This window comes from Nyctereutes procyonoides, unplaced genomic scaffold (assembly GCF_905146905.1).
Source record: "Nyctereutes procyonoides isolate TBG_1078 unplaced genomic scaffold, NYPRO_anot_genome, whole genome shotgun sequence".
NCBI lineage: Eukaryota > Metazoa > Chordata > Mammalia > Carnivora > Canidae > Nyctereutes > Nyctereutes procyonoides.
Window position 1 is genome coordinate 31,759,914 of NW_026575159.1, and position 138,661 is coordinate 31,898,574.

At 60.6% G+C, this 138,661-nt stretch overlaps 1 protein-coding gene across 9 annotated transcripts; it reads right to left on the reverse strand.

Moving 5' to 3' along the window:
- Window positions 1–8,613: 8,613 nt before the first annotated feature.
- On the reverse strand, window positions 8,614–112,726 carry TSNARE1 (t-SNARE domain containing 1). 9 transcript variants are annotated; one of them, XM_055314256.1, is made up of 15 exons: window positions 112,205–112,446; window positions 75,587–75,712; window positions 68,692–68,841; window positions 67,139–67,633; window positions 56,140–56,217; window positions 55,271–55,340; window positions 43,279–43,369; window positions 42,525–42,659; window positions 40,141–40,215; window positions 39,622–39,681; window positions 29,335–29,493; window positions 18,664–18,736; window positions 16,877–17,335; window positions 13,564–13,646; window positions 9,397–9,851 (listed from the first exon to the last, which is right to left on the reverse strand). In XM_055314256.1, exons 2-15 carry the CDS (start codon window positions 75,672–75,674, stop codon window positions 9,516–9,518), a joined length of 2,352 nt encoding a protein of 783 aa, XP_055170231.1. In that variant the 5' UTR covers window positions 75,675–75,712; window positions 112,205–112,446; the 3' UTR covers window positions 9,397–9,515. The 9 variants fall into 9 exon arrangements, with proteins under 9 accessions (XP_055170225.1, XP_055170226.1, XP_055170223.1 ...); XM_055314255.1 differs by having other exon boundaries at window positions 29,335–29,496; XM_055314250.1 differs by lacking the exons at window positions 13,564–13,646; window positions 112,205–112,446 and adding an exon at window positions 112,666–112,726 and having other exon boundaries at window positions 8,614–9,851; window positions 29,335–29,496.
- Between the last annotated feature and the right edge of the window lie 25,935 nt (window positions 112,727–138,661).

A 138,661-nucleotide genomic window follows, 5' to 3' on the forward strand; every position in this document is an offset into this window, starting at 1 on the left:
ATGGATGGCGTGCAGGGAAAGCACCCCCACCGCCGCTGGGCTCCCCGGCCCTGTCCACCCCGCCCACTGGCCCCCCAGCAGGTCCCCTGCCATCACCCCGCACTTACTCCACACGGAGCAGACTGATTTAAATCTCTGCCCAGGGATCCCTGGGTGGCGCAGCGGTTTAGCGCCTGCCTTTGGCTCAGGGCGCGATCCTGGAGACCCGGGATCGAGTCCCATGTCGGGCTCCCTGCATGGAACCTGCTTCTCCCTCTGCCTGTGTCTCTGCCTCTCTCTCTCTCTCTCTGTGTGACTATCATAAATTAAAAAAAATAAATAAATAAAAATAAATCTCCGCCCATTATATGGTCTCATTCATTTGGGGAATATAAAAAATAGTGAAAGGGAATAAAGGGGAAAGGAGAAAAAATGAGTGGGAAATATCAGAAAGGGAGACAGAACATGAGAGACTCCTAACTCTGGGAAACGAACTAGGGGTGGTGGAAGGGGAGGTGGGTGGGGGGTGGGGGTGACTAGGTGACGGGCACCGAGGTGGGCACTTGACGGGATGAGCACTGGGTGTTATGCTATATATTGGCAAATTGAACACCAATAAAAAATAAATTTATTAAAAAAAAATCTCTGCCCAGGGTTATCTTTCTGCCCAGCACTCATTCAGAGGGGGCCTGGAGCCGCACAGGGGGGAGGGCAAGGCCCTGGGGCCCGGCCTGAGACCCAAGTGCACACAGGGTCCCCCCGCCCCCACGGCTGTCCCCCGCGGCACCCAGAACGATCCACATTTACATCTCTCAGCAGATGGAGGAGAGAATCTATAACAATCTGATCACGAAAATGAGATTGTCCCGTGTTCTCCGCGCCCAGGGGTGTCACACACTCAGGCCTCGACTGAATCCACTTGCTGCTATTTGACCGGCTCAGCCGCCAGATGGAAAGGCAGGGCCCACCCCCCACCCCGGGCTCCCTGGATAACACACCCGCCGCCCAGACAGCCAGGAAGGGGCACCCAAAGCCTCCCCGGCACCCTGGGGCTGGGTCAGGGTGGCCCAGAGGCAGTGGCCTTCAGGAGCACAGGGTGGCTCCAGCCTGCAAACCCCCACCCCCCACTCCCCCGCCCCAGGGCCTTCGGGAGGCTTGCTCCCTCTCCCTCGGCCAGGGCTCAGGGATGACTCAGGCCTGGGCAGCTTGAACCTGGCCCCTGACACTGCTAGGCACCCAGCGAGCGCATCTGAGATTCTGACCAACCCCAACCCCTAATTTTACAGAGAAGAGAATGGAAAAGGGCAAGTCATGGTCCTGAGAAAACTACCCCAGAGCCTGAGCACCTGTGAAGCTCAACTGACTTCTGAAGGAAGAGGAAGAGAGAAGGAAGGAGGGAGGAGGGAGGGGGAGGAGGACAGGAGGGAGGGAAAGTGCAGGGGAGGGAGGGAGGAGGTTAGAAGAGGGAGGGAAGAGGAGGATAGGAGGGAGGGGGAAGTGCAGGGGAGAGAGAAGGAGGGAGGGGAGAGAGAGAGTAAGGGGCAGCTGGGCAGGGCTGGGCCCTCAGCCCCTGAGGGTCCCCTGCTCTCCCTGCGGTCCGCAGGCAGCTAGCCCTGCCCTTTGCGGACGGGCTTTAGCTCCTCAGGCCTCCCTCCCCTCCAGGGGACCCGCGGAGTCCCACCCTCCCCAGTTCTGGGGGTGCAGGGACTCCCAGGAGCACAGGCACCGTTCTAGGCGCCAGGCAGGGGTGCGGCAGGAGCCCTGCCAGTGGAGCTTGCGTCCTACTTGGCAGAGAACGGGGCGTGGGCCCGGGGGCAGGAATCAGGACTGTCCTCTGAGGGGCACTGCGTGTGTGGCGTGGAGGCAGCTGGGCGGCAGGGGCGGCAGGGGCGGCAGAGGAGAGTGCCGGGCAAGGGCCGCAGGGTGACTCAGCGTCCCGCAGCACGGTCACTTTTACCAGCACACAGCCGGAGCGTGCACACGCGTGTGTCCTCCTGACCCTTGGGCTCTGGGAAGGCAGGCGGGGATGCCGCGGGGACGCCTGATGCTGTCCCCAGCCCCTGCTGCCTGCCGTCCTGGGATGGGCAAGCCATTGAGCTCAGTGGCCACCGGGCTGGCTCTGAGCATCACGACACTGGCAACTCCCCTCCTCTGTTCTCTGGAAACATCTGTAGAGGCCGGGCCTCTTCCTGCGGTCGGGCGGAGCACACTTAAGAGGCTGCGAGGGCTGGGTGCTCCCCACCAGGTGCTCTGGGCCGGCTGTGCTTCTCCAGGAGCCCGTCCGCTTGTCCCCTGAGTCTCCACCCTTGGCCTCCCCCCTCCTCCCTCCAGGATCAACCTCACTAGTGGCTCGTCCACTTGCGATGTCTCCCCAGGGACCACTTCTGGCATCGAGGAGACCCTGTGACGACGGGGCGCGGCCTGTGTCCGGCTCCTCCCTTCCAGCTTCTCTGGGTTGGCTGCTCGTCCGTGTGGCACCTTCGTGCAGTAACCCCCGGCCTGTGGCCTGCGGACTTGGTGGCAGAAGCATCTCGGGCTGCGAATTTCCCCTGAAGGCTCCCCCCAACCCCCCGAGTCTGACGTGCCGTGTTTTGTTATTATTCAATCGTGTCTTCACACATCCGGTAACTCGCACACCCACTGATGGCTTCTTTGACCTCTGAGTTATTTAGGAGTCTTTTGAAATTTCCAAACATACAAAAACACTTATTTTTACCGCTTACATCAACAATCGCATTTCTCTAACTGCATTTTCTAAAAATCGCGTGTTTCATGCATTACTAACTCTCTGAAGTCTGTTGACATTTGTGCATCTCACTTGTGGTCAAAGGCTGTGCACGTCCCCGGGCGGTGTCGGGGTCCTGAGAGCCGGGGAGGCCCAGCACCCTCTTCCTTAAGCCCCGGTCCCCCCGAGCGCCCGTCGGGGCCTCCCCACAACGTCGGGCTCCTCGGGGAGGGACAGTCGTGCTGCACCTCATCTCGACTTTTTTTACTGGGTGTTTACAGGTTAGGGTTCTCATCTTCACGACAAGTGCCACCTGTCACAGAGTAACTCTTCACCACATCTAATTTGTTCTTATTTTACTAATATTGACGAACATGTGTCCTGACGTCCATTCCGTCTGAAAGCAGATCTGCCCCCTGCACCGCGGTGCGGACTTCGTGCCAGGCCGTCGGTGCATCTTCACCTGATCCTTGTCCTCTTGTCAATGGCAAAGAGATCATTTTCCTGCAATCAGACGATTTACCTGCATCCAGTGGGCACTGCCCCCACGTGCAGAGGTGTGCTTACGGGCATGATTGCCTCTTTTCCACTCGCTGTATGTTTTTCCTTCCACGTTAGCTTTGTCACCTCTTTTTTTTTTTCCCTTTTCCTTTTTTGTGCAGTAAGAATTTGTGTTTGCTTCATTGCGTTCTCATTCCATTTTTACTGGTTTGGAAGTTAGACACCCTCACACTCCTGGTCCAGGGGTGACCCTCACCTCAGATCTCACTGGATCCTTGTGTGCACGGCCAACCCCGGGTGATCCAGCCACGTCCTCCAGCCAGCGCCACCAAGACTTGCACACCACTGCCCGGCGGGCCCTCTGCAGCCACACCCTGGCCACCATGGCGCCTGTCCTGCCACCGTCAGCACAGTGCCGCGGCTCTGACAACATTGTGTGTGCGGTGACTCACACGCCAGGTGTGCAGCTGTTGGGCAACATACTTAAGAAACTACCAAACTGGTTTTCAGTGTGGCCATCCCGTGGGCGAAGCACGGACAGCCCAGGCCACCCAGGTCCATGGGTCTCCCCCTCTGGCCTCTGGGGCAGGTGCACGGCAAAACGTCGTTACAGTTTTACTTTGCATTTCTTGAGCACCCAGGGTGCTGACCATCTTCTCAGGTGCTCACGGGGCCGTCATAAATCTTCTTTGGTGAGGATCTGCTCAAATCTTTTGCCCGTTTTCTCACTGAAGTGTTTTTCCTACCGTTGAATTTAGAGAACTCTTTACATGTACGGGATACAAGTCCTCTGTCAAATATGACTTGCAAATATTTGCTCTCTAATGAGTAGCCTGTCTTTTGCACAGCGTACGTTTTAAATTTTGATGAAGGAGCCCTTGAGTTTTTACCGTATATAATTCCTAACAGAAGCTAAAATTAATCCATATTTAACTTCCCTGCAAACAATATGAGATGAGAATATTCTAGCAACTTTTCTTAACTAATATATTATCCTCATCTGGTTGTGGGGTCTAACAATTTAACCCCACAAAAGTTAGATGCCATAGTCATAATCATTACTTTATTACAAAATAACTTTATTATTTCACACAGTCCTTAGTTGAGAGTTGCCTACGTATTTACTGATTTCTTGGCTCTCCGTCCTTGTGTTATAGATCTTCCCTCCAGCATCGCCTCCTCCATCCTTCAGATGTTCCACTAGGGGAAGTCTCTTGCTGGTGAGCCCGCCATGTTCCCACTGGCATGGAAGCACCTGCATTTTTCTTTGTCCTTGACGGGTGGTTTTGTTGGAAATGAGACTCTACGCCCATGGTTATTTTTGGAACACTTAGCAGATAAGGCCTCACCGGGCTCCCTTTTTCCCTGTGGTTGACGTGGGTCAAGATCCCCTCCGTGCCGACTGTGGTGCTCCACGGCGTCTCCACACGTGGCTGGCAGAGTAGTTGTCGCATTTCCGCTGTGCGGTGTCCCTGCGCCCCCTGCACCTGCCTGGCCTGTGCCAGACTCTGGCCTCCTGGGCCCCAGTGGGCCCCATTCCACCGTTCATCTCCACCAGCTCAGCCCGTGCTGCACTCTGGTGTCCCTCCAGTGTTTGCCACCCCCTCTGTGACCAGACGCCCCGATGCACGGCCATCCACACAGCTCTTTGTGTCTAAAAGTTAGAGGTGATCTTTTTCAGACCCACTTGGTCACTTTTGATAATCTCTTCTTATTGTTCACTTTTGTGATTTCTTATTTTAAAATATTTCTCAGGACCTACGTACTTACAAGTCTAATTCCAGTAGCTGCATCCCTCCAGGGCTGTGTCAGCCAGCTCGGCGCCTCAGTGAACCCAGGCCGGGCACCTGAGACAGCAGAAACGGGTTTCCTCCCGGCCCTGGCGGCTGCGAGTCTGGGACCCACATGTGGGTGGGCTGCTCCCCCGATGCCCCTGTCCTGGCGGGTGGACGGCATCCCCTCCTGTGTCCTCACGTGGTCGTCCCCTGGTACGCGTCTGCGTCCCGCTCTCCCCTCCTTGCGAGGACACCGGCTGGCTGGATGAGGGCCCCCGGGGACCTCCTCTACCCTAATCACCTCCGCCAGGACACGGCTCCAAGCACAGTCACCCTTGGGGGCCCGGGGGCGAGGACACAGCGTGTGGACCTGGGCACACAGTGGGGCCCACTAACAGGGCCTCCGTTGTTACCTCTGCACCTGCTCCTGCTTCCTCGGCTTTCTGCTCTGCGGTCCCGTCACATATGAGTGGTCTTGGACTGTGGGGTCACATGGGCCCCTCGTGCAGTGGGCAGCCCAAAGGCCCAACTGGCCCCTTCCCTGCACAAAGGGCCTTTGCATCTCTGGGATCTCAGATGAGCCCTGAACTGGCTTCTGAAACCAGCACTTTCCAGGAGGGCAGCAGGGGAGGTGATGGCGGGGAGGGAACAAGACCAGGTCCTTGGCTTCTTTGCAAAGCAACAAAACATTTTAAACCGTGGGTTTCCACATTAATCTGGTCCGTACATAGCAGGAGGGCCGCAGGGACTGTCTAAGCCACCCTCCCAGGGTGGATCTGCCCAACTGCCCACCGGTCCCGCGGCTCCTCCGGGGGATGCACGAGGCTCACCTGGTGCGGCAGCGCCAGGCAGGGACCAGGCATGAAGCTGCAGTCCTGAGACCGGGCTCCGGGCCTGCCCTGGACGTCACCCCTCGATGCACCCCAGACTCTCAGGCTTGCCATCTGTACCAGGGCTGCAGCAGCTCCAGTGAACACCATCCCCACCACTCCGGCCTCTGGAACATACCACCGAGGCCCTGCAGTCAAGCCACAGACTGTCACAGCAACATCCCCCTTGTGCCAACTGTCACCTTCTAGACGCCCCAAATCAGGACCATTTCCTCTCAGCCCCCTCGGGTCCTTCTGGAAGCCTCCGCTGGCATCTGTCACTGTAGCCTTCGCGGCTCCCCTCCTCCACAGGGCAGCTCCTTCCTGTCGCCGCCCCGACTACACCTCCCACGCAGGGTCCTCCGAGCCCTGTCCTGGCCCCTTCCCTCCACTGGGACGCCCGTGCTCCAGGGCACCCCCCCGCTGGGCCCATGGGCACCTGGTACGAGACCCCAGCCCTGACTTCACCACCCACCTGCTCCCTTGCGTTCAGAGTCTGCACTGCCCCAGGACAGTGTCCGAGCAGGACGGGCTCTGAGGCTGGCGGCCGGGGAGCTGCAGCCCCATCGCAGGGCGAGGAGCTGACCGTCCTCCCGCTGCCTGTGCCCGCTCCCGAAGACCTTCCTCCCCAGGACACTGTGGCTCTGGCTGGCTCCTGGCTAACCCTCCTAGAGGCTCTTCGGGCTACCCTGGCACATACCCAAGACCAGCAGCTTCCAGCCCAGGTGTGAGGAGGGCACCCCAGGACCACTAGGGCCCCTCCATGCAGGAGCGCCCCTGCCCTCAAGGCCAGCCGAGGCCTCCATTCTCCCTGAGGCGTTGCCCAGCCTCCCCGTGCACCCGGCCCACGGCCTGCGGGCAGGCACCTGCTGTCCCATCACACTCATTCGGGGCCCTGTCTGCAGCACAGGGTCCAGCCGCAGAGGCTGAAGGGCGCACGAGGGCCATGGAGGCAGACGGACCTGGAGGCGTCACCTCTCAGGCCCCGACTCCTGAGTCCACAGCAGGGTTGAAGGCTGCCGGTCCCCAACCTCAGCCCGGATTCCCTGCCAGCCCCTCCCCCACCTCTTCTCCGGGCCTCACAGACATCTGCCAACACGCCTTCTTCAGCACAGCACGGCCTCCCTAGCCTCTGGGGGCACTGGGTCCTAACGCCGGGTCCCAGGCCAGCCAACGGAATGCGGTGCACGCAGAAGCATCCTCAAAGGGAGTGGACGTGCCTTCCTAATCCCTCCTCTTCATCCTGCTACTTGGAACGTGAGTGCCGTGGTGGGAGTCCTGCAGCCATCCTGGCGCGTGAGCACCGTGACGGAGTAGGGACCAGCAAGCCACGTGAGTCCACAGGGACTGCAGAGCCACCTCACTATGCTGGATCACCAAGCTCAGATACCTTCCAAGTAAAAGTCACAATGCCTGTTTTCTCTAAAATGTGCCACCTGGGTGTTTCGTCAAATACAGCCAAATCTAGTGTTAACTTACACACAGAAACCATTACCCAGGGAGTATTTACTAGCTTAGCATTCTTTCCTATAGCAGACCACGAGCTCCGGGAGGAGAGGCTTCTGGTCTGCCTTGCTTATGTATGCACCTTCCACACATAGTACGGGGCCAGGCCCAAAGGGGTCTCAGAGAGGTATTATGGGAATAACTACGGCCAGGGCTCAGAGTGTGACCGGGGTCAGGGCCCAGGGTGTGACCGGGATCAGGGCTCAGAGAGTGACCGGGGTCAGGATCCAGAGTGTGACCAGGATCAGGGCTCAGAGAGGGACCGGGGTCAGGGCTCAGGGTGTGACCGGGATCAGGGCTCAGAGAGTGACCAGGGTCAGGATCCAGAGTGTGACCAGGATCAGGGCTCAGAGAGGGACCGGGGTCAGGGCCCAGGGTGTGACTGGGGTGAGGGCTCAGGGTGTGACCGGGGTCAGGGCTCAGTCTGAGACTGGAGAAGGCATCAGCCTGCAACAGGAGGAAGCAGTGTCCGTTGCAAGTAGGGAGGTAGATGTCAATCTGTAGTGTGCATAGAGGACAGAAGGGTGCGTCCCGTCCACGCGGCACGAAGGTTAGGGGAGGCTCAGAGAAGGCATGCAGGGATCCGAGGTTTGCCGCGTAGCAGGAAGGCTTCCCAGGGCGGGGCCATCTGTGTGAGGCTGCCGGGACAGCAAAAGGCACCACTTGCACCCACAGAGGGAGAGAGAGGAGGCTGGGAGGGCACCCGGGCCACGTCCCAGGGAGCCGCTGGATGACGGCTGAAGAGCCCAGGCTTTCTTCCGTAGACGAGGTTACCGGCATGCTGCCGGCCCACAGTGAAAATGGACAACCAGAGCAGGGTCCTGCCCGTGTGCCAGTAACACCAGTCCTGGCCCTCCCCAGGGCTGGGGCTTCCGCGGGAGCCCTGGAACCAGCACACCGCCCAGCCCACACCAATACTTCACACTCTGGGAGGCTTCTAGCCACAATGGTCAGGAGGAGGTAAAGGGGAGGCGGGCAGAGGGCACGGGGCCCAGGACCAGCGAGGCCCTGGGGTGTGGGGAGCCCTGCCCTCTCCTGTTGGCCCCACAGCCTCCCTGTGTGCGAGGGCCAGGGGTGCGCACCAGCTCCCCGAGGGACCCAGCAGGGGCACAGTGGGTAACGGATGGGGCCAATCTGGAAACCCAGGGAGCGCTCTGGGCTCCCCACCGGGGCTGAGCACAAGGGTGCAGCCCACCCGAGATCAGGACTGGGCTCCGTCTCATTTGTTGGTGAGCATCATCACTACCTTTACTGCCTTTTTCATTATTTTATGCTTATATAGGAAAAATACTTTTCTGCAGGAAAAATCAGTAGGTACAAAACAGCACCCCACCCCATACAGTACCCAGTAACACATATACATATGCGTGTCTATCAAGCCACAGCTCTAACTGGGCAGAAAGGACTCCAGGCCTGCAGGACGTGGTTCCCTTGGCAGAATGAAGAAAAGTGCAGGACCCAGCCCGCAGAGTCCACACATCCAGGAGGAGAAGGCTTCCGGTGGGCACTCCGGGTCCCCGGGGGCCTTTGTGACACCCAGCTGAGCCACCCTTCCAGGTCTGGGGACGCTCTAGCCGCCCTGTGGCTGCAGGGAGGTGCCGGCCCTGTCCTCCAAGGGGTTCACTGCAGCTGGTGAGCACGCAGGATGGCAGCAGGGGCTGCACTCGTGCCCCTCTGCCCTCTCCAGCCATGAGGTCCCTGAGCAGACCTCTGCCCAGGACCTGCAGATTGGCTCCGAGGCCTTTCCTGGCACATCGTTGAGCCCCAGGGACAACGTCATGAGTGTCCTTTGTCCTCACCGGCTCTGTCGAGGCTCCAGCCCTGCCTGGCTGTCCCTGGGCCCAGTTCTCAGAAGGGCTGGAGTCCCCACTGTGTGCGGCCTTCTGGGGGCCAGACCCTAGACCTCATCTTCCACCTTGAGGATCATCCCTGAGAAGACCTCCAGGCCTGGGTGGGAGCCCTGGGGGCTGCCCTGGGAGCCTCTGGTGGACCCACGGGCCACTCCGCCAGGCAGGGTGCCCTCCGGGGCCGTGGGTGAGGCTCCCCATGCCGGGCAGGCCCCCACCAGCTTCTCGAGGGTCTGGTTGAGGGCCTCCACACCGTCAGCCAGCCGCTGGCTCTGCTCTGCCAGCCTCTGCAGCAGCAGGTTCTGCTGAGCCATCAGTGCGCTCTGCTGCTGGGACCAGTGGGAGAGCAGGGCACCCTGTCGCCGATGGGAGTCCAGCAGCCGCTGTTCAAACTCGGTGGCCTCCCCCGCGGGCCTCCCAGGGGGCGGGGCTGGCGCAGCAGAGGGCGGGGAGGGCCCAAGGGCCCCCGGGAACGCAGCAGCAGGTGGCACCGAGGCTGGGGAGGCTGGGGAGGCCGGTGGGAAGGGCGAGGAGGTAGGCACAGCGATAGTTCCTCGGAGGTCCAGGGGGTCGGGTTCAGGCAGGCTCGGCCCATCCAGGGTCCGCAGGGGTAGCCACAGGCAGCTGGGGGCCTCATCCTCCTCGTCCGCTAGTGGAGGGAGACAGGAAACGTCAGCCTCCAGCAGCCATGACCGGGGCAATACGTCAGAGGGAGGGAGAGGTGACGGAGGGGGGCCCTCTGCACATGGAGCACTTAGGCCTCCCGGTCCCTTCTGAGGTGGGCAGCAGCACCCACTCGAGGGAGCTAGTAGGACTCGCAGGGGGAATCTTCCTCCAGTAACACTGAGGTCCAAACCTCAGCCCGGCAACTGCAAAGCCTCAGTGCCCAGCCCCCACGCTGCCATTTGTCTATACACATCCACCTAGCTGGCTGTTGCCTATCCACCATCCCGTCTGCCCATCTGTTCACCTACACATACCACCCACTCACCTACCCGCCCTTCAGTTTCTTCATCCATCATCCATCTTCTTCCTTCCTTTCATTCTTTCCTTATATTCATCTGTCCATCCACCCATCCACCATCCATCTACCCATGCTTCCATCCACCCATCCATCATCCATCTATCCATCCATCCACCCATCCATCTACTCATGCCTCTGTCCACCCATCCACCATCCATCCACCCACCCATCCATCCTCCCATCCATCATCTATCCTCCATCCACCCATCCATTTACCCACACCTCTGTCCATCCATCCCTCCATCATCCATCCTTCATCTACCTACCCATTTACCATGCCTCTGTCCATCCTTCCTCCATCCACCCACCCATTTACTCATACCTCTATCCACCCATCCATCCATCATCCATCCTCCACCCACCCACCCATTTACCCACACCTCTGTCCACCCATCTGTCTACCATCGATTCATCCACCCATCCATCATTGATCCTCCAATGACCCACCCATTTACCCACGGCTCTGTCCACCCATTCTCCATCCAACTATCCATCCATTTACTCATGCCTCTGTTCATCAATCTGTCATCCATCTGCCCACCCATTTACTCATGCCTCTGCCCATCTCTCCATATGTCTATCATTCATCCTCACCCACCCATCCATCTACCCATAGCTTCTTCCACCCACCCATCCACCATCCCTCCCATCTCCAGCCACCCATCTATTTAACTACATATCTGTCCACTCATCCATCCACCCACCCACCCATCCATTTATCCACACCTCTGTCCATCTATCCATCCATCCACCATCCTCCATCCACCATCCTCCATCCATCTATCCATCCATCCATCCATCCATCCATCCATCCATCCATCATCCTCCATCCACCCAGCCATTTACCTACACCTCTGTCTACCGTCCATACTTCTGTCCACCCACCTAACCATCCATCCATCCATCCATCCATCCATCCATCCATCCATCCACCCATCTATTTATTCATGCATCTCCATCTAGGCACCCATCCACTGATCTCTGGGTCCACTTACCCAGCAAGTAGGTGTTTGAAGAATGAGAGAATATACATGAAGCAGAGCTTCCCCAGAAAAAGCCCTGGACACGAAATCCTAGAGTTTAGGCTCCAAAGCCAGCTCTGCTTCCTGAGAGCTGTGCAGCTTTGGGAAACCCTTCTCTTCTCTGGACCTCCAATCCCCAATTCAGGCCATAGGGATGTCTAACCCTCCTCTTGTCAGTGTGCAGCGACCTTCCCAGGGAAAACCTGGACCTGAAATGTGGGGCTGTGCCATGTCCTGTCTTTCTGGACACTTCTCAACATGCCAGTGGAGGTGAGTGGGACAACATTCCTATGTGGCAGCAACCATGGGCTGTGCCTCCTGGGTCTGAGCCTCACTCACCTCACCTATGGCACAGAGGTTACTGCTTTGCAATGGAAATGGGGTAGTGACAGAATCACCCCAGATGGCAGGGTCCAATGAGCTCCCTGGGAATAGGACAAGGATGGGGGTCTGAGCCTGATGAGGTGTCCATAGACACAGGTGGCCATCCATGCCGCCTCCACCTCCTTCTGTTGCTCCTCCTCCTCACTGTCACATCTTCCTCCTGTGGTCCTGGCGTCTGCTGATCTTTCTGCCCCGGTGGCCCCAGGTATTCATGGAGGAAGCCATCCTGCTGGCTTGTTGCTTCCCTCTCACGATGCAGCTGTCGAGGGCGCCTGATAGGCTCCGCCACTTGGAAGAGTTCCCATCAGAGAGAGGCCGGCCCTGAGCTTCGTGCATGTATGCTGGCTTGTCATTTGCAACCTGTAGCTTCCACTCCGGGAGGCCTCAGAAGGACCGAGCCTGGTGGAGAGGTCCCAGGTGGAGGGCCTGGCTGCCCTTGGCGTGCCGCAAGGTGGCGGGGCTGTGAGCCCAGCAGTGAGCACCAAGTTGGCATCAATCTGCCTCTGGTCCCATCTGGCCATTGAGACCTTGGCACAGTCTGCTTCTCCTGGTGCAGCATTTACCAGGTCTCGTGTGCAGCCGACCCTCAGTCATCCCGCCTTCTCACTCTGGTGGCCGTGGATGGAGAAGAGGGGAAGCCAACAGAGCTCTGACTTCCCAGAGACCCCAGGGAATGAGGACATCGTCTACCCACCTTCTCCTGGAGCCCTCTGCCCTGCGGCCCCCCACGGCACCCACACAGTGGTCACACTGCAGCCTATGAGCTCGCCTGTGTGGCTCCACCTTTGGCCTCTGCACACGCTGTCCTTTCCTCCAGGATGACTACCTGGCCTCCAGGATGGAGCATGCGCTCTCCCAGGAAATCTTCCTGCCCCACTGGCCAGGGCCCTCTGCTCACTGGAATGGACCGTCCATCCCACCGTACCCCTGAGATGCCCACTCGTGGGGTGATGAGCTCCACAGTGTCCGTCTCTGAACATCAGAGCCCAGCATGGAGCAGAGGGCCAGTGAGTGAGTGAGGAGTGAGTGGATGGCTGCCCAGCCCCCCACCCAGCCGGACCAAGACCTAAGCCTGCCTGGCCTGATGGGATGCTCACACAGTGGCAGCATGGCAGCCTGGAGGCCCAGCCATCAGACCCCAGGCCACTCTAGGATGCATCCGCAAGCAAATAAAGGCCTGATATTTGCTCTCCCTCTGAGCCAGCCAACTGTCCCAAGCCAAGTTCTGATGGCTCCAGGTAGAAAGGGCCCATCCCAGCCTCCAGCCCAGGGCCAGGCCAGAGGCAGACCTGAGCCACACAGGGACCTAGGCAGCTGGTGCAGGTGCAGGATGGTCAAGAGGAGGGTCAGAGGAAGGTGACAGACACTGCCAGACCCAGCTGCCCTTCTGGGAAGAAGGGAGAGGCCACAGAGCCTTCCAGACGGGCAGCTTGGCAAGTGAGCTTTTGAGTAACTATGGCTGTGCCCAGCGCCCATAGCAGGAAGATTCCCCAAGTGGGTCCTGCTCATGCTCTGGACCAATTGCCTGCCCTCCAGCTTCCATGAGGCCAGCTGGACAAAGGCCCAAATGTTGGGCTTCCTTGCCCTTCTTTGCTAGAATCTGACCTGAGCATGGGAGTTTAGGTAATACTGATGCAATGAGAATGGACACTCAGGCATATGTGTATCAGGGGTGGGCTGGGAGAAGGTATATTTGCTGGGAACTGAGTAAGGAAGCCAATAATCAGAATTAGACAACTGGCAGCGGTGCACAGCATCCTGGGTGCAGAGCCCACCGTCCTACCTCTCCCCTCCCCCACACCAGTCCACCTGGGCTCAGAGAAGGTCCTGTGGGGATGCCCCTCCCAAGTATAGGGCAGGGCCTGGGCTCCCAGGGAGACGGGACCGAGGGGGCCGCGGGCCAGCCGGGCTGTCCCCTCTTACTGACTTACTTGGTGCCGGCTGGCTCCAGCCAGGAGCTCGCTGGCCGCCTCTGTGTGCGAGGACGCAGCCTCAAGGCTGGCTTCAATACTCTCTGCAAATCAAGACAATAGAAGGAATTACAGAGTGGAGACCCTGAGGACACCCCAAGGACAAGCCCCAGGGAGCCCAGGCGCAGAGGCTTGAGGGGTTGAATGGCCGCTGCCCCCTTGGTGGTCATAGGTCCCACACTGGCTTCACTGGAGGCCAGGTGAGGAATCCAGCCTCCCAAGAGGCAGAAGCTGCAGGGCTCGGGCACTGGGCCACCGGGCTGCTGTGGGCACCGGCCACCAGAGCCATCAGGAGGTGCCCCAGGCGGCAGGGGCAACCCAGTCAGGAGAAGGCAGAAGTCAGTCTGGACAGAGGCCTGCCCTCCCTGGGTCAGTGAACAAAGGTGCAGGGGGTTGGGGGGCACGCGCTGGCCCGAGGCCTCTGGACAGCGACTGACCAGTTCCGACTTCAATGTGGGGCTTTGGGCAGGGGCTCGTGGGGTGTCAATGAGGCCCTGGCAAGTCACACCAGCGGCACACCTGAGCTGCCCTCACGGGGCCCAGAGCAGCCCCAGGAGACCAGAGAATTCCACTCAGCAACGCCGGCAGTAAAAAGGCAGCATCATGAAAACACGCACCAAATTCACAACCAGACCTCCTGGGAACACAAGGCCAGGCTGCAGGGACACCCAGAGCGATCGTTTAGGACTGTGACATTCGCACACAGAGGGACCTCGGTTTGAACCCAGATGAAGGACGTGTCTACACGGTTTTCTCTTCTATCACCAGGGATCCTGGTAGCGACAGAGGGAGGCATGTGACCCCAGGGAGAGGTGCTCTGTCCGCAGACCAGCTGCTCTCACTGCGGCTGCTGCAAACGCAGAGCCCCTCCTTCAAGGAAAAGGGGACCAGACTCCAGACTCACAAATTCTGGTTAGGACTCCAGAGGCAGAAGCAGTTGGATTCACATCCTGCATCCCCCCTGGAGCACCACAACCCAGGCACCCCTGGTGAGCCGGCGGCCCGAGGCCAGGCCGAGAAGGTCTGGAGGAAGCAGGCACCGCCGCCCAGTGGGTGGCCCCGGGGGTTGTCTTCACCGTGGTTCTCTCTCCACACTGGAGCCCAGCCCCTCCCAGAGTGGCCCCGAGCGGCCCGGCTGGAAGGAGAGATGCAGGGCTGGCCCCCCAGCGGCCTCCCGGGCCCCTGCTCAGGCGCCAGAGCCACCGTGCAGCCCCGGGCCGTGGGCAGCAGCACCCCTGTTCTGCCCCCGTCGAGGAAAGACGGGCACACAGGACAAAGCAGCTGCCCCCACACACGGGGAGACGGCGGGGCCCGGGCGCAGGGCTGGGGGCCACGCTCCTGGCCGGGCCTTCCTCCGCCCGGCAACCAGCCAGAGCCTGGGCTGCTCTCAGCTCCTCAAAGCGCCGACCACAGGCCCTGGGGTCGCCGTGAGCCCAGCTCCAAGGCATTGCTCACCCACATGCACGGCCCGGAGCCGCACGTGACACCACAGCCAAAGCCCCCCTCAGACGCGGTTCCACCCTGGGGCCACAGTGCAGGGAGGGTTCCCCCCCCCAGCCAGCTCCCTCCTCCTGAGCCCCCAGGGCTGCCAGGTGGGCACGCGGCAACCCCCGGTGCTTCAACTTTAAGACGCCAGGTTAGTCGGGGGCAGATCTTGGGCGCCCTCGGCTCACCCCCGGTCCCCACGTGGGGGCTGCTCAGCGGGAGCTGCCCTGCAGGACTTCGGCTGGGAGACTCCAGGCCAGGCCTCTGGCGGCCGCACAGAACCACCTTCAGCACCCGCCCCAAGCGTTCAGAAAGCGGGGCAGGGAGGATGCACCCCAAGGCACAGCCCCCATGGAGGCCCCCACGACTCTGGCTAGCCTCACCCCTGCAGCCGTGACCCTGGCCAAGCCCCTGGCCAGCATGCCCAGACCGGGGAAACGGTGGGTCCCGCAGGAAGTCTCAGCCCCCCCGCCCTGTGTCTCAGCCCTGCCACGGAGGTGTGGCCCCAGGCCACTCCCTCTCACTGCGTCACTGGGTGACAATCCACTGGCCCAGGAGGGACGCCCTCAGGAGGAGCCCAGGGCACAAAGGGACCAGGCAGTTGGCTGCCCTGATAGAGGAGAGCCCGGGGGCACTGCAGGGTCTAGGGAAGGGGGCGCCCGGCCCAGCAGGGCGTAAGCGGGTTCCTGCCCTGCTCCAGGGCTGGGGACTCGTGGGGTGGGCCTAGGCACACAGCGCCACCCACTGCCAGCCCCCGCAGTGTGCACACCCTACCCTGCAGCACCCCAAAACCAGACCTTGCTCTGCCTGCAGGACAGTGTGGCCTCCCCTGGGCTGGCAGGCCGGCCCCGCCCCAGGCATCTCCCAGGCCATGACCCAGGCCAGCCCCCAGGGAAGGGCAGCGCCTGTGTGCATCTCCCACCCGGCGCACTAGAAGCTCCACCGTAGCCATCTGCGGGGGCATCTGAGGTCCCTGACTGGCCCTCAGGGCTGAGTCCTGTTGTCCACTCTGCAGCCTTCAGGAGGGGGCTGGTCCTGCTCCGGGCTTCGTCCCCACAGTGTTTCCAGCAGCTCCCCGGGAAGCAGAGAGTCCATCTTGGCGGAGTCGAGGGGGTGCAGCCACTTCGTGCAGACTAACCAGGATGTTCAGAGGCATCTTGAGGAGGAGGGGCGGCAGGAGGAGGCACGGAGGGAGGTGGCACCAGGAGTCCAAGCCGGCACCACCCTGAGGCCGGAGGTGGCTGCGTGCGGCAGGGAGACCCCACCAAGCACCCTAAGCCTTCCTTACCAAGCACAGAAACTTCCAGCAAAAGAGGACCCTGTCGGCGGGCGCATGGGCTCAGAGGGGGGGGTCAGCGTGCCCTGGGAAGCTGAGAGCCACTGGAGGCCGCCTGGTCTGGGGGAAAAGAGCCCCCACGATGACGAGAGCACAGGAAGGGGTCAGGGTGGTCCCCTCCCCCACACGGGGTTGGGGACAGGGAGGGGAGCCGGCCCCTCATCTTCTGCTCCCCGAGCCTCTGGAGGCCCTTGGCCGTGCTGTGTCAGGGTGAGGGCACACCCAGAAGGGCTCCAAGCTTGGGGTCAGGACGAGGCTGAGCCTGAGCCCCCGCTCCCCTGCTCCCCGGGACAGGCAGGCCCCTCCGACCCCCGGCTCCTTCCCCATCTAGAAGCAGAGAGGCACCACGTGGTGGCAGTCATCCCCACCGGCCCCCTGCCCTCCCCGAAGGTCCTGCTCCCTGGGGCCGTTCCCTGAACCCCGGCACGGGGCAGGCCTGGGGGGCCCACTTACTTGGCAGGGGCTCGGTGGCCCGGCCCTCACCTAGGGGGGCTGGGGCTGAGAAGGTCTCGGCCACCATGCGCTCCACAGGGGTAAGGATGAGGCCGGGGGCCCGCGGGCGCTCCGCCAGTTTCTTGCGCACAGCCCCACGAAGGTCCCGCCACTTGTGCTTGAGGTCGCCCAGGTCCCTCCGGCAGTAGCCCAGCGCGTTCACCGCCTGCAGGATCTTGTTCCACACGCGGTGCTTCCGGGAGGGCGTGCCCCGCAGCGCCCCGAACAGCAGTGGGTAGTGGCGTGTCACCCTCTGCACCAGCACCTCCGTCTCCTGGGGGCTGAAGTTGGGCTTGCGCGTCTTGGTGCGACAGTGGGGGCCCGGCCGCGGGGGCGCACAGCCCAGCCCGGGCAGCAGGGCCGCCACGGCTGGCTCTGGGCTGGAGCTTGGCCGGCACGGGGCCTTGCTGCTGCTGGACCCTGGAAAGGCACCAGAGGCTGAGGGAGCAAGCAGAGGCCAGCCGACGGGCCGGGGAGCAGAGCACCGCCAGGCTTGTGGCCTCCGCTGTCCCTGCAGAGGGGCGCACGGGCCCCCGACCCTCATCTGTCACAGCAGGATCACCCACGTTAGCACACGGTGGGGTCCCGAGGTCTCCGCTGCTTCTCTCCTGGTGCCCCAGGGTCCCCAGGCCCTGACCCCACGGCTGCGAGTCAGCCCTCGCCTGTCCCTCTCCCCCTCCCCTGGAGATAGCCCCCCCCAATCAGTCTGTCACTGGGACGGAGTGACCGTCTGGGTGACGTCTGCAGTGGACAGAACACTCGCACACCCACCCGGAGACAGCGGCCAGGGGTGGGAGTGCTGCGGCAGCCACGCTGAGGCCAACGACAGGGGTACGGGGTGGGAGGCTGTGGAGCCCAGGCGGGGCCTGCGGGGAGCAACGTGAGGGCCTGTTGGGGCAGCTGCCGAGCACAGCCCTGCACGCAGCCCAGGCTCTGGAACGAGCATAGGTCAGCCTGCTGGACAGCAGCCGCAGGGGGCAGCGCTCCCTCCTGCCCAGGCCCCCATCTCCTGGGGGTGCAGCACAGCCAGGGGGACGGCTGGGCTGCCCTGTGGGGAGCAGGACACACAGACCTCAGAACCCTGGCTGGGAGCTGACCGTGCTGCCAGCGGCTCTGGGTGCCAGGAGTCAGCCCCACGCTTCTGGGCCCGAGAGCCGCAGCTCCTACCCCACCTGCTCAGGCCTCCCAGGTACTCGGGCCAGTAGCAGGGAGAACCACATGGCCACCTCGCAGGGAGAGGTCAGGCTGGACGGGGCTGAGGTCCTCATGTGGAAGGAACACTCGCGTGGAGGGGACACGGGCCCGCCCCTGGCACAGCCTTGTCCCCACCACACCCGTTTCCTGAGAAGTGGCCGGCTCCAAGGTGGCTTTGGGCTCCACATGTCCAGCACTCTCTGCTGGGGAATCTGCTCAACCCCCGGCCTCAACCACCCCCACACCCCCCCACACCCACGACAGCCTATCCTCACCCTGGGGAGTCCTTGAGTGGGAGGAAGACCCAGGGGGAAGCATGGAGGCCCATACTCTTCAATGAGCAGAATGGGCGGGCCACCCTCCTGCATGAGCCTCCCCAACCAGAGCCTTCCTGAGGAGCTGAGGAGACCTGGGGACACGAGGAGGGAGGATAACACATGCTCAGACCTCAAACCCCCTGGGTGCCGTTCACCTGGGAGGCAGCCCTGCCCACACCTGGGGGAAAGGGCAAGTGTCTGTGGGCAGGTGGTTTAGAGGGAAGCACAGGTACCCACCGATGGCATCGCCTTGCTCTGACACCATGGAGGCCAAGTCCTTGATGATCTGGTTTACATCCAACAAGTCACTCTGTGGAAACAAGAGGATGGCCATTAGGTGCAGAGGTCAAGGGCACAGCCCTCAGGGAGTGCTAAGTGAAAGCCAAGATCCAGCAACAACCCTGGGTCACCCCCCAAGTCAGAGACACGGCTGGATCTGAATACTCTTTCCTGACCCTGAGGCCAAACCACAAGCTCTCTGGGTTGGAAGATCCCTCACTGGATACAGAGGACCCAGGGTCGGGCCCTGGAGGGCTGCAGGCAATGCTGCCAACAGTGTCTGCGCCCGTCAGTCCTACAGACACCTTGTTTCCCATCCTTGCTTTGTCGCCCTTGACTGAAGGATGGTACCTTTCTCTCTCTCTACACCCAGCACTTGGCACCAGCCAGCATGCAGGTGCTGCTCAATAAATCCTGAAGGAGCGGGATGGATGAGTGGGTGGACAGATGGACGGATGGATGGTGGATAATGGATGGATGAAAAGATGAATGGTGAATGGATGGATAGATGGGTAAATGCATGGATAGATGGATGGTGCGTGGATAGATAAATAGGTGGATACTAGATTAATGGATGATGGATCGATGGATAGTGGATGGGTAGATGGATGAATAGATAGATAGTAGATGGGTGGATGGATTGATGGATGGATGGGTAGGTGCATGGACAGACGGATGGTGGATGGATGGATGGACAGGTGGATGAAGAGATGGGTGGATGGATACTAGATTAATGGATGGTGGATGGATGGATGGGCAAGTGGATAGATGGGTGGATGGATGGAGAGTGAAGGAGTGAACTGATGGATGAGTGGATAGATGGTGAACAGATGGATAAGGAAAGAATGGATGGGTAGGTGGAGGGACAGACTGTGGATGGATGGATGGTGCGTGGAGAGTAGTCCCATTGCCGTGGAAAGACTGAGCGGCTTCATGAAGCTAGTGAACAGGGTAAGGAGTAGAGATTTGGGCCAAGGGGATCTAGGGTGCCCACTTAAGCAAGTCTTGCATCCTCCATGCTGTCCAACTTTCTTAACTCCATTTGCCAGCAAAGTAGCAGTGATGCTCGTGAGGGACGCGGCCACAACATTCACAGGCCACACACCTGGGGCGATGCTGCATGCCACACATGGCCATCATGCTTGTCAGCATCCGAGTCTAGGTCACGACACCCATCTACAGGAAAGGCTGTGGACACTCCAGGGCGTCCGTGAGCTCCAGGGCCTCTGGCAGAAGGAGGGCTGGGACTGGCACCTGTGTCCGCCGCCTTTAAGGCCACCCCTTCCCCAAATGCCACCCTGCGAGGGACAGCTCCTCTGCTGGCCAGCCAGGTGACCCTGGACAAGACCGTTCACCTCGGGCCAGATTTCCTCACCCATCACGTGAGCAAAACCAAAGCTTCCCCTGGGAGCCTGGCACACGGCCAGGGTTGAGCCCGAGTCAGGGAAGCTTCCTTCGGGCCAGTGCGAGGGGTGGGGGAGGCAGGGAGTATGAACCCCGCCCCGGCCCACCCGCTCTGCAGCTCGTTCTGGAACCTGGACCGATTTCCACAAGGGTCATTTCCCTCACTGCACAGTATTACAGGGAAATTCATTTTCTTTTTAGGAGTGTTCTGGGAAATGAAGCAATTAGCATGATCTTAAACCTACGTGTTCTATCAATTGCAATTCAATTACGGCCTTAACCGCGGCGCAGGGCAGACGGCCACTCTGCACAAACAGGGCCCGTGGCTGGGCAGGTGGCGGCCAGCACGGAGCCCGTGGGTCTCGGCCCTGGAGGACTGCAGCCCAGGGGTGGGTGCGGGGTGGCCCAGGGCCTGGGCCCATTTCTGGAATCCTTGTCACCACAACCCTCCCGGAGTGAAGCCACCGGCCGGGGAGGCCAGGCCTAGGCTCCCGCCTAAAGTCGAGACATCAAGGTCACACAGTAAAGGCTGCAGGCTCAGCAGGGCCTGGGTCAGACCGCCTCGCTGCCCAGATTTCCAGGCTCCACCCCGACCTTGGCAGCGGCCGGGCACAGGCCAGCCACACCCAACCCCGACCTCAGTCACCCAGGCCTCTCTCACATGAGGTGGGTTTGGGGGCCCCGCCCCTGGCCTGGTGCCCTTGGACTCAGGGACTCTTAGGAGCCTTTCTAAGGTAACTCGGTCTCCCCATATTGTGTGTGAGCACACCCGCTGGTACCCCCACTTTACAGACAGGGCAGACAGGGAAACCGAGTCACCAAGAGAGTAAGACTCTCCCAAGAGCAGGTGCCTGATAAATCCTGGAGCCAGTAACTGCACCTGAGTTGGGGCTGGCCTAATCCAGGTCACTGCCCCACCAGGCCCCACCGCTGTGGGTCATCCCTGGCAGCGGGGCACCCCTGGTAGTCACGATACCTGGTCAACACACAGGGATGCCTCGTGGCCCAGCTGCCTGCATGGGTGCGGTTCAGCGGCGAGCGCTGGATCTCTTCCCTCAGGCAGGGGCAGCAGGGGCCCGGCTGGCGTGGTGCTGCCCACAGGGACACAGCCTCAGCGAAGGACAGGGCAGGGAGAGGCGCTGCTGAGCAGGGGTCCCAGTACCTCCAGCTGCCTGCCGGGGTGGAGGCACCCACCGTACGCACCATGGCTGTGCTGGCTCTTCCCCGTCTGCCAAGGCACTGACCCCCATAACCTGGAACTGCCAGGACAGAACACGGTGTCCCCAGGCCGGCTCACATTCCGGACTTCGGGGGAGGCCTCCTGAGAGATGCTGCTGCGGTCAAGGCAGTTTTCCAACTCGCTGCAAACATATGAGCCGTCGCTGCCAGCCGGCTTCACAAAGTCTCTGCCACAGGGTTTCTGTGGCGAGCTGTCCCTAGGACACTGCCAGGAGCCGTCCCTGGCTCAGCCAGGTCTCTGCCATCGCCCACACACTGTGACACCTGCCAGGCCCCCACCTGGGGCTCTGCCCGGGGCGGAGGAGGGGCGGAAGGCTTCCTGTCCACCCCGGCTGGCCCAGCAGACAGGCAACCTGGAGCAGGGACAGCCTGGCCCGCTGGCAGGCGCGGACACGCACAGCCGGGCACCTGTGCTCCAACTCCGGAGCCCTGGTGCGCAGAGGACGGGGAGCTGACGCGGGTGACCCACTCTGGGCCGAGCCCCCGGGGCCCTGCACTGCAGGGCTGCACACCTGGGGGCTTCCCCCTCCCGGCCTCTTGGCCGTCCAGTCTCCTGGCACAGATACACTTCTTTACACCAGGCCTCCCTCTTCTCACAACGCCCGACACTCGGACCCTGCCTCCGAGCAGGGACTCTGGCTGACGCCGCAGGAGCAAGGCCGGCCATCGTCCCCAGCAGACGGTCCTGAGCCCCTGCTTCATCCCTAGACCCACAACCCTCTCGCTCAGCGACCCATAAACATCATTCGTCTTGAACAGAAGCTCGGGCAGGGCTCCTGGACACAGGGACACAAACAACCTGGCCCCCCTCTGGTGTTCTGGAAAGTGCTTTCTGCAGAGAACCCCTCCTCCATGTGACTGAGACCCTCTCCCCAGCTGGGACGGACTCGAGGACACCCCGCTGTTCATCCAGGACAAGGCCACAGCCCCACACTGCACTCTGTGCCTCGAACGAGGCGAGCTGATGTTGGGCCTGGTAACCAACGTTGGGCTCAGCTTCTCCCTCCCCAGGCCTGGACACCCCCTGACCCAGAGAGCCCTCACCCACCCCTCTGCCCTATACACAGGGACGGACCCCTGCTTCCCCAGCTCCCGCACGTCCCACAGTCCCAGCATTCTCCTCTTGGCAAGGCATCCTCTATTGTGACAATCCTTATGGATAAAGGCTCTCCTTGCTCAAAAAACATAACTGAGCCATGCTGGGGAGGAATGAAGGTGGTCCCAGGGTCCCCGTGTGCTTCAGTCGGCCCCTCCGGGGGAGGGCTGCGAGGACAGGGATGCCTCAGGGGGACACACGTGGGGCCCCCCTCAGGAGGGAAGCAGGACGGAGGACTACGGGGAGGGGCTGCTGAGCCCTTCCAGACCCCAAGCAGCAGCGTCCTGGAAGTCCACGGACGAGCTGGGAGGTCCCTGGGACGGTCTTCTTCACCCAGCTGTGCCTGGGGTTTGCGCCTCCTGCATGACGGCTCCCAGGTGCCGGGACTTCCTGGGGCGATGGGTTTGCATCTATCTCATCCTGGCATCCAGGCCGTCTGCAGAATGGGTGGGGCAGCTACAGTAGGCAGGCTCTGGGGACGGAGCTGCCCATCTGCCCAGACAGGGCCCCAGCGCAGAGAGGCGTGGGCGGGCAGCCTCCTTCACGCAAACGGGAACCACTGGTGTGGGCAATGGCCCTCCAGTCACTGTGCTGGGCACCTGGGCACCCGGGCCTCGGCCCTTGGAGGACACCAAGGGCACACGAGGCCCAGCTCCCGGGCACGCCTGGGGGGTACGCTGGAGATGCGGGTCCCCCCAGGAGCCTGGGTGCAAGCCCCGTTCAGCCAGAAGCCTGGTCCTCACCAGAGCGGGGGGCTCGGAGCCAGGCTGGTCACAGGCCTGAGGGAGGGCAGGCCCGCCCAGAAGCCCCCGCAGCCACCCCAGGACGGCACCCCCAGGGAGGGAGGGCAGCGGCACCAGCTGCGGCGCGTGAGGGCGGCAGGCGCTGGGAGCCTCGCGCCAGGCGTGGGCCCCAGAAAGCGGGAGAGTGGGCGACAGAGAGAAACTCAAAACACCTCAACTTAGTAAATGTTTAAATCATGCAATTATTTTCCTGATTGCTTCTAAAACTAGAGCTCATTAAAAGCTCTCACGGAATCTTCTTTCTCTCCTTCTACTGGCACCGCAGACTAACAGCCCTGCACGGGACACGGTAAAACCGCGATGGGTATGCGTGTGCACTTGCGTGCACCTGTGTGCCCCCCTCACTCCTAGGAACAGAAAGAAATAAAACACCGCCACACTTTTTCTATTACACAATCTCTTCTTATAATTAGGATCTTGGCAATCATCCACCTATAAACACGACTGTTCCAATTAACGGAATGCCAAATTTCACTGATCTAGTCACATATTTTAGTCATCTGCTACGTCAATGCCCCGCGCCCCAGGTCTGGCTGCGCAGGGCCAACCTCAGGGAGGGTAGCTGGGCCTTGAGGTCCGCCAGCCGGGAGGCTCCCTTGTCCCCCCACCCAGCCCCAGCCTCGCCCCTCCTGGGCCTGCCAGGCCGCCATGGCAACAGAGCAGCTAATGTGCTGGGTCAGGTGATACAGCACTCCACCAGGGAGGGGAGCAGGGCACCCAGCCTTCGAGGTGAGATCGGGTGAGGGGGGCCGGGCAGGGGAGCCCAGTGCAGACCCAGGCTGGGAGTGGGTACATGACCTGGGCTCCAGCTTGGTCGGCCAGACGGGGGCCTGGCCAGCCTGCTACCTGCTGGCAATGCCTAGGGGCGCCTGCCCGTCTCATTCGACCTCCCCGGCCCCTGGGAGGCGAGGTGCTGCCCTACCCCCAGACAGGAAGAGCCAGGCTCAACCAGGATTAAGTAAGTGGTTGTGGGTGAGGCAAGGTGAGGCCTATAGGGGCGAGGCAGAGTGGGGTTGCAGAGATGAGGCAGAGCAGGGCCACAGGGTGAGATAGAGCAGGGCGGCATGGGAAGGTGGAGCAGGGCCGCAGGGGTGAGGCAGAGCAGGGCGGCACAGGCAGGTGGAGCAAGACCATAGGGGTGAGGCAGAGCAGGGCTGCAGGGGTGAGGTGAACCAGGGCTGCAGGGGTGAGACAAGCAGGGCCGCAGGGGTGAGGCAGAGCAGGGCGGCACAGACAGGCGGAGTAGGGCCACAGGGGTTGAGGCAGAGCAGGGCCGCAGGGGTGAGGCAGAGCAGGGTGGCACAGGCAGGCGGAGCAGGGCCGCAGGGGTGAGGCAGAGCAGGGCGGCACGGGCAGGCAGAGCAGGGCCGTAGGGGTGAGGCAGAGCGGGGCGGCACAGGCAGGCGGAGCAAGGCCATAGGGGTGAAGCAGAGCAGGGCCGCAGGGGTGAGGCAGAGCAGGGTGGCACAGGCAGGCAGAGCAGGGCCGCAGGGATGAGGCAGAGCAGGGTGGCACAGGCAGGCAGAGCAGGGCCGCAGGGGTGAGGCAGAGCGGGGCGGCACAGGCAGGCGGAGCAAGGCCATAGGGGTGAAGCAGAGCAGGGCCGCAGGGGTGAGGCAGAGCAGGGTGGCACGGGCAGGCGGAGCAGGGCCATAGGGGTAAGGCAGAGCAGGGCTGCAGGGGTGAGGTGGACCAGCGGGGCCGTAGGAGCTGCCTCCTTCCTTCCACACCCGCTCTGGACGCTGCACTCCAGTGGCTGCCTGCACCCTTCCCATCTGGGAGAGGCCGAGGGAGAGGCAGGGGTGGGGGCAGCACCGTGGGCACAGCCCCGCTCCTGCGTCCCACAGCCTGCGCCCGGTCCCTGCCACACGAGCCGCATGGCCGGGCCAAGTGACGTGGCTTCTCCAAGCCTCCGCATGGGCTCTGATAAAACTGGAGCACAGGAGCGCTCACTGTCGCAGGCTTCTGTGAGGGCTGATGATGCATATAAATAAAGGCGACACAGCCCTCTTATTAAGTCACAGATCCGCTAGGAGCCCCAACACGCCAAACTTATTCATCCCTCCACCCACCAGCCATCCATCCGCCAGCCCCCGCGCGGCCCCCACGCACGTCCCTCCCTGCACCCCCAGGCATCCAGTCTTCCGTCACCCCCCTCCGTCTCCCACCACCCATCCTTCACCCTTCCACTCGTCCGTTTGTTCGATGAAGAGCTGTCGAGTGCCCAGCGAGTGTCACACGTCGTCTGTGGTGCCGGGAACCTGCGGGGACGAGGACAGGCAAGCATCCTGCCTCCACGGGGCTTCACTCTCGTAAAGAGAAAAACCGACAACGTGGCCCATCACTCAACATGTCACATATAACAGACAGGCAGCTGGAATGTCTGATCTGCCCACTGAGTCACGACCCAAAGGTCAGGAAGAGTCCTAAGTTGCTCGAGCATCTGGAGGAACAGGTTCTGGGCAGGCACGTGCCAGGGCAGCTGGCGGGAAGGGACTGGGGGAGGGTGTACGGCCCGCGAAATGGCACGGGGGGTGGGGGGCTGGGAGCCAGCCCAACACGCCTGCCACGCTACTCCCAACAAGGACCCTGGTGCCTCCGCCAAGGGGGGCCAGGCAGGCCTCCGTAGCCGCTTAACGCAGGGCCGAGGGGAGGCCGCATGACCTCCAAGGCTAGGTCATAGAAGCACCGTGGACCCTCCACACAGAAAAGCTGGACAGGAAAGTCCTGACCGGGGACAGGGCTGGGAGTGCGTCCTGCCCCCCCAGCCCTGCCCGCTCTGGCTCTGCCCAGGTGAGGCCCCTGCCAGGTGGTTCACCGCAGCGCGCTGGCACGGGCCGGCTGACAAAGGTCCTTCCCTTTCCCTCAGTCCCTTCAACAACCTCAGAGCTTGGTGTCCTTGCCCCGTCTTATAGACACACCGAAGCTTCCAGAAGGAACCCCTTGGCACTCCCATGGCCAGGCAGTGACCCCACCAGGCTTCCCCCTCCCCTCTGCGACCAAGAGCCACCCGAGGCCAGCCACCCCTCCCCTCAAGGGGTCAAGGAAGCCTCCGCTACACCCACAGTGGCCTCTCTGGCCTCCACCTCCTGCCCCCACCACCACTCCAGGTGCCAGCCTGCCCACCGCTGCAGCAAGGCTGCTCTTCCTGCCGGACTGGCGGCTCTGGTGGTGACAGGCCACAGGACCACGGGTGGTCTTGGCCGCAGCTATGAGGACAATGGATAAGCCTCCTTCCTGAGGTAGCCCCATCCCCCGGCAAAAGAAGTGGGGGGCCTCCTCGCCTGCAGCCCGGGCGGCCAGGAGCTAGCTTGGTGGAAGGGGCTGTGCCCCAAGCCCCCTCCACACCCCGTCGCAGGGACCCATTCACCGACCCCGATCTTGCATGTACTGCATGTACGCTGCTCACCTTGGCCCGGCACAGCCCCCCGAGGCCCCCGGCCCAGGAGCCGCCAGCTCAGGCCACATGGGCCCCAGAGTGTGGCCACCCCCCTCAGGAAGGGGTGACCGCGTCCTGCCTGTGTGTGTGTGCTTGGGCTAGCATGGCTCCCTCTGCAGGTCCTGCTGCAGGGCTGTCCAGAGCCCCCAGGCCAAGCATGGCCGTCCCCCGGGCAGTAAGCAGCTACCCAACAGCCGGGCACAGCTCTCCACGCTGGGTGTCCCCAGAGCTCCACCTGCACACAGGTGCTCCCCCCCCCAACTCTAGTCTCCTCATGGAAACAAGAGGAAGAGACCCTCGGGTTCCGCACTACACCACCGGCCCAACCCGCAGGCTATGTGGGGGAGCGAGCGGGGCGGGGGTGTCTCAGGCTGGCCAGACGGTGTGGCCCTGTGTGCGTTCCAAGGCTCCACACACCCGGGGGCCTGATGGGAGGGGCCGGTACCCCCATGGAGGGCCTGGGACTGCCCCAGACCATGCTGCTAGTACCTGGTGATGGGAGAGAGGAGCCGGGCTGGGAAGGTCCAGGCCCAGGAGGCCAGGGGTCAGGGGTCAGGGCAGAGCACAGCTGAGTCCAGGCCCTGGGGCAGCTGTGCTAAGGCCTGTGTGTAAGAGCCCTGGCCTGCAGGGAAGAGCGGGGAGGAGCAGGGCTGAGGGGGGCTGAATTGGGCTGAACAGGGGGCAGTGGGGTGGGGCTGAGCTGGGTGGGGTGGAGCAGGGCTGAAGGGCAGGGGATAGGTGGGGCAGGGTGCTGCAAGGTTGAGTGAGACCGGACAGCACTGAGCGGGGCGGAGCAGGGCTGACTGGGGTGAAGCTGGGCTGAGCAGAGGGGCAGGGCAGGGTGAGGGGGGCAGGGCGAGCCGGGTGGGGCAGGGCACCGGGACCCCAGAACCAGGCAGCCCTGCAGGAGCCGCAGAAGCAGCAGAGCCAGACTGAAGCAAGGGGTGAGGGGCTCCGGGCCCCCATTCCAGCCCTGGATGGCCACACTGCCTGGGAGGGCCCAGGACCGGGCCAGCAGCCAGAGAGCCGCCTGGACAGGGAGCCCAGGGGCAGCAGCTGAAGGCCCTGGTGGCCACGGGCAACTGCCCACGTGGAAGCCAGGGGAGGATGAGAGGCTGCCTGTGGGTCCTCCCCTGGGGAGCGGAGGGCAGCGCAGATGGGGTGCAGGACCCAGGCCTCTGTCTCTGGGGGCAACAGCCACTGTGGCCAGCTGCACGGGTTCATTCAACACGTCATCTGTCAGGCAAGCCACGGAGGGCCCTGGGCGTCAGGCCTGACGGTTGGTCAGGCAGTAAGAGGCTGGCCCCCAGGGCCAGGGGAGGGGGCCTGGAATTGGGAGGGACAAGGAGGAGAGAGGCGGTGTGTGGGGGGGGCACATCCATGTCACCCTCTGTGCTGCACGGAGCGACACAAGCTCCCAGCTGCTCCCCGTAAGGTTGGCCATGGCGGTCCCCCTGCTGACCCTGGGCTCTGAGGGCTGCAGACAGGACTGGCTGGATTTGGGGGGGGGGTCCCACGCTACCCCAGGTCCTGGGGAGCCTAGAGCCCCGGGCCCCTCCATCCTGGCTGACGGGGCAATCACCCCGGTAAAGTCCACCCTCTGCCCAGGCCCCACTCACACAAGGGGCTCCCCTGAACCCTGTCCTGGGGGCCGCCGTGATCCACACAGTGGGGTCTCCCCAGGGCCCAGCCAGCAGGATGCTGAGGTGCCACCTGACCTCAGCCTCCGCCCTCCGGGGGCCCCCTGCTCAGGGGCTCCTGGCCTCGCCCAGGGCCAGCCCCCACCCCGCCCACGTCCTCACGGCCCTGGGGCCAGCACTGGGTGGGCGGCATCAGCTCCCCAGCACCTTCCTCGAGCGGGGCACCCATTCCCGCCCGCCTGGCCTCCCAATCTCTGCCCCTTCTCCCCAGCATCCACAGACCGTGACAGGGGGCTCCTAGCCCTTCCTACAGGGACCTCAGTTCTCGAGCCAAAGAGAGAAGCAGGCCCTCCCTCCCACCTCCTGGGACCCTGGCACCCCGCATCCTCAGGGGCAATCATGTGCCACACCTTCCTCAGCGCCTGTGGGAAGCCGGTCTTGCCGAGCCAACGGGGAGGGCCGCAGACACACGTTCCCAGCACAGTGAGCGGCCCGTGTCACATGCTGCCTCCTGCCAGGGCCACGGATGGGTGAGCCTTCCCTTTGAGGAACAGGAATGTGTGAAGAGGGGGCTTCTTGGAGGCAGTGGCCGAGGTGCGGCGGGGGCCCCAGAGGTAAGGGGCTGAACCCCGCCTCCCTGGGCGGGGGTGGGGGCATCCACCTCTTTTCAGGGTGGGACAACAAACACAGCACAAAGTCCTGAGCTGGTGACTCAGTTTATCAACTTGCCCGGGTTCCTGTTTTTCTACAAGAAGCTGTTTTCTGACATGTGTCCAGAAACTCACCCCTGGAAGCAGCTCCAACTTCCAGGGGCAGATGAGGAAACCCAGGGGGAAGGAGAATGCACCCACGGCTGCTCGCAGGGGCTCAGGGGGCTCGGGCCCCACTGTTGGCAGAACCACGTCCCCCCTGTGTTCTCAGTGCACTTCCAGCACGCAGGGACGAGGACCACTGGCACAGTCACACGCACAATCGCACCCCCCCATACCGGCCAGGCCAGGTCCTCACCTCAATCTGCAGGATGGCCTCCTCACGCAGCCGAATGGCCTCTAGGTCCTCCTCGGTGATCTCCGGGAGCAGCGCCTGCTCCTGGCCCTGCCACATGCCGTCACCCCCATTAAAGATCTTCTCATCATCAGGCAGCTCAGCAAAAGGGCCCCGGGGACTCTGCTGGCAACAGAGAGAGCAGTTAGCTCTGGTGTGCCCTGCTGCCACAGCTTCTCCCCCGGCTCATGGCAGGCAGCTCCCTGTTGGGGCCTCAGGGGCCTCCAGGGCTCTGCATGCCCCCCACTCTGAGCTCTCGGGAGGGGTGAGGGCCTACAGCCCGGGTTCTGCAGCCCTGACGGGGGGCCGCAACCACAGGGCCATTGCCCTGCTGCAGGGGGCGGGGGATATGCTCGCAGGCCTGCTGCAGGGATCAGGGTCAGGTCAGGTGGATGCCCCGTGCCCACCCTGGGCCATCCCAGGCCGGGCTTTGGGGCACACTCGGTAGCCCCCCCCAGCCCTGCTGGAGCACGGACTCCTTGTGTTCCCTGCCCTTGCCAACACCCGAGAAACGCCCCTTCACGCAAGGACACAAATGCAGCTTCTCACAGGGGCTGTGAGCCCACCGAGAGCCCATTCAGGTTACAGCCGGGGTCTAGCTGCCAGGCGGGGGCGTGAGGTGGAGGCCTGGCCTCCCACACGGTAGGGCACAGTCAGCACCAGGGACTGCGTGTCCTGCACACGCCTTCGCTGAGACCCGGCCCCGGGGAAGAGGAGCCAGAGAGCTTTACGTCACTCCATTCTGTACTGATTGCTTTAACTTACCAAATCCTGGAATTCAATAAAATGAGGCTTTTCCCTTCACTTAACTATTTGCTCTCTGATAGGACACTGAGTACAGGACAGGCAATGTCCTCCCCTGGGAGTCAGGTGTCAGGTCCTGAGAGAGTGCAGGGATGCCTGTGGGGCTCTGTCTCAACTCCGGACACCCCGCAGCTGAGGGGGTGCAGGAGGTGGGAACGGGCCCCACTCCAGAGCGGGCTTCATGCGGAAAATGTGCCACAGCAAAGATGACCATGTGCCCGCCTCAGTCCCTGCCCCCATCAGAAAGCCAGACAAAGGCTCACACCCACCCCTAGGTCAAACGAGCTCTGCTTCAGGTCAGGGGTGGGGCGTGTGGGTGCAGGGATGTGTCATACGTGTGTGTATGTGTGTATGTGTGTGTGTGTAGGAGAAGGAAATCAAAGGACAACACAAAAGGCTGGAGGATGGGCAGAGCCACCCGGTGACCCTGCACTCCGCCACAGCTCCTTGGAGCCGGGGGTCTCCGACACTCCGAGCGCTCTGTGAAGGAGCGCTGAGCCCATTTTACAGACGAGGACACTGAAGCCAAGAGCCCGAGGAACCCGGAACAGGCAGGACGAGAATCTGGGGCTCCAGGCCCCAATTCCAACACAGAGGGGCTCCAGGGCTGGACGTGGAGAGGACCCTTCACGGGTGCCAGGGTGCGCGGGAGCCTGGGGGGGTGGGCCCCGCGGAACAGACCCTGGCTGGAGCTGGGCGCCCCCTCAGTTGACTCCGCCCCCAACCGACCCCGCCCCTGGCCAACCCCACCCCCAGATGACTCCGCCCCCACCTAACAGCTAACTCTCCCAGGTGACCCCGCCCCTGCCTGACTCCGCCCCCAGCTGACCCCACAAGATTGACTCCAGCCCCATCTGACTCCACCCACAACTGACTCTACCCTCGGCTGGATCCGCCCCATCTGGCCCCGCCCCCGGCTGGCTCTGCCCCATCTGGCCCCGCCCCCATCTGGCCCTGCCCCCGGCCCCACCTGACTCCGCCCCATCTGGCCCCGCCCCCGTCTGACTCCGTCCCCATCTGGCCCCGCCCCCGACTGACCCCTCCCCCAGCCTCACCAGGCCTCCTGGGCTCCTCTCCTGCCCACACGCTGACCCTGCCCAGAGAGCGCACTGGCACAGGAACAGACGGCAGGTACAGCTGCCACCCTGTCACCCAAGGCAAGCCCCGAAATCTTGTTGAGCCCCTCCTACGTGTGTCTGGGCAAGGGACCAGGATGGAAACACAGGGCTGGACATCCATCATGCAGCCTCCCTCTGCAGGCTCCACATCTCCAGGACACTCTACGCTGGTCAGCCCGGAAGGAGGCCTCTGAGGTGACCACCTGCCTGCTCTGTCCCTTCCCTTTGTGACAAGGCCACCTTCCTACCCCCCCGTGCCACTCAGGGCCACGTGGCAGGTAGCCATGTGCCGGCTCAGCATGGCCCACCAGGCAGCCTTCAGCTGGCCTCGGCAGCAGGGAGACCACCACCTCTCCCACAGACCCACAGGCGCTCAGGACACACGCTGGCCTCCCCGCGCCAGGCCTGAGATACTGCGGAAAGATGGCAAAGGGACAGATGGACTTGGCTGGGCACAGAAACCACAGCACACAATGACTCGCACAGTTCTGACGAAGGCCTGCAGGAGGCCCAGTGGCCCGGGAGCACCACCAGCAGTGGCCACGGCAGGGGCAATGTGGGAGGCCGGGTGCCTGTGCAGCGCCCCTGACGTCCTCTAAGGTGGGCATGCTCACGCTCAGGTCCAGAGGGTGGTGCTGCGGGCCCCCCAGGGGGAATGGTGAGGCCCCCACGGACCCAGTTCTCCTTCCAAAGCCAATGCTCTGCCCCCAAGCACACTACCAGGGGTGGAACCTCTTCCCCCAGAGTTGGCACAGGCCTTTACAGAAATAAATACGTGAATAGATGAACATAAAATAAAAGATCTAAAAAATCTGTTGACAAGCGCTACTGGTCCAAGGTGGCAATTACCACCTCCCCTTCCTGGTGTGGGCGGGAGGAAGTGAGCGGTGCCCAGCGGACAGCAGCAGGAGCGGCTGGCACAGAGCCGAGCCACAGCTTCTGGCCCACACTGCACTCTCAGGGCCTCAGTGTCCTCATCTGCAGGATGGGACAGCGGCCCCACGTCCCCAGGCCCTCACCACACTGCTGCACTAGTCTCCCTATCCTGCCTCCCGGCCGGGCGCCACACACACACTCACTCTCGCCAAAAGGGACCCTGTGGGGTTCTCCTTGCTAACCACTCGCACCAGACGGCAAGGCCCAGGGCACAACCCTCATTGGCTGTGCCACACTGGCAGTTCCCTAGTTTCTCCTCCCCCCAGTCCCCACCCCCACGGAACTGGGCTGACATCCCCGCCCCAGAGTCAGGGCAAGGAGTGAACAGGACACCACCTCACTGTCTCAGCAGGTGCACATGAAGATGACGTGCCCCCGGGAGCACGACGGGAAGCCATGAGGGACTATGCTTCCCCCGGTGCGGGCGAGCTGCGGTACAGATGCTGGCACCTGCCCCCAAGAGCAGCGTGGGTACCACCGCCCCCAGGGGCCTGTCCCAGGTCACACAGCCAGCCACTCCACTGGGGTGGAGGCATTCGGGAAGCCTCTCAGGTACACCTGACAATCCCTGTGGTGAGAGCTGCTCGAGGGCCCCTCGTCTGTGCACCCCAGGACAGAAGTGCAGGAAGGCCACTCCACGGAGTGGAGCCTGCAGAGGGAGGAGCATGACAGATGTCCAGCCCTGTGTTTCCATCCTGGCCCCTTGCCCAGACACACGTAGGAGGGGCTCGACAAGATTTCGGGGCTTGCCTTGGGTGACAGGGTGGCAGAAGGAACTGGAAAAGCCACAACGACTTGGAGAGACCAACCAGCAGAGCGGTCAGACACACTAGGCGACGGGAGCATCACAGGACATTACGTGTAACCTTCCCTGGAGTCTGGGGTTCCGTGGAAGTGACCCGGCGGCTGACGGCCAAGGGAGCCTGCACGCCCTCACCTGCACAGGTATGGGCCAGCCCTCCCCGAGCGGCCCGGCTCATGATAAGTCAGGGCAACAAGAAATGGCATGGACACCTGATCTCCTGAAAGGATCAGAAAGCGCCCCTTTGTTCTCCTCACAAAGACCCAATTTGGGGATTAAGGATTTGCTGGCAAGGCGCTGGGGCCAGCGCAGAGGGGACAGCCGTGTGATGGTTTTCCAGCGCGAGAGGCCGCCAACAAAGACGGCTTTCTCCTCCCTCCAAGGCCGATGGTTTGGATCCCGCTCTGTACGGAAGAAACCCACAAACCAACGTGACTTCCAGGCCGTGGAGCTGAGAGCGGTTTCCCGTGAGAAGAGCCGAGGTGGGAGGATGCGTAGCAGGCTCCCTGGGTTCTCTGGGGCTCTGGGAAACGGGCCACTTTCTTGCGCACTCTGACCCCGGGCTCTGTGCAGGAACGTCCATGACCCCGGTGGAGGGGCAGGGGTCAGGGTGCGAGCCAGTCACGGACTTGGGAAAACCACTCCTGTTTAGCAGCCCAAGTCCAGTCATCAATTTCTCCAAGTAATAAATGTTTGTTTGTTAGCTGATGGAAGTTTCTGGACACCCGGCAGAGCCCAGAATGTCAGAACTGGCATGACCGCGGTGATCGTTCCCCTGACACCCATGTGAAATAACAGCACCAGCACCCAGAGCCAGGGGCTCACCCACCCACCCTGCCCCCGCAGGGAAGCACGATGCATTTCCAGCTAACACATGAAGATGAAGCACGTCCTTCCCGCTGTGGCGGCGAACACGCGGAGCTCTGGTGGAAACCCACGCCGAGCCGGCTGATGGCAGCGCAGACACACCTGGCGCTGCCCGCTGGCTGGGCCTGACGGAGTCTGAGACTGACTGTGGATCTGGGGGAGGCTGCCACAGGCCACGGCCCTGAGGGCCTACTCGGAAGGGCTGACCTGTTCACGGCCACGGCCCGCGCTCGGCTCAGGTGGGAGCCGGTGGCAGGGGGCGCCCCTCACTGCCGCCAGGCCCGCCAGCCTGCAGACAGCAGCCACAAAGTCTGCGAGGTCAGTACCACAGCAATCCCTGTGCTGAACAGGGTAATATGTCATCGTACTGTTTACAATTTGCAAAATTCCTGGAAATCATCTAATCTTTTATAATTTCTCAGCAACACTGCTGACCGTTTTCTTCCTTTTTAAAAAAATTTACTGAGCTACGACATGTCTGCAGTCCAGTGCACAAATCACAAATGCATGGGTCTCAATTCTTACAAAGGAAAGACTTCTGGGCACGACACGGAATGCTGCCGGGACCCCAAACGTGCCCCTCAAGCCCCCCGGCCATCACGCTGCCCCCAGCCACAGAAAACACTGTCTGGCTCCTAACACTGCCCGTTGCATTGGCCTGGTTTTGACCTCTATCCTCTCTGGTTTCGTTGGTTCCACACTCCAAGATCACGCCGGTGGGCCTTGCCGGCGACAGCTGGCTCTTTGTGGCGCTACAGGCTTGGTGCGTGAAACCAGCACAAATGATCTGGCCACGGCACCGCGGGCTGGCTGCCTTCCCAGCGCTGTGCTGCTGCGTGTCAGTGGCTACGAGCGTCCTTCTGTGGGATTTCGGGTGAGCACACGTGCATCTCCACCGGCCGTACCCTTCAGGGGGCAGGGACTGCAAGGTCACGGGAGAGAGAACATGTGAATCCGGGAAGAGTTTCAGTGTCCAGAGGGGAGGCACCCACTTGCACTCCCATGGGGCGTGCACAGGCTTCCAGGTGCCCCGCATCCTCCCAGCACTGGGTATCCTGCCATGAGTCTGCTGCTTTTAGTGCTCTGTGGGCACAGGGGGATGTGTAGTGACCAGGCATCATGGGCTCACCTGGCCTGCTTCTGGTGACACCTGCTGAGCACACATTCCTGCACTTTCCGGCCACATGGGCCCCCCCTAAGACGTGCCTAAGGCTTTTGCCTTTTGATGTTTTTGAAATGAGTAGTCTTTTTGTTGATTTGTGAGAGATGTTCACCTAATACGGACATCACTCCCTTCCAGACACGTGTACGTAAACACGTGTCACACTGCGGGTTCCCTTTCCCCTCGCTTAGTTAAGAGTGTGTTAACCTAAGGAAGTCAAGCTGATCTTCTTTACACTTGGTACTTTTTCTTCCACGTAAGAAATGTCTGCTCACCAAAAAGATGTGAAAACAGACTCCTATGGCCTCTTCCAGAAGCTTCATTGCCTTATCTTTCACGTGTAGGTCCATGATCCAGCTGAAGTGCTTCTTGTGCGTGGGGTAGGTTACGGTAAAGGACCTGCTGGCGATGGCCATCCTGTGCATGCACCGTCCTCCTGGCCCCTCTCAGCCATGGCCCAGAGCACTTTCTCACCAAGAGGCAGAGGCTTCGCAGCTGTGCCAGGCTTGCTGCCACGTATGACAACGTCTTTCCCTGTTTCCGACCCGGCGCAGACTCCTTTGTTCTGCTACAGCATCAGGCGGTCACATGGCACCTGGCCAAGCCCAGTGCTGTGCCTGTCCCTGCGGGGAGGGGACAGGGACCCTCTGCTGCGGCGCAAGAGGGATGTGCACAAGCTGACGGCCCTGCGTCAACCACCAGGAGGGACCCGCTGGCCACAGGGGACCATGCCCCCCGCGGAGCTGATCTTGCTGGCTCGTCTCTGCAGGGACTGAATGCGCTGTTTCCCTGGTGATTCGGAGATGCAAGAGTAGGAGTATTTGGACTTGGACTTGCCATTTTCTCAACAGGGTCCTCTTTCCCAGTTCAAACCCTGGCCAGTGCAGCATCGAGCCCCGAACAGACCCTCCATCCCCACAGCACGGCGGCGCCCTTGCTCAAACAGCTGTTGGAAGGCTTTCCTCCAAGCCCGGATGCTGGGCATTGCTTTTCGAATTTCATCTGCACGCTGTCCTCCGCGGGCACACACGGTGTTTCCTCGTATATGGCCTGTTACAATCACTGTGAGCCTGGAGTTTATCTGCAGACTCCTCCACCCTTTCCAGTAACACAGCGGTGCTGTCTCTGATGCAGCCTCTTCCTCCCTAATTCCCACACCTCTCACTTCTGTCCCCGGTCACAGTGCCCTGGACGCGCCCTCCCGCACGCGAGGAAGAGAAGGACCAGACACCGAGTCCCGTCCTCAGTCTTGGGAGTGAGGCTTCCAACAGCTCAGCAGTACGTGTGGGGCCGACTGCAACTTTCGAAGACACCCATCATCAGATGAGAGGCATTCCTACGCACCAGCTTGCTGAGAGCCCTCGGTGGGCGTTGGATTTTACCAAGTGCTCTTCTTCTTGCTTTATTGAGATGATGGAGTGGATTCTTACTCTAGGAACGTGGCAGCTCAGGTGGGTTATTTCTGAACATAAAGCAGCCGTGCACCCCCAGAACAAGCCCCACTTTGTAACCACGTGTGACCCTTCTATGTATTGCTAGATCCAGCCTGTGAGTGGTCTGGTTACGGTTTTTGCTCCTATGCTCACAAGAGAACGCACTCCTTTCCTTTTGGTGACACCCTTGTTTGAATTTGGCATCACGGTTTGCTGGCCTCGTAAAGCAAGTTGGGATGTGATCCCTCTTTTTAAATATTATTTAAGAGTTTGTACAAACTGTTAACACTTATTCCTCAAGTGTTTGAAAGAATTCACCAATAAAATCTTCTAGGTCTGGGGACGTCTGGGCGGCTCAGTGGTGGAGCGTCTGCCTTCAGCTCAGGTCGTGATCCTGGGGTCCTGGGATCGAGTCCCACATCGGGCTCCACGCAGGGAGCCTGCTTCTCCCTCTGCCTGTATCTGTGTGTCTCTCATAAATAAATAAATAAAATCTTTTAAAAAATCATCTAAGTCTGAAGTTTTCTTGCTAGGATTTCTAACAATGCCAATTATTTAATTATTGGTTTTATTTATCATTTCTATAATAAATACTGGACTTTCCAGACTTTCTTTTTTTTTTTAAAGAGATTTTATGTATTTATTCATGAAAGACACACAGAGAGAGGCAGAGACACAGGCAGAGGGAGAAGCAGGCTCCAGGCAGGGACCCTGATGCAGGACTCGATCCCAGGACTCCAGGGTCACACCCTGAGCCGAAGGAAGATGCTCAACTGCTGAGCCACCCAGGTGCCTGTCCAGATTTTCTGTACGTCTTGGTAACTTACGTTTTTTCTAAAAAAAAAAAATTATATTTCACCTACACTGTCAAATTTACTGACATAAATTCTATCATAGTATTTTCATGCTTCTATTTCTCCTGGTATGTAGCATCCATGACCTAGTCATTGTCATTCTCAATCCTAGTAATTTGTACGTTCTCTCTGTATCAAAACTAATCTTGTGGGATTTATTATACAAATTTTGGCTTTGTTGGATTTGTCCAATACACATCTCCTATAATTTTTTTTTATTTATTTATGATAGTCACAGAGAGAGAGAGGGAGGCAGAGACATAGGCAGAGGGAGAAGCAGGCTCCATGCACCGGGAACCCGACGTGGGATTCGATCCCGGGTCTCCAGGATCGCGCCCTGGGCCAAAGGCAGGCGCCAAATCGCTGCACCACCCAGGGATCCCCACATCTCCTATAAATTACACTGATTGCTACTTTTCCCTATGTATTTTCTTAGAATTTAACTTGTTGCTTTTCTAGCTTCCTGAGATTGAGAATTAGCTCTGTGATTTTCACACTTTCTTCTTTCTGAAGAAAGCATTTGGAGCTCTGCTGTAGCTGCATCCAAGTCTGGATTTGTTGCATTCTCTTTGTTGTTCACTTCATGATGGTTTCCAGTTTCCACTGTAATTTCTTCTCTGATTCACAGGTTCCTTCAAATTGTATTCTTTTCATTCCCAACCTTGGAAATTGCCTTTTTGTTATCATAGATGAATTTCATCACGCCGATCCAAGAATGTACTCGGGGTCACGTCAACCCTCTGGAATCTGCGGAGCCTGGTTCAAGGTCCAGCAGGTGCTGTGCACCTGGCGGGAATGCACACTCTCCTGCGCTTGGTTACTGGGTCGTAAGTGACTCCTGGTAGGAGTGTGCTCACTAATCGCATTGGCTGAGTCGTCTAGATCCTCACTGAGCTTTCCTGTTTCCTTCCTCAGTCATTTCCGGAGCTGTGTTACATCTCCACCTGTGACTGTGGATTTACTGTTTTTCCTTTTATTACTATCGGTTTTGTCCTATGTTTTTGAAGCTATGTTATTCGGCACAGATACAGAACTGTGTCCTACATCTGAATGGCCACGCTGTCCTGGGAGGCGTGCCCATGTGTGCAGGAACAGAGTCGCTCACCCTCACACAGGCATGGGGCACCAGTCGCCTTTGCATTGTGGCTTCACAGTGTGTATCTTTCTCCATCCTCTAACTCTCACGCTTTTCTGGATTTATATTTAACCAAGTCTGACAATCTGTGCCCCATCATCAGAGGGGCCAGGCCATTCTAATAGAGTTATAAACAAATTTGGTATGAACCTACCATCTTACAACTTGTTTCCTGTTTTTTGATTTTTTTTTTTTTTTTGGCTTTCTTTCAAATCAGTCAGGCTTGTTTTATCATTTCATATACTCCTTTAGCTTACTTTGTATTTCATGTTCTTGTGTTGTCCTTTAGCATCACCCACATGACACGAGATGCCTCTCTGGTTTACTGCCAGCTGCCACAGGCCGGGGCTCCTATCGCATCTCTAGGACACAGACACTGCACGCTTTCACACAGCTCACTCCTCCCGGGCTACCGCTGGCCAAGCTCTTCCACTTGCTCTGCATTGAAGCCCTGCAGGTAGAGAGCATTACTCAACAGCCAAGATGAGCTCAGTTGAGTCCACGTGTCAGTTGTTTCCAGGACGTGCCGCCCCTTCCCGCTGCTGCACATCCACCTGGGACCACCTTCCCTCTGCTACTGTCAGAATTCGTCAGTGATAAGTTCCCACAGCTTATGTTTCTCTAAAGATGTTTTTGTTCTACCTTTGTTCTGAAAAGTATTTTCACTGGATGTAGAATTCCATGTGAGCAATTTCTCTCAGCACTTTAAAGATGCCTCCCGGTCGTCCCCCAGCTTCCACCTCAGAAGTCGGGCATAAATCTTGTTGCTCCACAAAAAATAACATGACTTCTTGTCTCGGGCTTTCATCTTTGTCTTTGGTTTTCGAAATTTTATGATGATACAAGTCAGGGTAAATTTATCCTGTTTATCACAGGAGTTCTTGGAAAATTTTCAGCTGTTACACCATCAGACACTGTCTCCCCATTCCTCTAGGACTCCAGGCGGACTCCCAGGAGGGCCAGTTTCCACCCCCAGGAGGGCCAGTCGGGTACAAGACGGTCCTGCACAGTGAGCGGAACTGTCAGCACCCGGTACTCCGTGCCGGGCCTGTGCCAGAGAACTAAGCCCTGAGCAGAGAGGGCCCTGGATGTGGTGCCATCACCTGACGCCCACGGACACAGTTGTCACTCAGCACCCACCTGCTGTTTGCCACCCCGCTGGGCCGTGGGAAGCAGTGCTCTGGACTTTTCCGCAATTTTCTGTAATAGGAAGAACAGAAAAGGTGGGGAGGAGAGGAGAAGGGGTCAGATGAGCACCAAGGAGGGGATGATGGCCGGCAGCAGAGCACACCTTTGGCTCCGTGACAGGATGGAGCTGCCCTGGGCCTCGGGAAGGCTGGGTGCCGGGCTGGGCTCTGCCAACAATCGGGTGGATGGCCCCCTCCCACATTGAAGCCCTGGGTCTCAGTGTCCTCACCTGTCAGAAAAGGGGATGCCCGGTCATCCCACCCGCCAGATGCCTCCCGGGCAGCACCCAAAGGTAAATCTCCTTCACTACGCAGGCTCGGAGGTTGTGGCTCCCGGTAACTACCGAACGTCCACAGGCCGGGCCCCTCCTCTGCTCTGGGGGATGGAGCCACACCAGGCCAACCCAGAATGGGAGCCCACGGGCCCGAGGCCCACCCAGCTGGTCCACCACTGCCCCCCGGGGGGCCTCACCTTCTGTACCACACCATAGCGCTGAATGGCATCCGAGAGCTGGGTTTTCAGGCGGTCCAGCTGCAGACACTCCTGCTGCAAAGAGAGAACGTGCGCTATGAAGGCAGCTGAGGCCTTGCCTGCCCTGTGGCCTCCTCCATCCCTAGAGTGCTTCTTGTACCCCCCTCCCTCAGGGCACTGGCTGCACTTGCCCCCTCCTGTCCATCTCAGCCTCACGCCACCATCAATGCTCTGCTGTCAGAACTGGCTCATCCCCATCTCCTTCTTCCCCAACAGCTCACAGCATCACACACCAGCACAGGCTGCTGGCTCCACAAGCCTGCTGCAGACACCCCCCCACCCAATCCCATACACGTCCTCAACACCGGCCGTGGAGCACCACACACATGTCTGTCTGATCCCCACAATGACTCACTCAGGTGACAAGGGTTATGATTTCTACCTGACAGCTCAGGAGGCCTCAGCCCGAGTTCTAAGTGGCCCATTCACGGCCACACAGGTGGTGGAGCCAGGCTGCTGACCCCAGGGCCCTGCAGCTAATCACAGCATCAGAAGTGTGCTCACCAAACCTCCCTCTACCGCCTGGCACTCAGCAGCACACACAGCCTCCACCCTTCCACCAAAACAGGACTTCACGTCTTGTTTGCCAATGCACCCCAGTGCCCAGAATGACACCTGGCACAGAGTGCATGCTCAGGACATACTGCCAAGCCAGGGAACAGACAAGTGAGCCCTGAAACCAGGCACTGCCTGCTGGGGTTTGTGTGAGCCGCCCAGACCCCAACCGTCATGTCTCTCTGCAAGCACCAGCACAAAGCCACACTGATGCCCAGTGCCCTTGCACCAGGACAAGGATGTGGGCTCCTGCTACTCCCCTGTGGGCTCCTGCTACTCCCCTGTGGGCTCCTGCTCTGGCACCCTCCCCACCCCCCGACCTCCCAGGAGGGCCCCGTCTGCCTCCCGGACCCTGCATCTCAAGTCACAGACAGCCCGCCCCTGCCGGGGGGCCTTCTGTCAACCTCCAACAGGAACTCAGCCCCTGGGCTTGGGGCTCGCCCCTCTACCACCGACCGCCAACACCGCCACGCAAGCCCCCGCACAACAGCTACAGCTGCACCGCAGCCTGGCCACGATGCAGGGGCACCAACTCTCCCAAGGTCACTTTTCAGGGGCACTTGGTGGCAGTGGGGCCTCGAGGTCCCCGTGTGACTGCAGCTTGGTAAAGCCTGGTTAGCATCCAGGGGAGGCCCCTGTGAGTGGCACATGTGTGCCCCAGGGCAGCGCTGAGGGCCCAGGATCTCTCAGTGCCCTCCGGCCGTGTGATCCAGCAGCAGCCCCATGTGACCTGCACAGTCTCTTCTCTGCAGGAGCAGTCAGCAATTCCAGCCCCTCCCGGGCAGGCTGTCCTACCTCAGAAGGGGGAGACCTCCCAGGGGACCTCATCTGTGTCCTCCCCCAGCATCTCACACAGAGTGTCTTGCTGGGTTCTTAGGTGGGCAGATGGGCGGACAGACAGGTGGGTAATGGGTGGGGACAAAAGGAAGGACACATTAAGCTAAAAGCGATCCCTGTCAGTCAACCCCCAAGGAACTCAAGCACTGGTTCTCAGCCGTCGTGGTGCATGCAGGTGACCGCGTGGACGGTGGACCCAAACAACTCAGAGCTGCAATCTAGCCGAGATTCCTCCCTGGTGCAAGGCTTTGGGCAGGGCACCTGCTGAAGGACGGCCAGGAGCACCCAACGTGCACAGAGGTGGGAGGGGGGTGGGAGGGACCAGAGACAAGCTCTCAGATGAGTCAACAAACAAATGGGTGGAGCCCACAGAGGCCAAGGGCAAAGAGCAAAGCCACACGGGAGAAGCCGCACACCAGTGCCAGGACCGAGAAAGCCGTGTGGACGCTGCTGCTGGGTGCGCTTCTTCCTCCATCGAAGGGCCACAGCCATTTCCAGCAGCGTCCGGGACCAGGCACTTGCGTGTCGTCCTGAACGACCAAAGGCCGTGGTTGAACCGTGCACAGAGTAAAGCGCGGTGCCCGTCCCAGGGCTAGCGGGCACACCTCCACCCGTCATGGACAGCAGACCCCTGCTCCTCGACGCTCCTTCTGGCATATTCCAATAATCGAAGCATAACTCAGCCTCTGGAGCTGGGCCTACTTGTTCACTAGAGTGCACCCTAACTTTCCTAAGTAGAACGCACGATTCTGACTTCACGGTTCATAACTGCTAGCTGCGCAGCCGTGACCGCCAGCTGGCTTCAGAGCATTTCCATCACCCCAGTTGCTCCTCGGGGCCCCCGTGGCTCGTCCCAGCTCTTCTCCCAGCCACACAAGCCCAGACCCCTGCTGTCAGCACAGGCTTGTGTTTTCTGGACACTTCACACGAACCAGGCCATACAGCATGTGGCTTCTGCACTGGCCTCTCTCACTTAGCGGACTGCCGCGGTCCTCGGGTGGCAGCAGCGTCAGCTTCTTGGACATGTCACCGGAAGCTCTTGTGCACCTTCCACGCCACGGCCCAACCTGTCGCAGAGGCCAGACTCCAGCGTCCCAGGCTGGGCAGGCACCCAAGTCTGCTGATGTAGCGGGAAGGCGCCCTGGGCACCAGGTGATGAGCAAGGAGCTTTACCCATGAACACGGCCCCTGGCGCAGGGCAGCTGAGGGGCTGAGAGTATCTGTTTTGTGACACATGCCCCCCAACCTCTGGAGAACGGGATAGGGCATAGACAACAAAGATGGGGATGTGCTGACCGAGCAAGGGTGAAGGGGATGTGGAGGGGCTGCAGTGGGGGAGGGCACAAGGTGATGGGATGAGGGTCAGGGCCGTGAAGGGGGCTGTGGCACCAAGTATGGTGGCAACTGTGCCCACGGCAATTATGTCTGTGATGATGGGCGAGGATGGCAGTGCCGCAATGACAGGCAGGGGGAGAGGGAGGTGGGGGAGGGGGAGGGGTGTGTGTCTGTTCAGACGACCCGGCCAGGACACCACGGCAGCGCCCAGCATACAGTGGGTGCCCAGCTCGCACATCGAGCGCCGCCTGCACAGCTCACCAGCCAAACCCAGGCAGCGCGGGCACCCTGGGCCCAGCGACCTCCCCAGGCCCCACCCTCCGGCCCCCCACGGCCTCCAGGACCACGTACCCGGGAGCAGCCCCGCAGGAGCTCCGTCATCCGCTTCACGGCACCGGTGCTGGCCGCGACGGTCTTGTTGGTCTCCTGCTGCGCCGCGTGCCTAAGGCGGGCAGGGTAGAGGCGGGAGAGAGAAGACAGCGAGCGGGACAGGGTGGGGACGGGTGGAGGGGTCGGCCATGGGCCACGGGCAGGGGAAGTCGTGGCGGATGCGGGGTGGGGGCGGCAGAGGGTGGCGGGGGTAGGGGGCAGGGGACCACGTGGGGAGGGGGAAACGGAAAGGGAAGAACCAGAGCCATGGGAGGGGATGAGGATCGGAGCCCCAGAGGGACAGACACACCCACAGACGGACAAGGCAGCGGGGAGCAGAGAAGCAGGGCAGCAACAGGGGCGAGGAAGGAGGGAGAGAACGACACGGGTGAGGTGCCGCAGTCAGGACCCCACCCCGCGCAGCCGTGGCACCCCCACCACGCAGGCCCTCTGGTCTGGGGGTCAGTGCCTGCCCCTCTGAGGAGGCCCTGCCGTGAGCCTTCCCTGGGGAAAGGCTCCCCTTGAGGTCAGCAAGGTCGGCAAGCTGGGGGAGCACGGTGGCCTCCAGGGGCTGCGATGACACCCCCACCTCCAGACCCAAAAACGCTGGAGGCGGAGACCAGACTCTCCCCAGATCCCAGCTTATGGTTCTGTGCGTGACCTTGAAGGAACTGAGAAGACCAGCTCCTCACCTGCTTGGGGTTGACCCCTGCTCCCCACCCCCGGGCTCCCTGGGGACAGGGTGACACCTGCAGTGGGCAAACCCTGCCCTCGGGCCCAGCAGACACCACAGAAGAGCCCTCCCGACCTTTCCACCTGCAGCCTGATGCCCCCTTGCTCCTTGCAGGGCCCGTGTGGCAGGGCTGGGGGTGGGGGCACCATCTGACCTGGGCCTGGGTGCCTGACACCTGCCCTGGGCCTCATAGAGGGAGCGGCATGGAGTCGGGGTGCGGGGGCTGTCCGTGGGGAAGGGTGGGGGCCGCAGGATGGGAAGGAGCCCCTAGGCCAGCCTGGGAGGCGTCAGAGCACCACCAGGCCTCCAACAGGTTACAGCAAACTGCAGAACGTGTGGTTTCCCCTCAGATCCACTCACACCGGCGCCACCACGGAGCCTCCGTCCCCCGAGCTGCACCTCCTCCCTCAGCCCCCACGCTCCCGCCCACCCCGTGGAGGCGGGCACCCTCTGCCCTCCTGGAGCCCTCCCCGCGTGGGGCCACCTGCCTGAGGGGCTTTGGGGCTCCTCGCCCCCCCCCGACCACCTGTGTCTGAGCCTGGAGCTCAGGCCTCTCCCCGTGCTCACCTCCTGGCCTGACATCTCGTGTGTGTCACCGTCCCACAGACACCCTCACCTGGGCCTCGGCTCGCCTGGCCCCCCCACAGCCTGCTGGGCACCTCCAGCTGGCTGTCCAGGGGGCATCTCAAACTCCACATGCCAAAACCGGCCTTGCACCCCCCCAGCCGGCTGCACCGCGGGCTCACCCCCAGCAACTCCCACCCTCCAGTCCTTCTGGCCAAAAGTCCTGGGGCCGCCCTTCCCAAAGCCTCTCTCCTCTCATTCCTGAGAGGCACACGACACCCGGACGCTGACCCAGATGCAGGCCACCTCTCGCCCACTGCTCCTGCTTGCCCCGACCAGACTCCTGGCCGCCCCGACGCCCAGCGCTGCATCATACCCGACGGCACCCCGTAGCTGGGGCGTCCTGCATGGGAGTCGGGCCACCTTCTCCAAACCCCAGAGCTCTCTGGTGCTGCGGCGTGTTCCAGTGGAAGCATGGTCCCAACTCGTGTCACATGGTGCCCCTGTTCTCACCGGCCTGGACAGACCTCCCTGCCTGTGACCTCCCTGCCTGTGCCCCACTGCTACCTCTGCCGCCACCCTGAGGGACGGGAACGGGCAGCCAGGCCCAGGGTTTGTGACCAGAAACAGCCGCCTGGACACAGGACACTGGAGGGACGAGGCAGGGGCCAAGGGCCCAAGTCACGGAGGCCACCTCCCCCGGGGGAGCACACCCCCACCCCACTCGCCCCTACTCCGACTGCCCTCTCTACTTCTGCTCTATCACCACCAACCTCCCAGCAGGGAACTCGTCACCAAGTGCCCTCACCCCGCCCTGCTGCGCCCAGAGCCTCGCGGAGCCTCCAGCTAGGACACAGAAGCAGCGTGTGGAGACCATCCCTTTCAGGGATCGTGAGAGCCAACGTCCTCATGTTTTGTTAAGGATTTCTGCTACTCTGTTTATGAGCGATGTGCACTATCTTTTCTTGTAGAGTTTTTGTTCAGGTTTTTGCATCATCACAGCACTGACCTAGGAAAGCTGAGCGCCTGGTCTGTGTCCTGGGGGAGCTGCTACAACCTCTGCCCAAATACCTGACGGTGCAGCCATGTGTTCCTGGGCATTTGTGGAACCGTCTGTAAGGATGTGTGGAAGCCCTCAGATCGACACAGATAGCTACTCAGGCTTTCCCTTTCTTCTGGAGTCAGTTTGAGAATTCGTGTGTTTCAAGAAATTTTTCTGGTTCATCTTAGTTCTGAAATATCACTTTGTTGTCATAATAGATTCATAATATTTCCTAATCAGTCTTGTCATGTTGGATCTGGAATCTTGGTCTCTCTCTTATTCTTTTTTTGTTTCTATTACTGGTTTCTGTTATATATTTTATTTGTTAATGAACTTTACTACATCTGTACGCTCACTCTGCGTCCTTTGTGACTGACGTGCTGGCTTTGGAGGCAGCCGCTAAGATGTTAGCCTCTGTCTTCTGTGCTGTGAGCTGGTGAGCCCTGCTTCACCTCCCAGGGCTGCGCTCACGGCGTCTACGGCTCTCATTCCTCGTGTCTGCACCAGACACCCTGTCACGTTGTGAGTGGGGCTCTATGGGGCTCTTTATTAAAACGAGCAGCATGTGGGACACCTGAGTGGCTCAGCAGTTGAGCATCTGCCTTCGGCCCAGGGCATGATCCTGGGGTCCTAGGATCGAATCCTGCATTGGGCTCCCCACAGGGAGCCTGCTTCTGCCTCACTCTGTGTCTCTCATGAATAAATAAATAAGATCTTTAAATAAAAAAAAACCCAGTAGCATGGAGACGGCCCATCTCCAGATGTCCTGTGGCCCTGGCTGCCTGGCCCTGACCGATGAGCTTCCCCCCACCCCCATGAAAAGAATAACGGATCATGACTAAGAGAATTTCATCTCAGGAATGCAGGGTGGCCTAATACTCAAAAAGGAATGAATGAAATTATCATATCAGCAGGATAAATTTTAAAAGGAGAAAACCATCTTGAGTTACACAGAAAAAGCGTTTGATAAACTTGACACCTAGTCATTATAAAACCTCTAGGAAACTAGAACAAGGAAGAGAACTTGTCCTACTGGATAAAGAAAAGCTAGCAGAGTCCCAGAACACAAGGTGACGTACAAAACCAGGTATGTTTCTGCGCACCTACAGCCAACACCTGCAAACTGAAATTTAATAATTTGTGTAATAAAAATGGTTAACAACAAACTGAACAACATATATGCAAAGCCTGCATACTAAACCTATACAGAACTGTTGAAAAGGAAGAGAAGAATGTCAAATCAGAGAAATTCTGACCATATTCACAGGTTGGAAAACTCAAGATCATTAGGAGGCCGATTCTCCTGAAGTTGGTCTATGGATTCAATGGAATCGCAATTAAAATTAAAACACAATATAGAAAACAGCAGAAATTGATAAGCTATTGTAAAATTTATATTGAAATAGAAAGCACCAGAAGGATCCAAAACCATCTGAAGAAGAGACGAATAAAGATGCAGACGTCCACCAGTGGTGCCAGAACTTACCACAGAAGCTCAGTGATTAGGACAACACAGTGCCGCCACACAGACACGCAGACCAATGAAACAGAACAACCCAAACACAGCACCCCCCCCACACACACACACACTCAAGTCATTTTTGGAAATGGTACTGAGGTATTCAACAGGGAAGAGATAATCCTTTCAACAAACCGTGCTGGGGTAACTGGGTAATCGTGCTAAAAACAAACAAAATCAGCCTGGCTGCCTACCCCATGCCGCACTCCCAGGGGCTCAGGGGACCTTCAGCACCCTCAGGCTGGGACTCACAGCAGACACCAGCAAGACCAGGTGCCCCCCAGGTGCAGGTGGCCAGGCAAGTCTGCAAGAGGGGAGCCACCCCACTGACAGGGGTCAGGAGGCAGGGTGAGGAGTACATGAGAGGGGAGCATCACACACAAAGCATGGCCAGGGCAGGCAATCAGCAGTCAGAGGGCCTGCAGGTTCAGGCCCAGGAGCTAACGTGGAGGAGCAGAGCGGGGAGGAGACGCGGTTGAGCAGGAGGTGAAGGTGAGGGGCACCCACAGCCACCAGCCGCCCCTGTGCAGTGGACCGTGCACTGGCCACGGGAACGCCCGGGTGTGGGCTCCCCCAGCACGGGAAGGAAACAAGAGAAGGAAACAGGCTGGAACCACGAGGAGGAGCCAGCAAAGGAGAGTGACGATGCATGACCCACACCAGGGACGGCAAAAGCCCAGGAGAGCAAGGGCTGCACAGGCTGAAAGAAGCCTCTAGAAGGAGGGAGGATCTCAACAATAAAAAGACAAAAAACCTGGGTGGCTCAGTGGTTTAGCGCCTGCCTTCAGCCCAGGGCGTGATCCTGGAGACCCGGGATCAAGTCTCACGTTGGGCTCCCTGCATGGAGCCTGCTTCTCCCTCTGCCTGGGTCTCTGCCTCTCTCTGTGTGTCTCTCATGAATAAATAAATAAAATCTTTAAAAAAAAAAAAAAGACAAAAAACCCAATTCAAAAATGGGCAAAGGATCTGAACAGACATGCCTTCAAAGGTGTACAAATGCTCAATATGCCCGTGAAAACATGTCCGTCGTTATCAGGACGTGCAAATCAGATCCCAGCGAGAGAGCCCTCGATCCAGCAGGTGGCTACAGTTACAGACAGGTAACCGGCGTCGGCGAGGACGCGCTGCTGGCGGGAAGGTGAAACGGTGCGGCCGCTGCGGAAACGTCTGGCAGCTCCTCAACGTTAAACACAGTGAAGCCGAGCAGCCCCACACCTAGGTCCGCACAGCGCCCACGGCAGCCTTCCTCATAGCAACCTCGAAGACACAATCCGAGGCCCCGTCCGCTGACGAACGGCACCTTGGCCTGCTCAGGCTGCTACCACAAATACCACGGGCCGGACGCCCAACACGCGGCACACAGGTGTTCTCGCAGGCCGGGTTCTGGAAGTCTAGGACCAGGGCGCGGCCGATTCCCTGTCTGACAAGGACCGCTGTCTGGTGCAGATACGGCCTCTCCCGGTGGCGTCCTCACAGGGTGGACGGGGACCTCTGACGAGGGCGCTCACCCCATGTGTGAGGGCCGCACCCTCAGGTCCTACTGCCCTTCCCGAGGCCCCACCTCCTAACACCGACCCCTCGCGTTAGGTTTCCACCTACAGACTTGGAGGGACAGGAGCATCAAGCCACTGCGGGACATGTCCACTCAATGGAACACGACTCGGCCACACCAAGGAGCGCAGGGCAGGTCCAGGCCACGACGTGGGGCGACATGATGCACCCTGTGTCTTCCCACAATCACCCGTACCTTCCTTTGTGCCAAACCCAACAGTCAGTCCCCTTCTACCTTTCCCTGTCCTTCCTACATAGGTTTTTTTTTTTAAGATTTTATTTATTTATTCATGAGACACAAAGAGAAATGCAGAGACACAGGCACAGGGAGACACAGGCTCCATGCAGGGAGCCCAGTGTGGGACTCGATCCCAGGACCCCGGGATCATGTCCTGAGCCAAAGGGAGACACTCAACCCCTGAGCCACTCAGGCGTCCCGCTTCCTACATACATTCAAGGATCCCTTCCGTGTCACCTGTCCTGAGGAAATCCAAAAGCCTTGGAAGGCCCGGGGGGGAAGAGGGCTGGGCCGGAGGTGGCTCTGCTGTCCCAGAGCGGGGCCCTTGAACTGGTTCTGGGAAACCCGGAGGAGACTGCCCAAGCTTTACAGACCCAGTCGTCCGCCGAGCAGGTACTGGCCAACCCCCGAGCCCTCGAGGCGAGCACCCGGGCTTGCCCTTACCCGGTCCCATAGGTGGGGGCGAGGCTATCCCCTGGCACTGCAGCTCTTCACAGCTGGGTGGCCATCAGGGTGGCTCAAGAGTCCTGGCTGCCTGGGGTCGGGGTCGGGGGGGTCCCAGCCAGGCCAGAGCATAGCTGTGACCCACCAGGCCGAGGGGACAGCTATCCAGGCCCCGCACAGCAATCCCCCCTGCATCTCCTTCAGTTCCCTCCACCCACAGTGACAGCCTGCTCCTCCGAGTCCTCACGGCCCTCTAGAATCTTCATCATGACACTGCCTTCTAGAACCTTCCACTGGCTTCCCACTGCTTTGGAAATAAAGTCCAAGCCATCTGCCAGGCCTGCAAGGCCCATGTCGTCTGGCCAGTGCCCACCTCCCTGACACATCAGTAGGGGGCAGGCCCCTCCTTTGGGTTCCTCCAACACCCACATCCACCGCTGCTTTGCAGCTGATAGTAGTTCGAGGAGTGGCTGCTGCGTTTGTAGACGGCGCTCCCACGGGAGGTGGAGTCAGGGCCCCCATCCTGGAGTTGGACAGGCTCATTTCCACCTCCTTCGCCAGAGCACTTCGCCCTGAGCTGACGAGGTTCAGCACCCGTAAGGCCACCGCGCCACAGGGGAGCCCGAGCCACACGCCAGACCTGGGCGGCCGCTGCAGGGACAGCCCAGCCGGGTTCAGCGACAGTCTGCTGACCGTGAGCGAAGATGCTTCCAGATGCTCCAGCCCCAGCTGCAGAGCCACCCCACCCCCAGCGTTCCCAGCTGCGTCCCAGACATCCTGGAGCCAACACAAGCCTCCTCTCACTGCACCTGCCAAGCTGGCACACCAGCTCCGTAGCGCTCACTCCCCTGAGGCCTGGCGTTGGCCCCGGGGCTGCTGTCGGTGCTCCCCGAGAGACGGGGCCGCACACCACATCCAACTCCTGACAACGTCCCCGGGCCCAGGAGGACAGGAGCACAGCACGTCCACCACCCGCCCCCACCGGTAAGCGGTCCCACGCGGCTCTGCTCTCGCTCCACGGCCCCAGGAGAGCCTCCCTCCCCGCCTGCTTTCTGACTTGGCCGGCAGAGGCGGCACCGAGGAGGCAGCAGCAGGTCTCAGGTCAGCCCAGGTGACGGGCCGATGGCACTGCAGATGACTTCCAACCATGGACAGAAATGCGCTCCCCTGACCCCAGCTCTGAAGCAAATCGTGCCCCGTGTCACATGCAGTCGTGACGGGGGAATGAGCAGCTCCGGTGGCTCAGGAGCTCCTCCGTGGGAGGAGCACTGGGCCGTGAGCACAAAGCCCCCAGGGAGCCACAGGCCCATGCGGCGCTGGATGAGCTGATCGTGGCCTCCCTGACCCCCTTGGAGCCGATCGTGATGCAGGAATCCCAGCCGAGAGGAGGCCACACTCTCAGCCAGGAGACCCCCGGGCCCTACCCCTACCCGCCGGGGCCGAGGCCCTGCACCCTGGGCAGCAGTGGGCAAGCCGAGCAGTCACCCCTCACACCCCCACTCAGGACCACCTCGACTACACCCGTGGAGGAGGAAGACGCACCTGTAGTCCCCCACAAACCTGAGAGGACCGGTCAGAAAGCCCCGGGGAGACCGTCCCCTCGGTCACACACTGGGAGCAGGACGCCGGGCGGTCACCTCTGCTCTCCAGGGCGGATGACTCCTCTATGAACAAGACTCACCAGCCTGACAGACCAGGGGGACAGGGGACTGTCGGGGCTGGGGCAAGAATAGGGGCGCCCAGGCAGCTCCGGGACAAGGCCAGGCCTCCACAGTCAAATGTGGCCCTGCACACCTGTGATGGGGGGGCCGTGTACCAGGGCAAGGAGGCACTGCCACGGCCCCGAGGGCGGGTCAGGGCTCCAACCACCCTCCGCTCCTCCCCCACGCACACTCGTGTCCAGGCATAGGCCCCACAGCACACCCAGCGTACCAGCGAGCACCGCCACACAGGCTCCCGTCCAGGCTCTGCTCCCTCCCCGGCCCAGACCCCCCAGGCACGGCCCCTGTGCCCTCCAGCAATGCGGGGGCCCTGGAGCTGTGGGGACTGCAGCAGAGTGGCCACCCCACTCCCCAGGAAGCACTGCCACCCTGAGGCCACCCTCTACTCCCCACTGCGGCTCCCTCCTCCCACACCCCTGCTCCGGCCGTCCTCTGGCTGCAGCTGCGGGTCTGATGGGATCTCTGTGGGAATAAGTCCAGCACCAGGCATAGCCGCCCTCGCTCCCTCCTTCCGACAGGACACCCCCAAAAGGGTGTGGGTCCGTGTGTCAAAGATCAGGACACCCAGGTTCCACAGCATGTCACACAGCCAGGCGGTGACCACACCTGCACAGGTGCACAGCCTGTCAGTACACGGCTCTGGGGCCGAGCCGACCCAGGCACCGGGCTCCAGGCAGTGGGGTGCCAGGGAGGAAGGAGGGAAGGGTGGGGAGGCCCCCTGGGGCTTGGGGGGCACGCTGAGGGGCGGGCTCTGCAGTAGAAGCAGCAGGCCGCGCCGGACACAGAGTGGCCAGCTTACCCCTAGGGGCCGCCTGCCTCACGGCCCTCCAGATGTGCACCCGAACACCATCCTCGGTGCTGTCTGATTCCGGGAGGGGGATGCAGCAGTCGGGGTGCCCCTGGTGGAGGGAGCTGAGGGCAGCTCGGAGGACGGTGGCATTAGGCGGCCATTGGAGGAACAGATGCCCTGTACGAGGGTGGGGAAGTGAGAGGTGGGAGGCGGGCACGCCCCGGGCAGGGCCACCGGCTCACCTCTGCCCCTGCCCCTCAAGGTACACTGACCCTGGTTTGGGGCACCCAGCCCGCCGCACCCCAGGCCCCCCCATGCCTCAGCGAGGCCGGAGCCCGCAGGCCCCTTCACAGATGCCAACGTGAGAGCCACATGGGGGAGGGCCCATCTGCACTTGGACCATGTGGGACCCAAGCCCACCATGAGCGGCAGGGGGTCCAGCCCCACACCCGCCAGAGGAGCCAGGGGGCTCTCCCCATCAGCTCCGGAGCCTCCCCGCCTGCCGTGAGCACAGGCCAACTACAGCCAGCGGCGGGCTCAGCCCACCAGCCCGAAGCCGTGCCCAGGGCCCTGCAGGCCGGAGCCAGGGCTGTCCCACAGCGGGGTCCCAGGGCTGAGGGGCCCCGGCCACAGGCAGACTTGTCATGTGGCGCTCCCAGAATGTCCATCCATCCCTTCAGTGGTGGACCGGGTGACACCCACGGGACACACAAGGTTCCTGCTGCCACTGAGCTTCGCTGCGCAGAGACAGAGACCTGGGAGCCTATGACGCTGTGCCCAAGGCAGGGTCCCCTCATGGTCCTGACAGAAATGGCAAAGCCCATGCGTGTCTCGTGCAAGGTGATTGAAAAACCAGGCTCCAGTCTGTGAGGTTCTCAGGTCGCTCGATCTATCACCTTGAAGGAGCCTCCCCTCTCCCGAGATCAGAGCCCTCACGCTTCTGTCCTACTGCAACATCCTCTACCTTCTATAAGACGAGAGCAATAATACACGGTAGCGTACTTTTTTTAGTCCTTACTTTGCAAAATAAAAAAGCCACTGACTATCAACATGGAGAAAACACGGAGCTGGCAGCTTAGTCGGCCTCAGTCATTTAAAAATCCCAACGGTCCACAAGATGTACAAATCCCAGCAGTGGGGTCCCGGGAGGCTCCAGGCCTGCAGCCCGGTGAGCTGCAAGGTGAGGTAGGACGCGGGGTGCGGAGGAGCCCTGGTGGGAATGCAGTTCCGGTTCCGGGCAGGCAGGAGGCACTAAAGCCAGAGAGCCTGCATCTGAGAGCTGAGGTCCAGGGGGCAGCAGTGGGGGCAGCAGCCGCACCCTGTGCCCGGCAGGGAGGGTGCAGGAGCCAGCTCTCCCCTCCACACCCACGCAGGCGACCACAGCCTTCGGCCAACTGGGCAAGGCGGCCCAGGAAACACGCTCCGGGGCCGGGCCCGGACAAGGCCATCCACGCGACCCAGGGGACACCGCTCCGGGGACCCAACCTGGAAACAGGCACGAAAAGAAGGATCAACCGCAGCTCTGTTCCTGGGAATCTCGGTGGTCCTAATACTAAGAAATGGGAAGAGTCAGAAGATGTGGCTCAGAGTCTCAGCTCAATAATTACCCAGATTCCACAGTGTCCTCTGCAGCTCTGGAGAGCGTGTTTTTAGTGTGTAATAAGGGCACACTCCACCTCCCCCCGCCCCCAGAATCCTAATGGTAAAATGCGGGATCCGGAACATTATTCACCAAAATCCAATTCTGCAAAATGCGTAAGGACTCGAGAAGAGGCTGGCAGGAAATACCAAAATGTTAACAGTACCTCCTCAGACATCCTGTGTGGCCACATTTCCTATAATGAGCATATGCTACTTCCACAATCAGAAAACAATATGTTATTTTTAAAAAAGAAATAAAAAGAATAATTAAAAACAGGACTTCACATAAAATCTGCAAAGGGCCCTCAGTTGCCTTAAGCTCTGAACCGCCCCCACCCCAACTCGGCAGAAGCGGTCCCAGTGAGCCTGTAGGGATGGACAGGAAGAAAGGTGGACAGATGGCTAGCTGGGTGAGTACATGGATGGGTGAGCCAACCCATGAGTGGGTAGCCAGGTGGGTAGGTGGTGGCTGGACAGGTAGAGGGGTAGGTAGTGGGTGGGCAGATGGACGGGTGGGTGGGTGTATGGGTGGGGAATGAACGTGTGGGTGGGTGGGTGGGTAAGTTGTGGCTGGAAAGGTAGAGGGGTAGGTAGCTGGTGGGCAGATGGTCGGGTGGTGGGTGTATGGGTAGGGAATGAATGCGTCTGGGTGGGTAAGTGGGTGGGTGGATGGGGGAATGAACATGTGGGTGGGTGGGTATGTGGGTGAGAAGTATGGATGGTAGCTGGGTGAGTGGATGGGTACACACACAGATGGACACAGTGATGGATAAACAGATGGAGAGGGAGTATGGCCGACGACAATACCAAGAAGAGACAGGTGGTCTTGGCCACAGCCCACACTTCTCAGGGCACGTCTAGTCCACCACCCCATACTATCGTCTCTCCCTGGCAGGATGCTCAGGCTCCATCATCAACCCGGGGTCCCCTGGCAAGGCGGTGGCAAAGGGAACAAGGGCTTAAGTGCAGGTCTCCAGCTCCTCCTCAGAGCCCCCTGCCCCCTCCATGCCCACACCCATGCAGGCATCACGTGGTATTCTCAGGAGGTGTCACCAGGCCCAGGGTGGCAGGCCAGGAACGGAGCTGCCCCCTGCCCCATGCCTGCCAGGCCAGCCCCCTGCAGAGATCGCCTTTCTTCATCCCCAGCGACCCGGCACCCGAGAAGCCGCTCTGTGAGGAGCACCACCTCATCCTAGTTGGCTGCTTCACCCAATCCAACCCAGGGCAGGCCTCCAGGCAACCCCAAAAGCAAAGCCCAACAGGATCCCATAGGGGCACAATCAAAACCACGAAGCCCCACTCCAAGCTAGTCTGTGTGTCCGCTATGTGTGTCACACGGTTTGTCCCCAGGGGTGTTCACAAGTGTGTGGGCCCCATCAGTGAGCTCTGCTGTGTGACACACATGTGGGCCAACATACAAAAACATACAAGCAGATGCATGCCTGCCACCTGAGTGCACCCTGCGTGCATGTGTGTGTGTGTACAGGTGTAGCAGGCACACCTGGGCTTCCACATGGCGTGGGCGCAGGCACACCTGTGTGCCCCATGGAGGGTGGAGCCCGGGTGTGAGCTCAGCCTGAGACTCCAAGCACAAGCTGGCCAAATCTCAGGTATGTGGGGTGTGTGTGTGGTCGAGGCAGGTGTTGGGCTGGTATGTGCACAGGCAGGCATGCAAGTGGGTGCAGGCGCACCTGTGCACACCCATGGGCACGCACATGATCACACACTCACAGGCTCTCCCTCAGCTCTTGCGTGTCACTCGGTGTCCCCAAGGACCGGAGGCTCTGCTCCAAGGAGCTCACTGCCAAGAGAAAGGGACAGGTGTAAGGAGAAGGACCTCCACCAGGTAATCCCGCCTCCAGGGGGCACCCCCACCCTCAGCAGAGGCAGGCCAGGGAGCCCAAGGGCATGGGGCCAAGGCCAGGGAGCCCACTCAGTGACCGTGGGCTGCCAGAGCCAGGACTGCTGCTGTCATGGCCCAGCCCTGCCCCACACCCCGTCATCACACCCAGCAGAGCCCTCCTGCCAGCAGGGCCCTCTCCCCAGCCATTCAGGCCAGGCCCACAGGCTCCCAGCTCTCAGGAGCCGCCCCTAGGGGCCTCACCCGTGGTCTGGAGAGGGGGCTTTTCTCTTACTGACCTGGCAAAGCTCAGGGATCAGGGGAAAGACCAACCCTTGTGTCCAGGGTGCGTGACGCGAGCCACCCCACAACCCCAAATCTGCAGGAGCTGAGGATGAGGCCTGACGGCCCCGAGAGGTGTGCATCTCGCTCCTGATCCCAGCCCCAGAGCCCTGTCAGCCTATGCTGCCCGGGTGAGGCACCCCTTCCCGGCGGGGGCTTGTCCAGATTGCACGGGGCACACAAGAGCAACAGCTGCCAGCAAGAGGGGACACACGGGCCTGCCCTGCCCTGCCCTGAGACCACAGCACTCAGCCCATGCTCTCCTGGGACAGAAAGCAGGGCCTGGGCTGCAGGTGGCCGAGTCAGGGGAAGGCCGCGGGCACGCCCACCACCCCGTGTCACCTTGACTGCCTGCAATGTCAGTGGCTCGAGACGGCCAGGTCCAGTGGGGGTGACAACGGGTCTGGCACAGACTCACCGCTGGAATTGATTTGAAAGATGCTGGCTGACATCTCCTGGAACAGCTCCTGGAGGTCACTTGGGTCTGCCTGCATGGCTGGGAGACAGGAGAGGGGAACACACATGGTCACAGAGCTGCCTGCCCCAGGCAGTCACACCATCCTCGCTTGGGGTCACCCAGAGTGTCAGGGATGAATGCCCAGCCCGCCCCGGGACACTCAGAGCCAGAGGAGAGGGAAGAAAGCATGGGGGTGGCCCTAGGATAAGCCCACCCCGGGGTGCCGGCAGGCCAACCACCCCTGGGCCTCCGGGCTGGGTGCACTTGAGAGAAACAAGGATCCAGGCCCATGTGAGCACTGCACACGCACGTGCACAGTCACTACAGATTCACGAGTCACAGAACAGAAACCACCAACCCAGCAACTGATGCTGAAGTGGGGTCCGTGCCGGCGATGAGTGTGCTCGGCCGCACCCAGGAACAGGCAGTCACAAACGACGCAGCTAAACCTCTAAAACCTGCAGTGAAGGAAGCAGGTGGGGCCTCGTGCCATGGGGTCCCGCGGACACGCAGGGTCCAGACCCACAGGGATAGAGAGCAGATCCGTGTGGCCAGGGGACAGGATGACCTCTAACAGAATGTTCTGGGTTATTCAGTGATGGCTGCACACACTGTTGCAGATACTAAAAACCACTGAAGTGTGCATTTTAAGATGGATAACATGGTGAATTTTATGTGTGCAGAGCTTCACTCAATTTAAAAACTCTACTGAATGTTGTGTGGACACCACCAACCGCTGGAGGGCCAAGAAGGTCACACACTGTGGCCACTGCGGCAAGGTCTGCCTCCCTTAAAGGATGAGGCCCTCCCTGCCCGGTGGCCCAGCCCACCCCATGGCCCTGCCCCACCCCAGGCCCAGCCCACCCCGAGGCCCTGCCCACCCCCTAGGTATCCACCCAGAGGCCTGAACAGGCCTACAAGAAGCTGGTGTAAGACGCTCACGGTGGCTTCATTCTCAGAATGTGCAAGGGGTGTCACTGGCCACCAACAGAACACACAGGCCCCTTCCCACAACGAGGCCGCCAAGAGGAAGGACTCACATGCATGTCTACACTGCCCACCCCGCAGCCCCAGGCCAGCTGGTGCCTCAGCCTGGATGGGCCAGACCTGGGCAGGTCGTCCGGCAATCAACAGGGATGTGTCCGTGATGACAAGGGTCAGGAGGTGCACTCTGACGAAACAGAGGCAGAGTGGGCGGCAGCCCGGATGGGAGTGGGGAGCTGTGGCCTCTGGGCCCCCACCCCGGGCTGGGCAGCCTCGCAGCCCTTGCCCCTGTAACAGGGAGCCCGGTGTGAGTTTTTCTACAGGACACACACACACACACGTAGGGGCTCGGCCCCGGCTCCCGGCCTCTTGCCTCATTAGAAAGCGAGAGGAGAGGGCAGCCCAGGTGGCTCAGCAGTTTGGTGCCGCCTTTGGCCCAGGGCGTGATCCTGGAGACCCGGGATCGAGTCCCACGTCGGGCTCCCTGCATGGAGCCTGCTCCTCCCTCTGCCTGTGTCTCTGCCTCTCTCTCTGTGTGTCTCTCGTGAATAAATAAATAAAATAAAATAAAAAATAAAGAAAGCGACAGGAGGAAATACTTGGCTCCAAGAATCTATCCTATTCTCCACGTCCATGTGTAGATGATTCCAGAAGCCATTTACACAGGGGCACACACCATCCACCATCCCTTCTCCAAGCCTCTGGACCTCTCCCGAAGCCCATCCACCGGCTCCCCCCCACCGGCCAGCCCTCCAGTGGCCATGCCAAGCCCTGGCACCCACCAGCGCCCTGTCTACTCCTGACCCCATGGGCTGTGCATCTTTCCAGATGACACTGGCTTATTGGCTCCGAGACATTCTGTCCCCAGTCCAGGGGTGAGGCAGCCAAGCTCAGAGACATAGAGGCAGTGGGAGCCCAGAAAAGGGCAGGGGTGGGGCCGGGACAGCAGCCTGTACAAAGGTGGAGAGCCACATCCCGCAGGGCAGGGCGGCTGACGGTCTCAGTAGGAGAGACACAGATGCAGCTCCCCAGGCCCTGTTCCAGCGCCAGGCTGTGCAGAGTCCTCAGGGGGAGCAGGCCCCTATGAACTGGGGGGCCGGGGGGGCCAGCCAAAGTGGGAAAATGCCTGAAAGCAGCCTGCGTGGGTGTGCCCACCTGGTGATAGCAGCAGGGATAGCTGCCTATGACACCGACGCCACCACCCCCTTGGGGTTTGATGCACACGGGACATATCGTGGGCAGGTGTGGAAACCGGGGCAGGACAGGGGGTGTGGGGCAGCTGTCAGCCGGCTGCCTTGGGAGCTACTGCAGATCCCCGGGATTTTGGGGGGGTACAAATGTCCCAGCCCAGCAGCAAGGACAGTAAGCCCACCATCCAGAGGTCTGGGGGAGGCCGTGGGGGCTCCCACCTCAGGGGTGGCAATACCCAGGAATGCCAGATGCCCGCTGAGGCCTGTCTCCCTAAAAGCCAGTCTCTCCTTGGTCCTCACACCTGGCCACGCGGCTCGGACACACCCCGGCAGCCAGAGGGACCTCAGGACGGAATCCCGCCCACACCGAACACCCCTTACCCCACGGCAGTGAGAGCTTCCCTCTCTCCCTCTCGTGCTCTTACAAGGAAGCTGTGAGCCTGGGGCTGCATCTCACCTCTCTTCCCTGCTGGGATGCCCTGCAGCTTGATATCCGACCTGGGGGAACCACCCGGGAAGGGCACAGCTGAGGGGAGCCCCCACCCCAGGGAGGGCCCCGTGGAGCAGAGCTGCCCTGGCCACTGCAGGGGGAGACAGAGGCTCCAAGTCACCGTGGGGGCAGCTTAACCTCTTCTTTACTACAACAAAGACACATGGGTACAGAGGAGCTTCTGGAGACCTGACAGTTGCCCACGTCCACAAACACGCTGCTGGGGCTGCCAGGGATGGGGGTGGCCAGGGGTACAGGCTCACCTGGACTGTGTGTGCCCTTCAGTTGGGGCAGGCAGTGACAGGTAACCACAGGAGCACAGCAGGGCCTCTGCACCCAGCCCAGGGGACCAATGCAGGGCGAGGGTGGGAGGACACGGGGAAATAGGTGGCCGGGCTGTAGGAGGGTGAACACGCACCAGCAGAGGGAGAGGGAGGACACCAGATGTCCTGTGGGTGTGATGGGGAGGGAGGGGTGGCCAGCAGCATGGGAGGCAGAGGAGAAACAGAAGGAAGACAGAAGAGGTCACTGGGTCAGCAGCGGGTCAGCTGTGGGTCCCGCAGGGGGACTCTCAGGTCAGGGGCATGTGCCAGCCAACAGAAAACAGAAATTAAAACTAAAAAAATAAGCCAACCTCTCCTGGAATAACAAAGCAGAGTGCCTGTCGTAAGGGAGCAGAGCCCAGGAGCACCCTCCCCTGAGAACAGTGAAAACACCAAGAAACATGGGAAACAATGTTCTGATCATGGATGAGCCGGTGCAGCCCCGGAGGCCCCAGGAGAGGACCCCCCAGGTTGTTTCCTAGGAACAAGTCCAGACTGCAGAGCTAGGTGGGCAGGCTGGAGCAGCCCCGGGGGCCGCTGGGGCCAGAGGTGGACCCCGGGGACCTGGCAGGTGCAGCAGCTCCCTGCGGGCAGGAGCCAGAGGTTAGACCATGAGGCAGAAGGGGCTCCAGGAGCTCGAGGACGCTGCCCCAATCCCCTGGTCTCTGGCCATACATGTCTGTCTGCATGGGGAGAGATGCCCCTCGGCCCAGGGAGCGGGGGCCACCTCCTTCCCCCCAGGGTCAGTATGAGCCGTGGAAGTCACACGGGAGGGGGACAGGAGTGGAGCGAGCACCCACAGCATCCAGCAGTGACCACACAGTGCCACGCCTCAGGAGTGGGGGCAGTGAGTCCCCGGGCAGCAGCTACTCAGAGGTGCCCTGAACGATTTTTAACACGAGCCCTAGATCACAGTGACCCACACACAAGCTTACTGCCCTGGGACAAAGTGTAAACCTCCTCGGGTAAAACAACCAAACCCAGCACCAAAGCACTCAAAATTCATGATGAAAACTTACTGGACATGTGAAGAAGCAGGACACGAGACTGCAACCGTAAGAAAAAACAGCCAACATAAAATCAGACCCAGAAACAACAGAAAGGACATAACAAGGGGAGAAAAGCGTTTGCTGAAGCTGCAAAACTGCTGAAGGACATAAAGGGGTGCGCCTACTGGGTAAGGACAGAGAGGACCCAAAGGGAGACATCCACAGCACGCTTCCATTGTGTGGGATCGGCCACAGGTGCCGTCCTGCCGGGCAAAGGGGAATGTGTCTGAGCAAAGCATGGGGGCCTCTGGGTGACACCCAGCGACCCGGCACACATGGAGCCACAAGACAGGAATGAAGAGAATTTCAAGAAAAAAGGACCAAAAGTATCCAAATTTTATGCAATTAAAAACTGAGAGCTCCATTAAGAATTTCATTAAGTCCCAAGCAGATCAAATATTAAAATTAAGAGCCTAAAACATGGTTTTCAGAACTGCAGGGAGCCTGTGAAGAGGACACTTTCGAAGCAGCCAGAGGAGCACGTGCCCCCATGGAAGGAACCACGAGGGACACCGCGCCTTCCGTAGGAGCCATGGAAGCCAGGCCCAGACATGCCACAGTGACATCTGCGAAGTGCCAAGAGAAAGGGGAAAAAAAAAACCTTCAACCAGAATTTTATACCCAGTGGAAATATATTTCAAGAACAGAAGAAAAACAAAGATTTATTTTTTTTTCAAAGATTTATTTTAGACAAAGAAGCTAACTCTGCCCCCACCAGCTGTGCACCCCAAGAAGCATTAAAAGAAGCTTGTCAGGTCAGAAAAAACAATAAAAGGAAATGTGACTCTACATGGGAAGCCAGAGCCTGGGAGGGCAGGCGTAACGGCAAATAAAGACACCTTGTCTCATTTTGTATTTATCTCAGGGACCATCGATTATTAAAGTGAAAGCGGTAACGAGGCGCGGCCAGCAGTGTTGCACGGTCGCGATGGGGAAGTGGGAGTTGGCTGCGTCACAGGCCAGGTGACAGAGCAGGACCTGAAGGCAGGCTGTTGGCAGCTCAGATGGATGTCAGAGGCTCGAAAGCATCTACTAAGACACAAAACAAGCAGGTATCACTGATAAGCCAAGAGTGGAGGCAAATGGAATGATAATACTCAATTACTCCAAAAAAAAAAAAAAAAAAAAACGAAGGAGGAAAGAAAGGAAAAGAACGACAGGGAAATACAGACGGCAAACGGCAAGATGGGAAACTTAAACCTGAGCACACTGGCATTTGTGCTGACGACACGTGGCCTAAACCTGAGGCCCCAGCACAGGCCACGTGCAGCCACGGCTGCCACACTGTAGGGCGCAGGTGCCGGAAGCTGTCACCACCGCAGTTCTCGTGGACGGTACCCCTGCCACCGTTCCAGTCAAGGCAGAGACGGTGAGGGGGGTCCAAAGCAAACTCCACATACACGGAGTATGAGAAAAGCACTTCTTATGTAAAACCAGACACAGCATGTAAATCCAAGGGCTGGCAAATACGTCGTGTAAGCCCGTCGTCATAAGAAAGCTGGAGAGGCTACAGCAACATTTGAGATTTCAGAACAACACAGGTAAGCCGAGATAAGACGAACAGGTTTACGGTGACAAAGCGGCCCTAAACATGCACGCTCCTAATACCACAGCTCGAGAATGTATGGAGCAGGGACTGACAGAAGTGGAAGGAGAAACAAACCGCAGCGAGAGTCAGCAACACCCCCTCCCAGCAGTAAACAGAGCAGCAGACAGAAAACCAGTGAAGATACCAAGACTTGAACACCACCATCAATCAACCTGACCTGAGTGACATTTATAGGATGCTCCCCCAACAAGAGCCGATACACACGCTTGTCAAAAGCACACAGTACATGTACCAGGATCCACTGTGTTTCACAGAATACAGCAAGTCTCCAAATGTTCGTAACAGCTGCAATTAATACGAAAGATTCTCTGGCCACAACAGAATTAAGCTAGAAGTTAGCAACAGAAAGATTATCTGGAAACAGAAAGAATTATCTGAACTGTTACACATGCTCCTAAACAACCACTGGTCAAAGAGAATATTACAAAGGAAATCAGAAAATACTTCTGAATGAATGAAACAAAAACATAACCTATACAAAAATTGTTTAAATAAAGTGACGCACACAGGAAAAGGTATAGCAATAAACACTTACATGAGGGAAGAAGAAAGGTCTCAAGTCAACGATCTAAGAAAAGCTAATTAACCCCAGAGCGAGGGAAAGGAAGGAAATAATAAAGATGAGCAAAAATCAATTAACTCGACATTGGATAAATAGAGAAGATTAATGAAATCAAAATCTAGTTCTCTGAAACAATCAATAAAATTGAAAAACATACAGTCAGACTAGTCAAGTATGAAACAGAGAAACACAAATTAGCAATGTCAGAAATGAAAGAGCCGATCTCACCGCCCTCACCGCCGACTGTGCGGGCTTCCAAACAATACTGAGGAATGGCGCACACAATTTCCGGCAACAGACTTCGCAGCTCTGATGAAATGGGTGAGTTCCTTGAAAACAGACAGATCAAAGCTCCTAGGAGAAGCAGCAGAGGCCTGGGCAGCGACACTGTAACATGTAGCCTGCAACACTGTAACATGTAACCCTCAACACATAACAATGTAACACATAACAACTTTGAACAAACAGCAACATTAAAGAAACTGCTGGGCAGCCCGGGTGGCCCAGTGGTTTAGTGCAACCTTCCGCCCAGGGCTTGATCCTGGGGTCCCGGAATCGAGTCCCACGTCGGGCTCCGTGCATGGAGCCTGCTTCTGTCTCTGCCTGTGTCTCGGCCTCTCTCTCTCCCTGTGTCTCTCATGAATAAATAAATAAAATCTTTAAAAATAAAAAATAAAGAAACTGTAGTTTCAAATCTTCCCATGATGAAAATGCCAGCTCAGAGGCTTCCTTGGTGAACTCTGCCAATGTTTACAGGAAGAATAATATCAGTGCTACACAAATTCTCTCAGAAAACACAGGAGGAGGACATAATTCCCAACTCGCTTCAAGACCTACTTTACAGCTGGGATTGTCAAGGTGGCTCGTCGTTGTGTAAGCAGAGACCCAGGTGGCCGGGAACAAGTCCACCTCCCAATAAATGCAGCCACCAGGCTTTAGACAGAAGCATCCAGGTGGTTCAGTATTTTCAACCAACGGTGATGAACAACTGTATATCCGCTGCACCCCGACCCCAAATTAACAGAGCTCAGACCAACTCCACGTGGATCAGACACTTAAATGTAAAATGTCAAACTATGAAACTTCAAAAAACAGGGGCGCCTGGGGGGCTCCATCAGTGAAGTATCTGCCTTCAGCTCAGGTCATGACCTCTGGGTCCTGGGATCGAGCCCCACATTGGGGTCCCTCTCCCCGGTGGAGAGCCTGCTTCTCTCTCTCCCTCTGTCCCCCCCACCCCCTGCTCATTCTCTCTCTCTCTCATGTGAATAAAACCTAAAAAAAAAAAAAAAACTTCAAATAACAGTAATTCTGGAAATTCGTAGTAGGCAAGAACTTTTTAGGTGGGATACAAGGAGAAACCCCAAAACAAAACATTGATAACATCGAAACCTAAAAAGCTTCTAAAAGACCCCATCAAGAAAAGACAAGGCAGCGCAGAGCCTGACAGGAGAGGTCTGCGGCACAGCTGTGCAATGGCTCGGAACCCAGGTGGGGACGGGCGGGAGCCACGGGGGCCGGCCCACCACCTGGTGTGGATGCCGACCACAGCAGAGGCCACACGTGGCCCGCAAGCACACGGCGTCGCCAGCCAGGATCCCCACCACCACGGGACGGCTAAAATCAAATCAACCGCAAGAGCGAGTGGCTACGGGAGGCAGGGTGTGCGCAAGCCCCCGGCTCCTGTGGGAACCGAGGTGGGACAGCCACTTTGGAAACCAGTTAGGTAGTTTCCGAGAAAGTTACATATATCTATCCAACCCCCCGAAGAGTGACAACATCAGCCCACGCAAAGATTTTACCCAAATGTTCACAGGACCTTCACTTGGCCAAAAGCGGGCAACCAGACACCATCCACCAGGGCGGACGAGACACAAACGGTGAAATGTGCGCTCCTGAGCCACGGGAAGACACGCCACCCGACCCCTGACACACGGCCGGTCCTCCACATGGGGGTCCACGTGCCTGGGAGTCCGGAGGCCTACCCCACAGTGACACAGAGCTAACTGCGGCCGCCTCGGGCCGGGGCGAGGCCTGGGCCCCCTCACTGAACCACTCGTGGATGCGCTGTATCACTCATAAGTTCACCTCTGTGAGCCATGTCCCAGGCCCCCAGCGAGGGGGTGAGGCCCGAGCACTCGCCCCCGCTTAGCCCTGCTGCCCTCCCTCTGCCCACGGCCCCCACACAGCCCTTCTTCCAGCTCCTGGACTCCCACCCTCCTGCCAGGCCCTGCCATCCTTTCCCACACACAACTACACGTACCAGAAACACCTGCTGAGCAAAGCAACACTCCTTGAAGGAGTCTGGGGAAGGCACCCCATTCCCCAGTCCTCCAGGACACACACCCCAGAAAGCACAGAGAAAACCCTTTAGACTCTTCTTCACGCCTCCTGAATGACTTCACTCACTCGGTTGAATAAAATAAAGTCAAATCAGCAGAACTTCTCTCGCTTTTCTCTGGGGGTCCTCGTCCCCGCCCCTCTGCTTCCACAGTGAGCAGAGATAATGGGGCACTCCGGCTCCGCGAGGCATCTCTGCGCAGGTGCATAGCCTTATCTGCCCACTGCAGGAAGGGGACCCGAGGCTGCCAACGCACACTTGGCAATGCCTTCTGTCCGCCATGGGGCCCAGCTCCGCGCCTGCTCCAGCCACCTGCCCTCACTGCCCCCGGGCCCAGAGCAGCTGCTGCAGCGGCCCCACCAGGAGTGCGGGAGGGGGAGGGGCAGGGGCAGAGAGAACCCCCGGGAACTGACATCGCCCCCACTGCCCCACCAGGCGGGCCGGCCAGACGGCGGGCTCAGCAGCCTGAGCGGCCAACAGGGGAAGGACTGGAGTGTCGACTCGGGCCGGGCAGGATGAAGCTGAGCAGCAATACAGTGCCCCGGACACAGGGCGAGCAAGGGAGTCAGGGGACCTCTCCCACCCAGAGCACACAGGCCCGGGCCAAACCCGGTGCCCCAGGGCGCTGCGCTGCTGCCGAGGGGATGACAGCAGCGTCTCCTCATAGGCTATTGGGAGGCCGGGCACGACCGCAGCAGCCCATTCCCTGGACAGCACTGGCCACTTCCCCATATAGGACGTGGGGATGTGCATGCCCCATGCAGACTGAACCCAGCGAGGACAGGTCCAAGCATGCTCAACAGCAGCCAGCAGCAAAGGACAAAACAAAGCCCCGTGGCCAGGGCATACACCCCCCTCACAGCCACCTCCCCAGGGGGACCTTGCACTTCTCACCTCTGAGTCGCTCTGGCCCACCCGCCTCCCACCCCCACAGGCCCTGCTCACTTCCAGCTGAGGGACGGAGAGAGAACAGAGCTGAGGGACCGGTCCCCAGGGCCCCTTCTGAGCCTGGTGCACACGTCAGAGCTCCAAAATACAGAGAGCCACGCTTGGTGCACCTGATAGGAGAAACCTGGAGTCCCAGAGTGTAGCTGAAGCAGAATCATGTGGGGACCCCGCATCCAGCCCCAGGACCACCTCTGTGGCCTGGAGTAATCACTCAGAATTCAGCCACTCTAAGAGCCGACCTGACCCACGGAGCTCAGTGTACAGGGTGCTCCATGGGCCTCCCTCCGTTACCCACCCAGGCTGGACCTCTGGCCCAGGGGCATCAGGGGACCCTGAACCACATGAGCACGAGGCAGAGGAAGGAAAAGGTGACAGCACGGGGATAACGCACTGCAGCATCGGGGGCCTCCTCCTTCCCCAGCAGCAGGCCGCTGAGGGTGCCCAGAGGACAGGGCAAGAGGAGGCTGTGGGGCTGGGGGGGGTCTGGCCTGAATGCAGGTTCCCGGGCCAGGGCCCATGCTGAGGGCACAGGAGGACTAGCCAGGGAAGGGCTGGGTACAGGGGGAGATGGGGGCAGCCCTGCATTCCAGGGGGATGACCCCACTGCAGGCGGGTGGGGGACGAGGAACAGCCAGGAGCCTGTGCCGTGAAGGCTCCCTCCCCGGGTGGCAACTTGAAGATGCCGAGGCTGTTTCAGGCCACGGAGCGGCTAATCATGCCCCTATGTGGGACCCGCCCCACCGAGTTCCCAGCACAGCGCCCAGACATTGGGCCCCCGGCCCCCCACCCACCGTGTCCAACAAGAAGTCACACCCCACGGAGCAACAGTCCCTTGGGCAACAGCGTGGGGAAGGCCCACCTGAGCTGGGGGTGACCCGACGCAGAAGGGCTGGCCCAGCCGGGACCGAGGCCTGTTCTGGATGTTAAACCAGCAACAGGGCCCGGGCTCCAACCGCAGCTCTCCCACCCGGGTTGTAAAAGCAGGAGGTCAGGAGGAGCGCTTATCTAACAGCCAGGGTAAGAGCGCAGGATGCACAGGGCAAGGGAAGCAGCAGGCCGTCTCGGATAACATGCAGCAAGCACCATCTCGAAAACCTTGTATTTCAGATGCGTGTACACAGGACACCGCGTAAGAGAATGTGTTTCTTCCTGTAGATCAAGGTCCAGAGGCAGGAAGCAGATGACCTTGAAAGCAGAGCCGCGACTTGGTGCCCAGTTCCCCGCTCTGCAGCCCGGCATGGGAGGGCAGGGACAAAGCAGCAGGGGCGCTGCTCACCTGAATGCCTGGATTCTTAGTAAGCGGTCCCCGTGCAGCCCGGCAGGTGCGGGCGTGAGGGAGCAGGAACCCCCGAGCCCCTGGCAGTGAGAAGAGGAGGCAGCCACGGTAGGGGGTGTCTGGGTCAGAGGGACAAGGGGGCCTAGGCCGCAGTGGGGCTCTGATGCTGCCAGCCAGGACCAGGAACTCACCTCGGGGCGGCTCCGGGTCGACACCCTCGGGGGACGGGGCCCGGCAGGAGAAGGTCTGGGCCACAGTCCGCTCCACAGGGGTGAGGGCCAGGGCTGGGGGCGCGCCGGGGCCAGGGCCGACGCGGCGGAGGTCACCCAGCTTGCGCCGCACCACGGCACGCAGGTCCCGCCACTTGTGCTTGAGGTCCCCGACGTCTCGGCGGCAGTAGCCTAGGGCATTCACGGCCTGCAGGATGCGGCTCCACACGCGGTACCTGCGGGCGGGCTCTGCCCTCAGCAGCCCGCTGCCGAACAGCAGCTGGTGGTGCTTGCTGACCTTGGACACCAGCACCTCCGTCTCCTGCGGGCAGAAGTTGGGTTTCCTCTTCTTGGCACGTGTGGCACCGGGCCCTGCCAGCCGGCCGTGGGCCCCACCGGCAGAGTCCTTCCTCGGGGCAGCAGCAGGCGGTGAGGCAGGCTCCGGCGTCCCACGGCCTTCGACGGCGACCCCTGGCCCTGGAAAGGCACCAAAAGGCAGGTGTTGAAGGCCCTGGGCCAGTGGGGTGGCAGCGGTGGCAGCGGCTCCTGGGCACCTCCTCTGTGGCTTCGACTTCAGGACACCGCCACCTGCTCCGGCCACCGCCCCCTCCCTGCTGGGTGTCCAGAGGCCTGGGGACACGTCCCGGCCACAACGCCACCTGACAGGGCACCATCCGCAAGGCACTTCGCGACTGGCTATTGCGTCCATCTCCCCAGAGGGCCACGGCCGGCCCTGCCCAGCTGCCACCAACCAGAGCAAAGCAATGTCCACAGGAGAAGGCACTGGGCTGCTCCCAGACACCCCCCCAGGGGAAGCCTCCTCATCAAAACGCTCCACCGCCCCGGCCGAGAACCCCGGCCTCCCTGCCCCGCGCGAGAGCCCAGCACTCAGAGGGCAGGGGCAGGGGCAGGAGGGTGGGCAGGGCCCGAGGGCCTGGTGTGTATCTCCCACCCCTGCCCCCCGGGCCCCCACGGCCTCCCAGTCCTCAGGTCACAGGGCCCCTGGCTGGGCAGGCAAACAGCCAAGTCCCCGGGCCTCTGGCACTTGAAGCTTTGTCACCAGCCAGCCTGTGCTGCCAGGGTGTAGGGGCCTCTGTCGGGGCACAAGGGGCAGCCGCCCCGTCAGACCAGAGGCTTCCCAGACAGAGGGGAAAGCCCCCAGCCCTGCGCGCCCCGAGGGCAGCCGTGTGAGCCCCTGGGGAGCACTCAGCCCTCCCGTCGCCCCATCACCCGGAAGGCTGGCTCTACAGAGGCCCAGAGCCAAGCACCCTGAGGCTCCCTCACCAGCCCCCCTACGGGGACCACCCAGCCTCACCCCCGGAGCCCACGGGGGAGCCCACAGGGCCCTGACGCGCACAGTCATCACTCGACACCCCTCCCGCCACTGGCCCAGCCCCGACGCCGTCTGCCATCCTTGGGAGGGGAATGGGGTGGAGGGTGTAGACCAACTGGAATCCTGCGGCAGCTCGCCCCCAACCCCGCCTGCTGGCCCCCCCTCCTCAGGGCTCCCGGACCCAGCACCCGAGCGGAAGTACCTCGCTTCCTGGCCCTCGGGCCTCTGGGCGTGCCCGCCGACCCCCGATCACCTTCCCCGTCCTCGCCCACACAGGGGTCCCGTGGGCTGCTCTCTGGCGACGGGCAGGGGAAATGGCGGATTCCGTACTCGGTCCAACATTTAGCGCACTCTACAGACAGCAAGGGACAGTCACAGTTACACCCAGCCTGCCCACAGAGCGGCTCAAGGCACTGCCCACAGAGCAAGGCCCCCAGGCAGGACAGCAGGTGCCCTCAGCCCTCCAAGCATCCATGCCAAGAAGCTCCATTCAGGCCCACCTCCTCCAAGAAGCCCTCCCAGACTGCCACACCCTCTGCAACAGCCACTTTTGCTGAAGACCAGCACCGAGTTCAGAACTGTATGTGTTCCAGATCTTTCTTTAAACCACAACTATTCTAAAAGGTGACCCCAAACAAGGATGAAATCCCCTAGAGCAGAGCCTTCAGGTGTGGCCCACGGACCAGGTGAGGGCTCTGATGGCTGTTACCTGTCGGCGACAGAAAACGTGCAAAAAAGGACAGTATGGCCTGAGGGATGCTGGATGTTTATGACAATTCAAAATCACCACAGCAGCCAAGCAAGGAATCACTGCTCATTAAGCCATTGTTCCACGCCGCATCGGGAGTGAAAATAAAAATAAAAACCTGCCCTTCCTGACGCTCGGCTGCAGAGCTGAGGAGCAGCAGTGCGGGCACCTGTGCGACCTCCTCCCAATACCTGGGCCCCACAGGCCCTGGCACGGGGTTGGGCCCTCGGGGAGGACACTTGATTTTTCTCCTCGATTATTCCCATTTATTCAGACACTTGCTGGACACGTTTTGCCAGAGTCGGTCAAACACCTTACGGCCCCTCAAAGACGTGCCTTTCAATCCCCGGCACCCGAGTCAGTGAGGGGGGTACATGCCAGAGCCCTGGGGCCATGGCGTGACCCTGTTCTCTCTGGAGCTCTTTGGAAGGGCAGTTTCCAGGGAGCGTGCTCTAGGAGGTGACACGCCCACAGCCACCCCAAAACCCAAGGACACGGACTGTCCGAGGCCCGTGCCAGCACGGGGCTCCCGGAGGGCAGCTCCTTCCCGGGAAAGGCCTCTGACTCACATGCCCCAGAGGAGGGACAGCAAAGGGCCCCTGTCCAACCCATGCTCTGTGTCCCTCTGCGGGGGACCACAGACCAGCATGACAGGGACAGAAGGGCCGCACCGTGGAGTGGGAGGGGCCTCAGAAGGCCATCTCAGCCATCCTCCTGCCTCCAGGCAGCAAGGACCCAAAGCGTGTAGGCAGCCACCCAAAGCGTGTAGGCAGCCCATGGGGCTCCCGGCCAGATCTGGGGGCTCCACCCCTCACACACAGAGCCTCCCCGCTCCAGGCAGGATGGAGGGGGACGGGCAGGGCGGCAGCCTCGCTCATCCTGGGGACGGCGGTTCCCACGCCACAGACAACAGCAGCAAAGTGAGCTTCTGCCTCAGACTAAGAACCGTCCTAGCCATCTGGGGGGGCAGACATGGCCCTGGACAGTCCCAGCACCGTCTCCAGGCAGCCAGGGCCAACGCTCCACATCCAGGCGTCTCTGTGGGTCTGAGGTCTGACCACGAGCCTCCACGACAGGGACCATCTTCCAAAAGGGCACATCCTGTCACTCCCCCTCCTCCCAGACGACTTGGTGGGGAGCATTGGGACGGGCCCTCCCCCAAGACACCTGCGCTGGGCTCTCTTGCAGACACACGTCCCCCGGGCCCAGCCACTCGCCCAGATGGGGGTAAGGAACAGGCACAGCTGCCCAAGTACCTGGGTCACCATCTGCTGCGGAGCCCCCAGAGCCCCTCGTATGGGGGCAGGACACCCGGGGAGACCAGGGGGCCCAGCTGGCAGCCCACGTCACTGCCCACACCACCACCTGATGACCCCCATGTTGGCATCAGGTCACCAAGTCCAGCCCCTACCCACCTTCTCCTCCTCCAGACCCCCGTGGAGGGGCCGGTCTGGTCTGCCCTCCAAAATCACTTGAACTCTGAGGGGGGCCTGAGGCAACTATTGTTTGTTTCTGATTATTAGAATACACATAATTATGGAGAAAAGTTCAAATGCAACAATTATACAGAAAATGATAAAGGTGGTCTGCAGCCACAGCGTCGGAGGCAAAAGCCGTTACCACAGGGCTGGGGGCCTTGAACAACTGGAAGACTCTGGAGACAGCCTTGCTTCCTGCACGCCGAGCACCTGTCACCACGTTGGACGCATGTGGAGGTTACCAGCAATCTCCAAGATCTCCACGCTGATGCCCGTGTGACGGCCCATCTGGGCTACGCCTCCCCGGCCGCCTGCCTCAGCCACATGGGGACAGCCTCTGTCTCTCCGTCCGTGGCCTCGCAAGCTTCCCGCAGCCCAGGGAGGGCAGGGCCCCAGAGGGAAGGCAGCAGGTCCAGGAGCACGGGCGTACTGCCACCACCCCGACCGTCCCTCGGGGCACCGGCGAGGCTCGGGCCCTCCCAGACACGGTGAGCAGGCTGTCCCTCCCGCCTCCTCCCAGCGCCGGCCCCTGGTATGAGGTTCGGAGGTCTTCCTTTGATTTATGGGAGTTCTTTATGTATTAATAATCCACCAGTTGGCTTTCTGCTGTGTTCCTGCTGCGATCCTACCACAAAGAGGTTGCCCTAAGCTCCACATAATTACCTCCAGGGTGGCACGTACCCCACAGTGGTTGGGTGCAGCCAGTCCTGGATGACAGCAGCTGCTCCTGCACAGGCCTGGATCTCTGCCCAGCCCTGTCATCCTGCCCGGCGTGCCAGCCCCTCCCCGGGAGCCTGTCCAGGTCACCCCGCAGAGGAGGGGGTGAGGAACCAGCAGCAGCTGGCCTCAGCAATGGTCAACAAACCAGGACAATGCAAGTCCTTTCCTGACAAAATTGCAATTAAGTAGACATCATTTTTAAGAGACAAGTAGGTAAGAATACATATGTTTGGAAACAATGAACTGTAGTTCTAAATAAACCCTGAGGGAATAAAAAATAAATAAATCTTGAGTCAAAGAAGAAATCATAATGGAAATAAGAAAACACAACTGAACTTTAATTTTAAAATACCACACGCTTCTGAATGCCTGACAGTCAACCAATGCAGTGACTGTCTGAACACTTACAATCTCAAGTGTTTTTACTACAAAAGAATAAAAACAATACGAATGAAATAAACATCCAACTTAGGAGTTGGAAAAATAACAGCATCAACTCAAAGAGAGAAGGAAAAAAATAAAAGTGGGGTGCCTGGGTGGCTCCGTAGCTGTCTGCCTTGGGCTCAGGGTGTGACCCCGGGGTCCTGGGATCGAGTCCCGCATCAGGCTCCCTGCAGGGAGCCTGCTTCTCCCTCTGCCTGTGTCTCTCTCTCTCTGTGTCTCTCATGAATAAATAAATAAAATCTTTAGAAAATAAAAAGAAAATAATAAAAGTAAGAATGCAAATCAATCATATAGTAGAAGGTATCAAGAAAGTCAGAAGTCAGTTCTTCAGGGAACCTTATAAAAGTGCCAAACAGGGCAGCCCAGGTGGCTCAGCAGTTTAGCGCCGCCTTCAGCCCAAGGAGTGATCCTGGGGACCCTGGATCGAGTCCCACGTCAGGCTCCCAGTATGGAGCCTGCTTCTCCCTCTGCCTGTGGCTGTGGCTCTGCCTCTCTCTCTCTCTCTCTCTTATGAATACATAAAATTTAAAAAATATATAAATAAATAAATAAATATCAAAGTGCCAAGCCTCAGTCAAGACTAATTATAAAAGAAGATAATAGGGGAGGTACAGACAAACTCTATTAGGAATACAAAAGGGAATGTGATTCAGATACTGTGACCATTCATAGAACAGCAGCTGCCACAATGGTAAACCTGCGCAGCCCTCAGCCTTCGCGGCGGCTGTGGCTGGACAGGGGCAGAGCAGAGCAGATGGAGGGTGCGAAGGCCCCAGCCAGGCCCTCGGCCACACCACAGTGCGGCCCCATCAACAACCGGCAGCTACTGGCTACATTTTATTTCAGTAAATCCAAACATCCCAGTGAAACAGACACAGGTCTCAAAGAACAACACAGCAAAACTGACCCAAGAGGAAACAGAGAGCCTGGAAGGTTTCTATGCCTGGAGAAGTAAACTGCTTGTCAAAAAGTGCTCCGTGAAGGAAACACTAGGCTCAGACGGTTCTGCAGCAAAATCCCAGGAACACCTGAGGAACGTGTAGTCCTATTCTTCCAAAAACTCACACGGGATATAAACACCATGTCACTCAGCATCACAGGGGCTCCAACCAGCTCAGGAAGGTGGGAAGAAGAATGGACGCATTGGGGAAAGAAAGAAAAAAAGTCCCTATTTACAAATGATGCCATCTAAACAGAAAATTTCAGATTCTACTAATAATTACAGTAATAGAATGAATTCAACAAAATGGCACAATATAAGTCAGTGGACAAAAACCTATGACACTCCACGGGGAAAATGTGGTCTCTTCAAAAAATAAACTTCAAGGGGTAAAAAAAAAAACAAACAGAACGATGGAGGAGAATGTGGAGCTTCAGAGAGACTTGAGGGGCCTGAGCTGAGTCAGCTGAGCTGAGTCAACTGCAGCACGTGGGTTTTCCCAGGGCCCTGCTTCACAAGGAGCCACCGAGCAGTCAGCGATGCCAGGGCACACCTGACCAGGCACTCCAGCGGTGCTCCGGTGATGCGCACAGTACCCCCCTTGCAGAGGCACAGGCATGCGTCAACACAGGAGGTGCGCTGCATCTGGTACTCGCCACAGAATGACATACAGAAGGCCAAGGGGTTGGATGTGCCACAAGCGGGCACCTGATGAGGTGGCCTGGGCAGCGCGGGGGCTCATTACTTTTTTTGTGTCTACTTTTCTGTGTTTGAAATGGCCCCTATTCAGAAAGTGTGAAAGTAAAGCATTTAAAAATTAAATAAAAATCTCTAGACTGTGTTTTTTTAAAAAATCCAATTGTCATATAGAAGCTGTATCAGCAACAAAGATCTGAAAGTGCAATATTCAGAGTGCTATCTCTTATGATAACAAAGCATGTGTGTTTTTGTTTTTGTTAGAACAAATAAGAAATACGTAAGATCTTTATAATGAAAGTTATACAACTTTACTGCAAAACATGAAAGAAGATCCGAGGGACAGAAAGAGACACACAAGCTCATGGACTGGGAGCCCATGGACGATAAAATGCCAGATCTCGCCACATTAATGCAGCAGATGCATGGCAGCTCCAGCCAAAACCCAGAGCCTGACGAGGGGATTCTAAAATTTATGTTCAAGAACAAAGTGCCAAAAACACCCAAGACATTTCTGAGGGAAAACAAGTGGAGCAACTTGCCGTGAAAAATACCAAAAATTGTAACTCTGAAAATTATGGGGGAGTTTTGCACAGGAAGAGAAATATTGACCAAAAGAACCTACATGGAAACATAATTCATCACCGAGCTTTGGCTCCGCAGGTCTGCGGGACTGGGACGCCAGGACAACCCGTGGTTCAAGAGAGAAACACAGCATTGCAGCTCCGCCCTCTCCGCGCCCCGTAAAGAGCGATCAGACCAGGTGATGGGAAGACTTACACCTGAACAACAGTCATATCAGCTTCAGAGCAGGTGCAGGGGCACCTGGGGGGCTTGGGGGTTGAGCATCTGCCTTTGGCTCAGGGTGTGACCCCGGGGTCCTGGTATCAAATCTTGCATCGGGCTCCCCGCAAGGAGCCTGCTTCTCCCTCTGCCTGTGTCTCTGCCTCTGTGTGTGTGTGTGTGTCTCGTGAATAAATCTTTAAAAGAGAGAGAGAGAGCACCTGGCTCTCAGGTGCAATGCCAGTATCATCCTGTGATAGGACTCGTCACACAGAAACCCAGACCCCGCATCAGACACCAGCGCGCTCGAGCCAGCCACAACTCAAACTCCACTGGCTAAGCACCCGCGCTCCCCAGCAGGCGCCGCACCGAAAAGGAGGCCCAAAGTGGACGAAGATGCACAGAGCAACGTTCCATAAGAAAACCTTGCAAATCAGTAAGAGGAGGGCAAACTCCAGGGGAGAGTTGGCTGAGGAGAAATGGGTGCATCCCATAAGTCACCAAAGAAAAGTAAATGAGAACCAGCAGAGCACGGCCCGCCCCGACTGCAGACGCCCACCACCCGCCCCCACCAGATCTCAGGCGGATGAGGCCGGGGCGCCAAGGGCAGTGGCTGGCACCAGCACACGCCTCACGTGCATGGTAGTCCAGAGCCGACAGCTGTCCTTGCGCTGCCGGGCCACGGGCCCCAACAGACGCGCTCCCTGGCCCTCCCATGCAGAAGGCACCGGTGAACAGGGAAACGAGGGTGCGGCGCTGGCAGCATCAGGGACTTGGGGCAGAACCAGCAAAGGGAGGGTAAAATCCCACAGTTCCAAAGTTGCGCAAGGTTCCACGTGGGGACGCAGACACGTGTAAGCAAAACCAGAAAGAAAGGTCAGCAAGGAAGCCCGAGACACAGGCCTCAGGGGAGGCGGTGCTGGGGAAAGGGAGGCGCCTTGGAAGGCCCAGCCAGCCTCAGTTTCCTTCTCTGTATAGCAAGAACTACACCCGTGCTGCACCATCCCTCCACTCTGCTGCCTGCCAAGCGCCCCTGGCACCTGCAGACCAGCTCGGTGCCGGGATGACCGCAGACCCCAGGCCGCCCCCCATGGCAGGGCAGCCCCTCCTGCTGCTGACCCAGGTCAACGCCAGCCACCCCACCCCAGGTAGGGCCAGTGTCGCTCACCCGAGGCCACAGGCAGCGTCGGTCACACAGAACCGCCCACACCTACCACCATCCCGATAGCAGAGGCCCGTCTACGGCCACCCCCGCCCCACCCCCAACACTGTGAGCCTCTGTCATTACCTAGGGGCTGATAGCCTTGTCTGGAAGATCCCCCGAAAGGACCATGGCTCCCCAGGCCACCACTGCCAGCGATGGATCCGTAGGACATCTTCTCACAGAGAGCAGGGCCTCTGCCTTCCCACAGAGCTGGAAGAGACAAAAACCAGGTCGGGAGGGAGGAGAGGCGTCAGCGCCCAGATTCAGGGTGCACTCGGGCCCCTGCCCACCCACCCACCCGCCCTCACCCCAGGCGGCCCCACGCCTCCACCCCCAGGGCAGTGGCCCCACGGAGCCCCTTCAAAGTGCCTCCCACCATCCCACATGGGGACAGATGCTGCACATCAGTTCTCCCTGCAAGGACCCCTCTCGAAGGCCGCGGGGGTCCCACCATTCTGCGGAATCCGCCCTCCCCTGCCGCACAGAGAGCCCAGGGGTTTGTGCACCTGCCACATCTCCAGTTCCAGCTCAGGTGTCTGAGCCACAGCGGGTAGCAGGACGGCTGGGGGCAGCTGGGGGCACATGCAGCACCTGCTGCTAGGACGAGACACTGACCGTCCCTGACCCCAGCGTCCTCATGTACAAAACCAGGGTAACGCGAGGACCCGCCTCCCGGGCCTGCTGTGTAGAGTGGGTGATACGCACGGTGACAGCTGGCGCTCAGAACATAACCGCCTGCACGAGTGTGACACCCGCCGTCCCGCCTGCCCGATCTGCTCCTCCGGGAACCGCAGCTCTAGGAAGGCGATGGAGACATCTCCAGCCTGACAACCACCCCCTGGGGCGCCCAGTGTCGCCAGCTTTCTGGGTGTCTGCACATGTGCATGCAGAGACTCGTCCAGCGTCTGCCACATTTGCCACTTCCCAATGACGCTGGCACGGCTCGTCGGGCGCTCCGAATGGGCCAGGCTGGGCACGCAGTGCTTCGCGACCTACGAAAGCCTTAGTGAGGGCAGATCTGGGCCCCACGTGGGCTCACCGGGGGCGAGAAGCAGGCCCACGCTCCGGGGGTCGGCGGGGGCCGCGGAGCTTGCTGCCTGGCTGCACCCTGCCCCTGCCGTGCCTGGGCTGTCGGCCACCCAGGGCCCGTCCACGGCCAGGAGGTACCCAGAGCTTTGATTTAGGGGCATCACATCTACCAAGGTTTCCTGCATTCGAGATCAAAACGAAGTTTTAAAATACACTTATGAATTTATTGTAAAATAACAGGAAATCTACTCTGTTAGATAAGTAACACGTCTTTATGAAACAGAGTGCATTTTCCCAAACAAAACAGTTCAGAGCGACGAGTGCTCGTGTCTGACTCTTGGTGAATCTCTCGGGGGGCTCGGCACACACGCCGGTTCCCACCCCTGCTCCCGGGGCCAGCTGTGACACGATGCTGGTCCGGACGCAGACAAACTCAGGCCCCACACAGGCTGGCTGTCGGCGGTGGGGTGGGGGGGGAGCGGGCCTGGGGACCCCAACAGGGACTCAGGGTCCCTGGGGAAATCACATGTTTTCCTGTTTCATGGACCCCAGGCCTCAGATCCCGGCTGCCTGGCAGGTCCCTGCAGGACTTCCCTTCGCTTTCTGGACGCTCCCCAAGGGGAGATGGACAGCCAGGGGCGGGGGGGGGGGCAGACACAGCTGGCAGGGAGAGAGGAGCCAGAGGTGCCCGCCGGCCTGGAGGAGAGCAGGTCTCAGCGCAGCAAGTGGGGCACCTGCATGCTCGCCAGCCCGTCAGCCTTGGGCCGCACCTGGGAACACACGAGAGGTGGAAGACGGAGCCCAGGACACTCGAGGTCATGGTGCAGAGCAGAGCACTGGGGAAGAACAGCGTAAAGCAGGAAGCACGCTGGTGCCCAGGACCCCCGGCACGCACCCACACCTCCCTGCACGCCTTACACAGGCTTGGGTGCCACTCTCACCAAGACCTGTAAGGAGGTGCCACTGCTGCCTCCCTGGCAGACAAGGATGCGAGGCACAGAGGGGTAAGGCGCCACAGGCCACGCAGCTGGCAGCAGAGAAGGATGTGGATTCGGCAGGGCCAGCCAGTGCCCACGATCTCACTGCACGGCCTCCCCGAGGGCGAACCCAGGCCACCTGGCCCCTTGCCACCACCCCCAGAGACAGGAGCACAGCAAGGCCTGAGAGGGCACAGTGGGCGCAGGAGAGCAGAGCTCAGAGGAAGGGTGCTCGTGGCTTCGGGGATGCCACCCAGGAAGCAGGAGGAAACACCAAGAGGACTGGAGGCTGGGACCAGCCCCACTCCCACACCCGGGGGACAGCAGTCGGGAGAAGAAACGAAGGCAAGGGGATGCGCCACCTGGACAAGGTCATCGAATGGGCACTGTTCAGCACGGCCACACGGGCCTGCCCTGCGTGGCGCATGGGCCACCAAGAAGAACCCGAAGACACGGTGGCCCCGCACAGGCGCAGAAGACGCTTCCAGACCCACATGGGGCCCGTCACTGCCCTTCCTGGGAGAGGACGCCAGGCCGCGCTCCATCCAGCACCGATAAACCAGGAAAACAGGAGGAGCAAGATGAAGGACCCCGGGGGCAGGGGTTGGGGGGGGTGGGCAGAAGGTTCCAGAGAGACATCCTCGGGGAAGAGGGAAGACCGTGGCATCAGGGCACAACCAGGCCCCAGGGAAACACGCTGAGCGGAAAATGGGGACCATCCTGGTTCACAGCGGGGTTCAGCCTCAGCAGCAGGGCAGTCGGCAGAGTCCCCGTGTACCTGCGGGTAAAAGGCAGCCGGGGGGGGGGGGTGTGCATGTGTGCGCATGTGTGTGCACGTGTGTATGGTGCAAGCACACACCTGAAAGCACGCGCCAATCCTCATCTTGCAAGTCACTAATGTCCAACTGCTGAACAGCTCGCAGCGGCAGTGACGAGGTCACCGAGAGCAGAGACAGGCGGACCCGAGACCCGCAGGGTCAGAGAGCTAACTGTGGGGAGAGGAGGGATGGGCGACTGCTACGTCTCAACCACCAAGGGCTCGCTGATCCTCCAAACTTAAATATCACAGCTTCATCTGTAAGATGCCAATGACGTCACCATCCGGAAAGAAGTCTGGAGACAGCAGCGGGCTGTGGGGGTGTGTGCCCTGAGCAGACGACCTGGGCAGGGACCTGCCATTCTCCCCAGAGGCCGGAGGGCAGCCCCAGGGCCACCGAGCATCCTGGGGGGGCCACGAGGACCCCAGGCGGGCTCGCGGGAGGATTAGGCCCAACTCCGCAGACACACCCTGTGCACCCACAGGGCACTGGGCACCACGTCCCTTGGAAACAGGCGGGCCTGGTCCCGGCCTCAGGGACATGAAGGTTCGTCAGGAGTCAGCCGCAATGTCCCATGACGAGGGCCCCAACAGGACGCTCTGCTCCCCAGAGGAAGCAGCTCAAGCGGGGTCTGGGCAGGAGCAGGGAGGAGCTGGCCGGGGGTTTGCGGAGAGAGGGACAGGGGCAGCTCTGGGGGGCGGGCGGACCACAGGCAGTGACGGGGGCTGGGTGAGCAGCACCCATGACCCTCCCAGCCCAAGGGGTGTCCACACGTGCAGCACAGGGAGGGCGCCAAGCCAACAGCACCAGCGAGGGGCCACAGCAGCCACCAGGCGGCCCTGAGCCGTGCCGGGGCGAGGGACGGGCAGTGAGAGCCAGGCTGCAGAGGCAGGAAGAGAAAGACCCCCGCCCGCCACCTCATCTCACTTGCGACCTCAGCCTGCAGTGCCCTGGACCACGCATCGACTGTGGCGAAGACCGTCCCACCGCCGGAGCCACAGAGGGGCGCCCCAGCCCAAGGACCAGAAGCACAAAATGCCAGCGCGTGCCCTCCGCCTGCTGCCCTGGGCCCCGAGCCCCCAAGGGACCTGGCACCCAGCAGGCACCCCCCGTCGGCGGCAGCAGCGAGGGGCGCCCCGTGCCCAGGCCATGCCATCGGCTCCCCCAACGCCGCTCCCGCTCACCCACCCGCAGCAGCTGATGGCCTGACTCCTCAATGGGCGTGGACAGGTGGACGGAGCAGATGGACAGAGGCCACCGCGGCCACCAACAGCCGGGGGCGGGGGGCAGGCTGGAGGGCAGGATGGATGCGGATGGGCATGGGGCACAGGGACGGCCCTGGACGACCTCAGAGCCTTGGGACAGAGGCCACGGGAGCGACATCTCTGCTCCCGAGGAGGCCGCCCCCTGAGCCAGGGCTGCCAGCCGCCTCCGGCCTCCTGCCCCCCAGCCGGCGCCAGGCCCTCCCTGGCCGCCGCCCCTCCCGCCCCCCACCAGCAGCCTGAAGGGAGCCATCTGTCCTTGCACGGCCCGAATCCTGCTCTGAGGGTGGCAGAGGAAGCGGAGGTGCCAGGGAACGCCCCGGCCACGCAGCCCTGCCCCCCGGGACAAAGCCCCTTGGCCCAGGAGAGGGGAACAGACGGACAGCAGGACGCCGCTGGACCCTGGTCAGGAGGCAGCACCCGGATACAGCTCCAGGCTGAGGTCCAATGACCCCGACTCCAGGGCCGGTGCCAGGGCTGAGGCGGGGCAGGTCTGGCCGGCCGGGCTCCGGGCAGGACACGACTCCGCGGGCAGCTTGCTTCCGTCGGCCCGGGGCTCGCAGAGGCAATGAATTCCCGAGGCCACAGCCTGCCTTCCTAGCAGCAGACACAGAACAGCATTTGCTGGACGGGGGTGCCCTAGGATAGGCCTGCTCCCCTCAAGCTGAAGGGGACCCCAAGGATGGAAAGCAGGTCCCGCCCAGTGGGGTCTGGCCCTCGGTGGACCAGGGTGAGGAATGAATCAGTCCACCTTGGGGTCTTCGCTCAGCGGACCTGCAACCTGCACGGTGAAGGGGGCCCCGAGCTGCCGCTGCATGGACGAGGGGGGAGGCAGGGGGCTGGCACTCCATCGTGAGGACCTCCAAGTCCCGAGCACCGGCCTCACCCTGACAGCCCAGGGACCTGGCCCTTGGCCCGCACTCTGCCTGGGGTGCCATCCTTTGCCAGAGCCCTCCCTCCTCTCTACCCCGCACCAACCCCAGGGCTCACCCCGCCACCCCGCCTCACCCTTCTTCCCCACCCCTGTGCAACCACAACCCTGGTTAATCCAGCTTTTGAGGCAGGACTATACCGGTGCCCACACACCATCCTGGGACCCAGGCAGGCGTCGGGCTGCGGCACATCCTCGGTGGCCGGGTCCCCTCCCTGGACACACGGTGAGCCCTTCCTTCTCTGGCCACACTGCCAGGCCAAGGCTGTGGGGCTGTGAAATAAGGCTCACAGCCCTGACCACGGGGCCACTGCACTGCTCTGTACCCGTCCTTTGTCTCCACGTCACTGAACCATAACAAGCAGAGCGGGCTTGGAGCAGCGCGGGCTCGGAGCAGCATGACAGAACCCAGGCCATGCCCAGGAAAGTGCCCAATGCAGAGAGCACTCCTCGATGCCCTTTGTTCACGTGCAACTGTCAGCAGTGGGGGTGGGGAAGCTTCTGGAAGGAGGCAGGGCTGCGTGGAAAAAAAGAAAAGCACAGCTAGGGCCTCCAGAGGGAAAGTTGGCCGGGGCCTCCCCCACCGCCCGATCCTCCCACCGTGAGTCACCACTGGCTCCCCGGGTCACACGCCAGGCCCGCTCCGCCCCGTGGGCTGCTCCCCCCGAGCCCAGCTGCCAGCCCCAGGAGGCCAGGGCTGCGTGGCTCAGAGACCACAGCGCGGCCCCCGGGGCCAAGGCTGGAGCCCACAGTGACACGCAGTCCCACCACACTGTTCCAGGTGGAGGCTGAGCCGTCCGGGCTGCCTGCTGACGGGAGGGCCATGCGGACACCACGAGTCGGCCCACGCCAGAGCCATCACAGGGGACTGCCGCTGTGTGGACCTGTGCTTCGCTCCCTGGGCTGCCACCTGCAGGCCCATCACAATGCCTCAGCCACACCAGTGTGCCCTCACAGGGTGCCAGGAAAGCCAAACCAGCTTGGAGACCCTGGATGAAGGGCACCGCATCACAAGACCAGGCTACCCAGTGGACCTGGCCCTGAGTGCGGTCACACCTGGCACCAGCCCAGGACTGTCACATGGAAGCATTATGGAACGTGTTTGGAGTCACGGGGGGCCCAGTACGAGGACGGATGGGTATCACGGGTTCACCAGAGGGCAACACCTGTGCCAGCCACTCCCTGATCTAACTCGAGTCCCTATTTGGAGATGAGAAAACTAAACTCACAAAGTGGAGATCACTTCTTCCAAATCGCAGACTCAGGCAGGATCCAGGGGCAGGCCGCTGACCCACCGGGGCTGCAGCTGCTCCCGCCACTTCCCCCACTGCCCGAGTGTGCTCTCGGCAGCAGGCACCAGCCTCAGGTCCATCCACCCCGCGCGGGTCCTCCCTGCCGGACCACACACCTCATAGGGAGAGGCCACCTGTCACTCACCCGTCCCTCACCCCGGCACCACCTCTGCCCTGAGAGCACCACCCGACTGGAGCTGGGAGTCACCCACGTGCATTCAGTTTTCAGCAGGTGCACAGCGCAGACACAACGTGTGCCCGCAGACATCACCGCACACACGGCTGTGCATGCACGTTCATTACTTCCAGCTTTGCCCCCACACAGCCACTCACAAGCTCCGGCCTGAGAAACAAACACGACCCTTAGATGAGAGGGTCGCCTCTGAGGTAGTGTCCTCACCGGGGTCACCGCACCCCACCTGCAGCAGAGAGCGTGTATCCGAGGACCAGGGAGCACCATGCCTGCAGCTCATGCTCAAGCTGTCCCAGAGGAAATACGCGTGTGTGTGCCACACACACAGACACCCAGAAAAATGAAGCCCTGGGGGGGAGGGCGCCGTGGGGCGCACACGATGTCTGTTAACCTGGTGACTCTTTAAATCTAGAATTGTCACATCCAAAAATATTAAGTTAAAAATAAAATTAAAACTCATTGGAGATTTTTTTTATATCCTACAAGTAAATCTGTAAGAAAAGTACAGGATCTGTGTACTGAGAACTAAAAGCATCACATCAGAAAGCAAAGTGCACGTGAGCAAAGACACGCGCCGGGGCCGGGGCCGTGCACCTGAGACCGCAGGCACGAAGGCTCCGGCAGCGGCACAGGCACGTATTTCAAATGCTTCCTAAAACCAAGGTAGCCCTCCCATTTTAAACATACTCCGTTAAATAACTCTTAGAGAAAAGAAAAAAAAATTGAAAACAAAGCTAAAATTAAGAAATTTCTTAAAAAAGAACCCAGTGAAAACACTGCATAAGAACGTTGATAAGATACATTTAAAGCAGCGATCAGAGGAAAATTCATAACACTAAACATTCCATGAAAAAAGGTGAAAGCAAACTAAATTCTCAGCTGAAAAGTCTAGAAAAAGGCACAGAGCACAGAATCCTGAGAGATGCTTACTGAATGTCTGCCTCGCGGGCACTGAGGACAGAGGGAGGAGCCCCCAGAACGGTGTCCCCTGGGTTGGGAGCCTCCGTGGCCATGTTGTCACCAAAACCCCCCTGAGCCGAAGCAGCCGGCACACAGGGGAGGCCACGGGGACAGAGACCGTGTGGGAAGTAGTCCCCTTGCTGAACGCGGTCCGGGAGCTCTCTCCATAGCACATAAGCCAACCTCGGTTTGATTTTGTTATTCGCAGCCCGAGATATTTTGACTGATATGCCGACTGATTGCTTTCTTAGGAAAAGCAATAAAAGAATCCAAATGTATCCAAAGGAAAAAAAAAAACAACATAAATAAAAATATTAACATGGCACAAGACAGAAAAGCAACAGACCTAATTCATGAAGCAAAATCCTGTTTTCTAAAACAGACCCACGAAGAAGACAGCCCGGCAGCTAACACCCCGAGGAAAGAGGGAGGAAGCACACGTGCGTGAAAAATTAAAAAGGAAGAATCGTCCCTGAACCAGAACTAAGGTTAAGGGATCCTAAGGCCCCACTTGCCAGTCTCTACGCAAGGAAGCTGTAAAAGCCCAGATGGAAGGGGGTTCATCTCAGCAGAGTGGAGTGACCACAAGTGACCCATCGGAGGCAGTCGGAACAGGCCATCTCGAAGAGAAGAAATAGCAACGGTGACCGTAAAGCCACCCCCACAGCAGCGCCACGGCCAGACGGCCACGTGGGGATCCCGCTGCATCTCCGACGCTCCACAGTCATCCCAGGGCGCAGACGGTGCCGAGGGCCCACCCGGGTCCTGGCGAAGCGTGTACAGCCTCGGTGCCGGGAACCTGGGAAACACGGTCCACGCACACGGCCATCCAGTTCTGCACCGACGCAGAGACACTAAGCAGAATCCTGAAGAACACGATTCAGAGCCCCAGCTGTTTATTTTTTCAGGAAAGCAAAGCATATTCAACGTTAGGAAACCCATTGGCCAAATGGACCACAGGGAAAGGCTCACAGGCCCCCCGCGGATGCCAGCCGGAGAACTTTCTGGAGATGACGAAGTCAACAGCCCTTAGCTACAAGGTCCAGGGGCGGGCACAGGCACCCCACACCCGGCACCATGCAGCGCACTCCGGAGGCAGCGGCCGGAGCAGCTCCACGGCAGGCAGGGACCATCGGGAGACCAGAGCCGGGCACGACGGGCCCTCTCTGCTACCAGCACGATGGCAGGCACCCACGCAGAAGCCGAACGTGACGCTGCGGGTCACAGAGACGGGGGCAGAGCAGCCAGGGGCGACCCTGCCAGCCAGAGAGCCGCGGCCGCCACACACGGGCCCAGCTAGAGGCCGGGGCGGCTGAGATACCCCACTCAGGACAGCGATGGCAGCACACCTAGGAACAGACTTCCAGGCACGTGAACGGCCCCCGGGAAGCATCGCTCAGAGGAAACTTGACAAGGCTCCAGGAAGAAGGAAGGAAGAACTGCTCCCACAGAAAGATGTCCCTGGCTCGCGGGGAGGACAGCCCGATCTCATGAGGACGTGCGTCCTCCACCTGACGCAGACACCGGCGGCAGCCCCGGGGCTTGGCAGGCTGGCGGGCAGGTTGCGTGGGAGAGCAAGCACACCCACAGAAAGGACCCCTCCCCAGACGTGCGACGACCCAGGGCAAGCGGTGCTGGCGCAGGCTCCGACGCATGTGGGTCGGGAGCACATCCCGCCAACTGAAAGGATCCGACTCAGAAACCACACGTGCCTGATGCCACTTCTCAGAAATGTCCAGAATAAGCACATCCACGGGAACAGAAGGGAGACAGGAGGCAGCCAGAGGCCGGGGGCACAGGGGCCCAGGGACGGACCGCTCAGGACTGGGCGGTTTCTGGAATTAGAGGATGATGATGGGGATGCCTGGGTGGCTCAGTGGTTGAGCATGAGCATCTGCCTATGGTCCAGGCCGTGATCCCAGGCTCCTGGAATCGAGTCCTGCATCAGGATCCCTGCATGGAGCCTGCTTCTCCCTCTGCCTGTGTCTCTGCCTCTCTCTCTGTGCCTCTCATGAATAAATAAGTAAAATCTTAAAAAAAAAAAAAAGAGGATGATGATGGACACACAGTTCCGTGAACAGATGGAAAACCACTGAACCATCCACTCCCAAAAGAAGGACGAACTTCAGGGCACGTGAATTATATCTCAATAAATGCCAGCAAGTGTCTACAATTAAAACTCTGCATGAAAACATAAACCAATGGAATAAGAAAGTCTAAAAACAGACCCAGGTACATATGGACGTTCGGTGCGTGATAACCGGGGCTGGGACATCTGGTGAGCGGTGCGGGCGACAGAGGGGCCAGGCCTACCACGATACAAAGAACACATTCCAAATGCGTCAGGGCTGTGTGGGCCAAGAGCAAAGCGCCTGGGAAAATTAGGTGCTCCAAAAGATGAACTCCTGTAACCATGCGCAGGGAAGATTCTCAACAGGACGCAAAATCCCAATGGGGTGAAAGGATGACTGCCTCCAGGCCGGGTGCCCAGCCTCGGCAGGGCCCAAAGAGCAGGTGCAGCCCGAAGTGCAAGGGCCGCCCAGGGAGCTCAGGGCCTCCGTGCACAGGCCTCGGCGCGTCTTGGGACTGCAGCCAGGGTTCCGGCCACGTCCCCGCCGTTCCTGCCACATGGACTTTCACCAAGGCCCAGCGGCTTGTCCTCCGACCCCTGCTCCCATCCCCTCCTCTGCTCCTCCAGGCCACCTGGCCACGCCAACCCCCACCAACCTCCCTCCCCCATCCGCAGAGACGCTGGGCCCCCCTGGGAGCACCTGGGTGCTCTGCTGCGGTGCCACGGGAAGAAAAGAGAGGGGAGGGCAGGCCCCCAGGACCAGCTCCCCGGGAAGACCACCAGCTAGTCTTGGAAGTGGCCACAGGGGCTGCTCAGGCCACTGCAACCTTGTCACAGGGCAGTGCCCCGGGAGCCCAATGCCCGGCCCGGCTTCAGCACACGGGAGGCTGGGCCAACCCCCACCCAGGAGGGAGGCAGGGGGACAGCAGTGACAACCTGGACTCACCCCAACACCCCACCCCACTCCCAATTGGCCCAAGTCACCACCACAGAGTGAGGACGATCCAGCCACTGCGGCCCACCAGGGGGAGGTCAGAGCTCCCGCCAGGGCTGTGCTTGAGCCACACCCCCAGGACCTGCCCTGGGGCTGCTGGAGGAGCCTGGGGTGCTGAAAGGCGGGGTACCCAGACTGCAGGAGACCTCGAGACCACCACGCAGTAGAGGAGGGCTGGCCCCAGTGCTCTTGGAGGTCACCCCACCACCAGGCTCTTCTGCCAGGAAGGATCTGCCACAGGCCAGGCCAGGGATGTGCAGCAGGGCCAAGGAGGGCTGGGGCGGGGAGGCCAGAACAAGGAGGGGTGGGGTGGGGCGGGGAGGGGCTCGGGGGAGGGGCTGGAGGGGGGTCTGAGTGGGGTCTGAGTGGGGAGGGGCTGGACTGGGAGAGGTGGGGAGGAGTGTGGAGGGGTGGGGCGGGGCAGGGAGGGCCTAGGCGCCCAGGGCTGGAGTGAGGAGGGCCCAGCCCCCGCCCCTGCTCCCAAGGCTGGGGCTCCAGAGCAGGACAGCGGGAGCTGAGCCCATGCCTGGGCCTCTGCACAGTGACCCCTGGTGACCCCCGCAGGCAGAGAGGGGTGGGGAGGGCAGGGCGGGGGCAGGACTCAGCACTCCTGCAGCACAACACGCCCAGTGAGATGAGACACAGCCAGAGGAGCAAATCCAGGAACCGTGGAAAGCCTACAGCCCGCTCACTCGGGACGCGGCTTCTGAGCCCATCACTTCAGAAGTGGGAAATCCTCGAACTGAGGTCCCTGGAGAATTCTCACAAATGGAAAACAGTTTGAAATGGGAAAGAGGCACTGGTGGGTCAGAGAGAGGCCCGACGGGGAGGGGACCAGGGGCCTCGGCACCCCGCCCTTGGGGGCCCAGAAAGGCCGCTGTGGCTTGCAAGCCCCCCCCCCTACTGCTGCAGCCCATAAATCCACGCCAGAAAGAATCCACAGGGCAAGTGCCCCAACACCAGACTCCTGGTCCCCTTCCCCCAGGGAGGCAGCAGGCTGGGGGAAAGACAAGGCCGGGATTCCAGAACCCTGTGCCTCCACGGCCCTGCACAGGGTGGCCTCCCACCAGAGCGGGGCCCCCTGCCCCAGGCCCTGCTCTTCCTGCTGCAATGCACCTTTCAGGGCTCCGGGCACCCACCCTGCATCCAGGCGCCCCAGGAGGACACGGTTAATCCTCCAACCACTGCCCTGGGACCTGGCCCACCCTGTGCCCGGGGGCCGGGGCGGGAGGGACAGGCACCGCAAGGCAGCACTGGCAGCAGTAGGCCTGTCCGCCCTCATCCCTAGTCCCTGTGGGAAAGACGAAGGCAGGCTGGCAGAGGTCAGGGTGGGCGCCCAGGCGGGACAGGCCCAGGGTTGGCACCAGCTTCCTCTGCTCCTCAGGCTTGCCAGGCAGACCTGGTTGCAGCCGGCCGCAGGGCCAACCCCCTGGGCAGCCCTGGACGCGTCTCCTGGTCAAGCCCACTGCCCAGTTTGTACGGTGCACGAGGCACAGTCTCTCAAAGCCCCGATCCTTAAGGAACAAGCCAAGTCTTTCAGGCTGAAAGGCACCATCGCACCCACCAGTCCACACCATGGGCACAGTGGCCATGCGCTGGTATCCTGACACAGGGGAGGCGGCTCGGTCCCCACCAGGCCTCTGCCCAGACAGCAACCAAGGAAGAACAGTGTGGAGGAAGGAAGGAAGGACGAGGGGACCCTGGTGGGAGGCTCGTGACCTGCTCCCCCTTTACAGGCCAGGGCGTGAAGAGGCTGCAGGTGTCCCCTGTGCCTCTGACCAGCCCTGGGGCCACCACACAGCCACTCCTCCCCGAGTCCGTGCACACTGTCTCCTGCAGGGCCGCCCAGGAGGGAGTGGGAGAGAGAGCGGCCCTGCTCCCCGGTGGGGCCACAAGGAACCCTGTGCTCCCCTGCAGGGAGCCCTGAGCCCCCGTGGGCCCTGTGTCTTGGAGCAGGTGAGGTGAGGGACAAGTCAAGGACAAGTGGGCCCACCCAAAGCAGGATGCCCAGGGCCACAGCATGAGGGTAACAAGCCTCTGGGGACGGGCAGCCTGGGTGGCCCAGCGGTTTATCGCCGCCTTCAGCCCAGGGTGTGATCCTGGGGTCCCGGGATCGAGTACCGCATAGGGCTGCCTGCAGGGAGCCTGCTTCTCCCTCTGCCTGTGTCTCTGCCTCTCTCTGTGTGTCTCTCATGAATAAATAACATATTTAAAAAAAAAAAAAAGACAAGCCTCTGGGGAAACAAAGAATGCACAAACCCATCCCCTAGACCCACGGCAGAAAACCCACCTCCCCTCGGGAAGCAGCTGCACCAGGCACCCCGCCAGGACCTGGGCTGGGCAGGGGTGCTTCGGGTGCTTCACTGCACTCCCCCACAGCCCCTGCGGGGCGGGGGGCCACTGGAGCCACATGCACTCACCTGAGCTCACACAGGTGCCAAGGAAGGAGCTTCCCCTCCCAGAGCCCACCCTGGCCCACCCACCACCCGGTGCCCCGACAGGCCTACAAGCCCCTGGAAAACACCACACCAGTTCCTCACTTCAGCAATCGGAACAAAACAATCCAGATAGGTGAAAGGGTTGAGGATTTCAAAAGTAAATTAATAATAAAACAGTAAAGCATAACCCAAAAGGAAGCATCTCCCAAATACCAAAGCAACATTAAGCACACACCCAAGAAAACAGATTTGGCAGTACGTTAAATGAAGAAGAAAGAAGAAAGAAGAAAGAAGAAAGAAGAAAGAAGAAAGAAGAAAGAAGAAAGAAGAAGAAGCCTTTTGTAAAATTAAAATGCAACACAGGCCAGATTAGAAGACAACCAGTATCATAGAGACACAGACACAAAGGCTGCTACAGTCCGTACACAAAACACTCCTACAAACTGGTTTCTGAACACACTGGAAGGTAACGTGAATGAGCAGGGATGCTGTGGACACACAAGGAAGACACATGACCTGTGAGCAACCGCAGGGGCGCCCCATGCGTGCAGGGGTGAACACGGCCGTCAAAACGTCCTGAGCCGAGTGCAGGAGGTGTGTGCGTGCCGGTGCCTCAGCTCCACATCGCCCGTCGCAGACAAGGCTGCAGGGCACTGACCCACCTGCTGAGCGTCACCCCGGAAGACTCCCCGACACAGGCCGTGGCCACCACTGAGGGAGGGGGCCACCCCGGAGGGCCACGTGCGGCCGACTCCGTGTGCACAAAACGTCCAGACAGGCCACGGCCTGGGGCACAGGGGGAGGAGTGGGGGGGCTGCTGCGGGCCGGGCTGCCTACCTGAGTCACAGAGATGTCCCAGAACCACAGCCCCGGGACGCTGCACGTCGGGTGCGCCCACGCGACCCGGCCACGGCACACGGGAGCCCCACGGGGCCCTCAAACGTTAAAGTGATCACAAGACCGCGCCGAGGGCCGTGGCCGGGCGGCAGCTCAGAGGCGGCTGCGGGCGGATGAACCACACTCGGGACCCGGCCCCCCGGGTGCCGCGGAGTGAGCCCCTGGGGCTCCCTGAGTGTCTGCCAGGCAGAGAAGTCATGACAAGTAGCGGAGCACCCTCACCTCACCGAGCAAACACGTCAGTGCTCCCGGGCTTGCACGAGGCCCACGGGGGACCTGGGGGACCTGGGGGGTCGTGCAGGCTGCCAGGGGCTGTGTCCACCGATGTGTCCCCAGGGAGGGAGTGGCAGGCACGCGGCGAGCATCCAGGTACACCCGCCGGGCCCAGGGCACCCCACACTGCGCAGCCCGCCCAGGGGCTCCTGCCTGCAGAGCGAGTGACAAATCCGGTCCCTGCTCCCGCCCACCCGCCTGTGCGAATGCCCCCCCATCTCTGGTTCTTGGGAGAGGACGCTATGGGCCAACCCCGCTCCAGGGGGACGTCACCCCAGCCAGCCGCAGCCTGGCCCAGGAGGCACCTGGGCTGACCCCAGATTCCATTAGCACATGAGCCTGGCTGGGGTGCACGGTGAGCCCTGACCCCGCATCTCCCAATGCGGCTCTCAGGGTCGGACCAAGGTGCCACAGGTCCCTCCAACCCCCATAGCTTCGGCCCCCAAGGGCCTCCCGACACCCCCAGGGCACTGCAGCCAGATGAAGAGGAGCACGGACGAAGGGAGGCAATACCAAGATCAGCAGCAGGGCTCCCCACCTCGGGGGCCCCGCACAGGTCAGCAGCAGGGCCCCCCACCCCGAGGGCCCCCCACAGGTCAGCAGCAGGGCCCCTCCCCATCCCGGGGGCCCCCCACAGCCTCACCTCCAGGCAGACTGGTCTCTGCCACCAACCCCGGGGTACAGGCTGCTGTGGCCCCTCAGGGCCCCAAGACACCCAGTCGGCACACCAGATCGGCCCAGACCACCACACCTGTGGAGGTGCCCCGACACACCTGACAGACTGCTGGTGCTCAGATGAGCGAGGGTGCAGTGCTCCTCCCCTGTCCCAAGCACCTTCTCCCTCTCCCCACACAGGAGAACTGGAGCCAGAAGGAGGCTCCCGTCTGCACCCACCCCAGGAAGCCTGCCTGCCCCCCCAGCCCCTCTCTGGGAGCTCTGGGCAAATACCTGCCGCCCCACCGGGGATCTCCCTGGCTGCCTGCCCCCCAGCCAGCCCCACAGCCGGGCGGCCAAGGCCGGGGCCCCCGTCGGGCACCTCCACACCGCCAGCCCCCTGCTCAGTCCACCAACGTCTGCGGACGGGCGACTAACGCCCAGAGCCGGGTGCTGGGTGCGGATGCCGGCACGGAGGGAGTGACTCCCCACCAGGCCCCGGCCCCCCGCCTTGTCCTTCCCACGCCCAATGCAGCCTCCGCTACGGAGACGCCACGCCCTCCGAGGGGCAGAGGTGGCGGGCAGGGGGAGGAGGGCAGGAGCTTTTCCTCTGTGTGGCTTTCCCAGTGACAGCACAGACAGGCCAGACAAAGACCTTCACAGACATGCCCAGAGGCAGGCACGGCCACCTCCCAGGCCCCAGACACATGCGACCGTGTGTAGAGGCCCAGGGGGTAGGACGTGCCAGGAGCGCCAGGCCACTGAGCCCGACGTGTGGCCAGAGCGGCCGCTGGAGACCGACGCCGGGCCCCCTGTTCCGTGGTCCGCGGCCGCCTCGGGTTGGGGGGGCAGAACTCAGACCCCCTCCCCAGGGGACGCCACACAGAGGAGCGGGTGCGCACGACCAATCTTCCTGTTTCCTTCGGCCGGAGGGCTGGCAGCAGGCTGAGGACCGGCCCCGCCCGCAGGCGACCTGGGCGCACCCCTCGCCTCCCTGAGATGCACCTGACCACGGAGCCAGGTGTGCGCCCACGCCCGCCCTCAGGTCACCACCCCGACCACTTCCACCTCACGCTCACGTGCACCCGGGCCAGATGCTCGGCCCCACGCACCGGTGCGCCACAGAGCCAGAGGCAGAGGAGGCCCAGCTGGGGGAGTTGTTATAGCAACCTGGACTCCACACCACGCACGGTGCCAGCCAGGCACCCCGGGCACCTCACGGCACAGCACCCAGAACGGGCCACGGGGAAGCAGGCTCGAGGATGAGCCTGGGTGCTCAGGACGGCAGCCGCACATGCCCCTCTCCCCACCTGCCGAGCCCCCCCGCACCCCCTGCTCCCCAGGAAGGCCACAGGAGGCCCCCTTCCAGCCGGGCACTGCCCACCACCCTGCTGCCTGCTCCATGCACTGAGCCCTCTCCCAGGATGGGGGCGGCAGAGGGACAGGAAGTCTGCCTGGGTTGGTGAGTGGGGGCGGCCTCATCCACACTCGGACCCAGAGACTTCTGACGGGGGTGGGCGTGGGCAGCAGGGACAGGCCTGGAGGGGGGGACTGTGGCCCTGTGTGCCTGGGCACAGCCCACCTGGTCACCATCTGAGCCTCGGACCCAGAGCAAAGGAACCTTTACTGTCACTCCTCAGAGGGGAAACTGAGACTCAGAGAGGCAGGAACCTCTCCAGGAAGCCCAGTCAGAGACCGAGGGGGGATCCAGCCCAGGTCCGTGTCCTGCCAAGGCCCGTGCTGGGCCGCACAATGGGACAGACTGGACGTCCGGCTGGAGCTCGAGCCATGCCTGGGTGTCACATGTCTGCTCTCTGCGCAGAGGCCAACGAGGAGAGGACGGCCACGGGCACCACGAACAACATTCAACACGCAGAGCCCCAGGACCCCTTCATGCAGGGCCAGGCACAGAGGGGCTGCCTGAGGGCGCTGCTGAGCCCCCGGGGCACAGGGCAAGGGGGCGAGGCACACACCTCCATGCCAAGGGCGCACCCTGTATGACCACACACCCAGGGAGGGAGGAAACAGGGCGCCGGGGGTGCTGCGAGGAAGGCAGGGGAGCAGAGGAGACACGGGACCCGGCGCCTTCCCCCAGCAGGCACGTCACACGGCCCCCAATCTCACTGTCCTATCACACCGCCCCGCCAGGAGCACCAGCGGCAAGATGACCCCACCAGGGAACCTGCCATCACCCGCAGCAGCAGCGTCCTGTCCTCCCATGAGCCACCAGCCGCAGGGCCACCAGCCAGACCACGAGCACCTCTGCTCCCTTGCAGCGGGGTGAAGTGACACTCAGAGATGGGAGGCTGCTAGCAGCTTCTCTGTTGTTTTAACGGGAGGAACGCCAGCAGGTTACCGGCTGAGGGGAAGACCCTTGCTACCAGATGGGGGCAAGAGCTGCAGCAAGATCTCAGGGAAGGTGGCAGGGGGGAGTGAGGTCCCCCTTCTTACAGACGGCAGAGGTAAATCACAGAGGTGTGCCCCCCAGCCAGGGTGGCAGGGTGGCCAGGCAGCAGGCACTGGCCAGGCTCCCAAAGCCCCCACCCTTCACCACAGCATGAAAATGCAGACCCGCCTAAGAGGGGCCTCCTGCCCACCTAAGAGGGTCTGCGTCCTGCCCAAGCCCCACCTGCTGGTAACGAGTGCCACACCAGTGGCTCAGACACCAGGACAGCCCTGCACCTCCAGCCGCTGGCCCCCGGGGTCTGCAGGGAGGATGCCCCACCAGGGTAGGAGGCTCCCGCGGGGACACCCGGAGCTGTCCGTGGTGCTGGACGCAACAGCCCCACGCCACGCCCTGGGCCATCCTGTCCCCCTGCCCGGGGCTCAGCCCGCATGCCCGCCATCCCAGCAGGAGGGAGCCGGGGCATGGACGGGTCCTCACTGGAGCGGGCATGGGGACCACAGTGTCCTGCTGCCCCTCTCACACTTCCAGACTACTGGACACAAGGAAACAGACCGAGCATAGTGCTTCCTACCTCCCTCCAGAAATCGCACTTAGGTGATGAGGAGAATGACCCCCCAAAAATAATCAAACAAAAAATGTAAAAGTTCACACTTCATATTCAGTGAAAGTAGGAAACAAATACCATTTGCAGGCCCCAAACTCAGGTACAGGCTACAGAGAGCAGGTGAAACGGGGCAGGCCCCTCACAGGAGGAAGCACGGAGAGGTTCACGGGTAGTGAGGGGACCAGAGGCACGTCTCGGAGCACGTCAGCCGCGGCCTGTTCCCTGAGCACTACAGGAGGACCTTGAACCACCGAGAGAGAGCTCGACAAGCAGGGCAGGTGTCAGGGGCCCCCGGAGAGGTCAGCTGGGCTGCAACAGCAGTGAGCCGCCTGAGGGACAGCTGTACCCCTCACCAGGGCAGGGCGGCTCTCTCTGCGGGGCAGCCACTGCCTCTATGGCAGCAGTGGAGGGGGAGCCCCCGGAGGCTGCCCACTTCTAGGTCCCCACACCCCACGTCTCTGAGAACTCTTACAAAGAGCAGAGCCAGGAAAAAACCAACTCGTTTCAAAATGAACAATAAACTCTCAATAGCCAAAACAATGCTGAAAAAGAACACAGCTGGAGGTATCATACTGCCTGATTTTAAAACCTATTCAAAGCTACGGCCATCAAAACATAAAGACGGACACACAGACCAGTGGCGCAGAACAGGGAGCCCAGAAACAGACCCTACGTATATGGCCGAATGATTCTAACCAGGGTCCCAGGACCACTCAGCAGGGAAAGGGTGGTCTCTCCAACAAATGATGTGGGGACACTGGGCATCCACGTGCAGAAAAGCGAAGGTGGATGCTTATTACCTATCACCTAACAGAGAAGTAATGCAGAAAGAGATCAAAGACCTACATGTAGGAGCTAAAATTATAAAATTCCAGAGAGAAACATAGACCAGGGGATCCCTGGGTGGCTCAGTGGTTTAGCATCTGCCTTTGGCCCAGGGCGTGATCCCGGAGTCCCAGGATCGAGTCCCGCGTTGGGCTACCTGCATGGAGCCTGCTTCTCCCTCTGCCTGTGTCTCTGCCTCTCTCTTTCTATGTCTATCATGAATAAATAAATAAATAAATCTTAAAAAAAAAAAAAAAGGAAAGAAAGAAACATAGAGCAGCAGTTTCATGGCACTGGCTGTGGCTGTTCAGGTCTGCCACCAAAAACACAGGCAAGAAAAGAAAAAATATATTTAAAAAAAGGAAAAAAGAAAAGAAAGGGAAAAATAGATGAACTAGACATCATCAAAATTAAAGACTGTTGGGACACCTGGGTGGCTCAGTGGTTGAGCATCTGCCTTTGGCTCAAGGGCGTGACCCCGGGGTCCTGGGATCGAGTCCCACATTGGGTTCCCTGCATGGAGCCTGCTTCTCCCTCTATCTACATCTCTTATGAATAAGTAAATAAAATCTTTCAAAAAAATTAGAGACTTTCATGTGTCAAACACACTCTCAACAGAGTGAAAAGACAACCCGTGGAATGGGAGCAAGTGTCTGCAAGGTATATCTGATAAGGAGCTAATATCGAGAATAGAAAGTTCCCAAGACTCAACAACGGAAAGAACACAGAGTCCTACCACATGTGGGCAGAGGACTCGAACACACACTGGCTCAGAGAAGATGCGCAAACAGCCGGCAGACACACGAGCACACGCTGCCCATCTCTCATCCTCAGGGAAGTGCAGACCCAACCACAACGCACCCCCTCGCGCCCAGCAGGATGGCTCCTGCCAAAAACTCCCCAGAAAACAAGTATTGTTAAGGATATGGAGAAGCCGAAACCTTTGTGTGCTGCTGGTGGGGATGAAAACTGGTGCGGCCACTGTGGACAACTCCATGGAATTTCCTCGCAAAAAGTAAAAACGGCATTCCCATATGACCCAGCACTCCACTTTGGGGTAAATACCCAAAGGAATAGAAGGAAGGGCCTGGAAGAGATGTCGGCACAACCACGTTCAGAGCAGCAACAGTGACCGTGGCCAGCAGGTGGAAGAGACTCCAGCGTGTATGGACAGCTGGATGGACAAGTGAAATGTGGTCCATCCACGCTGGGATATCGTTCGGCCTGGGCAGGACGGACATTCTGACACCCGCTACTGCACGGATGAACTGTGAGGACGTTACGCTAAATGAGAACAGCCAGACAGAAGGACCAGCACCCCAGCACCGTATGATTTCACTCCTGCAAGGTCCCTGGAGGCATGAAAGTCTGCGACAGAAGCAGATGGTGGGGTTGGGCCCGGGGAGGGCACAGGAGCTGGCGAGCAATGAGGCCAGAGCGTCAGCTTGGGAAGATGGGAAAGTTCTGAAGAAGGATGGTGGTGATGCTGGCCTGACAACGTAAACGTGCTTAATGCCACAGAATTACAAACTTAAAAATGGTTATACTGGGGTGTCAGGATGGCTCCGTCAGTCAAACACCCAGCTCTGGGTTTCAGCTCAGGTCATGACCTCAGGGTCACAGGATCGAGCCCCGCATCAGGCTCCTCGCTCGGCGTGGAATCTGCTTCAGAGTCTCTCCCCTTCCCTCTCCCGCAGCTTCTGCTCCCCGCCCTGCTCAAGATGCTCTCTCAAGTAAGTAGAATCCTTTTTAAAAAATGATTACAATGGTAAACCTCATATTATGTGTAGTTTACTACAATTAAAAAATAAAAGATTTTAAGTTTCTGAAAAAGGACAGAGAGAGAAGACTGGCTCAGCATGGACACAGGGACCCGGGGGGGGGGGCGGGCGGTGAGGGACACAGAAGGGAGCAGCGGCACCCGCTGAGAGGTGAGGGGCACCCACGCCCCACGGGGTCCAGCGAAAGCAGCGTGCCCGACGCTCCAAAGTAACAAGCAGTCGTCCCCACATGGGAAGTGCTAGAGGCAGAGTTGTGAGAACCCAGTTGAGAGAACCTTGAGCCAGCAGGATTCCAAAATCACAAAGGACAGAAATGAGAAATGACAGCTGGAGGTGAAGAGAAAGACAGGAAAGCACTGGCAGAGCGGAGCAAACCTGCAGGCCTGGGGCTCTGAGGTCCAGTGGGACACAGGGAGCAGCGGTGTCTGTGGCCGACAGGGGACAGAGCAACGTGATGGAACGTGATGGAAAGGGCCTGGAGCGATTCGCACCCTTCCCTGCAGATGCGAGACGTGGGACTGGACTGACGGGATGCAGATAACATGCCTGAATCTGGAGAAGCAACTGGACTGGTGAACACAAGACCAAGTAGGGAGGCGAAGAGGGGGCAGGAGGGAGGGGAGGAGGGGAGCAGAATGGAGGGGAGGGGGGGCAGGGAAGCAGGGGAGGAGGGAAGGGGGAGGGGAGAAGAGGAGGGGGAGCAGGGAAATGGGGGAGGGGAGGAGGGAGGGGGAGGGGAGCAGGGGAGGGGGAAGCAGGGAAATGGGGAGGGGAGGAGGGGCAAGGGGGCAGCAAGCAGGGGAAGAGGGGGAGGGGAGCAGGGGAGAAGAGGGGGAGCGGGGGAGAGGGGAGCAGGGGAGGAGGGGCAAGGGGGACAGCAAGCAGGGGAGGAGGGACGGGGGAGGGGAGCAGAATGGAGGGGAGGGGGCCAGGGAAGCAGGGGAGGAGGGAAGGGGGAGGGGAGCAGAATGGAGGGGAGGGGGGCAGGGAAGTAGGGGAGGAAGGAAAAGGGAGGAGGGGAGATGAGGAGGGGGAGCAGGGGGAGGAGGGGAGCAGGGACCCAGGGAGCAGGAGGAGAGGAGCAGGAGAGAAGGGGAGAGGAGAGCAGGGAAGCAGAGGAGGAGGGGAGAGGGGAGGAGGGAGCAGGGGAGGGGAGAGGAGGAGGGAGGCAGAACAAGCAGCCCGAGGCCTGTCCAGTAACAACTGCGGGTCAGAGCCCATAATGTACGGCGGCAGCCGTTACAAAATACAAGCGGGCGAGCACAAGGTCGCCAGGAGACAGGGCTGGCCATGCTGAGGGCCACGCCAAGGGCCACGCCGCAGGGGAGCAGCTGACCCCAGCAGAAGCCACCGCCCAGCTCTGGGTCCTCACACACAGCCCCGCCTCACAGCCTCCCCACCCTTGGAATCTCTCTCACTTCTGCTGGAGAAAGTGCTCACTTTGAAGGGCCCAACAATCACTCTGGGCCCCCCCACATAACCCAAGATGAAACCTTTCAGGGACCAACACCCCTAGTGACACCTGCAAGCTCCCTTTCGGCCATGCACCAGAATGCACGCATGGGTGTCGGGGCTCAGAGGCTCTCCGGGGTGGAGGGCTGGGGGCCGGGGCAGGGGGAGGTGCTGTGCCTGGCACAGGAGTGGTCGCCACGACCCCGAGTGCTGAGGCCATTACGTGAGGCAGCCTTACAGAGGTTAACACTGAAGACAGAGGCAGACTCTCCTAGATGTCAGAATGATAAAAAAAAAATTTTTTAAATGAAAAAGAAAACATGCCAGATAGTAAAAGATGTCAAAGACACAACACACAAAACATGACAGGACTAAAATCAAATGCATCTGACCCGCCCACTCTTGTAAATCACTTTACCTTCTCTAGTGAGATTTTAAAAATAAAAAGATTCTCAGATTGGATCACAAAGCGAAATCCAACTTTGTGCGGCACATCAGACACACATCTGAGGTCATTCCAAAGGGTCAGGCATAAAAGGATGGGAAAGGCCGCCAAGCAAATGCCAAGGAGAGAAAGCACCCCTCGTCATGACCCTACAGCAGACAGCGTAGGAAGGAGACAAAAGAGGGCGCTTCGTGATACCAACAGGTGTAATTCCAAAAAAAAATAAAATAGTTTTGAACAGCTACGCATCAGGTCCCACGGCTGCCAACGTTCACGGGAGGACACGAGGAGAAACACACGGAAACGTACCCATGGCAGAGACTGCAATCCACTCGCCTTGGTCCAAGCAGAGCACGCGGACAGGAAGTAGGGGCACGTGTGACCCAAACGACATAACTGATGGAATCACACGTCAACCCCCGTACCTCCAAGGTGGAACACAGATCAAAATGCAACTGAGACAACCAGAGTAACAAAACCAATAAATCCAAAGACACTTCACTTGGAAATTTTAAAACTTGCTCCTAAACCATCCTTAGACCAAAAACGAAAATACAAACCAAAACTACAGAACTTCCAGACAGCAATGTTGTAGAAAATACATCCACTCGGAATGTACAAAAAAGCTCTTAAATATGAAACACTTTTTGGAAAAGAACATGGACAAACGAATCACGCACACAAATCACACACCTAGGAAAAAGGATGAACTGAGAGAAAGCAAAAGGTCAACTGTAAGCAAAAGTGATGAGTTGGGGATCCCTGGGTGCCTCAGTGGTTTAGGGCCTGCCTTCGGTCCAGGGCGTGACCCTGGGGTCCCAGGATGGAGTCCCGCGTCAGGCTCCCTGCCTGGAGCCTGCTTCTCCCTCTGCCTGTGTCTCTGCCTCTCTCTCGCTGTGTCTTTCCTGAATACATACATAAAATCTTTAAAAAAAAAAAAAAAAAGTGATGAGTTAAAAAGCAGAAAGACAGGGACGCCTGGGTGGCCCAGTCAGGTAAGCAGCTGCCTTGGGCCCAGGTCATGATCCTGGGGTCCCGGGATAGAGCCCCCGGTCACGGTCACGCTGCCCTCTCAGCAGGAAGTCGGCTTCTCCCTCTCCCTCTGCCCTTCCCCCCACTCACCCACACTCATCCATGCCTTCTCAAGTAAATGCATAAAATCTTTTTTTAAAAAAAGCAGAAAAACAGGAAAATGAATTTTAAAAATACATCCAAAGGTTGGCTCTTTGAAGACAAATATAAGCAATAAGATAACAGCTAGAGTTGACCCTTGACCAACACGGGGTTGAACTTCACGGATCCACTTATACACGGATTTTTACAGTAGAGCACTAGAGATATACGTTCTCTTCCTTGTGTCTTTTTTTTTTAAGATTTTATTTATTTATTCATGAGACACACACACAGAGAGAGAGAGAGAGAGGGAGGCAGAGACACAGACAGAGGGAGAAGCAGGCTCCATGCAGGGAGCCCGACATGGGACTCGATCCCGGGACCCTGGGATCATGGCCTGAGCAGAAGGCAGACGCTAAACTGCTGGGCCACCCAGGAATCCCCAGGACAGATGAGTCCCTAGAACAAAAGGCTAGAACATGCGAACAGGTACCGACGTAAAAGGATGTGCTCTTGGCATGAACCTTGACTATTCTGATTACTGTAAATTTGGTTTAAGTTCTTTTTTTTTTTTAAGATTTTATTTATTTATTCCTGAGAGACTCAGAGAGAGAGAGAGAGAGGCAGAGACACAGGCAGAGGGAGAAACAGCAGGGAGCCCGACGTGGGACCCGATCCCAGGTCCCCAGGATCACACCCTGGGCCAAAGGCGGCGCTAAACCGCTGAGCCACCAGGGCTGCCCACCTTGTGTCTTTCTTAGTAACATCTTCTTTTCTCTAGGTTACTTTATTGTAAGGGAATGGAATACGATACAAGGGTACAAAACACGCGATCTTGCATGTTTTCAGTTGGGGTTCCCGTCAACAGGAGGCCGTTATTACAAGTTTCCGGGGAGGCTCAGGCTACAAGCAGATGTTCAACTGTGCCGGGCGTCAGCGCCCCGGGCCCCACTTTGTTCCGGGGTCAGCTGTAATAGTCAACCCAGCGGAGCAGCAAGGGGGGCAGATAAGAAACTAACCACAGAAACGAAGGAAATCAGAAGATCCTAAGAGATGGCTTTACCCAAGTCTATGTGAATAAATCTGACAACCTGGATGATGCCAATATTTTTCTAGGGAAATATAATTTATAAAACTGACCCAAAAGAGAAAATGTAAAAATGTAAAATGTCTTCTTCAAAACAAAAACAAAGCAAACTAACAAAAAAGCACCAGGCCCCAGAGTTCCCCCAGAGGAACTCTACCAGCCTTTGAGAGATGAGGAATTCAGGGCGCCTGGGTGGCTCAGCGGCTGAGTGCCTGCCTTCGGCCCAGGGCATGACCCCAGGGTCCCGGGATTGAGTCCCGTGTTGGGCTCCCTGCATGGAACCTGCTTCTCCCTCTGCCTGTGTCTCGGCCTCTCTCTCTCTCTCTCTGTGTCTCTCATGAATAAATAAATAAAATCTTTAAAAAAAATAATAATAAAGACCAGGAATGCAGTGCTATGAAACTGTTCTTTTGTAAAAGCAACCAGTGCAAAGAACGTCAAAACTGAGTAACTAGAGAAAGAACACGGCTGAATTTCTGCAAATAAAGGGGGAAAATGGTTCTTGGAACATAGAAGATTTCTAAGTTACTTCTATGAAGCAACTGTAGCCCTGATCTCAAACCCTGGAAAAGGTGAAAAGGTACAAACACACCAGAAAAAAATTACAGCTCAACCTCACTCGTAAAGACCAAAACACAGGCGCTAAACTAAACAAGAGTAACAGGGTGCCGGCGGGGTGGGCTGGGTCGGTGAAGCATCTGCCCTCAGCTCAGGTCATGATCCCAGTGGGATCAAGTCCTGTGTTGGGCTCCCTGCTCAACCAGGAGCCTGCCTCTCCCTCTCCCTCCACCTGCACCCCTGCCCATGCATTGGCGCTTGGTGTCTCTCTCTCTCTCTCTAAAATAAAAATATTTTTTAAAAATTAAAATAAAAAACATGAGCTACAAGTGTCCGGCAGCCTCTTACAAGAATTCCACATCAGACCACATGAAGTACATTCAAGGAATCCAAGAACTCCTCACCATCAGCAACTCCATCAGTAGAAGGCCTCATATTTGTGTATCCAAGAGAAGTCCTAGGATCATCCCACAGATGATTTTTTTTTTTAGTAGGATCCACACCCAGCATGGATCCCAACATGGGGCTTGAACTCACAACCCTGAGATCAAGACATGAGCTGACGATTAACCGACTGAGTCACCCAGGGGCCCCCTCACAGAAGATTTTTTAAAAGGGAACTAATTGTAGCAGTGATTTTTGCTTTAAAAAAATAAAACACTCAACAAAAGAGGAAGGACAGGTTCTTGCGGGCACATGAAATATATGTATCCCGGCCCAAAAGGCACACCTGCTTGATGAGAAAACAGCAAGAGCAGCAGCACCCAACAGGCGCCCACTGCAACCACGGTGAGTCACCGCTCCACGGAGGGAACCAGCCCACACAACTGCGTAAGACGCAGAACCTGGAGTATAAAACCTGGAAGGGGAAGGTGCAGTGTCACTGCTGGCTACCACGGGAGGCCTGGGGAGCCCACAAGAACCAACCGAACAAGGCAACTCAGTAAGGCAGCGGGGGACAGAGTGCTACACGGCAACCAGCAGTTTCGGCACACCTCCGGCTCACGAGACGGAGGACAGGCAAGACCCCTCACAGGAACACTCAGAAAGCCAAAACTTCCCAGCAACAAAGAAAGTGTGGCAATACTGGAGAAGAGCGCAAAAGGGACCAAAACGAGTGGGAAGATGAACCCTGGCTTGAACAGAAGTCTCGGATCACAGAGATGTCGCCTCTCCCCTGTCAAGGGACAGCTTTCACACAATTCTAACCCAAAACCAATCCGGTCTGGGGGTTCTGAGTATGTGTATATGTATTTGGTGGAAGAACTGGGTAAAGAATAGACTAGCTAATTCAAAGTCCATAGGTAAGGATAAACAATCTAGAATAGGGATCCCTGGGTGGCGCAGCGGTTTGGCGCCTGCCTTTGGCCCAGGGTGCGATCTTGGAGACCCGGGATCGAGTCCCACATCGGGCTCCCGGTGCATGGAGCCTGCCTCTCCTTCTGCCTGTGTCTCTGCCTCTCTCTCTCTCCCTGTGTGTGACTATCATAGATAAATAAAAATTTAAAAAAAAAACAATCTAGAATAGTCCCCCCCCCAAATTATGACAAAACAAGCAATAAGTTCTTTGAGATATTTTAGTAAAAACATCATCTAAGGGGTTAATAATTAAAATAGTGGCTACAACTGCTCAGAGGCGATGGGAACAGCTTATAGAGAACAAATATAGTCAATCTCTAAAAAGAACAAAATAGTTGGAGGCATCACACATCTTGACTTCAAAATATAGCATAAAACTACCATAATTAAAACCGTACGCTACTGGAGTGAAGACTGACATACAGACCAACACAACAGAACAGAGATCCCAGGAGTAAACCCACACATAGACGGTCAACTCATCTTCAACGGGGTGCCACAAACACACAGGGGGAGAGGACAGTCTCTTCAGCAAGTGGTGCCGGGACAATTGAGGATGAACATGGAAATAATGAAATTGGAGCCAATCTTACATGGTGCACAAGATCAACTCAAAATAAAATACCCAAATGCTTGCAAGACCCAAACTGTAAAACTCCTAGAAGAAAACCTCAGGGAGAAGACTCTGACGTTGGCCTTGGCAATGACTTTATGCAGCACAAGACAACAAAAACGACATCAAACCAAAAGGCTTCTGCAAAGCCAAGGAAACAATCGCCGGAGCGAAAGGCTCGTAAGGAACGGGAGGAAATGTGTGCAAACCACAGATGTGGTAAGGGATCAACCTCCAAAACATAAAAGGAACTGCTACAATGGTAAATAATAATAATATAACACAATTATAAAAAAGGCTGAGGACTTGAACAGACATTTCTCCAAGAGACAAATGGTCCACAAGTATATGGGAAAAATGTTCAACATCACTAATCATCGGGGAAATGCAAACCAAAACCAATATGAGATACCACCTCACATCTGTCTGCATGACAATTACAAAAAAAAAAAAAAAAAAAACAAACCCAAACCAAAACAAAACCTAACAAGCATTGGAAAGGATGTGGAGAAATTGGAACCTTTGCATGCTGCTAATGCAAAATGGCATGACCATTATGCAAAACAGTAAGGACGTCCCTCAAAAAAGTAAAAATAGAGCTACCATATGATCCAGCAACCCCACTTCTCAGTATTTATCCAAAAGAACTGAAATCAGGATCTCAAAGTGATCGTAGCATTCCTCTGCTCACTGCAGCATCAGTCACAAGAGCTACAACTGCTCCAGAAACAACCAAAGATCCAGAAACAACCTAAACATCCATCAACGGGTGAATGGACAAAAACAATGTGGCACCTCCACACCACGGAATATTATTCGGCCTCTAAAAGGAAGGAAATCCTGCAACTTGTGCCACAACATGGGTGAGCCTAGAGGGCACATGCTCAGTGAAATAAGCCAGTCACAGAAGGACACACACACTGCACGATTCCAGCGTCATGACTCATCTAAAATAGGGTCAAGAGTAGCATGGCGGCAGGGGCTGAGGGGAGGGGGACGCGGGGAGCTGCTCATCAGTGGGCATCAAGCTTCAGTCAAGCGACATGAACCAGTTGAAGACACGTGCTACACAACACTGCACCTCCAGTCGGCAACACGATACCGTACACTTGAACTTAAGGCAGTGGACCTCATGCCGAGCATTATCATAAAAAAAAAATACATTTGCAAAAATCTGAATACAAAAGGGAATGTACAACATGACTAAGCTAGAACTTAAAATGGGGGGGCGGGGGATTGATCATGTCAGCGCTTGGACAGGACTACTGGTAAAACACTGGGAAAGAGCCAGACCCCTACCTCACGCCACACATCACGGTAAGAAATGCGTGAGGGAAAACTCTACAAGTACAGTTGTGAACAGTGGAAGACAACACGGGATCTTTTTTAACGTGAGGAAATGCAACCCTTGTTCCCTGCAACTGAAGCTCCACAGCCAGGAGAGAAAGGTTGATGAATCCAACTACACGAGAGCTTCCACGTGGCAAAGCACAAACAATAACCAAAGCAGAAGGCAAATGACCTAATTCATCTGACACTCAAAGAGCTAATTTCCATGATCCGCAGGAAAAAGATCAACAACGCCGTCCGTAAAAAATGAACAAAGGAACAGAAAGTTCACAAAGGAAATACAAATGACACTTTGATATATAAAAAGATACCAAACTCACTCCTAATAAAGGGAATCCAGATGCATCCCTATGGGAAGCGTGAGCTCCACCGGCACGGGTGGGGGGGCGCCAGGGGCCTCAGCTCCCCCGGGGGGACCACTGCGCGCACCTCCGTAGGCAGGCACTTGGGTGCGTGTCTCCTCGGGCCAGCACCCGCGCTCACAGCACTCAGCCTACGCACGCCGGACGCTTACACGGGTACGTGACACACGCTCCAGGCTGCTCGCTCTGTGACGGGCCGAGACTGAAAGCCACCTAACCTGCCATCAGCACAGGACCACCGGATGGATCCCGCACATCCTCACGTGACCTATTCTGCGGCCGTCAAAGAGAAAAGGAGACGCTCTCTGTACTGATGCAGGAAGACTCCCAGGACATTTGACTGAGTGGGGGGCAAAATACAAACCGGGGTGCACACGTGTTATCACGTGACTTGCTCGAGACACAGGAAACCTATAAAAGCCTACAATTTGTGTCTGGCCAACACTGGTGTTCATACACACCTGGCACACACATGCATAAGACACCAACAGTGGCGTCACCTGTGGAGCTGGGGACAGGCCAGCTGGGGGCGGGGGGCCTGTAACTTCTGGCTGCACACTTCCCGTGTTTTTACCCTCAAACTACATGAACCCCTCAAAGCACTAGACTGCAAAGACACTGGGTGAGTTCCACCATGGTCCATCCACACCGCAGAACAGGGCTCAGGAATAAAGAGAAAGAAGCTACTGGTACGCGTGGCGACCCCGGGAAATCTCCAGGAGCCACGCTGAAGGACGAAGCCAGTGCCCAGACGTGACGTGCCACAGGGTTCCGTCCATGTGACATTCTAGAGATGACGTTAGAGCAGGGGACAGGCTAGCAGGAGCCAGGAGTCAAGGGGCGGGGGCAGCAGGCCGGGGCGTGAGGGGTCCTCTGGGTGATGGGAACTACGGGGACTGCACCCCGGTCACAGGGAGGGTACACAGGGGCTCAGAATGATCTCTGACAGCGGCAGGGCAACATACCACTGTCACAAAATAAAAAACTGAATGGTACAAAAACGACCCCAGGCGGTCCATCTCCATGCACAACGTCACTAAGTGGACAGAGCAGAGGCCACACTCAACTGGATCCGCTTCCCCGAGCACCTGCCTCCTGGAACATGAGCCCAGAAGGCAGGTGAGCCACCCGGGGCCCCGACCTCCCGGCGCACGGGGGAATCCCAGGAGGAAGAGGGGGGCAGCCCAGGGATGAAGGGCGGCCCTCCAAAGGCCCACAGTTGCCTGGCCAGGTGGCCTGAGCATCGGCCTCCCTCGGGGAGTGGGGCGGCACTGCGCTCCGGCCCCTGGAGGGGGCCCTGGGACTCCTCCTGCCCAAAGAGCTGTGAACAGAAGCAGCTGCCTTCTGAGCCCCGCACTTAGTTCCCAGGACAAGACCCCAGGGTTCGTCCCCTCTGACACTCTCCCAACGGGGCCCTCTGCAGCCCGGGACTCCGATGGCCCTGAGCCAGTCTGGCCGATCCCCGGAGGACATGAGTGGAGGTATGTTGCCCCAGGCTCCCGACACTTGGGGCACACCTGTTACGGCGGCAAGACCTAGCCTGGACCCCCAAGACTGCCAACCGCCCGTGGCATCCGGGCATACACCTGGCTGTCCAGCCTCAGCCCTGCCAACCTGCCCTCCCACCCCACAGACTGAACCCCGCCGCTGCCATGGGGCCTGCCCTGCGATGGCCTCCAACCCCTCCCGTGGGGTGGCAGAGGCGGGCGATGCACCCCAACATACCGTCGGACCAGAGGACACAGGGCCACAGCCCACAGCGTAGGCCAGCTCCGGCCCGGCTCGCCGGTGTGTGAAACGACAGCTGTACCGGCGTCAGAACCACGCGGGGACGACACCTGGGTGGCAGTTCGTTAGGAGTCTGCCTTCGGCTCAGGCCATGATCCCAGGGTCCTGGGATCGAGCCCCAAGTCCAGCTCCCTGCTCAGCAGAGTCTGCTGCTCCCTCTCCCTCCAAGCCTCTCCCCTGCTCGTGCTCGTGCGTGCTCAAGTGAATGAATTTTTTTTTTTAATTTTTTTTTAAAAGCCACGGCTGGTTATAGGATCCCTTCCTCAAATACAACAACACTCACGAGGCACAGGTGAAACACGACATCAGAGCTGTTCTGAGAAACGGAAGGGGTCCACACGGCTGGGGTGACAAGAGCCCCGTCCCGGTCCCCATGAGCAAGCTCAAGGCTGCCGCTCGGGCAGCTCCCCACAGTCCAGCCTCCCCGGCGCCCGGATTTCACGGCCGGCCACACTGGTTCCACTCCCAGCTCTGCTGAGCTTGCTCCTGGCCCGGGAAGACAGTCACCTCCCGCAGTCCTAGAGAAAGGACCCGCCCGCGGCCCTGCTCGGCCCTCGCGGCTCTAAGACCCCACGCACGGAGCTCGGGGTGGCAGCAACGCCCCTCAGGGTCAAGGCAGCAACGCCCCTCAGGGTCGAGGCAGCACTCCCCATGTGCCACCCACCTGCCCAACACTGGTCTGCTCGCAGTGGCCGGGCTGCCCGGCTCTGGAAGCCCACCCAGCAGCCGTGAGTCTCCCCAAGCAGTGGTCTCCTGCTCTTGCAGCACGCGAAGCACCTGCTCACGGCTGGCCCACCCACGTTCTCAGCCCCTCGCAGCTCCCTACCAGCACTGTGGCTGCCTAACAGCTCCTCCCAACTGCGAGGTCCCAGTTGCACACTGTTAACTGTGCACCCTCCACGTGCGCTTCCCATCCTGGGGCCACAGAGACAGGAGAGACACAGGTAACTGCGGGGCAGTGTGCAGGGTGCCCGACAGCAAGGAACCAGCCAGGTAGCCCCCCTCCCCCCGTGCCCTGCCCTCCCCAAGGGCTCAAGCAAGCAGCAGAGGCAGGACAGGCAGGCTTCCAGAGGGCAGCGCTCAGCCGAGCTCCAACACCTGGAGGAGGTCACCGGGTGAGGCTGGCACCCGCCATCACCCACGCACAGGCAGACACCCGACGGTGGGCTCAGGATGCCAAGATGATCGCCCAGCAGCCGACCAGAGGCTAGAAAGGTGAGCAGGTCACAGGCCAGGAGCTGCCAAAGCCAAGGGAGGGAGGCGCCCCAGGCTTCTCAGCAGAAGAGGGCCACCCCCGTGCCACACGCGGCAGGAAGAGCCACAACCCTGAGGGGGAACAGAGAAAGGGGGCCGAGGGCTGCAGACCAGCCCCACCCTGCAACCCAAGATTCTCTGGACCCCTGTCTCCACCGCAGTCCTAACTGCCCCCCTCACCCCTGCCCCCAGCACACTCATTAGCACCTTCCCCATGGGAGATGGGGATGGGGGCGGGGTCAGACCTCATTAGCGGCCTCGAAGAGCCTGCGGGGAGCAGCAGCCAGCCCAGGAAAGAGGCCCCGGCTGTGTGATGCTAATGCAGGGGAAGCCCTGTGCTGGGCCACCTGCTTAGACGCGGCCCCTTTCCAAATACGTGGCTGGAATGAATCAGGATCACAGCGGAGGGTGGCCAGAGGCCAGAGGTCGCTGGGTCCGGAGGGGGGTTTGCACCCCTGCTTCCTCCCGGCTGGCTCTGCCCAGGCCCCTGGTGCCCCCCCACTGGCCCCTCACTCCCCCATCTGCCCCAGCTGCCAGCCCACCCTCCTCCTTCACCACCACCCCGCGCCCCCAAACACCAGGTCCAGTCTGCACCCCTCGGCCCACACCCAGGGTCTGGCTGGAGAGACAGGACAGACGTGAAGACGCGGACACCCGAGCACGGCACCAGGCCCTGAAGCCCTGAGAACGCTGATTCCTGCCACACGGCGAGCTCATTCTAGCCCCTTCCGTCCAGCGCTCCCCGGCCTCCAGGCTCCGCGGGCGGTCCTGCACTTTGATACCCCAAGTCCCAAGTCCCCAAAGCTCTCCGAGCCCCGCTCTCCTTTGGAATGAGCTAGACGGCAGCTCAATTCGGGGGAGAGGCCCAGGACGGAGTCTTTCTCCACGCAACCACAGCAACACTGTCCTCTAACCGCAGGGCCTCCGCCAGGACGGAAGCACCTCCCTCTGGGTCGGCCCCCCTCGGAACAGCAGGGCAGGAATGTGGGACAGGGGGGCCAGCTCAGGGGTGGGAGGGCCCTGCAGCCAGCGGGCTGGGTTCAAATCCTGATGGGTCGCTTACAGGCCTGTGCCTCCTGATGAGCCACCCTGCCCCGGGGAGTCGGATGTGAGGACGTAAGGAACGTAGCAGCAGCAGGGCACACGGCGGCGCTCCCTGCTGCAGTGACAAGGGCCAGTTGTCCCGAGTTCCCACCACTCCTACTCCATAGCAGCCCGCGTCGGCTGGTTGGAGGGCAGAGCAAATCCTCCAAAGCAGGGGCCAGCCCCAAGGTCACACAAAAGGGGGCCCTGCTGCCTCTCGGGCACCCTCTGACCCCAGAGCCCTCCCCGCGCCCTCCAATACCCCTCCCCTGGCTTCAGTGTCCGCCCCTCCGAGGGCCTGGTGCCCCCGCCCAGTGGCTGCAGGACCAGACGGGCAGGCTGGGGACATGCTAATGAGCGCCATCACTCAGGATGCCACAGAGGAGACACTGCACGGCAGCGTCTGCAGGACGCCACTGTTTCCACGCCAGGATGCCAACGCAGTCGGGGCCCCGTCCCCCTCTCGGGGGAAATCAGAGGCAGAAAATAAGACCATTTCCATCGATCCGGTTAAAGACAATAATAAAGGTTTGCTGGGCCAGAGCTCCAGGCTAGGTGCTCGTGGGGTCATCCTGACTATCTGGCTCCGCCCTCCCACGTCCACCTCGGGGCAGGGTGCTCTCTCCCCCAAAGCGGGAGCATCCTGCCACCCCAGTCCTCAGAAAGCCCCAGCTGTCCCTGGCCAGCACTCGCTCTGCTGTGGGGACTTGCGGCACTGCTGCCACCACGGACCCAGCCACACCATACTGTGCCAAGGGGCCAAGAGGCCCAGACCCCAGGGACCCAGGAAGGGCACAGGCCTCTCACGGCTCGAGGCAGCCTCCCCCACAGGCCCTGGCCCCCGCCCCCCCAGTCCTCCCCCAGTGACCCTCAGCATAGCTCCCCGCACCCCGGGCCGTCAGCCTCCCAGGCACTCCCAGCCGGGCCCCAGTCACACTGGCCCGGGGGACCCATGCACTGCTGGGCCTTCCCTCAGGTCCCCCCATCTGGAACCCCTCCTTTCCACCGCACACCACCCCCCTGCCACAGCTGATGCGCAGTTTTCAAAATTCAGCTCAGCCCTCTCACCAGCACCCAGGACCCCTTCCCAGATACGCACCCGCACCCTCCCTTCCCACCAACAGTGGGAGCCCCTCCCTACCCCCCTGCTGACCACTCACTGTGACCTCAGTCCTGCACACACGGGAGCCTCCCTGACTACTCCAGGAACGCACTCGGGGCAGCCCCCCGTGCTCACCGCCCATCCTGACCTCTGTGCAAGGCCTGCCCTTTGAGAATCCTTCAGGGCGCTGCACACCTCACGTGGCAGCCGTGAGCACAGCCCGCGGCGGGGTGTGCAAGGATCCTGTGCACCTGGCCCCTGGCCCAGCACAGCGTCCCTGGGTACACTGACCCAGGCAGCCCACAAACTGGCCCAAGTCCTACTGGGGCCCCCTCAAGCCCATGCAGGACCCAAAGTCAGGGCAGGGCTCCATCTGGTGTGGTCTGAAGCCAAGTGTGCAGTCACCTTTACCCCACAGCCGTCCTACCCCTCACCAGGCTTCAAGCTGACAGGGACAATCCCGCAGCTGCAGCGGGCATCTGAGAACCGGAGCGCAGAGAGCGCACTGAACCAAGGGCCCCCAGGAGGCGTCCCCGGCCTCCACCAGCTCAGGCACCTGCCAGGTACCAGGTCTAGCTCCCTGGCGAGTCCTGCCTTCTCCAGGAAGCAGCCCAGGCAACTAGCTCCTCTCCTACAAGAGGTTCCCCTGGCGCTGACAAGCAGCGTGGTGCAGTAAGAACGCACTTCAGGTCAGCTCCGTCCAACCTCACTCCCTCGGCGCACAGCCACCTGCACCGCCTGGCTCCGGCCTGGGCCACAGACATGCGTTCAGACACGCGGCTCCCCTGGGCGGGGGGGCAGTGCACAGTGGCCCTGCTCGGGTGCAGGAGGAGGCCCCTCTGAGCCCCACATTCGTCACCCAGAACCAGGAACCATAATTCCCGTCACCCGCCTCACGCACCCAAAAGGGGGACAGGTGGTCAGGCAAGGCGCAGAGCACAGGCAAGAATCCATGCGACCAAGCAGAGGTGTGGCTGTGCGGGGGCCCCGGCTTCCGCTGTCTGTGTGCTCCTCTCCCTTTGGGCTCCCGTTCCCTTTAGGGTGGAACGTGGCACAGAGGTGCGGCCACCTGGGAGCCAGGCAGGGCAGGGGCCCCACGGCAGAGAACGCTGCATCCAGGAGGAAGCCCACCTCCGGAGCCCGAGGGAGTGTCAGACGGACACCACACAAACCAGATGCTAACGTTCACCAGCTCTCCGCCCACCGCAAACAGGAGCCAGAGCGACAAAATGCCCAAGTCTTGGAAGCAGCCATGTGTCCAGGGCTGAACGGATGGTCTCTCGGGACTTGGGAGTGAAGCGACTTGGGGCAAGTTCCCTCTTCTGCACCTGTCTCTTCACCTGTACCACAGGGGTGATGACAGGCCCTTGACCTGGGCTCCCTGTAAGGATGAGCTGAGCCCCTGGGCCTCACGGCTGAGGGCCAGAGCCTGGCACCCAAAGTGCCATCTGAGTGTGGCAGGTATGATGAGCACCACCACCCCCAGGATGCCCACCTGCCGTGCTACCTGGCCTGGCTCAAATCCCACACCCTAGGAAGACCTCCCGCTCTGGGACCCCGAGGCACACATCTAGCCCTTGTCGTTAGTGGCTCAGGGCATACCCAGTCACAGTTGGAGTCTTCCCCAACTGGAAGGTAAATCCCACCTCCCAGCTTCGAGCTGCCCCACATCCTGAGCAGACCGCCTGCCCCAATGCGGTGAGATGAGAACATCTCACCGTGTTCTCTTTGCTGTCTCACACCGCCCGCCTACGCCTTCATGGAAACCTGCTCTCTAGACTCTGGGCTGGGCACCCAAGGTACAGGGATGACCAAGACGGAGGGCCCTGCGCAGTCACGTGCGGGATGATCACAGAAGGCAAGCTAAACCACGGGTGCTAGGGCCACGGGCGTGTGGGTGAACCTCAAGCAGGGGAGGCAGGGGACAGGGACGGAGAGGTTCCAAAGGACACATCGGAACACAGGGCCATTACAACAAGAGGACCTAGCTGTTGTGCCGATGAAGAGAGACGTAGGATGTGCAGGAGACAAGGCCTGTGATGCGACGGTGGCACGAAGCAAGTCGTGGAAGACGTGGCTGGAGGGACACGCAGGAGCCAGACCCTACCCTCACCCTGCAGGCAGCAGGCCGCTGGGGAAGGAGACTTAAGGATGCCTGCCTGCCTGCCTGCCGGGGAGCCTGGGAGCACCAGACCTCACCTGCACAGCAACTTGCCTGGATGCCGTCAGGGCAGCCAGGCGGACAGAGAACAGGTGCGGAGGTGGCCCAGTTGAAGCTCCACTTATTCCAGGAAGCCTCCTTGGATTTGCCCTCCTACAGCCACCTGCAAGCACGCTTTGGCTCCTGACCCTGCCCTGTCCCGGGCAGGCATGTGCCGCAGCAGGTTTCTACCGGGGACCTGACGCAGGACAGGCTGCGTACCCTCTGCACGGGCTGCATCAGCATCCTCACCCCAATTCTGTGTCCCTGGGGGGTACGCTGAAGACCGCTCCCGGCGCCTGCCTCCCAGGGACCCCACACACCACAGAGGTGCAGCGCGGGCCAGGGCCGGACGCAAAAGTGGGGCCAGAGAAGGCAGTCCCCACGAGCGGCTGCAAGTGCCCGCAACAGGTGACCCCGGCCCCGGCCCCGGCCCCGGGGGAAGGGCTGGACGCGAGCGCACAGGGGAGCCAGGGGAGCTGGGACGGCGGCGGACCCAGAACCGCCTGCGACGGGGCGGCGCTCCATACCTGACCACGTTGGACGGCGCACACGGAGCCGGGCCGGGAGCAGGGGGCCGCGAGCCCCCCACGGGGCCGGGCCACGTAGGGTCACCTGCAAGCTCCGCGGCCGCTCAGCACGGGTGCAAACGCGGACGAGGCCAGAAGGGCGCGGACGCGGCGGCCTCGAGGGCGCAGGGCTCCCCGCCGCCCCGTGCACCCCACAAGTGGGACCCGAGGCCTCAGGGCGGAGCGCATGCGCCCTCAGGTGGGTCCCCCCGCACCCGCGTCCCGGGGGGCGGAGCCAGGGCACCCCCGGCCCGCCGTCCGCCCCGCCCCCAGACGGCAGCCACGCCCCCGGAGGCCACGCCCCCTCCAGGCCCCGCCCCCGGGGTCGGCCCCACCCCACCCGCGGAGGCCCCCCCTCACCGGGCCGCGCGCCCTCCCGGCCGGGTCCACCTGTCCCCGCCGGCCCGGCCGCGCCGCCTCACCTGGGCCGGGGTGGCTGGCGGGCGCGCTCCGCGGGCTCTCGGCGGCAGGGGCGGTGCAGGGGGCGGAGCCGGGACCCAAACATCACGTGACGCCCCTCCCGCCCCCGGGCTGACGCCGCGAGGTCGGCCCCCCGCCTCCGTCCCATCGGCCCCGGCGCCTCGCGCCAGCCAATGGCCACCCGAGCCGTGCCGCGCGCAGGACGGCGTGCGCCCGAGGACTACAAGTCCCAGACAGCCCCGCGCGGACGACCCGAAGCGGCCGGGGACGGCGGCCGGCTGGGCCATAAAACTTCCTCAGGGTGGCGCTCCTGGCGGGCGTCAATCAAGGGCTGCCCCGGGGTCCCCGGGGGGCGCGCCCGCCCCATCCCCGAGACATGACAGGCCCGCGGTCTCCCCTCGTGGAGCCGAGGCTGGCGGGGACGGGCATGTGGGAGGAGGTGACCACCAACGTGCCCTACACACCGCGTGCGGGAGGTGCCCGCCGCTGGGAGCCCGGGAGCTCGTGCGCAGGGGTGTGAGCGCCGTGTGCATGAGACAGGCTGTGCACACGGGCCCTGGGCGGAGGTGTGCGCAGGACCAGCTCGCGTGAGCGCAGGACGAGGGCGTGGACGAGAGCAGGGGGCACCTGCGCGGGCAGGTGGGGAGCGCAGGGCACGGGCTGGCCAGTGTGCGTTTGCTCAGAGGAGCCTGTGCGGGGCTGGCCCAGGCTCTTGGCCTCGAGTACTGACCATGGCCTTGGGGCATGTGCCCCTTCCACAGAGAAGCCAGGATTTGTACAGGGCTTGGCCCGTTTCCCCCCGGGCCGCCGGGGTGCAAAGGAAGCCAGGTCTGGTCCTGCAGAGGCCGCGTCGGTGACTGCTGACCACAGCTGGGGGCGTCGGGGAGGAGATCTCCCGGGACAGACGCCTGCCCGACAGCTGGACGCTAGTGCCCCTTGGTTGCCAGGCCCGTGCCCTGACGGGTCTCAGCCGCCAGCAGAATGAGTGGCGGGTGTTGGCTCCCGCAGGGAGGGCTCTTCCCTGAGAGCAGGGGTCCTCGTGTCCTTAGCTGGAAGCCCCCCAGGTTGGATCTTTAGGCCTCAGCAAGGGGGTGGGCATCAAGGTTGGGGATGGTTGGAGGGTTTGCAGAAGGAGCAGGAAATGCTTGTTCTGACATGAGACACAGCAGGGCCGCTCCAGGGGGGCGCTGGCTCCCAGTCAGTGTCGGCGGGGGTCTGCAGTGAGCCTCCCTTCCCCACTCTGCATGCTCTGGAGCCTGGCCCCTGCCCAGGAGGCCCGGTCGGCACACCCACCCTGCTCCCATGGCCCCCATCTGCTCTCCATCAAGTCCCATGAGCCCGAGGCTCCCTGTGGCCCGGGGTCCCACTGTCCCCTACTGACTGAGCTCTGGTTTGGTTTAGGGCGGGAACATGCCCAGCGTCATGGGCAGCCAGGGCCGGCCGAGTGACCGTCCCATCGTGGGGATGACGGCAGAAGGCGCAGCGCTCTTCGGGCCCCTTCAGAAGGACGACGCGGTTGGCTAGCTGATCGGACTGTCCTGCTCTCCTTGTCCTCGTCCTCTCTCCAAAATGCAGGCAATACATGGGGACAGTGGTCACTCGAGGAGCAAGGGGATGAGTCCCAAGCTGAGGATGGAGAACCTCTGCCCCAACTGCACCCCAGCCTCGTTGTCACAGGGGTACCTGCTTCCTTCCTGCTGCTGTGGGCACCATTCCCAGCAGATACGACCCCTGTGCCCCTCAGGATGGCCCGGGTCACCCCTTCAGGTGTGTGTCCTGCCTCTTGCCCGAGGAGCTTCTTGAGGGGCAACCCGGACATTTGCGCTTGCGTGGCGGCTTACAGCTGAGGCCTGGCGTGTGGCGTGGACTCAAGGAGCAGGGACAAGTGTGTGAGGGGGCACACGAGCTGTACCCGCAGGGCTCACTTTTCCCGTGGTGCTCCCTGTAACACGGGCCAAGCGGGGTGGAGGACTGGGTGAATCTGGGAGCGCAGCAAGAGGGGCACCTGTGCAGGGGGCACGGCAAGAGGGGCGGGTGCTGGGCTGGGGTGGCATGAGCCCAGCACATGGCATGTGCCACGCCCCCAACCCTGGGAGACCAACTTGTCACAGCCCTGGGCTCCTAGGGGACCAACCCTGGCATGACACTTGTAACAGCCTCCCAGGTATTTGACGCCAAGCAGCAGTGGCAAAAAAAAAAAAAAAACTTAAAAGCAAATCCACGAGTGTTACCTTTGCGAATCACATCTCCGGCGAGGATGCGTTTGCTGCCCCTCCCAGGAGACCGCAGAGCCTGCTCATGCCCCATCCCTGAGGGAGGAGGCCCCTGCATACCCCAAGGAGCACGCTCTGCCCACACCCGCGTCCCAGCCTTGCCACCTGGCAGTGGCCACTCTCCTGTCTCGCCAAGTCTTGCCGTGTTCATCATCATTTACTCGCTCAACAATCTTGGCTTCCACTGGTAGGCAACCTGCGAGGCCCCGGGGGATACCATACAATTAGATCTGGTTGCTAAGGACAGAAAACCCCAATAACACTGGCTTAGACAAGATCGGTGTGTATTTACTTCCAACGCTACACCCCCAAGGCCAGATAGGCAGTGGGGCTGCGGGGGTGACCTCCCAGTCACCGGGCCCCCAGGTCCCTTGACTCTGGTTGCTCCTCCAGGTGGGTCTTCTGCTGCCGCGTGGCCCTCACGTCGGTGTCGCAGGCAGCAGGAGGGAGAACTGGACCGTGGAGAGTGCACGGCACCCTCTGGCCCCAGCCTGCCCGTTGAAGGACACCTGCTAGATCCCCACCCCCTAGCCGGAGCTGGGTCCCTGGGCACCTGCGGTGGCTCGGGAGGCTAGCAGTGTCCTCCTCCTGGGACTAACATCCCAGCCGCGCTTTGGCCCCCAGACCTACTAAGAGGCCGGGGATGGGCTCACCTAGTCAGGACAGGACCTTGACACTGGGCAAGCCCAGGTGTGCACTAGGAACCTGAGTGGAGGCTGCACAGGAGCAGAAGAGGGGCGTTGGGGACCCAACAGGGGCTGGGGTCAGGGAAGGCCCCCCCACCCGACCCCCAAAAAGGAGGCAGACGCACGGGAGTCTCCAGAGGTAGCGATTCCAGGAGGGGGTGGTGGGTGTCCTGAGGAGCCTGTCGGTGTCCTGTGGGGCTGTCCCACACCCCTCTGTGGACATATCCTGACTTCTGCAGCCACCACTGAATTCAGAGCCCCTGGTGCTGCCACCTCTTCAGCTCCTCACCTGCAGGTGGGAAACCCGGCCAAGGCAGGAGGAACACACACTGCTGGGCGCTCCCTGCAGGGTGGGGTCATGGGCCAAGGAGGCAGGCACGGACTGTGGGCAGGGTCCCGCCACTCCCTGTGGCACACAGCCTCCTCGTGCCTGCACCTGCACCATGTGCGCGATTGGCCCCAGGGTGGTGAGCAGGGGACCCTTGCTGGGCGCACGAGCAGCCAGCGACAACTCGCAGTGAGAGTGGGAAGGGAGGCAAAGAGGGGCTGTGGCCTCGATGCCCCCAGTGTCCCTGGCACTGTGGTGGCCCAGACCCAGGAGGGTGAGCAGAGCCGGGCACCTCTTCCCGCTGCCTGGGCCCGTCCTCCTGCACGTCCAGCGTGCCCTGGCCACAGAGGGCCCAGCTCTCCAGGCCTCACGCTGGAGGATGGAGGACCAGGCAGGTGGCTTCCTTAGGTGACTGAGTTCGGGACACACACAGGTTGGGTTATAGGATGCAGACAGAGGCTTCCATCCTCTTGAGCTCCAGGTGGCCCTTGGGGGTTTGGGGACGGTGGGTCAGGCCAGCACCCTTTCCCAGGAGTTGGGTGGGTGGGACTCCTCCCGTCTCAGAGAGTCAGGGTGAGGACTTGAAAATCAGGAGCAAGAAAAGTAGGCAGCAGGGGTGTGAAGGGTAGAGGTGGGCCCCCCTCCACCCTGCATGGGGCGCCCTCACCCCACACTGTGTGCCCCCCTCCAGGTTCCTGTGGGAGGCACACATGGAGGGGTCTCTCCGGGCAGGGCAGGAAGGGCAGCCTGGAGTGGGCCTCCCGTGAGCGCGGAGCAGAGCCAGGGCCACAGGGGTCCTCACAGGGGAATGAGCCTACCTGCAGCCCGCACCCCACTTGGAGCCCTCCGAGGCACTCTGCAAATGCGGCACATTATTCCCTTGGTAACAAGCGACGCGGTTCAGGGACTCGCAGGAACATCTTCCCTCCCCTGCCTCTGGGCTCCCCAAGGCCACGGCCAACCAGCAGCCCCAGCCTCCCGCCAGCCCTGTGGCGCCCTCCCCAGGGGGCGCGGCTTGACCCCTGCTTGTACAGCATGGCTGCCAGGGGTTCGGCACGTCAGACACCCGCTCCGAGCCTCAACCCCCTGACACGTGTGGGCGGCACAGAGCATGATGGTCCTGGCTCTGTGGCGGTGACAGGGGGCCTGAGCGCGTCACGCCAGCAACGCCGTCAGAGGCGCTCAGCCCAGGGCCTGGCCCCCTGGGAGCCTCTGGCGCCCATGAGCCTGTGGCGTGTCTGACTTGTCATCGATGTGTCAGTGGGTGCCAGGCGCTGGCCCAAGGACGTGTGGACAGTGCCCTCAGGAGCAGAGGGGCGGCGGGGACAGCGGGGATGGTGGGGACGGCGGGAGCAAAGAACCACCCACTGGGCCACGAGTGTGTTGTTAGAAGGTATGAGGAAACAGTAGGTTATTCGAAAGCCAGGGTGTGAGAAGGGTGTACCCGGGAGGGGATGTTGGGCCGGGTGCTGAAGGATGAGTAGGAGCTTGTCAGGCAGGACCAGCACGAGTTGTGGGTCAGTCTCTCCCAGACGCCCACCCCACCAGGGCAGATGGGGGCGCCCCGCCCCTTCCAGGTGCACCCGCACCTTCACGGAGTCAGAACTGGCTTCAGTGTGTGCTACGCCCCCCAGCCCCACTCCCCACCGCTCCTGCGGGGAAGCATGGTAATGAGATGCTAATGAGCGAAGGTAAAAACACAGAGAACAGCATTTTGCAAAATCACAACACTTTGTACTTCCAGGGCTCCCTCCCCACAAGCGAGCTGCCGAGCTGAGCGCTGTGTGGAGGCGGGAGGCGCCCGCGGGGCCCCTCCCGGGGTGCCCTTGGGGTCCACAGGGGGCGGGAAGGTAGCCCCTGCCCCTGGTCTTGGCCCTGGTCCGACTGGGGGGGGACCGCCCGCCTGATGCCCCCCCTGGGCGACCGGTCACACCACAATCACGTCCGAGTGCCCTGCCCACCGGGCGGACGTTCCAGGCCCTTCCAGGTGCCACCCAGCGCCCAACGGGGCTGCACCGTCCCAGCTCTGCCTCCACCCCGTCCCTACCCCACGGGCTCCTCTGCCAGGAAGGGACAGTCGTCCATCCTTGGAGGCATCCTGCCCACACACTTGGCCTTCCCCCAGGAAGCCTTCCTAACCCGGGCCTGGTGTGGGGCCTCCTCCAAGCCTGCCCCTCGGGGCGCTGATGGCACCATCTGCCCCACACACACACCAGAAGCCACTTGTTTGCAGCTTCCCATCGTGTTTGCTGAGTGAATGACGGCCTGGGGGTGCTGAGCTGTGGGGCTCGGGAGGTGGTCTGGACTATTCCAGGGGAAACTGAGACCCAGAGGAAGGATGCAGCCTCCTGGCCCATGCGGTGATCTCCCCGCCCGGCTGTGGTGCACAGCGGGTCCTCAGGGCCGGGCCGCTGCCCTGGCCACACGGTCTCTCCCCTTCCCCTGGGTCCTCACTGCTCCCCACGCTCCGACGATGCCCTCTGAACCACGGCCCCCCACAGTCCCTTCTTTGCCGCTCGGGGTCCGGGCTACAGGCTCTGAGGGACAGGTGAGCAAGGGGGCTGGAGGCCCCACCGTGGGCTCCTGCTCTGGGGCTGATGGGCCCCGGGCTCCGTCACCCCCCAACCTCATGGTGCCTAAGTGATTGGAGGGGCCTGGCACCGGGATGGACGGCGTCTCTGGCCCCTCGGGGGTCGTGCAGCCAAGAGAAAGGTGATCTCGGTGATCTAGGCCGGACGGAGGTGAGCGTGGAGTGAGATGTGGCTGCTAGAGGCACCGGGGGTTGGTCCTGGTTCGGACCTGGCTCTTGCTCTTCCTTGTGTGTGACTCGAGCAAGTCACTTCCCCTCTCTGGGCCTCAGGTCCTCCTGGCTAAATGGGTCCCTGAGACCAACCATGTGGATGTAACATGTACAGAGCCTGGCACATGGCTATTTGTACTTTGTACCATAACCGAGAAGAAAGGGGAACGCAGGCTATCCCAGCTGGGAGGGGAGGTGGGCTCTGTCCCCAGGAACCTCATGCATCTGTCCCTCTGCCCTGGGTCCCTGGCCCTGTGGGGGTATGGCTCACCGGCCTCCTCGGGCGACCATGGGCGGTGCCGGGGTGGGAGGTGTTGGGCACGTTGCCCGTGTCTGGTGATCACTGTTGTGTTTAGAGGGCTTGATGGGGATCCAGATAGAGTGAGGGCGATCTCGGGAGGCTCCATGGTGTGTGGGGCAGTGAGGGCTCCGCCTCTCCTGCTGGAGATGGGCCTGGAGGGGACAGACAGGGACAGGGCAATGGGCCCAGATGATACACGGACCTGTTGCTGGACGTCAGTGGATCCACATGCCCAGCTGGAAGCCCTCTGCTTCTCCCACCCAGGCCTCCTGAGGCCAAAGCCGGGTCAGTGGAGGTCCAATGAGGTAGGGCCTGAGCCTGGACCTGAGTCTGGGTCAGCAACTGACCAGGGTCAGGGCTCAGGGTGTGACCGGGGTCAGGGCTCAATGTGTGACCAGGGCCAAGGCTCAGAGTGTGACCAGGGCCAGGGCTCAGGGGGGGACCAGGGTCAGGGCCCAGGGTGTGACCGGGGTCAGGGCCCAGGGTATGACCAAGGTCAGGGCCCAGAGAGTGACCGGGGTCAGGGCCCAGGGTGTGACCAAAGTCAGGGCCCAGGGTGTGACCAGGATCAGGGCTCAATGTGTGACCAGGGTCAGGGCTCAGAGTGTGACCAGGGCCAGGGCTCAGGGTGGGACCAGGGTCAGGGCCCAGGGTGTGACCAAGGTCAGGCCCCAGGGTGTGACCAGGGTCAGGGCTCAGAGTGGGACCAGGGTCAGGGCTCAGGGTGTGACCAAGGTCAGCACTCAGTGTGCGCCTGGGGTTAGGGCTCAGTGTGTGCCTGGGGCAAGGCTCAGAGTGTGACCAGGGTCAGGGCTCAGGGTGTGACCAGGATCAGGGCTCAGTAAGTGACAGGATCAGGGTTTGGTATGTGCCCAAGAACAGAGCTCAGAGTCCGATCTGGATCAGGGCTTAGTGTACAGCAGGATCGAGGCTCAGAGTGTGACCAGGATCAGGGCTCAGGGTGTGACCGGGAACAGGGCTCAGGGTGTGACCGGGATCAGGGCTCAGAGTGTGACCGGGGTCAGGGCTCAGGGTGTGACCGGGATCAGGGCTCAGTGTGTGACCGGCATCAGGGCTCAGAGTGTGACCAGGGTCAGGGCTCAGGGTGTGACCCAGATCAGGGCTCAGTGTGACCAGGGTCAGGGCTCAGGGTATGACCAAGGGTCAGGGCTCAGGGTGTGACCAGGATCAGGGCTCAGGGTGTGACCAGGATACGGGCTGCCGAAGCTGTCCCCGCCCGGGTGCTCCAGGGAGGGCGGCTTCCTCCCAGGCTCCCCTCCCCCTCCGTGGGAGCCGCGCCTCCTCAGCCCCCTGCCAGAGGTGGGGGAGTCTCAGAAGCAGATGCTTCCCCGTCAAGCCCGTCCCGTTTCCCAGTCACAGGCCTACGGACCCCCGACCCCCCTTCAGGCCAATGCAGGCTGCTCCCCGCCACTTGGGGGCCGCCCGTCAGCCTCCAGCCTCCCTGTGTGGGGTGTGGGGACTGGAGGACTTGCCCGCCACCATCAGGGCAGCCGCCACCCAGGACCAGCTGACAGGTGCTGCAGAGGCCCACGCCCTTGTCCCGGTCGGGGCAGCTCTTCGGGGCCATCCCGCTCCTGTGGCGCCACCCAAGGCCCCTGGGACCCGGCACCCAGTTCAGGCTGTCCCTCCACCGGCCTCGCCCACTCGCCCCTGACAGGAGGTGTCCCCATAGGTTTTCCCGGTGTATTTCCAGCATGTAAATCTCAGTTTTGGGGGCTGAACCCCTGTCCCGTGGGCCCTGTTGTGCTAGGACCCCATTCCTGACGCTCCCCTGTCCCGGCCGGGCCCTTCCCGCCTTCTCTGCCCCTCTTCTGCTGAGGCTGCTCCTTAGCAGATGCACATTTGGAAGGCGCCAGTGTTTGCACCACAGGCAGGACCTTGTCTGAGAGCTGAGGAGCAAGATGGGGTGCGCAGGGTGCCACACGAGCTCCTGGATCCACCCAGGCCTGAAGCAGTCTCCGCCCAGGAGCCGGCGGGGGTTATTGGGTTTTCTTGCCCGGCCTGGCCAGGAGGCGCTCTGTGACGTGAGAGACACCTTGCAGGTGGGGCGGCCGTGGGGAGCTGCGGGGCAGCAGCGGGTGCATAGTGAGCAGGGGACGTAGCTCAGGGCTGTAGGGGCCTCAAGGAGTCTGGGAAATCAGCTGCCGTGTCCTGGAAGGTCATTTCCGGCCATCACAGCCCACCCCCGCCCTGGCTCCAGGGAGCAGTGCTGGGGTCCCTGTCCCTGGGGAAGGGGCGGGGTGGCCCATCCGCCAGGTGACCCAGGCAGCCAGCAAGCAGGACCCCAGGGGAAGCCGGGTCAGCCCCGTGCAGGGGGCGAGTGCGGAGGCTGGAGAGCAGGGGCAGGCTCCGGCACCACTCGGGGACCGTCCAGCCCCAGCGGCGTGTCACCGGCAGTGGAGGGGACACTCGTCAGCTGCACCCTGTGCAGCCCTCCCTGTGCCACGCCTGCCATCCAGCCCTGAGGCGGCAAAGACAGCACAGACACCTCTCTGGTGGCAGGAACCAGGTGGCCAGCGGCTGACCCGAGAGGTCCCGTCCTCGGATCCCATGGCTGGCCCGCTGCCCTCCCCGCCCCCCTGGCCCCCACCCCACTCCCCTGCCCCTCGCCCCAGTCCCCTGGGCGGGGTCTTCTGGAACCTGCAGCCCGTGAAGCGGGCACTGGACACAGAGAGACCGAGGCCCGAGGAAGGTGGGGGGCTAAGAGCCCTGGGGTGGAGGACGGGCCCGTCCCTGCCCCATCGCTCCCGACTCGCCTGGACGCGGGCTGCTGAGGGGGAGAGCGGAGCGGAGCGGGCGGCTGCGCGGGCGGCCGTGGAAAGCACAGACCACCCGGGGCCGGCAGAGGTGTGCCCACAGCTCCCAGGGGTGTCAGCCCCAGCGGGGGTGAGAAGGGGCCGTGCGATGGTGCGGGGGCAGGCCGCCCGGAACGGGGTCGAGGAGGCGGGGAGTCAGTGGGGGACGGGGCGGGGAGGGCCCGGCGGCAGGGCTCCCCACGCAGGGGGTGCGGGCCGGGGCGGCTGCTCAGGGTCCGGGTGCAGGGCCGGCAGGCGCCCCACACCTGGCCCCCCGGGACACCTCCATCACCCGCCCTCCGCCCTCCCTGCCCTGACCCTCCCCCGGGGCGCTCAGCTCACCCACGTTCCCGGAGCTTCTTGGGGCCTCTTTGGGTCTCCACCTTGGGGCTGGGAGTTCTCAGAAGGCCACCTGCCGGCCACCCCCGGGCACCCCGTGGGCTCCCATGTGGACACAGGCAGGCACCCCGGGGGCCGCGCCCGGGGGAAGGGAGCTCAGGCTCCATTGCCCGACCCACCGAACGTGGCTGTAAAACCCCAACAGGGTGCGCGGAGCCGCCCAGCAGGACTGGGGACAGGCGGTGTCAGCCCGTGACCGGCGAGGATGGCCGTAATCCGAGGCAGCCCTCGCGTCACTGGTGTGTCACCCCATTTTCGCTCTGGCGTCCTGGAGTCTGGAACGGGCACTGGTGCCCAGGGGGAGGTCGTAGAGAGTCCCTGCAGTCCGGCTCAAGCAGCGACCCGGAGGACTTGGGACACAGAGAGTGGACGCCTCCCCCTTCCCGCTGGGCTTTCCTTTCCTCTGCTTCCAGCCATCCCTGCTGCTCACACACCGCTCCAGCCCACGGATGCCAGGTGGGCACAGGAGCGTGCCGCTCCCCTCTCCGGACACAGGCCAGCCCTTCCGCAGCTCGATGGTCACCTCTGGGGTGCACTGCGGTCAGGCCCCGGGTGGGCTGCCCCCCGCCAGCCGGGGGTCCTCCCTGCCTTGGCCCGCCCTGCCCCCTGCCTGCCCAAAGCATCCGAAGAAAACCCTCCCTCAGCATCTGTCTGGCATCTCCTGTGCCCCTTGCTACCCCTGCCCGGCCTGGGGCTTGTGTCCCCTCCAGCGTGTGGGTGACCAGGGGGGACCGCAGTCACCCCCACCCCAGCTACAGCTGTGGGGCAAGGCGCCACTCCGCTTGCCTAGGGGCACAGAGTCCTGGCTGCCGGCTGAGCCCACACCGCCAGCCCCGTGTCGGGATGTCCCAACATTCCCAGCAGGTGGCGTCTCTGGCCATCTGGCCCAGGCCCCACGGCTGAGGCCCCTTGTCCTTCGGGAGTTGGAACCTGGGTGTCTTGCTGGATGAGAAGGGGCCCAAAAAAACCTCACCTCCCAGCCTGCCTTGCAGCGTGATCTGAGTTCTGGCTGACAGAATGTGTGAGGAGCTGGCACCCTGATCACCCCGGATCTGAAGCCCACAAAGCTCAGACTTCCCTTTTACGTCAGCCGACCTGTCCGCCGTGTGGTTTAAGCCAGCTTGGGTTGCGTTTTCAGCCACAGGCCAGTGAAGCTTCCAGAAAGATAGGATGGAGGAGACGTGTGCTGTGAGGGAGGCTCAGTCTTCCTGTGCAAGGAGAGAAGCCGGAAGGGAGGCTTGGGAACCCACAGAAGGCTTCCTGGAGGAGGAGGAGCCCTGGAGGGCTGGGTCGGAGCCTGCCGCCCTCCCGCAGCAGGAGGAGCCGCCGCCCCGGCCTCCGAATCCAGCACACGTGCGTCTGTTTGGCCCAATTTAAAATTTGCAGGTAGCGCCTCGCACCTTCCTGGGAGCTGCAAAAGCCACAGCCTGACCTTCGTGCGGCCTGGGAGGTTTCATTTCTCACACCACCCACATCTTTCAAGGCCCGAGGGGTTCGCCGCGCCATTCCCCTCCGCCACACACGCGTGTCAGGCCTGCACGCACACTCACCCTGAGGTCTGCACACACCGGGTGTGTTTACACGTGTTCATGTGCACAAACCGGGCAGGTTTGGGCTGTGCATGTGTACACGGGGCTGCGCTCAAGCACGAGGGTGGGGTGCACACCCACGCACCCGTGTGTGGTGTGAGTGGGCGAGCACACATCTGCATGTACTTTGTGTGTGTACATGCTTGCACACGTGCATGCCCACGCACTCCTGGGGAGCACACGGGGCACACACGCCAACACGCCTGCTCTCCCTGCCGATTCAGCAGTGACTGAGGCACTCGGTGAGCGGGGGGCCCGGCCAGACCTGAGGGGTGCCCCCCACGGACCCTGCGGCCCCCAGTGGCTGAGGCCTGGACTCAGCTCTGGGCTCTGAAGCTCCCGGCGCTGCCCCAGCTCAGGATGGAACCTCGGAGCAGACGACCCATCTGCATAACAGGCGTCCCCATCTGCCCTGGCACTCAGGATGGCAGCAGGGCACCCGGGCCAGTGGGAACCCCAGGGAGCCCCCAGTCGAGAGGGGCCCCGCCCCAGCTTGCCTGATGCTCCCCCAGACTTCTACATGAGGCTCCGGAGGTGGCAGTCAGCACGTCAAAGACCCGGGGGCGCTCTGATGTGTCCACCCATCCCCCTCCCGGGCCCGGGACACAGCAGGGCACCGCTCCCCAGGTCCCCGGGACCCTCAGCCACGGTGAGCAGGGGGAGGGGCTGCTGTGAGCCAAGCATCTCCCCGGGCAGGAAACCCAGGCTGTGCCCTTGACCTCGGTGGGTCCAGCCCCTGGGAGCCGGTGAGGGCGCGTCTCCAGCACCTTCCATCAGCTGCGCGCCCAGGGCCTGTCATGTGACTCCCGCAGGAGGGAGGGGGAAGGGTGGGGGAGACGGCCTTGCATCTTTCCTCCTTTTACGTGTTGGGAAACAGCCTCCCCCCCTTCTCAGGGTTTGGGGAGCAGCTGTTCACGCCATCTAAATATGGGGCCAGTAGGACGCAGGCGGCCGTGGGCATTAAGGAGGTCAGCCCAGGAGGGACAGGCTCCCCGCCATGACCCCATTTGTGACCCACATGGCTCGCCCGGCCCGCCCTGGGCGCTGGGGGAATGCAGGGTGTGATTCTGGGGGCGTATAGCCATCACCTCCTTACCCCCCAGTGAGATGGCTCTATAGACACCCGTGGGGGGCACGCCCTGGGCCCCTTCTCCCTGTGCCCCACCCAGGAAGCAGGGCTCTGGGCCTGGCTGGGGGCTGGGGGTGCTGCACGTGGGAAGCCCAGCCCAGCACGAGGTCTTCCCCTCTGCATTAACGCCGGTCCCCCAGCCCCGCCAGCCACGCGGTCCCCCACCCCGCCCCCTCGGGCCCTTGGGGACTACCCTGCGGCCAGGACGGCAGGACATGACCTCAAGGAACATAGACAACAGAGCAGAGCTGTGGTGGACCCGAGGCTCCGGGGCTTTTGGGGGCCACGCTGGGGTCTGACACTGCCCCACCCAGCGGAGGGCCCCGGCCTGACCCCAGCACCCTCTGGCCCCCACATGCCACCTGCACCGCCAGCCAGCACCATCACCGGCTTCCGGACACTGTGCCATCCTCTTGCTACCCGGCGTCCCACCCATGCCAGCGCCAGCACCACTGGCGATGTCCTCGGTGTTGTCACGTCGGGCAGCGGGGCTCCGGGGACGTGGGCCCCGGGCGACCACCAGCGTCTCTCCAGCAGCTGTACCGTGGCCTGGCATCTCCGCGACACCGCGGTGGCCCGGCCGCCCGCCCCTCGCCCTCCTGGACCCCCCAGCCCCGGGCCCACTTGCTGGCTGCCGTTCCCCTCCGCTAATTTCCTGAACCAACACTAATGGAACCCTCTCGGCTGGCTGGCTTTGGTTTTTGTTGCCTGTTTATTTATTTTCTGTCTCCGCGTCTCACTCTTTTTTCTCCTCTAAATTGGCACGGCGCGGGGAATTCGCGATTCACCCTCCTGGTTCCCATTCCGGCGCGCACTCCTCGCTGCTGCCTTAATTATCTAATTTGTAATATTTCATCTCCCCTCCCTTTCATCTCTCTCCGAACACCCCGACCGGTTAAAATAAATATGTATTTTTAATTTTGAGGCGCCTAATTTAATCTGGCAGGCAACATTCCGCCACTCACTGGCACGCCACTCCGGCTGAGTCACACTCCAGGCCACCAGGCGCACCAGCCTCCCGCTGTCCCGCCGCGGCTGTGCGGGGGGCGCCCCGGGAGGCAGGCCTTTCCTGGAGGGAGCCCACCCGCACCCGGAAGCCCACAGGAGGCTCCTGGCTCCACCGGAGCCTGGTTCCCCCACACCCCCCTACCTCCAGGGGCCAGCGGGGCAAGGGAGGGCCACCAGCCCGTGAAGGGATGCGGGCCCGCCACTACCTGCCCACTGAGGTCCCGCCATGCGCTCACGGGTGGGCGGGGGGCGAGGGGTGAGGGCTGCACCTGGCCTGTCACTGGCCTCCCGGAACAAGGGTGCCGGCCAGGACGGAAGCAAGAGCCCCACTCTGTGCCCCTGGCCAGGCCTGCGCTCCCCCAACCATCTCCTGTCGCCCGTTGACTCGAAGGGACCTGACATCCCCGAATAACTGAGCACCCTGCCTCCCAGGGACGTCCACCTGCTTTGCTCACTCACCCGTCCATCCGTCCACGCATCCACTCAGTCAGTGTGTCTGGCTGGCGGGGAGGAGATTCGGAATCTGGGGACTGAGAAATGAGGTGTGCGGGGGAACAGGGTCCTGGCCTCAGGAAGGCTGTGTGCTTAGGGCTGGAGACGGCGGGAGTGGGGCCAAGCGCCCAGGCCTCCGGGTGTCTCTGGGCTTGGCGGCCACTCCCACGGCAGCACCTGGGGGAGTCCTGAACTCAGGCTGCACCCACACCCTCCGCCGCCCCAGAGGCTCGGCCCAGCATGTCTGCAGCCTCGCCAGTTCTTTGCACTGATCTGTCCCATCCTGTCCCTTCCCCCTCAGCCTCCAAGGCCAATGGGACTACCCAAGGGACGAGGACAGACACCAGGAAGTGACAAGAGACTCATCCTCGCCCACCAGGCCGGGCCAGCTACACAGTCAAGCCTAGTGGCAGCCACACAGCAGGTGCACCTGCCCTGCCATCTGACCTATGCGCATCTGCTGCCAGGAGCATGCTCTAGAAGACCCCCCACGCACCTACGAGGTCACGAGAGGACGACTTGTGCGGCTTGGTGTGGAGAGAGCACGCGCACCTTGCCTGCACCTGCCAGCCACTGCTCAAGGTCAAGACAGCGCCTCCTCCACGTAGCCGACACCGGAGGCTCCGGGAACGGGGTCAGGACCCAAGAATGGACCAGCCGCCGTGGCCTGTCCCCAATGGGGGATTACACAGAGTGAAGACGCAGACACACAGAGCTGCACGCACCAACTGGGTGCCGCCCATCCGGGGCCCTACAGAAGCTCAGGCACCGTTAGAGGCTGCATGGGGCCCAGCAGGGGGAGCAGGGTCCTGGGTCGGGGGAACAGATGCTCGGACTGGTCCACTCTGCCTGGCTGTGTGAGCTGGCCCTGTGCGCCCAGTCGTGAGTGTAGGTGAGTACGTGTGACTACGTGTGCACATGCAGACACACCCCGGAACTGAGACCATGTGAACATGGGACACAAGGAGCCCTGCAGGCCCTGCAGATCCAGGCTAGCACGGGGGCAGCCAGGGGGCAGCAGCAGGTGCCTGCCTGGCCCTGGGACGGGGGGTGGGGGGTAGGGGCAGGCAGGGGTGGGGAAGGGGCCTGCAGAGCCCTGGAGGATTCTCTGGGGTCTAGGGAGTCTTCCCTTTGTCTTCCCGAATCTCTGCATCTGGACTCACTTAGGCCTCCATTCACCAGACAGTGGCCATGTAAGGGAGCCCCTCGGCCCTGCCCTCAGCAGGTGTGGGGTACAGGCACGCCTCTCTCCCACAGGCCACCCCGCCTGAGCATGGGACACCATGCCGGAAAGGGCTGCCTGGGAGAACAGGGTGTAGGGACAGACTGAGAGGGGACCCCCACGCCCGGAGCTGCAGACTGGAAAAGGAGCCAGCGGACTCACCACACGCAGGCAAGCATTAAATAAACCAGCCACTGGCTCCAGGAGCTTTGGGGCGGGGGGCGGGGGGGGGGCACAGATTCTTGTTTTTGCCTCCCTGAGTCTTCCAAGCCAGGCAGACCCATGCTCTTCAACATCACAAAAATCACCATTGTCATTATCAGCACCACCATCACCACCGCCATCACCTCCTCCACCGCCATCACCTTCTCCACCATCACCATCTCCACCACCACCATCACCACCATCACTTCCTCCACCACCGCCACGACCATCACCATCTTCACCACCTCCACCACCACCAGCATTACTGCCATCACCATCAGTGCCATCACCTCCACCACCACCATCTCCACCATCTCCACCATCACCACCATCACTACCATCTCCCCGCCCCAACCAAGGTGCTGGGCAGAGGACTGTATAAGTCAAGTGGAGGCAGGCAGGTGGTAGAGAAGAGCAGTGAGGATTGGCAGGTCTCAGGTCCTTGCCAGGTGGCTTGCCTCTTGTGTGACCTTGCACAATTGACTTGCTGTCTCTGAGCCTCAGTTTCCCCATCTTTAAGAAGGAAATTAAGCTCCCTGACCTCTCTACTTTTCAATGTTGTTTTGACAGTGAAATAATTGGAGACATTTGAAGGTGTCAGGTAAATCTGAAAGTGCTGAGCAAATGTTATGCGTTATGATCATCACCGTGTAAAGTCCAGTCCCAGTCATGCTCCTGTCTCCCCCCCATCTCAGCAGCACCCACTGCCAGGTCTTGGAAGCACCCAGTCCCGGGAACCAACCCCAGGAGCTGCAAGATTGGTTCCACCTTTGGCTGGTGGAATGCAAACACAAATGAACATCCAACTCCCTCTGTCCCTTTTTTTTTTTTAACACTTTTATTTATTTATGATAGTCACAGAGAGAGAGAGAGAGGCAGAGACACAGGCAGAGGGAGAAGCAGGCTCCATGCACCGGGAGCCTGACATGGGATTCGATCCCGGGTCTCCAGGATTGCGCCCTGGGCCAAAGGCAGGCGCCAAACCACTGCGCCACCCAGGGATCCCTCCCTCTGTCCCTTTGGAAGACCCCCACCTGGTGTGGGGTGGGCTGCCCTCTGGTTCAGAACGTGGAGGTGGGCGAGCCTGGGAGAGCCTGGGCGAGGCTCAACGAGGCTGGGGGAGGCAGAGGAGGGAAGGCGCAGAGGCGCCAGCGCTGCCCTGAGAACTCACTGAGCCTCAGCTCCACAACACATCAGCATGTCTTCACAGAGATGCAGGCGTCCTTCATTGTCTGGGATGCCCGTGGCTGTCCCCTGTGTGCCCAGGCCACTCCCTCTCCTCCTCCCTTCCTCCAACTTTCCCTGGGCACCTGCACAGGCTCTGGATTGGGTCTCCCTCAATGGCGGTTGGGCTTCGAGGACAAACAAGAGATGACCCCCTCAGTCCCACCCCCCACGACAGTGATTCAGTGTGCAGGCGGATGTGGGGACACTGAGACAGCAAGTCACCCTCCCCTCAGGGAAAGGCGGGAGTCCTCCTCAAAGGTGACATGGTCCAAAGGGAGAGGGAGATGCCCCAGACAGAGGGCACATAGGGAAGGGACTCAGGAGAGCGAGTGAGAGCCCGGCTCAGACAGGGAAGGGCAGGGAAAGGGGTGGGCAGGGATGTGGCAGGAGGGACAGTCGGGTGGACCCCGCTTGGGTCGGGGCTTCTTTGGCGGGAAGTGGAGAGTCACTTAAGGCTTCGAAGCCCATGGAGGTCGGGGGGTCATGCCTGCCTTCAGAAGGATCCCCGCCACCACCAGTGAGCACAGCAGTGCCGGGGACAGAGTCCACCTCAGCAGCCCTGGTGTTTGCTACGACTGTCATTAAACCTGTGGAAAATACCAGAACTATCAAGGCCCAGGTGAGGAGGGGCCTGGCCCCCCGCCGTGCTTCAGGGCTGTCAGGTCCCACCGACGTCCTTTGCCCCTCCCCAAGGCAGAGGGTGCCTCCTGCAGGGGGGGGCTGCACCCTGGGGCTCATCCTGTGGAGGGACGGGTGCCAGGGGTCTCCCCGCCACCTGTAGGGTGGCCACCAGCTCTGTCCTGCGGGGGTCAAGTTTGCTGTGCGCCCCAGGCCCAGGCCCTGGGCTCCACCCCGGCGCCCTACCCGCTGCGGCCCACACAGTAGAGAAGCCAAAGCTACCCCCATCCTCACCTGAGCCCCAAGGGGGCCCCCCCCGCTGGTCACCATGGTGATACCCTAACCAGATGGAGGAGGCCAGATGGAGGCTGTCACCAGCCCTGGGCCAGCACTGTCCGTGTGCTGGGCTGCAAGAGAGATCCTGATGCCTCGGAAACCCTAGTGCCCCATCTAGGGGACAGGGGAGCCATCCCACAGTCATGGGGACAGGGGAGCCATCCCACAGTCACCTGTGGTGGGATCCATGTCAGATCCCACCTTGCTCTCCGTCTGAAAAATGTGAATCTGTTTGGGAGGCGCTGACTGTCCTGAGGCTGCCTGCAGGGCCTGTGTCCTTGCTGGAACCTGACATTAGGGCCTAGGGTCCGCTCTGTGAGGGTGAGGGAGGGGCGGGCTGTGGGGGGCTCCGTCCTCCCCTCTGGCTGCCGTGGGTCCTGCGGCCCATGCACAGGTCCACACATGCACTTGCACAAGCACACACTCACGCAGGTGCACTCGCTGCTCATGCTGCTGCCCCCCAAGGCGCATGTCCTGGTCTCCTTCTCCCTCCTCGGGGCTCTGTGTCCATTGGGTGGGCTCAGGTGCCATAACAAGGGGCACCACAGACTGGTGGCCGGAGAGTCTCCACCACACAGTCACCTGGGACCCAGGCCCCTCCATCTGGAGCCCGCCAGCCCCAGATCTCGTGGGTCATCATCTTTATCAAGCAGGGGGAGGTATGGAGCCAGTCTGGAGGCCTCTAAGGGCCCAGGCCCATGGGCAGGCGCTCCATCGGCTGTAACCAGTCACATGACAAGCTGGGGGAGGGGGCACTGGGACCTAATGGGGGCGTTGGTTGGGGAAGGCAGGTCATTGTCAGTGTCATGAGTGCACTGAGGGAGCCCGTCCAGCACACAGGACAGCCTGGGCTGAGGCCCTGCAGGGGACAGGGCAGACAGGTGGGGTGGCCCGGGAGCTCAGTGCACAGAGTGGGAGTCAGGCTTCTGACTCAGGCCCCGCCCCTATTCCGCCCCAGGTGGATCTCAAAACTTCTGGGCTCCAAGGACTCAGGGACCGGCCCCCAGGGTGTCAACCCCACGGACCTCTAGGTGTCCAAGGCCATCCTTGGAGAAACCCGGGTGTGCAGTTGTGTATCTATGCCCGCTGGGCTCAGAGTCAGGGTTCTCTCTGCGATCAGGAATCAGGATCAGTATGTCTGTCTACCCGCCTCCTGGGCTGGGCTGTGACCTGGGGTGGCCCGATCAGAACCCCCACCAGGGATAGCTGGAGACAGTGAGATCTCCCGCCAGGGCCACAGGTATGGGACACTGGGGCCTGAGGCTTGGGGAAGACCCATGTGGACGCCCAGGTCGTGTCTGGGGTCCTTATGCTGAGCGTGCAGAGCTGTGAATATGTGGGAGAATGCCATCTTGCTGGGGGGCTGGGTGGGCGGCAAGGCTGGCTGGGGAGACCTTGGCCCGCCCCCAAGAGATCTGAGCTGTCCGAGCTGCTTGGAGCGTGCTGTGTGCAGAGTGTGACCAATGGAGAGCAGAGCCAGCATGGCCACCTCCAGTCTCTGCTCCCTTCAGCTCCCGGATCCCTCTGAGTGTTCTGGTTCTCACTGTGCTATTTATTAAATGCTTAATCTCCCACCACCGAAAGTTTTCCCAGAGCTTGCTTGGTATCCTGTGTTCCCTGGGCTTGCTAAGCCCAGAGAGACAGCCCAGAGGGCAGCTGTGTGCTCAGGCCCTAAAGTCCACCCAGCTTCTGCTTTAGGAACCAGGGCCATGAGAGGTGGGGGTGAGGGGGCCTGGTGTGGGCAGGTGCCCAGCACTCAGGATGCACTTGAGGAAAATGGGTCCAATGACTGCAGGTGATGCTTATCAAAGTGACCAAGTGTTAGAGGGTCAGGACTTGATCTTTGATTATGGATCAGTGATCAGTATATGCCCAGGATCAGGGCTCAGCCAGCAATGAGAGATGAGCACATGCTCGGAGTCAGGGCTCAGTCTGTGATCAGAGATCAGAATCAGCCTGAGATCAAGACCAGGGCTCAGTACATGCTCAGAGTCAGGGCTCAGTCTGTGATGAGGGATCAGGATCAGCCTGGGATGAAGACTAGGGCTCAGTGTGTGATGAGGGATCTGCCATCGTGTGACCAGGCCAGGGCTGTCAGGAGGCTGTGGGGAGCACTGCAAACAGTGCTGGGGAAGGTCCAGTGCGGTTCCTGGCCCAGGGCCACTCCCTCTCCTTCCCTTTCTACCTGTCGGTCTCGAGGACCTCCTATACAGAACAAGTCTTTGGCCTGGGCCCCACCCTGGTTGAAGTGAAGGCCTCGGGGCAGTCCTTGCCCCTGGCGGGGCAACCTTGCGTGGGTCACATCCCCTCTGAGCTGCGGGTTTCCAGCTTTGGAAGGGCACCTGCCTCGGGGTGTCTGGGACCAGTCTCTTCCGCAAGCAGGGCAGCCAAGCAAGTGCCGGGGAGATGGACAGCCAGGCTTCGGCATTTGAGGGGCCTCAATGGCCCAGGGGTTCCCCCCCTGCCCCCAGCAGCATCGCGCTGGTGCCCCCCCCCCCACCTGCATCTCCTCCGCCCAACCCCCGGGTGTTAGGAAAACCCGCCATTCGCGCCTGCTTCTCAGGAGAGCTGTGAGAGCCAGTGGTTGAAAATAGCCCGAAGCCACCCGGCTCCTCCTCCGGGCAGGGGCAGCGCGGGCAGGGCCTGGGGGCGCGGGGGCCACTCGGCTTGCACAGGCCTGCCCACGGTCCCCCGCTCCTGCTTCTCTGGAGAAGGCGGAGGACCCGGCAGCAGCACCCTGGCCAGGGGACCAGGGGGCGGGGGGGGGTCCCAGGGGCCGGGCCCCGTGTCTGCGGCCCAGAAAGGCTCTCCTGGGGCCGGGTGAGGACAGTCTCCGACGACTTGGTCCCGAGTGTCCTCCACTCCTGTGCGCTGCGCCAGGTCTGGCCCGGCGGGGACCCGCTGACGGCCTTGGCCAGAGCCCTCGCCCCTCTGAGCCCTTCTGTGGAGCACAGAGGAACCACGCTGCCCTACCAGGCCTGAGCACCCTGCTACCCGCCCTTCACCCCTCACCTCTGCCCCTCACCAGCTGCTCTCTCCTGGCCCACGGGCCCACTCGGGACGAGCGTGTCTCGCTTCCGAGTACCCGTGGGTTTGGCACCAGCCGTGGGAGCCAGCGCTGTGCCCGGTGGAAGGGGCCGCGGTCCCCGCAGGGCTTCCCCCGGAGCGGCCTGGACCGCGAGGGGAGGATCGCCGGGTCGGGCAGGCCTCGCACGGACAGAGAGATGGTCGGACGCAGGCCTGGGACAAGGCTGCAGCAGGAGCGCTTGGGGTCAGGTGTGTGACGAGCTTGCGAGGGGCAGGGGCACCCCCTGGAGGGGTGAGGGCCCCCCCATGTTCCCGCCCCGCTGGCCCGAGGACCCCACGGCCAGCCCACCCACACGGGGTGGACACAGGGCCAGGCCCGTGCTGAGCTCACACGCACCGGGGCCCTGGAACCTTCCTGCGGCACTGGAGGGTGTGCGGCGGGGGCTGCAGTCACCCTGCCAACCCACAGGGGCTGTAAGCGGGGGTCCCGTCCAGTGGGCTGGGCTGAGTCGGTGCAGGGGGTGGCAGTGGGGCCAGAGCGGGGCCCCAGGCAACGGGAGGGGGTGCTCTGCCTCGGAGCAGGTGGCGTTGAGTGACGTGCTCACTGAATCCTCGCAGAGACCCCATGGGTGGGCACTATTATCACCCCCAGCTCGCAGCCGAAGCCGGCACAGAGCTGGGGTCAGGGCTCAGAGTGTGACCAGAGCTCCCACAGCTAGGAAAAGGAGCAGTCGGGGTACCACCCTGTGCCGTCGGCCACAGTGACCGTATCACCCCCAGGACACCCCAGCCCTGCCTGGAGTCGCTGCCGGGAGGGGAGAGGTGCTGAGCAGCCCTCCACGCTGCAGCAGGGCCGGGAGCCACGGGGTGTGCTCGCTAGCGCCGAGGATTGACCGTCCCTTGGCACCCTCTGGCCCGGGGGCCCTGCCTGGGGGCTTGCCCCACACCCCTTCTGTGTCCAGACCTGGCCCAGGGCACCATCTCGCTCTAGTGCAGGGTCTGTCACTGTCCTCCTCTGGGCCCAGGCGAGAGGACGGGCCCGTGGCCAGGGGAGCCAGAGAGGGCCCCCAGGAGGGCCTGTCGGTGCCCAGAAGGGGCCTGGCCTGCGGGCAGGGAGGTAAGGGTTTCCTGGAGGAGGAGGCGCCCTGAGCCTCATACTTCAGAACCCGTGTGTCCTGGGGGAGCTGGGAGCTCTGCACTCCCCGTCCTTTCTCCCCAGCTCTTTCTCCATTTTGCCCCACTGGAAGGATTGGGGGTGTAGCTGGAGGTGGGAAGGGGTGGGGGTGCCCGAGGGCACCAGGCGGGGCCTCATTTCTGCTGAGTGGCGCTGCAGGCTCTGTCTGTCCTGACTGGGAGGCTAATTGCGGCTTGTTGCATCCACAATTAATTATCGTGTGCGTGTGAATCAGCTAATTACTCACCACGCTCAGCCCCCACCCCTCACCCTCTGCCTCAGGCTGGCAAAGTTCACTGAGGAGTCGGAAAGGACCCCGGGATGCCCGGGCTGGAAATGCTGTGCGGTGCCCCCCTCCCCTGCACCAAGTAGCCCTTGAAGACCCTGGGAAAGGCCCCCTCACTCCACCTCTGCCCCTGAAGGCAGGGCGGGGAGACCATGGGCCAGAGCCAGCAAGCCTGGTTCTAGACCACCCAACTCCCAGCACGACCTCAAATGACCCCTTCCCGAGCCCTCACTTCTTCCTCTGAGAATGGAACAGTCTTTTACATGAAAATGCGTGGAAATCAGCAGGACTTTAGGATGTGTTTCTGTTGTTCCAACCTGGGGTCCTCCTAGCCCCTGGAACATTCCTGTTTGCCTTTCCTCAGGGATACCTTAGAGTTTTTATCCAGCCTAGCAACTAAAGAGCTGGCTGTGTAAACCTGCTGTGGAAACAGGCTCAGAGCGTGCCCAGGATCATGGCTCAGTGTGCAATCAGGATCAGGGCTCAGGGTGTGACCAGGATCAGGGCTCAGGGTGTGACCAGGGTCAGGGCTCAGGGTGTGACCAGGGTCAGGGCTCAGAGTGAGACCAGGGTCAGAGGTCAGGGTGTGACCAGGGTCAGAGATCAGGGTATGACCAGGGTCAAGGCTCAAAATGTGACCAGGATCAGGGCTCAGAGTGTGATTAGGATCAGGGCTAAGGGTTTGACCAGGGCCAAGGCTCAGGGTGTTACCAGGGTCAGGGCTCAGGGTGTGACCAGGGTCAGAGATCAGGGTATGACCAGGGTCAGAGATCAGGGTATGACCAGAGTCAAGGCTCAAAATGTGACCAGGATCAGAGCTCAGAGTGTGATTAGGATCAGGGCTAAGGGTTTGACTAGGGTCAAGGCTCAGAGAGTGACCAGGATCAGGGCTCAGAGCATGACCAGGATCATGGCTCAGGGTGTGATCAGGATCAGGGCTCAGGGTGTGACCAGGATCAGGGCTCAGGGTATGACCAGGGTCAGGGCTCCGGGTGTGACCAGGGTCAGGGGTCAAGGTGTGACCAGGATCAAGGCTCAGAGTACGACTAGTGTCGGGGCTCAGAGAGTGACCAGTGTCGGGGCTCAGAGTATGACCAGGGTCAGGACTCAGGGTGTGACCATGGTTTGGACTCATGGTGTGACCAGGGTCAGGGCCCAGTGTGTGCCCAGAGTCGGTGATCAATGTGCTCAGAGTCATCTACAAGTCCTGGCTGCATCAGTGGCTGTGGTCAGGGATTATGAATGACGGTGAAAAAGGCTTTAAGATACCAAATGTCGTACTGCCTCTGGGTTGAATAAGGAGGTTCCAGAACCTAGTTTCCAGCTGAATAAGGTTGGCCCCGCAGAGGACCATCAATTTCAACTTGCCATACTGAGCCCATCCTGGGTGTCTTCATGCCATGGCCAGGCCCCCAGTTTTGGTGTGAGTGGTGAGGGTCAAAGGTCAAGGTATATAAGCTATACCTTGGATATAAGATGGTAGCAAATCTCTGGAAAGGAGGCCATGGGTTCAGAGGTCCAGAACCTGAGAGCGTCTGGGCCGTAAGAAACCTTCCTACCAACCAGTCAGGACAGCCATGCGCCAACAGGGAAACCGAGGCTGCAGTGGGGTAAAGGTGAGTCTCTTTATTTCAGGTCATCCAGCTGAGAGCTGGGGGGGGGGTGTGCAATGGGCGGAATGACCTGCATCTGATCTGCAGGCCCCAAGCTGACTCTTCTTCCTCCTTGGGGAGTGGCAGAGGGGGTTCAGGGTCTCTCTGCCTCCCGCTGGGGTGGGGCAACTATATGAACTGTGGCCCAGGAACTGGGACAAGAGGGCAATTTTCTACAAGGGGCAGGTCAGGGAGGGAAGCGAGGAGTCCCCGGGCAAGGAGAGGGAAAGCCCGGCGGCATAGGCCAGGCCCAGGGGACACCGCGCCACCCTGGGAACCCGCAGCGGCCAGCGGAGGAGGAGGAGTGGGGGAGTGGGGACGGCCGGTGGGGAAGCAGCCCCGAAATCCTGACTCAGAGCTGCCCGCACCGCCGCGCCGCTGCATATCAGAGCCCCCTGGTGGCCACGGGCTGCTGGTGTGAGGGGATGGCCAGGCCGCGGCGCAGAGAGGGCCCTGGGGTGGGCAGGGAGGGCCGGAGCAGGGGGCGCAGAGGCAGCCCCCACTCTGCCACCGCCTCCCTCTCTTCCCCCAGTTCAGAGACCTGCGGAGGGAGGCTGTGCCCGTCAGGGGAGAAGGAAGCCTGAGGGTGCCGGGAGGTTGTCCTGGGGAGGCTGTCCGTGGCCTCGCGGTCTCTGTCTCCGCGGCCCGGCTCACTGGGCCCTCAGGACGCCCCTAGAGCTTGAGGCCCCAGGCTGGCCGTGCGACGGGGGCTGGCCTGGCCCCCGCTCCACCTGCTGAGATGAGCAGCAAGCCGGGGGCCAGGCTGACTTACGTTGTCCCACGCCCCCCCCCCACCCAGGGCCGGTGCTGCGGTGAGGGTGCTGACCATGACCGGTGACGGGGTTGGCTGCGATGGCAACACTGTGGCCCTGGTCAAGGCTTATGGTGCCGACCACGGGGACAACAGAGGAGGGGCGCACATTGACCTGCAGGTTGAGAATGGTGACGAGGACGGTATATTGATGTGTGATGGTGACAGCAGTGATACCCGGATGGAGCCCCCTGCTGAGTCGGCTGAGAAAAGCAGACAGTTGGACCCGATGTTGGGCTTGAAGAGTGAGGCGTAAGCGGCCTGCTGAGACGGTCAGCGTGCAATGTGTTGGGTATTCAGGCAGCGGCAGAGAGGGCCTCGCATTCGGAACAGACCACAAGTTGTGCAAAAGGGGCACATCCTCTACTAGGATGCTACTGGTGGAGAAGAACCCTGAAGTAATTTCCCTGAGGTCACTCCTCCAAGACTCAGGATCTTATTCTCGAGAGGCCCCCTGTGGGCATCTGGCTAAAGGTCTCAGCAGAAGAAGAGGGATTACGGACACTTTACAATGGGAGGTAAAGTGGCAAAGGGGCTGTGGCCACCAGTCTATGGAAAACAAAATCCAGATGTGGAACTGGGTTGTCCCCACTGTCACCACAGCAAAGGAGGATGGATGGGGGACGAGAAGGGAGTGGCACAATGAGGACAGCCACACGGGGTGATGTGGGCTCCACCTCTACTTTCAAACTCATCTCCTTTTGGCTCTTCCCGTAAGCCCCTCCCTCAGTGTTTCTCAGGAGTCCCCGGAGGAAAGACTGGACAAAACCAGCCTGGACAGCAAGCGTCGGCCCTCCCCCTCCCCCGCTCTCATCCTCTTGGATGGGGTCCAGAGTCTGTGCCTCCGACTCTCCCTCCTGCCCATAACTCACTTTTTTGCCATTGCTCTCATCCACATGTCCGCGCATCCTCCTTCCCTGCCCGCAGGCCACCATCTCTTCAGCCCTCGGCTCACGTGCTGTTCATCTGCTTCCGTCTACCCTGTCCGTCCTCTCTGGCCTCTTTCCTCCGTCCATCCATCCACCCTCCACCGCCCCACTCAGCATCCCACCCAACTCTCCGGGCTTCAGGTCCATCCGTCCACCCTCCCGCATTCCCCCTTCCTCTACATCACTTACCTCACCCATCCTTCCACCTGTCCCATCCTCCCATGCGCCTCTATTCTCTATGTACCACCCCCTACAACTTCCTTGTTATCCATCTGTCCTCTGTCCATCCATCCATCCATCTGTCCATCCATCATCCGTCCATCCATCTGTCCTCTGTCCATCCATCCATCCCCATGCATCCATCCTCCATCCATCCCTCCACCTATCCATCCATCTACCTACCCATCCATCCTCCCTCCACCCACTCATCCATCCATCCATCCATCCATCCATCCATCTACCTATCCATCCATTCTCCCTCCACCCATCCATCCATCCTCCCCCTTCACCTATCCATCCATCCATCCATCCATCCATCCACCCACCCGTCCATGCATCCATCCGCTCATTCATCCATCCCTCCCTCCATCCATCCATCCATCCATCCACCCACCAACCAGCCAGTGGGCAGCCACTCCTCGGCTCCTGGAAGAGGCACAGAGCAGAGACCCAACTCTTGGCTTTCCTGCAG

What these genes read in the sequence shown, in the direction of transcription:
- TSNARE1 (XM_055314250.1), bottom strand. Translation starts at nt 75,674, where the DNA reads ATGTCCTACGGATCCATCGCTGGCAGTGGTGGCCTGGGGAGCCATGGT. An exon ending in CCCGAGGGCCAGGAAGCGAG is followed by an intron (nt 67,634 to 68,691) that starts GTACTTCCGCTC and finishes GTGCCTTTCCAG; the next exon opens with GGCCAGGGGTCGCCGTCGAA. An exon ending in AGCGGGGTGGCAAACAGCAG is followed by an intron (nt 29,497 to 39,621) that starts GTGGGTGCTGAG and finishes CTCTGTTGCCAG; the next exon opens with CAGAGTCCCCGGGGCCCTTT.